At 37.4% G+C, this 119,149-nt stretch overlaps 6 protein-coding genes across 8 annotated transcripts; 2 read left to right on the top strand and 4 right to left on the bottom strand.

Annotated features, from left to right (window-relative positions):
* Positions 1 to 30,766: 30,766 nt before the first annotated feature.
* LOC134814829 (protein HIRA-like) lies at positions 30,767 to 34,681 on the bottom strand. Its single transcript, XM_063823120.1, is given in 7 exon segments — positions 30,767 to 31,577; positions 31,769 to 31,934; positions 32,283 to 33,123; positions 33,125 to 33,188; positions 33,190 to 33,238; positions 33,241 to 33,392; positions 33,698 to 34,681. Coding segments are annotated over 6 exon segments (2,046 nt in total). The 5' UTR covers positions 33,356 to 33,392; positions 33,698 to 34,681.
* A 20,108-nt stretch (positions 34,682 to 54,789) lies between these two features.
* Positions 54,790 to 57,740, bottom strand: LOC134814830 (uncharacterized). Its single transcript, XM_063823121.1, has 2 exons — positions 57,696 to 57,740; positions 54,790 to 56,658 (listed from the first exon to the last, which is right to left on the bottom strand). The coding sequence occupies exons 1-2, from the start codon at positions 57,738 to 57,740 to the stop codon at positions 54,790 to 54,792; spliced, it is 1,914 nt and encodes a 637-aa protein (XP_063679191.1).
* A 5,464-nt stretch (positions 57,741 to 63,204) lies between these two features.
* On the top strand, positions 63,205 to 63,930 carry LOC134814831 (transcription initiation factor TFIID subunit 8-like). The gene has a single exon (XM_063823122.1). It carries the CDS (start codon positions 63,205 to 63,207, stop codon positions 63,928 to 63,930), a length of 726 nt encoding a protein of 241 aa, XP_063679192.1.
* Positions 63,931 to 64,873: 943 nt separating this feature from the next.
* On the top strand, positions 64,874 to 107,088 carry LOC134814644 (adenylate cyclase type 5-like). 3 transcript variants are annotated; one of them, XM_063822801.1, is made up of 21 exons: positions 64,874 to 64,968; positions 87,877 to 87,921; positions 88,216 to 88,707; positions 90,266 to 90,415; positions 90,781 to 90,920; positions 91,141 to 91,252; positions 91,443 to 91,570; positions 91,705 to 91,863; positions 92,086 to 92,239; positions 100,919 to 101,109; positions 101,845 to 101,995; positions 102,171 to 102,346; positions 102,481 to 102,802; positions 103,000 to 103,089; positions 103,244 to 103,437; positions 103,544 to 103,638; positions 104,266 to 104,426; positions 104,868 to 105,045; positions 105,167 to 105,355; positions 105,630 to 105,754; positions 105,893 to 107,088. In XM_063822801.1, the coding sequence occupies exons 1-21, from the start codon at positions 64,918 to 64,920 to the stop codon at positions 106,022 to 106,024; spliced, it is 3,435 nt and encodes a 1,144-aa protein (XP_063678871.1). In that variant the 5' UTR covers positions 64,874 to 64,917; the 3' UTR covers positions 106,025 to 107,088. The 3 variants fall into 3 exon arrangements, with proteins under 3 accessions (XP_063678871.1, XP_063678873.1, XP_063678872.1); XM_063822803.1 differs by lacking the exon at positions 64,874 to 64,968 and adding an exon at positions 79,976 to 80,105; XM_063822802.1 differs by lacking the exon at positions 64,874 to 64,968 and adding an exon at positions 87,331 to 87,414.
* Positions 94,544 to 97,453, bottom strand: LOC134814645 (uncharacterized). The gene is made up of 3 exons (XM_063822804.1): positions 97,394 to 97,453; positions 96,007 to 96,278; positions 94,544 to 95,869 (listed from the first exon to the last, which is right to left on the bottom strand). The coding sequence occupies exons 1-3, from the start codon at positions 97,409 to 97,411 to the stop codon at positions 94,888 to 94,890; spliced, it is 1,272 nt and encodes a 423-aa protein (XP_063678874.1). The 5' UTR covers positions 97,412 to 97,453; the 3' UTR covers positions 94,544 to 94,887.
* A 406-nt stretch (positions 107,089 to 107,494) lies between the features above and the next one.
* Positions 107,495 to 110,813, bottom strand: LOC134814835 (caldesmon-like). Its single transcript, XM_063823126.1, has 4 exons — positions 110,303 to 110,813; positions 110,024 to 110,178; positions 109,083 to 109,136; positions 107,495 to 108,199 (listed from the first exon to the last, which is right to left on the bottom strand). The coding sequence occupies exons 1-4, from the start codon at positions 110,811 to 110,813 to the stop codon at positions 107,495 to 107,497; spliced, it is 1,425 nt and encodes a 474-aa protein (XP_063679196.1).
* Between the last annotated feature and the right edge of the window lie 8,336 nt (positions 110,814 to 119,149).

The raw sequence follows: 119,149 nt of genomic DNA on the forward strand, positions 1-119,149 counted from the left end.
CTTGACCTTGGAAGCGAAGTTGCGATATCGGAGGCTCGAGACGCGCAGAGTGCCTCGTTTTTGAACCATTTTTTAAAATCTTGATTTCTTCGGTCTAGTTGATGCAGGGACCATGTTAGCCATGTCTGACAGTCTTCCAGTTAACAGAGAAACCGATATCACCATCTTCCCATCTTCCCGGCCGGCACTTCAACAACTGAACTGCCGGGTAAACGGCGGGAGTAACTCTGCCTCTCTTAATGGTACAAATTCTCAGCTATCAAGGTCACAGGGAGGGGTCCTTGCCGGGTCCTTGACCAACTCCGACGTTGGGCGTGCCATCAAGTGAAATGACCACCCTTATGCTTTACTTCGGACAACCATGGCTTTATAGTCACGGCATGTAACTGGCACTTACAGGAAACCGAAGGATCAAGTCTAACGCCAGCCACGGTTAAGGTTTTATACCACACTTTCTTCGTCCGAAGCTTCGCTGTATCGATCATGTACAGCTCCTCATTTAACCCTCACACACGATTTCTCGACCATTCGGCTGTGTAGACCGGGGGACTGCAGAGGTCCAACGGAACCCTTAGCAGAGCGTCAACGACGCTCACCCCATGGCTAGTGGCACAGATGGGAATCGAACCTGGGACCCTGTGAATGAGACATTTCACAAGCAGGCCGACTAACGAACTGCACCACATAGCCACACTATCACCCACTCTATTTTCATAACTTTGTGATTTCTAATTAGTTTCACCCCTTATTATCAGATCAGATGCAACATTTAATAATAATTTAATAAGGCGTCAGAGAAAACAATATAGGTCAGTGGCGTAACGAAAGGCCCTGCTGACCCCGCTGTGCAGGGGGGCGCCGTCTTAGGGGGGCGCCAAATCGTCGTTTGAATGTGGGACAATTTCGAAAACTTAACTAAAGTACTAGCAAAACTGCGCGTTTTGCTCTAGATACACACTTTTTTAGAGATTTTACCGGCGTATTCTCTAAAATCACCTATTTTGTTCAATTTTAGGGAGGGGCACCAAAAGGGGAGGGGGCGCCAACAGGGGGCGCTTTTTCGGCAGGGGGCGCCAACAGGCAACGTTACGCCACTGATATAGGTGTTTTTATTTTTAATGAGATTGGTCTAAAGATTCTAATTTTGACGACCGAATCCTCGAACAAGAATGTACAGTATGCTATCTGCAAAGCAACAGTTTTCAAGTATAAAACGTGGCGGAGCTATTAAGGCCTACTATATAATAAGTCTTATAATGTGCAAAAAAACAGTTTGGTCACTTGGTAACCAGTATGGATAATATTTTGTTCGACCGGTTGAAGCCAATTCTGCGTAGAAACCAGAATGGATTCAGACCAGGAAACCAGGAAGGTCAACAACTCAACAGATATTGGTACTGAGACGTCTTATAGAGGGTGTCAAGAGTCGGAAACTGCCAGCTGTTCTGACATTTATAGACTTTAAGAAGGCTTTCGACAGTGTACATCGTGGGAAAATGCTAAAGATTCTAGAAGCTTACGGCATTCCAGTCAAAATCGTGCAGCTTATACGGCTCATGTACGAGAAGACAATGGCCAAAGTCCTAACTCCAGACGGAGAAACTGAATTGTTCGAGATACTTGCAGGTGTGTTACAGGGTGATACCTTAGCACCTTACCTCTTTGCAATAGTCATCGACTACTGTATGAGGCAAGCCATAGGCGATGATGCGGAGCGACTTGGACTCACCCTCGAACGTAGAAAAAGCAGAAGAGTGGGGCCCAAGATCATCACCGATGTGGACTTTGCAGATGATATAGCACTTATATCTGAGGACATGGACAAGGCTAACGAGTTCCTGCTCAGAGTAGAATCGGCGGCAGCAAGCGTGGGACTACACATAAACGAAGGCAAGACCAAGGTCATGACACTGAATATGGAGGATCGATCTAGCGACCTACAAAGTCGATCCGGGGAAGCCATAGAAAATGTAGATGATTTCATCTACTTAGGCTCCTGGATTGAGAGCACAGATAGGGAGATAAGGGTTAGAAAGGGAAAAGCGTGGGTGCCCTACATAGACTGAAGGATATCTGGAAATCCAAACTGTCAAAGAGCCTAAAGATTAGATTGTTCATAGCGGCTTGTGAATCAGTACTGCTCTACGGATCAGAAACCTGGACACTGACAAAGGCTCAAGAGAAAAGTTTGGACGGGACATACACAAAGATGTTGCGTATGGTGCTGGGTATCTCATGGAAGGACAAGGTCAGCAATATAACTTTGTATGGTAACCTCCCAAGGCTGTCAAACAAGTTACGAAGCAGGAGATTAAAAATGGCGGGACACTGCATCCGACATCCTGAGCTACTTGCCAGTGATTTAGTCTTATGGGAACCTACGCACGGCAGAGCACAGCAAGGCCGACCAAGACTAAGCTACTTGTCTATGTTACTGAAGGAAGTTGGGACAAACTCTAAAGAGGAACTGCGAACCCTGATGCGGGACAGGGATATATGGAGGGGGTTTTCTGGCGTAGATCGGACTTAGCTCAGACATAGTATTAGTAGTAGTAGTTTGTTCGACTTGATACCCATTAGTATTGTAAATTGATTTCAGCTGCACTTGATCAATAGTTTTTGCTATTAGGTTGTTGAATTACATTTTCTTTCATTATTGGTTTTTATTTTTTCGATTTGTGCTCTTCCTCCAACTTCACCACCCGTAGACTCGGCGGTAGCAGCATCTCTCCTCAAACCAAAACAAGAAAATAACTAAGTCCCGGCAAAAAGTCAAAAAAAAATTTAAACGTGGAGTAGAGTTCTTTATTTCTTCCACACGTTTAATTTAATTTTGACAATGTCTAGGACAAAACTATCATCATGTTGTGGAAAATTGTAGTTTTGACAGCAGGAGCAATTCCCGGTAACCAAACTGTTTACAAAGCGAAGAGACGAATAATATTTGGACACGTTCAAATTTAAGGATTCTTCGCAAATTACGCTTAAACAAATAATTTAGAAATATTAGTATAATAAGATAGCTGCAAGAATCCCTTATTATGAAAGGGCAAATGGGTTAGGGTGTCGGAAATGTGGCTTAATGTAATATATAAACAAACCCTTAAGCCGTACATATATTACATTGCGATGGAAAATGCATTGCGATAAAAAACACGCTCACGGCTGTTGCGGCGCGGCTTTTCACCGAAATGCATTTTACATCGCAATGTTATATGTATGTTCTACTTATATTTCAAAGATACATCATTCACAATAATATCAATTCACAATAATATCAATTCAGAATAAATTATCTATTCAGAATAAATTATCTATTCAGAATAAATTATCTATTCAGAGTAAATTATCAATTCAATCATTAAATTATCATCATACCATCATCATAAATTGCATTGATTTTGATGCCTACATCACCATAATCAAGCAATTACAAAATCATACAATAAAAAGTAAACAGTTCGTAGTGAATATTTCTTGACAGAATAAACATACACAAAATGGATAGATATGTTATTAAACAGTGATTTAACAGTGAACATGTTGTGTTAAAACATATTTACTAAGACCAGCAAAAAAGGGCATTCATCTATGGATTACAATCAAGCAGAGTAATGAGGCGTATAGTAAGTTGAGTAACAAAGAGATAAGAATAAAGATATATAACATAAATAGGGACACCGGACATAAATAAGAAACGAAACGGTAGAAAAGGTAGATTCTGGAGTCATCAGTCAAGTAAATAAAATAGCAGCATCAGACAAAGTCTTTATTTTATCCACTTAACCAGTATGATCCAAAATAGAGAAATATATAGATATAGAGATAGATGGATTGATAGATAGATAGATAGATAGATAGATAGATAGAAAGAGATAGATGGATTGATAGATAGATAGATAGATAGATAGATAGATAGATAGATAGATAGAGAGATAGAGAGATAGATAGATAGATAGATAGAGAGATAGAGAGATAGAGAGAAAATGTCTCTGTTTCATTAAGAGGGTAGATTGAGAGCCTGGAAAGACCACTTTACCAAGCTACTTGGACAACCTCCAGTAGTCCCAAACGAAGAAGTGGACATACCAGTCGTACATCCACCACAAAACATCAGTGTGGATAAGTTCACCAAGACCGAACTGGAGGCTAAGAAATCGATTAAAGAAGGTAAGGCATTTGGAGAGGATGGAGTTGCCCCTGAAGTACTGAAGAGGGTAGATGTTGATGATTTGATCCTTGACTTCTGCAATAAAGCACTAATTGATGGCGATGTTCCTGACCAATGGAAGCACCTAAACATTGTGCCTGTTCCAAAGAAAGGGAATTTGACCAAAGTAGATAACTATAGAGGTATTGCACTGACATCTATAGTGAGTAAGACTCTCAATAAGATGATACTGAACAGGATCAAACCTGCCATGGAAGACATCTTAAGGATCAATCAGAACGGATTCAGAGAGAGTAGGTCAACAACTAGTCATATTCTTGGCCTAAGAAGGGTATTTGAGGGAGCCCGGGATAAAGATCTGACCGCGGTAATGCTCTTCATTGATTTCAAGAAGGCATTCGACAGCGTGCACCGTGGACTCCTCATGAAGATCCTCCTGCAAGGAGATTGTAGGCTTGATACAAAGAATGTATGCAGATACATTTGCTCGTGTGATTACCGAGGATGGTCTGAGTGAAGCATTCTTCATTCTAGCAGGAGTGATGCAGGGAGACACTTTGGCGCCCTACCTATTCATAATCGTAATTGACTACATTATGAGGGTGTCCCTAGAGGGAAGAAACTTTGGGTTTACTCTACACCCTAGAAGAAGCCGTCGCTATCCGGCAGTCAAGGTCACTGATGCGGACTTTGCTGACGACCTTGCTCTTATAACAGATAGTGTTGCAGAGGCACAAGATTTCCTCAGGAGTTTGGAACTGGCGGCCAACTCAGTTGGACTCCACCTCAACGAGGGGAAAACTAAGTACATGGGAATCAACATAACAGATGATGATAACCCGACTCTGGTTGTTGGGAGTGGGAAGAACATTGAGAAAGTCGATGACTTCGTATATTTGGGTAGTAGAATGAAGAGTTCGGAGAAGGACTTCGAAGTGAGGAAAGCTAAGGCATGGGGAGCGTGTCACCAGATGAAGCTTGTATGGAAGTCGGATATGCGTAGAGATCTCAAGATACGACTGTTCCTGGCTACAGTCGAGTCCATCCTTCTATATGGCTCTGAAACATGGAAACACGGTCAGCCAGACCCTCGCAAAACGTATTGATGGATGTTATACGAGAATGCTGAGGATGGCACTGAACATTGACTGGAAAGAGCGGCAGACTAACGCCAAGGTGTATGGACACCTCATCAGAGCATCTGATAAGATAGCTGCACGGAGGATGAGACTCGCAGGTCATTTAGCCAGACATGAAGAACTATTGAGTCATCAACTTCTCTTCTGGGAACCCCTTCAAGGACATCGTCGAAGGGAAGACCACATCTCACATACATTGACATCCTTCGGAAGGACACGGGGCTTGACGACAGCAAAGAGATTAACAAACTCATGCTGGATAGACAGATTTGGAAGAAGACTATTTCTGTTCGGACGCTGAAGCCGCCCTAAGTCGAGTAAGTAGAGTCATTAGGTATTAAGTTGAGAGATGAGTCGAGTAAGTCGAGTCATTAAGTATTAAGTTGAGAGATGGATGAGAGTAAAGATATACTCCGGAAACGATTCTGGAGTAAAGGTTAAGTAGATAAAATAGCAGCATCAGACTAAGTCTTTATTTTATCAACAAAACCAGTATGATCCAAAATTTGATAGATATAGAAACAGAGAAGGAAAGATAGAGTTGATGAAATAGACAGCATCTGATATTGTCTCTATTTTACCCTGAACCCAATCCAAAAGCAATTGACACGAAAATAAAACAGGCAGCATAGACAATATGTCTCTGTTTTATTTACGGTCAGGAGTTTGGAGAACGGAGATTCATTTAAAAGGCAAAAAAGAGAAAAAAAGAATGATAAGCCAAGATAATTGCAAAGGGAAAAAATGCGAAAGGATAGATAGATAGATAGATAGATAGATAGATAGATAGATAGATATAGACAGCACAAGGAGAAAACAATGTAGCGTGAAAGACTTAAAAAAGTATATTTGAATGGCAACAATAGATGAAAGCTTAATTAACAACGAACAAACTTTGACACATTAGGGACCGTTTAAATACTACGTGTAATCACTTTTTGGCTAATTTTTAACCCCCTCCGTCCGTCCATGATAATTTTTACACATAGATATCAAAATTACACTTGCGTTATCATTTAGAAACCCCTCCCCCTTAGTGATTACGTAATACGTGAACGACCCCTTAATATAAATGATTCAACATTAATATGATAACAGAAAATTGACTCATGATACTTAAGTTTGAACGCTTTCTAGCTTATTACAGATCTGCAAATTTTGAAGCACATTTTTTTGACAGACACGTGATCAACTTACAATCAAAGTCCAGAATCACATGTGTCAACCAAATATGTTTAAATTCCGACAAGTCTCTTAATTAATACTGGTAGGTAGTCAATTATTGTACAAATAACTGTCAGCGTCCATACCCATATGCTGGCGTAATCTTTCCTTAGTTACTTCTTTCATCTTGGTTGCTTCTTTCTTTAAGTTTAGTCACTTCTTCGTTACGGACAACTCGACGAAAAGGCGATTCCTGAAAAATGATAATTTAAGAATAATACAGGGTGGCCCAGAAGTAACTACCCAGAAGTAAATTTCATAAATTAAAAATCAAGAATTAAGAATGAACAATGAAGAATCGCGTTTTTTAAGTACATAGTTTAAATTTTCACAAGTATCATATACGCACTTTCACAATTGTAACCAGCTTCCATTTCAGATGTCGCAGTGATTGTTGTGTCCAGCATTTTGTCCACCGTGTCTCGTAAATGAAATAAATAGTGTGTATATAAATAGGTTTTGTGATCATTATCAATCCAAGCTCCGCTGATTATTAAAAATAAAATCATTTCGAAAAACCGCATTTATTATCGACTTCGAGTGAACAGTGTAGGTCTGCTCCAATGAAAAAAAAGTGGTCGGAAAGGCGAACTTTAAATTAAGTAGATAGAATAAATTAAATAATCAGTCATAAATAAATTGATATGAAGAACCTTTTTCTGTGCTGAATAAGTCTTTCGATTTCTTTGGATTCTCCCTTGACGTATTCGTGTCCACACTGTCTCGCCGAGTACATGAAATGAAGTATACACATAAATAAGAAATGTATAACGATTAATCCGAGCTCTTCATAATTGAAACCAAAATTGTCCGAAAAAAACCGCACTTTCCATGAAGTGAACATAGTAGGCCTGTTCTAATGGAAACGTTTCCCAGATCGAAAGACTTAGATAAGGAGAACTGAATCGATTAAAAAGTTATAGATTAAAAAGAAACAACCTGTTAAAAGACTGTTGACTTTTTGTGATGAAGGGTTCCAATTTTAGTCTTAGTTAGAGTCGTGTCCTGAAAAATAAATATCAAATAAAATCCGTGTAAATTATTGTTTTTAATCCGTTTTTCATAATAGCTGTCGTTAATTCTTAACGAATTATACAATCGTCTATAGATGTAATTATTTAAATTGTGTTTGGGCCACGAACCAATCGAACGAAGAAAACGCTGACTTTTCCCCCTTTCAGAAGAACATAGATAGAGGTGTAGCTTCACGTTGGGTGAGAATACCGGATCAGTATGAAAAATTATATTTCAGTGTAATTCAGATAAACGTATGACGTAATACGTATGATTTAAGAAAAAAAAAACAAAAAAAATCTGTTTGAACAGCATAAAGTAAACATGAACACTGAACACTTTAAGGGATCATCTTACGTTACAAATTTTAAAATAAATGAAAAGCAAGCAGAAAATAATAAAAAGCACAAAAAAATAAAAAAATTCAGGATAGAAAAAGTGAATAAAATTGAAGCAGGTAGGTACAAAGTAAGCTGGAGCGATTCCATTCCCTGGTCAAGTTGTAGATAGAGTTATGCTGCTCACTCACTGACAACAAACCAGAAAATAAACCAGAAAACAATAAAAAGGGGGAAAAAATGGAGAAATGAAAGAATAAATACAAATATGTTCAGTGTTACGACTATACAAACCCATTCCCTGGTTAAGCTGTACAGCGATGCTGCTCACTGACGACAAAAACCAGCAAATGAGTGCATATGTCGTTTGGTTAAGCAAGACAAAAAACAGAGTAGGATAATAAATATAACATAACGAAAACACACTCCATAAAAAAGAAGCATTGAATTGGCATTGAAAAGGAAGTTAAGAAACAGTAAGTAGAGTTAGTCACATAACTGAAATACACAACACCAATGCAGTTCATATAATAGTTGAACGAGCGTTAAATACAAAGAGACCATATAGTGGGACAAATTCTATGATCTACGAATGAATATAGGGGAAAACTTACAGACACAAAACTTTAAAAAGTTATCAGTAAAAGTAAACTTACCGGTAAAAGTCCATAAGTTGTATACCAGAAGTGTCCTCCAGACCTGCAACGAATACCTTGATTTAATTCTTTCGGACGCAATTACAGCATCTTATTTTTTAGATGACTGGGGGGGGGGGGGGGGGGGGGGGGGGGGGGGCAAATGCTGAAAGGAAGAGGGCAGGGCAAAATCTTGCGGACGTCATGTCCACCATTGTCCTTTTGGATTCTATGAGACAAGCGAACATAGACGGAGGTGGCACACCCCCATATGTGGACGCTCCCTTTTTTAAAGTATAATCAATTCCCCATTCAATTTTACACTCGTTTAACTAGGTAGTGAGCCATCGACAGTGAGCCGCGCGTGCCGACTGTAGGATGGTTTTTTAGCGCTAATTTCGGCCAGCACAAAATTCTAGAAACAAATGCGTATTGATTAACCTTCCCTTGATCCAATTTTAACAAAAATTGGTTAGCTTACTCATAGACTTACAAGGAAAGTGTCCGGAAAATTTAAAGCATATTCAACCATCAGACATTACTTTAACGATGATTTTTTGAATGATTGATATTATGGATGATTGGATAGAGTCTAGTGCCCCCTCCTTCACAACTAGTATGCATATATAGAAAGTTATAATAAACTTATAATAAAAAAACGTAAAATAGGACGACATCACCACTTAATGACGACGTCAAGGTTTTTCAAAATTTAATGCCATTTAAAGTTCAAGAATTAGGAAAACTAACAGGAATTAATTTTAAAAATCCTACCGGATTAATAACTGTATGTTCCTTTGATAGCAAGTAGACTCCACTTTGTTTGAAAGAGAAGTAGGGCTGAAACAGTTATTAATATTATTGTGCGTATGTGTCTAATTAATAAGGTTTAAAAATAAAAATCTTCTCTTTTTCATTTAACTTTGAGTGCGCCAAACACTAACAATGTATTCAATTTAGTGCAGACAAATCCGTCACATAAATTTGGATTTCATGAATAAAGTATTTTTTTTTGGTAATTAGCTAATTATATTATCCAATTAATTGATTATCAAATGCACAAATTTTATCATTTAAAAACATTTCTTTTGGAATGTTCACGACTATAGGTTTTTGAGTTAATACGCACTAAACGTACTTTTAATTTAAGCAAAATTTCGAACTTTTTGTTGCGTCAAATAGTGATTCTTTAAATAGCAACATTCATTTCCAAAAGTAACAGTCAGTGCCTGTTCACTCATTTTAACGTAAAATTCTTGTTTGGGTCAATAGATGAATTTTTCTGACGGATCTGCCTGTACTAATTACGAAACGAAATTGTTCGTAATTTTTCTATTTAAATAAAATCAGAATTAAATGAAGCGTGAAGAAAAAGTCTTTGAAAATATTTTCAAAAATTGTGTACTACTTACTTTTTTTAATAAATGGAGTCAGAATCAGGAGCAGGAGTAAAGCAGGAGTAACACAGACATATTTCGCCTATACTGAGAGATGAAGTGGTTAGACGATATTATAGAAGTAAACGTGAAAGCGCAATGACACGTGACCAGAAACGCGCAGAAATAATGGCCCTAGAAAGATGAGGCAAAGTGTCCTTCTGGCAGGCAGGAAACTATGTTTTTCTGCAACACGCGGTTTTACTTTGTAGCTAGTGTAATATGAACTAATTTGCTTCACCGAATCGACGTGTCATTTGTTGCATCAAGACGGATTTTGAATTTACCTCCCTGATCGAGTTAATAGATCGATCATTTTTTGAAATAGACGCTTGAGGCAGTCCTCTACACTAATTTAAAACATTGTCAGTCTCTCAAGGGCTCCAAATTAAACACAATTACCACAATCAACGCATAAATAATCGCCAAATTGTGTCATACTTTCATGTGGATCAACTTAAAACTTTTACAAAGTGTTGGATAAGTTAAAATCATGGTTGGTTCGTTAATTTCTACAAAAATTAATAAAAAGATCACGTGCCTCATTCTTCCACATTTATTGGGTATCTTGCAGGGACAAAGTATAAATCCCAATGAAGTCAGACTTTGTTAATTTGCTGTTTTATTATTGCCCTACTCTTGTAATGGCAGAGCTTCGTGGAAAGTAGTGGAAATGGACAGATGGACGAAAAGACGGACGGACAGACAGCCAGATTCAAAAATGGATACCTAGAGGCACGAGAGTTTTTTTGTAGATATTAAAGAACACGCCGTACGTGCCTCTTTCTTTCACATGTATTTTGCAGGGACACATGTATTGACTTTGAGTATCTTGCAGGGACAAAGTATAAATCCCAATGAAGTCAGACTTTGTTAATTTGCTGTTTTATTATTGCCCTACTCTTGTAATGGCAGAGCTTCGTGGAAAGTAGTGGAAATGGACAGATGGACGAAAAGACGGGACGGACAGACAGCCAGATTCAAAAATGGATACCTAGAGGCACGAGAGTTTTTTGTAGATATTAAAGAGAACGCTGCGCTAAGAACGAGAGTTCTTAGGCATTTTTGTAGAAATAAGCAAATTTAATAAGTTTCATTTTGCATATTATATAAGAAGGTAAACAAGTTTTTCCAATTAAACAATCAGACAAATAAAAATGAATGGGTATGAATCTTCGAACTAGCTGCATCATATCTTGATAATCCATCTGAATCTGATTAACATGTTACGAATAGTCGTCAGTAGCATATCAACCTGAAGTAAAAAAAAAGTAAGAGACCAAATGGGTTGATGGGTTGACCGTATTAATTAATGAAATTATTTTCACGGACTTCTAAAGGTAGGTTCTAAAGTCAGTTTACATACGTTGGGCATTTATATATAGCTCAGTCATTGAGTGTCTGATTGAAATAATTCTTTTTAATATGACTTACTATCACCACTAATTCAAGGAACATATCTATACTCAAAGAGCTCGCTGACTGTAAGGGAGAATGTATATCCGTATTTCGCTGCTACTGATGCTGTCCTTGATCTTGCAATCAAGGCTTCTCCGTTTTTCGTCTAACTATGTACTGTTGGGGGGGGGGGGGGGGGGGGGGGGGGGGGGGGGGGAGGGGTAGGGTTCAAGAGTGGTTAGGATCAGTATGTGGAGCCTTCTGTTTTGCTGTATAGCATTTTGCTGAATAGCATTTTAGTCACTCCACAGTTTATTAACTGTGTCTCAACTCTGTTGATTTGATATTGAATGGGCGTGATCTGAAATATTCGAATGTCAAGTTTTGGCAAGTTTTGTCAAGTTTCTACAAGTCTCAAATATTAAACACAGCGGTGGTATAAGACTCAACGTATGACCCCCCCCCCTGCAGTAAATATTGATTTCCCTTTTTCAAATTTAAGAATTTTCAAGATTTACATAATATATATGTTTCAGTTGCTTTTTAAACGATTTTATCTCAGATTATGATGTTACAAAGAACAAAGAGGATCTAGTCAACACTCAGTAGAAGTACTGCTACAATATACTATGTATAGTGCCATTTTTATGACACTACGAAATAAATTATAAATCCACAGCAACCGTGAGAGATATACATTTTTTGGCATAATACAAGCATTTAAGGGCTTATTTTAGATGCTAGGAATCATTTAAACTGACTTGTAGTGGCAAACTTAACAGGATATATTAATGCGGGTGTAAATTAATCGCGATCTAATTTATCACAGTGAACAGTATTTTGGTCGTTATTAAGAACTTCTGCTCCACGAGGCTACCACGAGGTAGATGCTAAAAGCATCACCACGAGGTTAGTCAATTCGTCAGTTTTATTTACCTTTTCACGCAATTTTAGCTGCGCGCGCTACATGTATACAAATTTCACATGTGATGTGATAAAAATGTGACCGATGTGGGACATTACAAATTTGGATATCCTATTTAGATCCACGATTTGTTCAACCAATACTTTTATTAGAGGGATTCATGTCGTGTGGGCCAATGTTGAGTTAAGTGTATTTGATAACTTGTTTTACATATTAAAATGGTGTGCGTACTAAAGTCAATCCTATTTATCTAGCATCTTCAGGGCCGAAATCTTATTATGAAATCCGTGAGTGGGACACCGGAGAATAACAAATCAAACAGTCTTCCTTTTTAGTTTAAAATAGATTATCATAGTGTGGATACGAAATAAATTATCACAAACAATTCTGTAAACATTTAAAAAATCAAAATATTTCGTTCAGTCGTATACTATACATGTGATATATAATTTATCTCAAGGGTCTCAACAAACAATACAAGCGAGTAAATAAACCGATAGAAGCCACGTTTACAGGTTGAACAATTGTTTAATTAACCCGTTACAGAATGTTTAAAGTAATCTTCTAAATTTTATTAGTATAAATTAAGAACTAATACTATTGATATTTAATTTTGACTGGTCGAGAACTAGAGATGAGAAATAAAATTGTTATTGACTGATTCAGTTCTATAAACATAACATTCTTTTAAATAATCAGCAGGGATAAATATAAAAATTTGCGAGAAAAAATATCTAATTAATTTTTAACCAAACTCGATATTTAATCAAATTAGCACAAAATTTAAATGATATATATATATCAACATGAAACATTCTGTTTGGGCAGTGGTTAAAAAGTTTGAATTGTTTTTTTCTCATTTGTAAATGTCCCTTTCCAACTTGTCAGGAAATCAGGCAGACAGGACACATTTGTGTGGAAACCGGGTCAGACAGTTGGGCAGCAGATCTGAAGAAAATGTCAAAATTAATACACAATATTCGTTAAAATGTAAAATAACTATCAATTAATAAGACAGAATGACTACTTCATGAAGTAAGATATTTACATTTTTGAGCTATCTCTGATTTGGGGTTGATGATGTTGACGTCTACTCCAAGTGTTCGTCTATTACACGTCGTCTGTTAACTGCATTGTTATGGTGATTATTACCCTGAAGTAAATATGAACGATATGATAATATTAGTTAATTTTCTCAGCACAACAATTGATTTATTTAAGCGCTACAAGTTTGACCTGTAATGTCTTTAGATTAAATCCTCTCTGATCGAACCAACTTAAACTTATGATTTAGGATGGATATCATGTGACCAACTTGTAGTCTGTGCTCATGATACAGTAAAACCCCCGAATATACCGCTGCTATTTACATTCCCAAAACTCCGCAGTAAATCGGGGTTTTAATGTACTTCAAATCAGTATAAATCATCTTGACCTGATACCATCTATAGCTCTATTCCACTTTTCCAGGAATAAGAAATTTTGTCTGTTTGGATTTGGAAAGAACAGAGTAAGAAGAACAAGAATATTTACATTTGGTGTGCAACTAGATATTTTGGAAATTGTTTATAATGTTATGTGTAAATAAGCGGCGTTGAAATGTGGAAACAATGAATCGAGGATTTTAGTGGAATGTAAAATGTATTTGGACAAGGTTCTTTAAGGAAGTGAACTAAGTTTGATTATTAGCTGTTGTGGAATTTGAAATGCCGTTAAATTGTTGAAATGACAGTCAATTAATTTATGATTCATTCACTTACAACCCTAAATAAATATAATGGCAACTTTGATAACACAAAAATTAAGGACAAGATAAAAAGCCGATTATGCCGCTCTGGGTGATATAATAATAATAATAACAACATTTTTTGTAGTGTAGGATTGTTCGAATTTCTATTTGTTAATTCATATAATATACACTTTATGATTGTTTCGCCCATTTTTCTTCCCTTGCATTGCAAGCCCTGTCTCTGTAAAAACATCCACTTTTGTAGATACAACAGTCTCTACGTCTTTATCCTCTGGTCCCTAGGGTCAGGCTGACTCACGCGGCCAGAGGAAATTAACCGATTGCCAAGGGTTTGCTTGCTAGCCAGTCGAGACCTCTTATTGAGACCCGAATATAATAATAACGCTTTATTTGTATACCGCTCTAGGCCGTATAAGCGACCAAAGTCCAAAAAATGAGGTGATACTGGCCAACAAAGCGGTGCAGATAAATTTACCTTAGTAGTCCCTTTTCTAATCAAAAAATTAAAATGTATATTTAATTGTAAAAAACCTTTTCGATTTTTAAAAAACTTTTTAAAAAGTCTGGCGGTCCATTGGACTATGTGAAAAACTTTCACCCAAAAAGTCCCCTGTTCCACATTACAGGAAAAAGGTTTTTTGAATGAAATTTAAAGAAAAGGAAATATGAGAATCATTGCTTTATCAATTTTTGAAATAAGATTTTTGGGAAAAGGTTGGGTAACACTGAATACCTTTTGGGATAAGTTTTGGCAGGCAGACGAGGGGTGAAGGAGGAAGATGAGGGTGCACATTTTACCTATTAAAATGTAGATAGTGTTATTCGTTATTATATTAAATGTTAACTGTATGCAGTAAATTAATTAAAAGCAGTGTCTGGAATTGATGCAAATGATGTAAATGATGAATTATAAATATACGATTGTTGTTGAGTTTATTTCAAAATCAGACAATTACCAATTGATTAAAAGTCGTAAAAAGTATTATAAAAAAGTGGGATAAGTACAGTTACTAAGGATGCAGGGCCAATAATACTTTAACTTTAACTAAAATGTCTCTATCTGTATCATTGATAAAACAAAAACAAAATTTTAAAATATTCGACACCATCCAAAATAAATAGTTTAATTCTCATCAATTGTGTGTACATTGTACAATTGGTGAGAGCTATACTACCTTCACTTATTGAGGTACCAAAACCAGCATTTTATTGTATCAAACAATTACCAATTGATTAAAAGTATTATAAAAACGTAGGAACACAATAGTCAAATTAATACGTTATAATAATACGTTAAAATAAAACGTTAAAATAATACGTTAAAATAATACGTTAAAATAATACGTTAAAATAATACGTTAAAATAATACGTTAAAATAATACGTTAAAATAATACGTTAAAATAATACGTTAAAATAATACGTTAAAATAATACGTAAAAATGGGGGGAAAAATGAAATAAAAATCAAACAAAATTCAACAAGCGTGCAGGGCGACTTTCATTTATAAAAAATGTAATCTGAAAATAAATATACAAGCAAGTATTTTTCATTTACTTACTACTTTATAAAATATATTTACAAATAAGTCCTGGTCGAAGTCAAGAAGGTTATGAATGATATTGATTATTGTTAGGTGTCGTTCACGTGGTATTACCAACGAGCAACTTAAGTATGGACAGGATGGGTTGGTTGATCAACGAGTTGTGTTGTTCAAGAAAGTGTGGGAAGATGAGAAGATTCCTGAGGATTTAAGGTGTTATTATCATCGTTGGAAAGAAGGGTGACACCTCTCATTGCGCTAACAACAGAGGCATTACATTAAAGATCCACAGCCTCGAAGCTCCTGCAGATGATACTCCTGCGGAGACTTAGCAATGGCATGGAAAAATTTCTCCGGGAGAATCAAAGTGGTTTTAGACAGAATCGCTCATATATTGACTCATCGCTCATATATTGACTCACATATTCACTCCACTGTATTATAATACACCAATGTATTGAGCATAATATCCCTCTGCATATCAATTTTTTTGATTTTAAAGCAGCTTTTGATTCGATTGACAGGCAGTTCATTTGGAGAAGTATGCAGCACTACGGCTTATCTGACAAGTACATTAGAATCATGAAGGTGTTCTTTGCTTACACAGTTAGTGCTGTTAGGGTCAATGGAGAGGTTTCAGGTTGGTTTGATGTCAACTCGGGTACTGGGCAAGGTGATATACACTATACAGGGACCACCAGTCTTCAACTTTTGTTTGAATTTATCGGCATACCTTATGGAACTGAACAAGGTCATTAGTAAGGGGGCTTTATTACAGCTGCCAGCCCCCGGGGTAGAAGAGAAACATCTCTTGGACAATGGACACTGATAACGCTGATGACATGGCCATGTTCGATAACTCAAAAGAGGGGCTGCAGGAAACCACAGACCTTCTCTGCAAATACAGTGCCTATGCGGGTCTGGAGATTAATGCTGGCAAAATAATAATATATGTAATATGTGAACGACCCCCAACTCACACTATCAGTAGTATTAACAAAATACTAAATATCTAAATCAGAAAAACAGTTCTCGTTCCCATGTCCAACATTATGATGTTCTCTTCCATCATAATTTTTAGATACTCAATTACCTCGTTCTCTTCGAGGTTAATTCTCGCAAGTATTCTGTCCAGCGGGAGATCTTCTATGTTAAATGTGAATATTTCACGAATAATTCGTTTGAATTCCTCTAAACTTTTCGTCCTTCGTCGTCCTTCTACCTAGATTTAGCATGAGTTAAAAAACACAGCATTATTAAAATTGATTTTATTAAAACGTTCTCATTAGGCATACACACACACATTCTATATTCTCATTCATTATTCATTATATTTACCAGGTATGCCTTGGAAAACACTAGACTAGGGGAATTTAGTTGAGTTGTGTAATATTGTAGGGTATTGTATTGTTAATTTGGACTCGATGCTTCCCCCTGGTAATGCGATCTCGGAAGGCAGGCCTCCCCTTTGCGACACGAAAACCACTTTATGAAATCTTCTGTCCGAGTTTTTTTCCCCAAAATTTTTAGAAACCTAAATAATTTTGGCCCCTTGTCCAGATTAAATGGTGAGGGGGAGGGCCAGGTCATATAACAGCTGCACCGAAATCGGAATTACGACAACTGAACCCAACGATCGGATTTTCAGGTTCTCCTTCTTTGCAGGGGACTGTGGTCATTATCACTATAGAATAGAGCATTGGAGCCCGGTTAATATTAATAAGTGGAGAAAAAAAGTTAAACTTTGTTTTCTCCGCATTTGGTGAATCGTTTTGTTGCTTCAATTATGAAGGCGATAATCCTTGGTAGTGAGAAATTATCCACTATGTCTGTCACATCAAGGTAGAAGGAGTCAAAGTATCCTCCTCGTTGGTAAGACCACTTCGGGTACTGGCCAATAAAGTGGTTCATTGTCTCCTCTTCCATGACTCCATACTCGTCTGAAATGAGTGTGCCTTTTTCGGTAAGAGAGTCTGCATTTTCGTTACCTGTCAGGTTACTTGGCTCAAATGTCGTGTCTTCTGATGCTTTGGGAGGGCCTGCCATGGTTCAGATCTTGAGCCTTGGGTCGGATCTCGATGCTAGAGGAGCAGTGGACAGTATCATTTTGGCACGCTTCGTGATAATCGTGAACACGTAAGCTTGTTAGATCAGATCTCGCAATCGAAAGGCACCTGAGACCTTGTTATCTATTAGTTTCCTTGTTATACAGATCCCCACATCCAGAAAGTTTTATATTTCCTCCCAGATGCGTTTTTTTCTAAATTCTGTGGCAGGGGTCTGGGGGCGCAGCCCCCAGCAGGGTCCAGGGGCGGAGCCCCTTGGCGGGGGCTAGGGGGCGCAGCCCCCCGGAAATTTTTTGCGAAATAGGGTGTTTTAGACGGCATTTGGCATTAAAGAAATTTGTAGGACAGCAATAAACTGGGATTGAAAAGAATCAAGTACTCACGTAAATTTGGTAACTTCACAACAGCAATCTGCATTCTCCAATCAGAATATTTCACTGTGTTCCAAAACTGACAGGATGTTCCTCTTTGATTTTTATACAATCGAAACATTTTCTTCAAAAATTTCCTCAATTAATTTGTCTTTATTCCAAAAAAATATTTCGAAATTTAGGAGTAACTTGTCAAAAATTTCCTCTTTTTCTCCCGTTTTTCCTCCCAAAAAAAAATTTCCTCCCAGGCTGCCTGGCAAGATGGCGTGTTTCTGGATGTGGGTACAGATCGGATCAATACATAAGGAAGAGAGATGGTGGTCACAGTATCGAATCACGGTTGTCTTCAGCAAGTAGAGGAGCTCAACTTCTTCTGGACACAGGCAGCAGCTAAACTAGAGCGATATTTGGAAACCTGTTTATATAACGCGGAAGAGGATATTGTCATATAGATCCAGTCCACCCACCTCTGAATATCGGAACAGAACCTTTTACGTTGGATACATGATAGCAAAGTCCAGTATAAAGGAAGGGAAAGCATGGGTGACGACAACATAGCCCAAGAAGTCTTTAAACGATGCGACCTTGATCAAATTGTCTTAGACTTCTGTAACAATGCTCTATTGAAAGGTGCGAAACCAGACCAATGGTCTGATTTCTCACCAATTCCAAAGAAGGGCGACCTTAGCGAACCAATGAACTATCGGGGAATAAGCTTGGCATCCCTAGTTGCCAAGGCTCTAAACAAGATGGTCCTAAACCGGTTGAAGCCAGAAATCGAGACAATTCTGCGCAGAAACCAGAATGGATTCAGACCAGGAAGGTCAACAACTCAGCAGATATTGGTACTGAGGCGTCTTATAGAGGGTGTCAAGAGTCGGAAACTGCCAGCTGTTCTGAAATTTATAGACTATAAGAAGGTTTCCGACAGTGTACATCGTGGGAAAAGGTTCAAGATTCTAGAAGCTTACGGCATTCCAGTCAAAATCGTACAGCTTATACGGCTCATGTACGAAAAGACAATGGCAAACGGGCAACGTCCTAACTCCAGACGGAGAAACGGAATTGTTCGAGATACTCGCAGGTGTGTTACAGGGTGATACCTTAGCACCTTATCTCTTCGCAATAGTTACCGACTACTGTATGAGGCAAGCCATAGGCGATGATGCGGAGCGACTTGGACTCACTCTCGAATGTAGAAAAAGCAGAAGAGTGGGGCCCAAGATCATCACCGATGTGGACTTTGCATATGATATAGAACTTATATCTGAGGACATGGTAGTGTAAAATAAGATGGCACCAGACCAGTCCTCCCAAGGCGTACCGATGGTCTACAGTGCCTGCTCACAAGGGTGTACTCACAATATACACTACTCACTCAGTCGTTCTTAGCGACTGACAACCGCAATAACTCACAATATCTAAGTATTGAACTCTACGTTAATATAACAAATACGATATTCTAGTACCGTACACGGAATCAACAGAAAGGGATACTAAGGTGTTAATATCGAGAATATAAATCAAATGGGAAATATAAACTCGTTACGAACGCTAGTAGAAACACTAAACTCTTAGAACTTGCACTTACTCTGAATTGACTGAAACACGATATTCGAGTATCGAAAGCTTACTAATTTACCCACACGGAAATAGGTGAGGCAACTTTAATTTGAACGGTTATAATGTGGTACAATTCGTTCCTACGCTAGGTTGAACAAGGGAAACAGTTGAATCCCCATGTATATCTTCGAAGATGAAATTTAGGAATTCCAACAATAAAAACTTAAAATGGGCAATAGGGCCAGCCCTTCCAAATAAATTAATTTATAATTAATCCGTCCCTAAAACTTTCCAAAAACTGATCCCGGTTCAGACATGCGGTTACCGACGCCTTTTTTCCGGTGCTTAAGTGGTACCTGGTTCGGGGGCTGGCCCAGGAATAAAACTATTTTAACAAAACCCAACGGAAAATCAGTGCTACTTTCACAAATCTTAAAACTGAATACTATTTAAACTACCTATCCTTTTAAAGTTTTTCTTCACTTTAAACTGAATTAAATAAAAAGAATTTTAATAATGCCTTTTAAAGTCGTTGCAAAGCCCCAATTACACTTTGGGAAATTTATTCGATTTGTCAATACTCAAAGGTATTGAAAAAATTGATACATCCCCCTACTTAAATTTAAAATAAATCCAAAATTACCTCTAACAAACCTAATATATTACAAAAATTTCAATTCCTAACCTAAATGTCCAACCTACTTTAACAAACCTTTAAAAAATTTTTAAAATAATAATTACGGTAAAAAAAATTCAACTTCATCCCCGGTCTCGACAACTACCCATAAAAAACATTCCGGTGTTACCCCAAATTTAAAAAATCTATCATTAAAAAATACGTGGGTTCCAACACGGGGACCTTCCTTGAGGGCTAACCCCTTTCTGTCCATAACGGGGAAGGCAAGTAAGGTCTGAACTGGTAATGGCAGGACGTTTAGCCGGATACATCCAAATTGGGGGTTTTCATTTACTTAGGGCTATGGATTAGATGCGCACGTTTAGAAGGATAAAGGGTTATGAGGGTAAAGCCGGTTGGGGGCCCTTATAGCCTGAAAATTTGGTCCCAAAACCGGGAAAAAGCCTATAAATTAGTTTTTCATTGGCGGTTGTAGCCCGGTTTTAGAAACGGCACTATATAGGCTCATAGGAAAAGTGGAACGGGGACTTTACCCTGGTGGTTGCGGTATGGAGTGCCGGGTATTTTCAGGAGGCAGGGAGGCGGTTTTTAATTAATTTGTTTGGAGCCTCCAAGGGTGTAACGTTAGAAACCGGTTAAAATTGTGGTCACTGCCAGACCCTTAGTAAAGCCAGTGAATTTCTCTTATCGGGAATTGAATTTGGGAGGCACAAAGGGGGACAAAGGGGGAGTACTTTTTCTATGGTTACTTTAGGAAGGGTTGGGGAAACTTCTTAAGAGGAACTGCGAACCATGCAGGGGGAAAGGGATTTCTGGAGGGGGACTTCTGGCGTTGATGGACTTTTTTTTTTCCGGACGTTGATAGAGTTGTAGTGTCGGAGGTTTTCGATTATTTTACCCCCGGATAGGGTTTCTTTGACGTTTAAGTGTAAAAGGTTTAGTTAGGTAAACAAGGGTTAAAATTGTGAAAAGTTGGATAAAATATTATAACCAATTAACATTTAGTAATAGGGGGGGTGGTTAATTAGCGGTTTAAAATTTAATTGAAGTTAAATATAAAAAGTTTTGAAGCTCCGGCCCGAATCCTTAAAAGACCGGGCCTGTTATTCCACCTGGCACCGCACCTGTACGGACCCCGGGGCCGGCCCGCCTTTCTTTAAAAAAACAACGGCCCCCCTTACGGTCTTTCCTTCTAAATTTTAAATTAATAATTCTAATTTTTCCACTTTGCTAACCAAATAATATGATTATTAAAAGCTTAAGAAAGCGACCAGAACATTACCCCGGGGTTTAAACCGATTTCGGGCCATAGGGGATTTGAAATTCCAAACCCCCATAATCAAATTCCAAAACAAAAACATTATTTTCCCAAAAATATCAAATTCATACCCCGGTCAACCAAATTAAAAACTTAATAAAATTAAATTAAAAAGAAAATATTAACATCTCCCCTTTAACATAAAAAATTTCCTGACAATTTAAAAAACCCATTTCTGTTAACAGTTTCCAATTCTGGAAGGCCCCCATTCCTGCCAATTAAAACAACAAATAAGGTAGACACGGAAATGGGGGAAATTTATCGCTTTTTATCCAAAATGGAATTTTCCTAATAAGGTCCCCGGTTAAAAGATTTGTTGAGGAGAAGGGAAACGAGGGGTCCCCAATGTGGGAATCGGAGAATCAAATGAGGTTTGATGTTTTTTTTCCTGCGGTTGGGTACTTTTTTTTCGGGTCAGAAACTTCCTTGGTCATGAAAAGTGAACGGGCCTTCCACAAAGATTGTTTTTCCCTATAGGGGTTTCAGGAGGGCGTCAGGCTCGAATTTTTTAACTTGTTGGAGCCTTCAAGTTCTACAATTACGAAGCAAAAAAACTGGCGGTCCCGATCGGGACAAACCTGGGGCTAATTTGCCAGGTTCTTTTCCCAACGGAACCTTTGCCAGGGGTTTTTGCCCAGCAACACAAGGACAAAATGTATTCAAAAGGTTTTAAAGGATTTGGGAACTCAAAGGGAAATGCGAACTATCAGGGCAAGGGATTTAGGGGGGGTCTTCTGGGCTGTGGACTTTTTGTTCCAATGTGCGAAAGTTTTAATTTTGTTTTGAGATTGTTTTATTGTTGTTTTTCTAATAATTTGTCCTTGTCCCAAAGTTCGGGATTTACACTGATTGGGTTTAAAATTGTATGTTTGATGACCAATTTAAAATCTTTCAGTTTAAATCTTAAACAATTTTCCCTTAAATTAAATTGAGTTTTTGACTTTTCCTTTCCCCTAAAACCGGATTCGTGATGTTTTTACACTTACTGCCCGCAACGGGCGAAGCCCATTTTCCTTCCAATCGATCGGGAATTCCATGTTTTCTATTTTAAATGGGTGAAGTTGTATTTTTAAGCAAGTGTCCCGGTGAACATGACAATTATGATGAAATTTTAAGAAAGCAATGAAAGGGTTAAAACAGCCCGTGTGAGATCAGCAATTGCTACTTCCATCTCTATTCTCTGTCAAGCTGTCCAGAAGAAAATTTCGAAGAAGTTTAAAGTTTTAGAAGTTTTTTTCTGACAAGAAGTTTGCTAGAGCCGCAAGGCTGGTTGTGTTCCGGCAGTATCCAGATAGCCCGAATAGTTGATTGGTTACCAGATCGGTAATCACACTGACAAGCACTTTATAATGACAGCTGAAATTTGCCACTATATAGTGACAGCACCATGTAGTGACAAGTTAATCTTATATCGACTATTCTTTACTTTTTACTCCACTGTACTTTACTTTTCTTTAATTTTACTTTACTCCACTTTACTAATTATTTAAATTATGATTCCGTGTACTGTCTGGAGTTGGGTGAATAGTTTGGGTGCCACCTTAAAAGTTTCGTCAATGACAAGATTGGCACATGAATGAGCCAAGGACGTCCACGTTGGAAGGTGTTCCGAATAGTTATGATCCCCGCAGTGAAGAGGTGTATCAGAGAAGGTCAAGGAGGGGGTCGCCAGTGGCTGTGTTGAAGTAAAAAGGAGGAATGGATAGGTACTCGAGGGAGGTGGTGTTGGTAGGTTGTCTGTTAGCGGCAGCTCCTGCTTTTTGAACCATCTTCGAGAATCGAAGGACTGTTGGTGCAACATCCAAGGTTAGCTTTGCACAGTCCTGAAAAAACTTCAGCAACGATATGTTTAGTTGATAAGTCTGATGTCGCTCTACGTTCCTTCATCGTCATCTTAGAGCGGTGTACCAAGATCTCTGCTCTTTGTTCATCGCGATTGTGGGTCGGAGAGTTTTTCACTGTCTGTTCATGAACAACCAGTCGAGCAAGACAGTCAGGAACAACACAGGTCCAGTATGTCTTGATGACTCCATCAGTTCCGTTCCAGATCATATGACCGCAAATGTTATGAAATTATATGGTATGTACGGTATCTTGGATGCAATTAGTTACGACTAGCATAATTTGCCATTAATTGAAGCGTAGTAAATTGCTGGATCAAACTATTGATTACGATTTATTTAAATGTGGTATAAAAGTCTGATTGGCTGCTTGCAAACCCTTGTCCTCTTGGTGGCCCTGGAGGTGTTGTCGAATTAGACGAAGCAAAGTTCAGAAAAAGGAAATACAACCAAGGTGGATACAGAGAGGGGATGTGGGTACCTGGTTGAGCTGACAGAAACACAGGACAATGCTTCCTCCTCCCTTGTCCGAACAACAAACGTGGAATCGAAATTCAGGAATCGAAATTCAGGCTTTGGCGCGAAGCGCCAAAATATTTAAGCTGTTGGCCCCCCCCCCCCCCCCCCCGACAGGGGTCGGGCTATCTGGATACTCCCTGTGTTTCTCGCCTTTGTCCCAGTTGCTGATGTTGAGGAGGTGTTCTACGAAATAACATACTGCGTCCAAGCTAACTATCCTCACTTAATTTGGTTGGGTGTTGGAAAAACTCATTCTAAGAAAAGGATTAGAAGAAAAACTTCCAATGACCAGTTGTTCCAAATCTGTTCCAAATATTCGGATTGCTCTAGCAAGGTTGACTGTTTGAGATTGCCAAATACTTTGACCATGAGATTGAGTAATTTATTCTGCATGTAAATATTATGTTGAGTTTGAACTATCATTATCTTTAAAAAATCTTTGTCTTAATCTTAATCAATGCTGAAATATATGCAGCTGTGATATCAGTGGAAATCTGAATGTTTTAAGTATCCAGAGGTGCTCAGGTGTCGGGGATATGTCATGATTGGTTCCTAGCTGATTGGATTTCCCAAGTTTGCATATTAATTAGTTAAATAGGTAAAATTGACAGGTTCCCAGTCCGTCAACCATGCCCGTCAACCATGCCGCTTCCACGCTTCCTACACCCCTGACTTGATCCTGAACTTCTGGCTCAACCGACTGATATATGATATCAAGGTCACGTGGCTCCATACTGGACTCTAGACAGTGGACACTTATCAGTTATCATGGGTGGGAGAGGTTTATATCACGCATAATGAGCGTAGCAGGTGATGGGATCTACATGTCTACCCTACCCTACAAGTAAAACACGTACCTTCTCAAACTCAGATATCAGCTCATCACAATCTAAATTCATTACTGGCTCCCAGGTGTTGTCAGACTCAGGGTAATTCTGAAATTATTGCTTTTCAGTTTTCTATTATCAGTTTAGAAGTAGTATAAATTAGTAGTAACTAGCGTTAAGATTTAGAACCTTTCAGCGAGAACAAGCTTCACAGAGAATAAATAACAATTACACTATTTAACAAACTTCTCCCATTGAATTTCGAGCAGAGGAATCGTTCGGACCTAACATTTTTGATAAATTTAAAAATAAAATATAAATTTAGAGCTGTCGGTTTATCAGGGGGAGGTGACAGTTGATTTGCGAACTGATCGGTGATGGATACAGTGAGGGGTACAGTACATACTGGTGAATATTGGTGAGGGGTATAGTACATACTGGTGAATATTGGTGAGGGGTTCAGTACATACTGGTGAATATTGGTGAGGGGTACAGTACATACTGGTGAATATTGGTGAGGGGTACAGTATATACTGGCGAATATTTTATGTGCCCAAGAGGTCACAATTAACATGATTAAAATGAAAATCTCGCACTAGTTAGTATACTAACTAGTAATACGTACCCACTACCCTTTTACCATGGTAACAATAGTAGTACGTACCCTCCATTTGAGATAGTAGAACACTGTTCCGTCTTCTACAACCCTCTTATCCAGAATCTTCTCCACAACATAAACCTCCTCCTCTTCTACTGCTCTCTTTTTGGACTTTTTCTTGGCGGGTTTTGAAGAGCTGGCTGTTTCTGGCTTACCCATTATAGTACAGTTAGTTTTCTCCACAACATAAACCTCCTCCTCTTCTACTGCTCTCTTTTTGGACTTTTTCTTGGCGGGTTTTAAAGAGCTGGCTGTTTCTGGCTGACCCATTCTAGTACAGTTAGTCTTCTCCACAACATAAACCTCCTCCTCTTCTACTGCTCTCTTTTTGGACTTTTTCTTGGCGGGTTTTGAAGAGCTGGCTGTTTCTGGCTTACCCATTCTAGTACAGTTAGTGTTAGTGTATAGTGTATAGTGTATAGTGTATAGTGTATAGTGTATAGTGTATAGTGTTAGTGTGTATTGTATAGTGTATAGTGTATATTGTATTCACCGTATAGTGTTAGTGTTAGTGTATAGTGTTAGTGTATAGTGTAAGTGTTAGTGTTAGTGTATAGTGTATAGTGTATAGTGTATAGTGTATAGTGTATAGTGTATATTGTATTCACCGTATAGTGTTAGTGTTAGTGTATAGTGTTAGTGTTAGTGTTAGTGTATAGTTTATAGTTTATAGTGTATAGTGTATAGTGTATAGTGTATAGTGTATAGTGTTAGTGTATAGTGTATAGTGTATAGTGTATATTGTTAGTGTATAGTGTATCATAGTGTTATTGTATAGTTTATTATAGTGGTTATTCAGACTTAGAAGAATAACATTGTCAAAGATTTGAAAATTTGACTTTTCGTGTGTACTTATCAGATGCTTGCTGCCAGTTTCATATATTTATATAGATTACAAACAATTTTATGATATTTAATAAAACATCTTCTTAATAATCGACTTAATATACAACTGATCGATATATTCCTCAAATTCTTAGCTTTTAAAACATTTTTATTGAGACTGACTGCATTATTTTGTTGTTGAAGAGGGGCTGAACCTAAATGGCCCACGAGAGGATAGCATGAGAATGCTCTGCCTGCCTCTGGGGTATGGCAACCTGGAGAAGGTTGCCGGGGTTGTCTATGTAGAGATTAAGTGAAAGTATGAAATGGGGGGGAATGAGTAGACGCTCAAGTGAAAAATAAAAGGTGATGACCAGAAATAATGAAGAGAGGCCACTCCTATCTTGTCCAGGCCACTCCTATCTGGTCCAGTTCCTCTGGCACGATAAGTTGTTTGGTGTGATTTGCGAAATTGACAATAGTGGAGATATGTTGGTTGTCAAAGATGCCGTCGACGCAGAGGTAATAATCCTGAAAGTATTGCCCTCTTAATTGTGCAATAGCTGGGCACTGTCCGAGAAAGTGCGGAACAGTCTCCTCTCCATCACCACACATATATATGACACGCAGTTGTGCTTGATTTTCAAATGGTATGGAGATGCTTGTTCATACCACAATGTGCCGTGATAAGGCATACTGCAGTTCTGTACTTTTGTCTATTGTGTTTGAATGCAGTGTTGAGGTTTTTGATGATTGCTCATGCTTGGTACCAAGTGTCATTTTGGTGTGTTTGACCAGTCGTCCTGATCCAGTCTGGCGACTTTGTAGATCACGACGATCAGGCGTTTGATATAAGGCTGTGGAATGGGACAATTCAAAGTGGATTCACTGGTTGTGCAAAGCTTGGCATCCTCATCTGCTTTTTCGTTTCCCCGCAATCCGATGTGTGCTGCTATCCATCGCATCTCTAGAGTGTTAGTGGATCCGAGTGCATTGAGGGAGTCATAACAGTCTCTAGTAGTTCTATTCCTCGTTGAAAGCGAGTAGATAGCTTGTATAGAGGAGAGGCTGGTGTGTTGGTATAAGTTTAGAGGAATTTGCTTCTCTGATGGCTTCTAGCCACCACTGTAAATAAGCCCCTCCTTACGTTAAAGTTTCAAAGCCGGGTTAAATTTTGAAAAAGTTAAAGTGAACTGATTAACCTGAAGGAAATTTGGCTCGGGAGAGGTTAATTTTTGAAAGTCCCAGAGAGCAATACAATTATTAGCTCAAATTTTCGGCCTGTAACATCAGTAGGTCGTAGATCAGATTTTGAGATTTTTTTACTCAGTATTGAACCTATAGATCTAAGCTATAGTTCACATATTCCCAATAATAAATCCTTTTTAGTTTGGATGTAAAATCGATTAGATAGATACGAAATAAATTATCACAAACAATTCTGCAAACATTTCTTAAATCAAAATATTTCGTTCAGTCGTATAAACGTGATATATAATTTACCTCATATAATAAAACAATACAAGCGAGTAAATAACCGATATAAGCCACATTTAGAGGCCGAGCAGTTACAGAATTTGCAGAGTAATCTTCCAAGTTTGATTAGTATAAATTAACAACTAAAACGATTGATCTTTAATTTTTACTGATTGAGAACTAGAAATGAGAAATAAAATTGTTATCGACTGATTTAGTTCTGTAAACATTATGTTCTTTTAAATAATCAGGGAAATACATTTGCGAGAAAAAATATCTAATTTATTTCAACCAATCAATCAAACTTGATAATTCATCAAAATAGCACGAAATTTAAATGATTTCATAACGACACGTTCTATTTGAGCAGTAGTTAAAAAGTTTGAATTGTTCTTCTCATTTGTAAGTGTCCCTTCTAAGGGACACTTACAAATGTGTTCCTAAGTTTCCAACTTGTCAGGAAATCAGGCAGACATATTTGTTTGGAACCGTGTCATTCAGATTAGACAGCTGAACAGCAGATCTGCAGTGATCTGAAGAAAATGTGATGTCAAAATTAATACACAATATTCGTTAAAATGTAAAATTACTGAAATGTTATCAATTAATAAGACAGAATGACTACTTCATGAAGTAAGATATTTACATTTTTGAGCTATCTCTGATTAGGGGTTGACGTCTACTCCAAGTGTTCGTCTATTACACGTCGTCTGTTAACTGCATTGTTATGGTGATTATTACCCTGAAGTAAATATGAACGATATGATAATATTAGTTAATTTTCTCAGCACAAGAATCGAATATTTAAGCGCTACAAGCTTGACCTATAATCTTTAGATTAAATCCTCTCTGATCGAACCAACTTAAACTTATGATTTAAGATGGATATCATGTGACCAACTTGTAGTCTGTGCTCATGATACAGTAAAACCCCTCATGATACAGTAAAACCCCTCATGATACAGTAAAACCCCTCATATACCGCTGCTATTTACATTCCCAAAACTCCGCAGTAAATCGGGGTTTTAATAAACTTCAATGAAATCAGTATATAAATCATCTTGACCCGATGCCATCTATAGCTCATTTCCAGGAAAAAGATATTTTATTTGTTTGGAAAGAGAAATATTCACATTTGGTGTACATCTAGATATTTTGGAATTTACGGTCGTTTTAATGTTGAGTGTAAATAAGTGGCGTTGAAATGTGTAACGTAAAAATTATTTATAGGTTCTATGAAAATAAGGAAGTGATGAACTATGTTTGATAATCAGCTGTGGAATTTGGAATGCCGTTAAATTGCAAATTCTTAAAATGACAGAGTCATTTAAAATTTCTTAGAAAATAAATAGAATGGAAAATTTTATATAATTTCTTCAACACAAAAATGAAGGACATGATACAACAGTTAGCTTATTCTTGTCCTTTTTTAACGCTATGATATAACATAATTGATAAAGCGCTATTTATATGAACCAATGGGTTAACTCAGTAGAAACAATAAGTACGAATATAGTAAATATCCATTATCCAGTTTGAGAAATTCTGCTAACACGATTCAAAATTTCCAATTACAATTATAATTAGTTAAGGCACATTTTCGTGCTTGATCAATCTGTCAATCTGTGGTCGAGTGTTGAGCAAGTGAAAATAAATAATGTCAAGGCATATTTGAGAATATCACCGATATCACGATAACAACAGCTAGTATTAAAATGGTCCATCAAAATGGTATCTAATATCCCAGATTTCAAATCCATCATACCTGACATGTTTTTGTTCAAATGGCCATTAAAATGGTCATTATTCCTTTGGAATGTAATTGTTTGAGAGAAGATAATTAAACACTAACTTTATCTTTTGCCGATTATGCCGCTCTGGGTGATGAATCATTGCTATCAAGGAGATAAGAATACTTAGTAAATAGTGCGATAGTGTAATATATAGCGCTATATGGACGATAATGTCGAGAAAATTCTAACATTTTTAACACGCTTCGACAATAAGATATACCAAAAAAACTAGTTGAAATGCAGTAAGCTGTAGGAACCTTACATATTTTCCAAATTTATACACACATTAATTTTTCGAACTACACAAATCTACTAACCAAACCAAACTCGATACAATACCGCTACTTAATAAATCTCTGAAGTGAACTTCAGTAAACTTCAGTAAAACTTCAGTTAAAATGCTAATAATTAGCCACAGTAAGTGGGTGGTAACACTGAATACCTTTTGGGATAAGTTTTGGCAGGCAGACGAGGGGTGAAGGAGGAAGATGAGGGTGCACATTTTACCTATTAAAATGTAGATAGTGTTATTCGTTATTATATTAAATGTTAACTGTATGCAGTAAATTAATTAAAAGCAGTGTCTGGAATTGATGCAAATGATGTAAATGATGAATTATAAATATACGATTGTTGTTGAGTTTATTTCAAAATCAGACAATTACCAATGATTAAAAGTCGTAAAAAGTATTATAAAAAAGTACGATAAGTACAGTTACTAAGGATGCAGGGCCAATAATACTTTAACTTTAACTAAAATGTCTCTATCTGTATCATTAATAAAACAAAAACATAATTTTAAAATATTCGACACTTTCCAGAATAAATAGATCAAACAATTACGAATTGATTAAAAGTATTATAAAAAACTTAGGAACACAATAAGTAATTAGTTGTTAATACGTTTAAATAATCAAATTAATACGTTATATTAATACGTTATAATAATACGTTAAAATAATACGTTAAAATAATACGTTAAAATAATACGTTAAAATAATACGTTAAAATAATACGTTAAAATAATACGTTAAAATAATACGTTAAAATAATATGTAAATGGGGAAAAAAAAAGAAATAAAAATCAAACAAAATTCAACTAGCGTGCAGGGCGACTTTCATTTATAAAAAATGTAATCTGAAAATAAATATACAAGCAAGTATTTTTCATTTACTTACTACTTTATAAAATATACCCTGATTTAACTTAAAGAATTCTAGAGTACAATCCTGTCACCTCTTAGTCTCAGCCCACTCAACTTGTTGCTTAAAATCAGAATAAACTTTCTGACAATTAATATTAGTAGCAACTATCTTCAACAGCTCTTTCAGGACACTCAGTTTGTCCTCGTTGAAGAGAGTGGGTAGAGGTGAGGAAATGAGGCGCTGGAGAAGTGAGTGTAGCCTGTCCTCCTCTTGCTGCATGGTCAGATACCGGACCAGGGAGGATAACCACAGCCTGCACTCGGAGAAAGAACTCAGGTTCTCCGCTACCAGGATCTGTTGCTCTAACATGAGGACAGTGTTGAGGTGGAGCTTGTCTCTGTTGGTAGAGCTGGTGTCGGGGGTGGAGGACGTGGGTCTGGAGGATAGGGCACAGGATTTGAGAGGGTGTGATTTGTTGTTTGTTGGTTTGGAGTTCTTTGTACCAGGTTGAGTCTAGTTGGTGGTGGCCGATCAACATCCATGCTGATAGACTGTAACTGTAACAGTAGCTGGTTTTGTTGCTCAGTCCAATTGTTACATTTCCTTCTTTTGTGATCTCCAGGCTGCAGATGGACTTGTTTTCAGTCATGAATGATGCAAGAGATTCATCTTTGAGAACGTTCTTCTTCTCAGCAACGTTCCAAATTGTTAAAGCAGGAGCACTAGTGATCACCACAACATAATTCCCATTAACAGCAGACTTTACAATAGAGCACCCCACATTGAGAAACAGAAATGCTAAAACCCCCTGTTTGTTATAAACATGAAGTGTGCCATTTTGACATCCCAACACCAGGTAACTATCTCCCGCAGAGAGTGATGTAGCCTTGCTGTATATAACTGTCTTCCAAGACTTGGGTCCCAGAGCGAAAGTCACCATGTTCTGAATGTTATCAGCCTCTACTCTGCAACCAGAAATCAAGGCAAAAGTTTGTCTTTAGATTCTAATTTCTGTTGTGTTTTTAAAACAGGAGTTTTCCTAATTGGTTGTAAACGGTTTGATAATTTAACTGGAATGTCACCGAGACTAATAGCACTACTTTTAGTCTCTAAGGGAAGCACTTCAGAAGCTTTAGAGTTAGATACTGGGGTTAACAGCACCCGTTTTGTTGCTTGGGTAGGCTTCTGAGACGCTACAGGAACTTCTTTCAGTGTAATGGGCATGATTCTCCTTCTGCCGTCTTTAGTAGTGGTCTCTACTTGCTTATTGAATACATTAGAGGATACAGGTGAGGATACCGAGGAGGAAGGTTTGGAGGAAACTGAGGAGGATGAGGGCTTTTCAAAACGTAGGGACAGTTTGTCGGGGACAGAGCTGAGAATGTTATCGTTTTATACCGTTACCATTTGAATTAGAGAAGGCATTTGCGAATCCCCCGTTGTTTGAAGTGGAGAAACCGTTATGTTGGTGACGAGGTTCCGGCTGCAGACTACCCTCCCTTGACTTGGAACTAGCTTCTGTACTGAGCTCATCTGTTGTGTCTACATCCATTGGTTCCTCTGAATCGCTGCTCAAAGATTCCTCATCACCATTTGGTCTTCTTCATCCTCAAGAAGATCAGATTTTCTATGATAGTGAGTTTCTCCGGTTTAGAATGAACCGTACAAACTACTTCTCAAGCTAGCTGTCTGCTGAGGGGACAAAGTCTTACCGATTTCAGCACTGCTCAGCTCAATATAAGCTAAACTCCCATCAAGAGAACAGATAAAAAGTCCGTATCCATCAGGAGTCCATGACATGTCCAGCACTGAGCTGGCGAAGACATCATGCAGAACAAACAGGGGCCGTTTCAGAGCAGTTAACGGACTTAACCAGACAGATATGCTGCTGTCTCTACCAGCAATAGCTACACAGGATACTGGTCTTTTGTTGTAGTAGAATAGATTAGGGTTGAATCTAACACTTTCTATTGCACGACGGTGGCCCACAAAGTCCATCCTAGCTTTCCAATCCTCTCGTTCAATAATCTTGGCGACAGGGCCCTCGTTGTTCATTGCGTGAGAGGACACGATGTACTGACCATCAGGCGACCAACCGATCCTGAGAACGGTTGTATTTCCTCCACATTTTGAAAATGGGTCGCTTATCTTAGCTTCCTCCTGCCAGTCAGACAGACGCCAAACTCGCAAAGTTCTATCCGTTGACTGAGTGGCCAGATATCTGCCGATAGGATCCCAAACTACACCTTTCACCATACCATCGTGACCTTTTAATGTAGTCAGCTTTTCAGGAAAATTCCGACAATTCCACACGATAACACTGTTATCAATACTTGAGGATGCTAAGTAGGAATCATCAGGAGACCAAGCCAAGTCCAGCACATCACTGTCATGTCCACGCAAGATATGAAGACACTTATAAGATTCAGACTCAGAACCCTCATACCTCACAGCCCCCCAAATCATCACTAATTTATCATCACTAGCACTTCCTAGAAATTGACCACTGCTGGGACCACCTAACACAGTTGACACATCTTTGGTGGGTGCTCAAGTGTGGCAATACTCTTCTTGAAGGCAGACTTCTCAGCTTTCTGCCGAGCTACAGGTGCTACATGCCAGATGTGATGCGACCATTGCCCTCTCCTTGTCCTCCTGTAGCAAATTTTTTACCATCAGGGTGAACATCACACGAAAAGAGCGGCTCTTTTGATCGAACCCACGAGGGTTTAACTATCCGCATTCACCTCTGATATTTTCAGTTCGGTACCATGCTAATTCTGAAAATATTGTTGAATTTGTAATATATCCAAGAGTATACAAAACAAATGGAATAAGTTTCAATGATCAACATCAGATATTACACTAGTTCGGTACCATGCTAATTCTAAAAATATTGTTGAGTTTGTAATATTATATCAAAGAGTATACAAAACAAAATGGGGATAAATTTCAATGATCAAAATCAGATATTACACTAGTGAAAACATAACAATCATTTCAATTTAATATAATATTGTCATAATATTTTAATATAGTGGCCCTGGTAATTAGACGATAATGGCATCTTACCTAATACTGGTACAGACTACAGAATTGTATACAAAATTTTGCCCATTCTTTTCAACATCAGATATGACACTAAAGAGAATAAACTAAGTTACATATTAAATAATTGATATAATACATAATATAAACCCCTATATAAAAGATTGCGATATGTCTATAAATATTATTATGAAGACTCAAATACATAATGTAGAAATAACAACTCAAAGCTTCCCTTACATTTTACTGATTGTAATATTACACACATGTTATGAGCATACTAAGAAATAAATAAAATTAGAAAATGTTTAAAATTATTCTTTGTGGCACTATGGTAGTCAACAATAATTAGTCAACAATAATAAGGTTTAAGAGTCTGTTATTAGTACTTTGGTATTTTTTTAAAATTTGAAAATTCAATTAATTATCTCTACTATAATTCAAAAGATTCTTTCTGTAGGATGTACGACAAATCAAACGAAAAATACGAACTTGCGTAGTAACTATGGTAACGAGGGTATTACACGCACGTGCACGTGCAATGATTGTTTTAACGATAGGTTTTGTTGATATTACGCTGTGTTTAGTACGAGCAACATTTTAATTGGCTGTATCTTCAGTATCTTCGCGGCAAATATTTTTTGCCGCGATTTAAACTTCCTAACAAAAAATACTATTAGCTTCCTCCCTGTGACCACGGGTTTTCTAGTTATATATATAAATCAAGCGTTACATTTTAGCCATGCAAAATTACAATGACATATTTTGATAAACTAATTGATAAAAGGTACTGCAATATAAGTTGCTTAATGTTTGGCCGGATGACAACTAAAAGAGAAAAACAAACTTGATTACATAATAATTAATTCGGCTGAACCAACACATAGCAAGAGCCACATTAACGTTGGGGCCGTCTACCAAATTTGAATGACATACAATAACAAGAAATCAAACATATCATAAATAATTATATATGGATTTTGTTCATTACAATTCCGTCATAACTGATAAAAGAAAAAAGAAGGACAAGCGGATAGGAAATTGGACGGACAGAATTGTAACCAACAAAAACACATTTCTGAGACTCATAAGACTGATGAGCTAGTCTGGCCAGACTGTATCGGCAGCCCATAGGTACTTGATCAGATTGGCCTTAAAAGTAGGAATCCGCTCTGACTGCCGGATACATACTGGTAGACTATTCCATTTCAGCATAGATCTATGAAAGAAGCTATTTCGGAAGGCATCCGAGCAGGCACAGTGGTACTCATGTAAGTTGAAGTATCCGACCTATCAATTATTTGAGCAATGTGCCTAGTGTATCGGGTGCCCTCTGGACGGCATAGGACTATATAAGTAGGAAGCGAAACTGGGATTATGCTATTCACTATTTTATAGAAGGTCATAAGATCGTTATTAATAAACTTCTGCATGACAGGGAGAATATTTAGCTTCTTTTGCTCTGTAGCAAGTTTATCGTCATTATAACTGGAGTAGGGTTCACCATTGATCTATTTAATAGCCCTCTTTTGGATAGCAACAAACTGTTGAAGATGAGTTGCAGATTGAGGGGACCATATGACAGAACAATGTTCAAATATGGACCTAATTAACGCTAAATAGAACGATATTTTCTGCCTTTTATCAGTAGTGAAATGACATGTTCTCTTAAGTAGTCCAAGTGGACCTTTACTGATAGTTGAAATTCGACATATGACGTCATCTAGCGTCATCTAGCGTCATCTAGCGTGAAATATCGCCAGATGATGATAGATGACGCTAGATGACGCTAGATGACGCTAGATGACGCCAATTAGCGACATTGTCGCTAAGTGCACGGCACCTTTCGAATGTCGCTATCTAGCGCCATCTAGCGCTATCTAGCGCTATCTAGCGCTATCTAGCGCTATATGACGGCTATATGACGCTAGATGACGCTAGATGACGCTAGATGACGCTAAGCACGCAGCACTGACGCCAGGCGACAGATAGCGCTATTTTCATCAAAATTCTAGGGACGACATCTAGCGTCATCTAGCGTCATATGTTGCCGCGACATCTGACGCTATCTGACGCCATCTAGCGACATCTGACGACATCTGACGACATCTGTCGCGACGACATCTGACGCAGGCGACATCAAGCGCTGGATAGCGGGATAAGTCAGTTTACGACAGTTCACGCTATCTAGCGCTATATAGCACCAGATAGCGCTATATAGCGTCAGATGTCGTTGCGACATATAGCGCTAGATAGCGTTAGATAGCGCTAAATAGCGTTAGATAGCGCTAAATAGCGAAGAATTTTGGGTCGTGACAGTCCAGGCTATTTAGCGCTAGATGTTGCTATCTGGGTGGGTGTGTGTGTGTGTGTGTGTGTGTGTGTGTGTGTGTGTGTGTGTGTGGTGTGTGTTGTGTGTGTGTGTGTGTGTGTGTGTGTGTGTGTGTGTGTGTGTGTGTGTGTGTGTGTGTGTGTGTGTGTGTGTGTGTGTTTTACTGGGACCGTAAGCGCAGCCTGTCTTTTCCCACCCAATCTTTTTTGTTATTTTTATTTTATATGAAAATTAATTTTTACTGTGTATGAAAATTAATTATAATTTAAGTGAGAATGATATAACTATAACTATAAGCTTGCGCGGCTCGTCGAAGTCACCCAACTATTACACTCGATTTATCAAATATTCGGCTGAGTGGAAACAAAATATTAAATATCACTTAATCAAGGGGTCGTTTACATATTATAATTATATAAGGGGCCTGATGCCGCCGGCCGGGGTTTTCCAAATTATTACGCTCGCTAGTGTGATTGTGACATGATATTAACAATTAATAGCTTAATAGCTATGTATGGAACTGATTACTAACAATGAGGGGTCGTTCACATACCCCGTAATCAGTTTTACCATAGCTAATATATTTATGTCAATATATTACACTAGCGTAATCAATAATCATTTGAAAACCCCAACCTCCTCAGCTGATTACGTAATACTAATATGTAAACGACCGTCGACCCTTAACATTTCGGGATCGGAAGAAATTAGCGGCACGCACTATTTCGACAAAATTTATACAAGTTACTAACATCGTTGATTCATGATGCCAATCTTTCACAGCTCAGTGGTGCATTTCGCCGAAAAGCATTATTGGATACCAAGAAGCATTTTTGGATGCGCGGCGTGACACACTCACAGTAACGCATCGCGTTGATTCACGATGTCAATCCTTCACTGTTCACAGCTCGGGCGAGGCCCAGTCATGGTGCATATCGCGTCGACAATTTAGTAACATAGTTGGTCAGTTCTTAATTGACGATGTCAATTCATGGCAGCTCGGCGCGGCACAGTATATAGCGCATTTCGCCGATCTAGCCAGGTCGCTGTGAGAAGCCTTATTAAGTGCGCGGCGCGGCACAGTAACGCATCGCGCTACAAGTCAGTTCGTACAAAAGTCGTAAAAAATTCGTACAGTTTGGCACGTTTTTTCAGTTCGGGATTATTTTGGGAAAATTCGCCTCATAAATTTTCGAAAAGCTAATTGCAACAATTTGTGTTAAAATGGCGGGAAACGATGACGTGCGGATGCATGTTAATATTTTAAATCTGAAGTGTAACCTCCCGGACAAAAATAACAAATTTTTTGGACTGAAGTGATTAAAAAACAAAATTAAAAAAAAATTCGGTAAAAATTCCTCGACAGCTTTTTTAAAATTTGTACAGTTCGACACCTTTTAAAAGTTCGTACAGTAACGTACTGACCAACCCCAGGAACCCTGACCGGATGGGGGCTTAACTTTGAAAGTAAAAGAGTTGGAGACTTCCGGTTTTTTGTAACATGTTCCTTTTGTAAAAGTAACGTTACCTCTCCAGGAGGAAAATTCAAGACAACGTAATTGTTGAGTTATCTCAAAATCTCCAGAAAAGTCCCCTTTCGGGCCGATCAAAAGTTTGCAACTTTAACTTTGCGGATTCCTGTACTCTGGTTGGCTGAATTGTGTCACGTGGTAGCTGCCTGAACATTGGAATGCGCCACGCGTGCAAATCATGCTTGTTGTCGCGCGCGAGGTCAAGCCGTCTGTTTAAATTAAACCAACTCTAGTACCACCACCAGCCGGTAACTTTTCCTGGGACTATGTTTAGTAAAGCACTTGTGGTTGCAAGAAGCATTATTGGCTGCGCGGCGCGGCCCAGTAGTGCATCGCGCTACAACAAACATCGTCAAATAGATTACTCGAAGCTCAAAGCTGTAAGGTATTTATCCAAAATAATTCCAATCCCGAAGATCGTTACTGGGCCGCGCTCAGCCTGTCATAAAGCTTTCGCGCTTGCACTTCACACTTGCGCGTAGTTCGTAAACTGAAAACTCGTGGGTACGATATATGATTATGAAGCATTTTCATTCGTGCAGGAACATTAATTTGAAATTTAAACGGTTATGTAATGTGTAAACCCATTGTAAATGTGATTACTGAACAATAAATTCGGCTCGACTCTCATTACATTTTTTTAATAACTTGCTGTGCGAGATTTCAATACTATTAATTTGCAAATGCTAATTTAACATTAAGATCTTTACATCATCTTCTAGGTAGTGCGCCGCGCCATCGACAGTGAGCCGCGCGTGCCGACTGTAGGATGGTTTTTTAGCGCTAATTTCGGCCAGCAAAATTTTCTTCAAACTAATAGATATTGAGTATCCTTCCCGACCTCCAATTGCAACAAAAATTGGTAAGCTTACTCATAGACTAAGAAGGAAAGTGTCCGAAAAATTTAAAGCATATCCAACCATCAGACATTATGTTACAGCTAAAACATAAAAGCAGCGTATTTTGCCCCATTTTGATCACTATATCACTCCGATATCCACCAAATTTTTCGGACAGATGTAAAAACCCTATTGGAAGGTCGTGGCCAATTTTCAGAATGATCTCATTTAAGGAACTGAAGATATATCCGAATAATACGACAAAAACGGTCAAATTTGGACGAATTTGGTCAAATTACGCGACTTTTACAGCTACTTTTGCTCCAAAAGCCGCGCACCATCAAATATGGCACATAGGCGAAACTCACTGATCTTTTCAAAGATCGTGATTTTTTTATCGTGCACCCCCTACATCTTCTTTCACATAGCCATGTGTCTAAGCGTACTACTATACTAGCGAGAGGGCTATGGTTAGAGCATAAACAGCTTATACTGGAAGAATCTCACTCGTTAACGGGTGATACTCGTAATTTACTATCACGCGCCGCTTTTTCTCAAAATATTAGTCTAAGCCTATACCAGCCGGCAAAGTTTTTATATGTATACCTACATACAACGTTAAAATTTAGTTGAGTTTTGAACGTTGCTTATAGTTGATAAGGTAACCTTGATCTAACGTAAAATAATAATCGTTTTGCAACGTTAAAAATAAAACCTATAACCAAAGTTAGATATTTAACGTTTAACAACGTTTTATATGTAACCTACATACAACTTTCAAATGTAGTTGAATTTAAACTCTGCTTATAGTTAATAAGGTAACCTTGATCTGACGTCAAATAATAAACGTTTTGCAACGTTAAAAATAAAACCTATAACCAACGTTAGATATCTAACGTTTAACAACGTTTTATATGTAACCTACATACAACGTTCAAATGTAGTTGAATTTTAAACTCTGGTAACCTTGATCTGAAGTCAAATAATAAACGTTTTGCAACGTTAAAAATAAAACCTATAACCAACGTTATATATATTTAACGTTTAACAACTATAGCCATAGCTATAGCTGTCGCCGCGATATCTAGCGCTAGATAGCGCTATCTAGCGCTATCTAGCGTTAACTGTCAAAAACCGATATTCTCCGCTAGATAGCGCTATCTAGCGCTATCTAGCGTTATCTAGCGGAGAATGTCGGTTTGTGACAGTTTACGCTAGATAGCGCTATCTAGCGCTAGCTGTCGCCGCGATATCTAGCGCTATCTAGCGCTATCTAGCGTAAACTGTCACAAACCGACATTCTCCGCTAGATAGCGCCAGATAGCGCTAGATAGCGCTAGATAGCGCTGCGTCAGATGTCGTTGCGACATATAGCGTTAGATAGCGCTAGATACCGCTAGATGTCGCAAAAAAAAGGGCGGAAATTTTATGAAAATAGCGCTATCTGTCGCCTGGCGTCAGTGCTGCGTGCTTAGCGTCATCTAGCGTCATCTAGCGTCATCTAGCGTCATATAGCGTCATATAGCGCTAGATAGCGCTAGATAGCGCTAGATAGCGCTAGATGGCGCTAGATAGCGACATTCGAAAGGTGCCGTGCACTTAGCGACAATGTCGCTAATTGGCGTCATCTAGCGTCATCTAGCGTCATCTAGCGTCATCTATCATCATCTGGCGATATTTCACGCTAGATGACGCTAGATGACGCTAGATGACGTCATATGTCGAATTTCAACTATCAGTAAAGGTCCGTCTTAGGGTGAGAATCCCTGCCACGTTTTTGGTCAGTTTCGCCGGGGCTCATGTCTTTCCTCGAGGGAGCATTAGTGTCTACAGAAAAACTGACAAATCCTAGCGAAGTCCAATCCTAACCACATCTTCCATCAGAGGTGGTGCTTGGTCAGCTGGTTACTGAACGGATTGGCCTGGAGAATGGCATAGTCCTGTTACTCTCAAGTTAACCATAGAGGGGGACAGGCGCTGTTCGCTCACGGCTGGTTCTTGGAGCCAACACCCTCAGCCCCACATAAGTGGGAGCACTGTCGGTGGTGGCTCACCCAGATAACGGACAGTGTCTCTCCTTCTTTCTTCTTGGACTTGCATTGTTGCTGGCGAGTCAGCCAGTAGCAATGCAGCATCTCACTCACTCAATCACCTCAGCAATTCGGTCCTTTTTTTCATTTGCATTACTTTCGCTCATTCTCCTGTCATAATGCATTCTCTGCTACCATAATGCCTTTCTTACCACGGTGTAACGCATGTTACACCTTGCGTCTTTCTCTAACACCATCATCATTCCAGCAACCTTGGAATTTCAACCCTACACAGGTACACAGCACTATGGATATCCACTCTCCACTCTACGGGCGAACACAAAGCTAGAGATCTAATTAGGATTCGAGTACCCCGGCTACCCTTGTGACATACATATGTGGAAACCAGTTTAAGCAGCAGTACATCAACACAATGGATCAGCACTACGAAATCTGATATCTGCATCATACTACTCCGATCCAGAAATCTTCGCTAAACCATCACATGAGATGAATAACTACAAGTTGGACTCCACATAACATTATTCCTTGTTCTGATCAGTCAATAAATGTAATCTGCATCAATTTTCCAATAATTACATCTTCTTACTAGTTTATTTTCCCTCTCAGGGCTGGAACGCAATGTTACAGCCCACTTTATAAATTACTAAAACTCGAGTTATTCCAGATTGACGACTTGACACAGATATTCATCAGACAACCTAAATAAAGGACTCCCACTCTCCAAACCAGTAGAGATCCAATCACTGCCTCCAGGGTACCCCTTCATCCGGTATTAGCAGTTCCTCCACCACCACCAGGTTAGAACACTCCCACTAATCACCCCTAAAAAACGAACCTACCGCCTTGCTCCACCAAACACAACTTCAATGAAATCCAGTTACTCAAACCAGTTAAATCCGTCCTTCAAATTTCCCGCATTAAACGTAACGCGCGAACGCCATACAACTCAAGGACGTAGCAACCTAATAGTCGTCATTTTTTAAACAGAAAATTTAGTGCGCGCGCGAGCCTGCGCGCGCACGAGCTTACGACTATTCCACGAGATTACGACAAATCCACATAATTGAAACGTTCCATCACTCCAGGTTGATCTGATTAGTAAACTCAAGGAAGATGATACCAGATCAGTCCCGAACTTCGCCTCAGCATCATACTCTGCCTAGTGTCGATAAAGAGGATTCACAAACAATCGAGATTCACTTACAAATATTTGCTATTACCTTTTACAATTGCAGTTATATTCGTTGTTTTAATTATCTCCATCAACCTTGAATCTGTCACTGCCCATACTACATTCCCAAAATTATCTTAGCGCTCTTTCATCGTCAAACCCCACTAGTTCACTACATACGCCAACCAATAAACCTCAATTAGGATGGTTTTTGCAACACATTCTACAAGCTTAGAACTTATAAAGTAACAGCACCATCATAACCCACACATTACCTAAGCACAAATCAGCTATTCCCCATTCACTCACGAGCGTCGACATATCTCCGCATGTACATCTGTAAACTGGAGCGGCCCCCCGCGATGCGGAGCAGGTGAGCTACCTGGTTCGGGCTACTTCACTTATCAGAGTACGCTAGCTCCACAATACACTCGCTTCAAGCCCTCAGATTTGCACGCATCCATCACCTTCACAGGGCCGGCTGCCCACATCCTGTAAAATCCTGATTCTATATGCTCGCGGGGTCTATTACCTGTTTGAGCTCTATTATTACGCGCGCGTGCCCAGTGTACAGCCCACCGGCTTGCGCTGTCCTCTTGGCATTGTTGTCGCCTTTATGACCTTCAAATCTAAAAGTAGGTTGAGGGCACTACATGGGGTCTAGCGCTGCCCCGTGTCAAAATACATACATACATACATACATACATAAAGGTCCGTCCAAGTCTGGAGTTGGCTTTGGAAACAAGCGCTTTACATTGTGCACCCCAATTAAACCTGGAGTTTATTGCGACTCCTAAATCTGACTGAGAGGGCACAAAGTCAATATCTCTTCCAGAAGGTTTATAGAAGAAGGCATTGAATGGCAAGTTATCCAGCACGTTTCTTTGCAGGGACACAGAGAGGGCTTTGCACTTTTGTGGGTGAAACTTCATTCGATTTCTCACTGACCAATCATACAATCTATTGATGTCATTTTGGATTATGTGATGGTCAGGGTAACCAAGAATCTCCCTCCAAATTTTAGAGTCATCTGCATAAAGGGCGATATTGGTGCCTTCAGAGACACAGGAGAACATGTCATTTATAAATATTACAAACAATAGAGGGCCAAGTATAGAACCTTGAGGGACACCAGACCGAACTGGTAGAGAGGAAGACGTTTGGCCTCCTATCACTACTTGTTGCTGTCGCCCCTCAAGATAGGACTTGATAAATTTAAGCATTAGTCCATCGACATTAAAAATATTCTTTAATTTACTTAAAATGAAGTCATGCGAAACGCTATCAAAAGCTTTTGCAAAATCAAAATATATTATATCAGTCCTGGACCTGTTGTTCAGTGCAAGTGCAAGATTGTCCGTGAAAGGTATCATTTGGGTTGTGCATGAACGTTCATTAACAAAACCGTGTTGTCGGTCATCCAACAGATCAGAACATGCAGCGTATAATGCAGTCTTTATGCACCTTTCAAAGACTTTCATAACAAGAGATGTTAACGAGATAGGCCTGTAGTTCTCAACCGAAGACTTATCGCCCTTTTTGTGCACTGGTACTACAAGTGCCAGCTTCCAATCAGGGGGTATGCATCCGCTTGAGAAAGACAGGTTAAATAAAACACTAAGTGGGTATGCAAGGCTTTGGGCACAGTTTTTGAGGACTTTCCCATGAATCCCATCAGGGCCAGGGGCCTTGTTAGGATTTAACTTTTTAAGAATCAACGGAACATCTTCTCTACTAAACACAAGACTGGAAAAACAATCATCACGATAATCTATGTCAATGCCATAATCGCTCTCTTGAGATTGAGAAAACTGCTCATAAAAATATTCGTTAAAAAGGGCAGCTTGATCAGATGGATTGTTTCGAAAGCGATTATGATATTTGACAGTTTCAGGGATCCTGGTGGACTTTGATTTAGATTTAACATAGGTCCAAAATTTCTTGGAGATAAGAGCATCATCGGAGTCATCCTCAACACTGAGTCTCATTCTTTTCGTCCATCATATTTTTAAATTTTGTTCGAAATGCACGAAACTTTTGTTTATGAGACTCAGAGTTGCTCCCCTTATGCCTTATTCTCCATTTCTCCTTATTTCGTAGGAGACGATCACATTCGGAGTCATACCATGGGGGCTGGAACTGAGACTTAATGGTCTTTTTAGGGATCCATCGGTCACAGGCTGCATCAAGAACTCCCCTGAATCGACTCCAGGCAAGATAAGGATCATTACACCCAAATATAATATCCCAATCGATGCTAAATAACTCAGAATTCAGGCCCCTAAAATTACCTTTACTATAATTAAAGATCTTTTTTTAGGCTGCTTAATATACTTGGTCTTACCATCAATGTCAAATGTGATACAAAAGTGGTCGGACATACACATTTCGTTTTGATCTAAAACATTAAAATTCTTAATAAGGTTCTGAATGTTAGTGAACACAAGATCTAAGGTGTTGCCTGACTTGTGAAAAGGGGAGCTAATAAGTTGTGTATGTCCGAGGTCATCAGTGAGAAAATTTACAAAGCTAGAATGTAGCTGGCAAGATGACTGACCATCTGGCCAGGAAATCGAAGCTAAATTAAAGTCCCCTACAAGAATGTGCCTTTGCAACTTTCTGGCAGATGCTAAAGTAACAAGATGTTTCTTGAAAGATTCAAAATTATCTAAGCCAAGCGTTCCTACTCTATAGAATGTAGATATGCAAAAGTTTCTTACACATTTAGTCTTAATTATGACGGATAATAATGCAGCCTGAACACTAACCTTTGAGAACTTTAGGATCGAGATATCAATGTCTGTTCTATGGGCAATCAGAACACCACCACCGTTTTTTCTGAATTTCTTGGGCTGGGTTGCATCCACAGGATGCGATCTTAAGGATCGATCAAGCCTAAATACCTGTATTTGTCAGGGAGCACCTCATTACTGAGAATGGAATTTTTCAGCCATGTCTCGTTTAGAATAATGATGTGAGGCTTATGTTTGTAGATATAACCATGGAATTCATGTATCTTGGTCATATTTAGTGGTGGTGTTCCTGATGCTAAATCGCGGGTATTTAGGAAACCATGGACATTATTGTAAACAACGGATAAATTTGGTCCAGGGTTCAGTAAGGAACAATTACAAATTACTATCAGGGAAATATTAAGGAGAGATAGAAAAACCAGACCACACCTAGACATGACCCCAAGCCAGCTGCTGGTAATACTGAAAAGTAACTTAACAGTCTGTTTCGGTGACATGGTAGGTGACAGTTCGGTTTTTTGTGGTAGATAGCAATTTTACAGAAATTGCAGTTAAGGCTGTCCCAATGCCCCTCTCCCCCCTATACACAAGTTTAAAAGGCCTCTCCCAGCCTCGGATCTTAGGATTGGATTTGCAAAAATTCATAAGACAAACTGCCTACGAAAAGCTAAGACTAAAAAAAAGCTGAGACAAAATTTAAGCGAACCTGAGATGTCAAAATAACCTAAGACAGCGAAAAATCCTGAGACAAAATTTAAGAAATCCCGAGACAGCGAAAAAACCTGAGACAAAATTTAAGAAATCCCGAGACAGCGAAAAAACCTGAGACAAAATTTAAGAAATCCCGAGACGCGCGAAAAAAACCTGAGACAAAATTTAAGAAATCCCGAGACAGCGAAAAATCCTGAGACAAAATTTAAGAAACCTGAGACAGCGAAAAATCCTGCTCGACAAAATTTAAGAAAACCTGAGACAGCGAAAAATCCTGCTCGACAAAATTTAAGAAAACCTGAGACAGCGAAAAATCTTTAGATACAATTTATACAATAACCACAAGAATATACATGGATATTACATCTTTTCATTTTCTTTCTATAATAATACAATATTACTAGGTATAGTAGGAATGTCAATAAGTCAATAGAATTTGTCTGAAATCTCTATGTGCCCGCTAATGAAGTGAGTATCCTAGATCATATCTTTACAGGTAGGACTGTATTATAATGGGGGCCCCGATGTTATAGCGGACATCATCCCCCCTCCCTCCTTATGCCCCTTCTGAAAAGCTACAAAGTTAACTTTCTAATAAGCTACAACGACAACTAGTGTCTCGTTTTACTCCCTACTGTACAGGTTTACTCGTCAATCCAGGTATATGAGTATATGTGAGAATGATCCTGAAACTCTGAAAATATAGTCTAGTTGGGTTTTCCATATCAGTACAGTAGTGTACACAATCTTTGTACTTATCTAATGTGTTTAATCGTGTACACAGTACAGACAGTTCCATTCGAAATTGAGGATTGTATGCGATAAATATGTACATCAAAAATTTCATTAGAACATCACCCCAGTAGCATAACGGCTAGGCAAATGGCTAGCTCTGCACGAGATCGGGAGTTCTAACCTGCGTGAACTTTTGCCCAGCACACAAATTTTTTCATGATAAATAGGAAATAAACCTTTGTACCTAGCGAACCAGTGGCAGAAGCTTGAGCAAATAATTTTTATCGTGATTACCCTGAAGTAAATATGAACGATATGATAATATTAGTTAATTTTCTCAGCACAAGAATCGATTATTTAAGCGCTAACTTAACCAACTTAAACTTATGATTTAGGATGGATATCATGTGATCAACTTGTAGTCTGTGCTCATGATACAGTAAAACCCCTCATGATACAGTAAAACCCCTCATGATACAGTAAAACCCCTCTTGATACAGTAAAACCCCGAATATACCGCTGCTATTTACATTCCCAAAACTCTGCAGTAAATCGGGGTTTTAATGTACTTCGAATCAGTATAAATCATCTTGACCCGATGCCATCTATAGCTCATTTCCAGGAAAAAGATATTTTATTTGTTTGGAAAGAGAAATATTCACATTTGGTGTACATCTAGATATTTTGGAAATTTACAGTCGTTTTTAATGTTGAGTGTAAATAAGCGGCGTTGAAATGTGTAACGTTAAAATTATTTATAGGTTCTATGAAAATAAGGAAGTGATGAACTATGTTTGATAATCAGCTGTGGAATTTGAAATGCCGTTAAATTGCAAATTCTTAAAATGACAGAGTGATTTAAAATTTCTTAGAAAATACATAGAATGGAAAATTTTATATAATTTCTTTAACACAAAAATGAAGGACATAATAATAATAATAATAACGCTTTATTTGTATACCGCTTAGGCCGTATAAGCGACCAAAGTCCAAAAAATGGAGTTGATACTGGCCAACAAAGCGGTGCAGATAAATTTACCTTAGTAGTCCCTTTTCTAATCAAAAATTCAAATTTATAAATTGTAGATTGATCTTAAAGTCCTGCGTCCATGACTACTGAATCACCAAAAATACTGTTCGCACATGATACAACAGTTAGCTTATTCTTGTCCTTTTTTAACGCTATGATATAACATAATTGATAAAGCGCTATTTATATGAACCAATGGGTTAACTCAGTAGAAACAATAAGTACGAATATAGTAAATATCCATTATCCAGTTTGAGAAATTCTTGAATTAAAAGGAGTATCAAGGTGGTTTGTTTTATAGTATCTGGATTATAGATATCATTATTATTATATGTAAATAGCTAAACACAGTCAGGTAAAGAAACATTTTCCACTTTGTAAAACATGCTCTAGTTTGCTGAAAAACTCAAATAGCGCTTTAAACAATCATTTTAAGTACTTAAATTCTGCTAACACGATTAAAAATTTCCAATTACAATTATAATTAGTTAAAGGCACATTTTCGTGGTTGATCAATCTGTCAATCTGTGGTCGAGTGTTGAGCAAGTGAAATAAATAATGTCAAGGCATATTTGAGAATATCACCGATATCACGATAACAACAGCTAGTATTAAAATGGTTCATAAAAATGGCATCTAATATCCTAGATTTCAAATCCATCATACCTGACATGTTTTTGTTCAAATGGCCATTAAAATGGTCATTATTCCTTTGGAATGTAATTGTTTGAGAGAAGATAATTAAACACTAACTTTATCTTTTGCCGATTATGCCGCTCTGGGTGATGAATCATTGCTATCAAGGAGATAAGAATACTCAGTAAATAGTGCGATAGTGTAATATATAGCGCTATATGGACGATAATGTCGAGAAATTCTAACATTTTTAACACGCTTCGACAATAAGATATACCAAAAAACTAGTTGAAATGCAGTAAGCTGTAGGAACCTTACATATTTTCCAAATGTATACACACATTAATTTTTCGAACTATTCTACACAAATCTACTAACCAAACCAAACTCGATACAATACCGCTACTTAATAAATCTCTGAAGTGAACTCAACTAAACTTCAGTAAAACTTCAGTTAAAATGCTAATAATTAGCCACAGTAAGTGGGTGGTAACACTGAATACCTTTTGGGATAAGTTTTGGCAGGCAGACGAGGGGTGAAGGAGGAAGATGAGGGTGCACATTTTACCTATTAAAATGTAGATAGTGTTATTCGTTATTATATTAAATGTTAACTGTATGCAGTAAATTAATTAAAAGCAGTGTCTGGAATTGATGCAAATGATGTAAATGATGAATTATAAATATACGATTGTTGTTGAGTTTATTTCAAAATCAGACAATTACCAATTGATTAAAAGTCGTAAAAAGTATTATAAAAAAGTAGGATAAGTACAGTACTATTAATAACTAAGGATGCAGGGCCATTAATACTATAAACAAAAATGTCTGTATCTGTATCATTGATTTAACAAAAATATAATTTTAAAATATTCATCTATTAACATCTGCAAACCAAACTTTTAACTCGATTTGATTTATTACCGCTACTTAATAAATCTCTGAAGTGAACTCAACTAAACTTCAGTAAAACTTCAGTTAAAATGCTAATAATTAGCCACAGTTAGTGGGTGGTAACACTGAATACCTTTTGGGATAAGTTTTGGCAGGCAGACGAGGGGTGAAGGAGGAAGATGAGGGTGCACATTTTACCTATTAAAATGTAGATAGTGTTATTCGTTATATTAAATGTTAACTGTATGCAGTAAATTAATTAAAAGCAGTGTCTGGAATATGATTTTATGATGTAAATGATGAATTTTAAATATACGATTGTTGTTGAGTTTATTTCAAAATCAGACAATTACCAATTGATTAAAAGTCGTAAAATGTATTATAAAAAAGTACGATAAGTACAGTTACTAATAACCAAGGATGCAGGGCCATTAATACTATAAACAAAAATGTCTGTATCTGTATCATTGATTTAACAAAAATATAATTTTAAAATATTCGACACTTTCCAGAATAAATAGTATAATTCTTATCAATGGTGAGAGCCATACTAACTTCACTTATTGAGGTACCGAAACCAAAATCTATCTTCTGTATGACTGAGATTTAGACATCAATGGATCTTTTTTTTTCTTCTTTTTTTGTTGTTGACATCAATGGATCTTGCCGGTATATTACTTTTAAAACAAAATGGGGGTACAGGTTACATGCCTTGATAATCTCAGCTTTAGTCAAGACCTTTAAAGAGATAATGTTTTCTACAAACAAGTCCTGGCTAAGTCCAAGTAAGTAAAAATGAATAATTTTGTTGTGATGATTGTTACAGGAGTTCGGGAGTACTTTTGCTGAATCATCCCACTTTTTTTTTAGTAGAACAGAGAGCTGAAGTTTGTGATTTTTAACTTTACAGGACCCTAATTGACAATCTGCATCCCGGAGGTTTATAGCACCTCCTTTTATTTGAGTCTGAACATAGCTTCGAGGCATGATCTTCGACAATATGAAAAAAGTCCCTTCTTCATAGTCACTGCAGTCAATAATACGACTGGACTTCTGAATATTTGAGAGGACCTGTTTAACATCAACCATGTACTCTCCGGCTAAAATCCTGTTGTTGAAACTTGTGCAAAATGTTGAATATTCTTTAGCGTTGATATTATACCGTTTAAAAAACATCCACGTTAAGACGACATCTATCTTAAAATAGCTTTGATCAGCACTTTGTTGAATAGTCTTAGATAACTCGATAAAACTGGCAAAAGTTAGTGATAAAAAGGCTTTCCCTCTGACATCAAATGAAAGCATTAGATCACTTCCAGGAGATAAAGCTGATAGAAATTTATCACAAGAAGTATTCGTATTTGATCCAGTAGTTGTGTGTACAATCGATTCAGAATATATTTCTTTTGCGGGGACATGAATTGCTAAAGAACTATCAAAAGATACATTTGGTAGACTGCCTTCTCTTTTTTTAGAGGAAATAGTAGAATTAGGTTTTAGATTAGTGTTCTCATTTGAGGTTTCAGCTACAGGCTCTTTTTTGGTAAGATTCTCTGAATTTTTTATCTGAAGAGCTGCTTCTTTGACGACACTTGACGAACCGTTAGGATTTTTTGGAAAGATAGAATGGTTAAGAATAGTTTTATAGTCCGCACTGTTTTCCAACCCAATAACATCTGATGGTTCAGTAAGTTTCTTTAACACTTCAGTATAAACCATGTTCACCATGTCTGTACAGGGAAACATTGCAGAAATCAATGAAGAGTCGTGAATATGACTTTCTGATTTTATTATCTTCATTATTGTAGTAAGATTTTCAGAGGATGTCAAGAGCTCGATGATTTTCTCAGAACAATTGATAATTAGATCATTGGACCAGCAACTTGTTTTATTTAAAAACGACTCAGTCACAAATCTTACATATGTCTCAACATCTTGTAAGAGATTTACAAAGGATTTTTCACACTGTTCTTGTATTGATTTTATCTTGTAGACACTTGCAAAATGATATAAGTTCGATATTTGACCAAGACAAATATTTACTGTTCCACCATGTAGAAAAAGCAATGATTGATGAAGCATATCCTCAGCACCAGAGAATTGCAAACTTTCATGTAAAGTAATTTCTTCTGCCCCTGAATATATCATATCTTCGAAAACCGAGCTATGAAGCACAAGAAGGAGTGAGTTTACTAAAAATTTGGACTGATTTATCTTGATACACACTATATGAGGAAGATCGAAAGATTTGAAGAACCTAACAATATTCTTTTGACCTGGTAATGATATTGAGTCCGTATTTATGTCCATTCTTCACGTCTGTTTGATCACTCAGTGCTACAGAATAGTTTGAAATAATATATCGTAAATGGTATAATCGATAAGTATGATCAATAAAGTTAATTTTATGCTAATTCAGAAGTTTTCATACCTTCTTACGACTATTCACTTCAGGTAAAGAACACTAAACTAACGAAGTAAATAACAATCAAAGGAATGTTTGTGTGTTTTTAAACAATTGTAGATTGTTATAGCTTATAAACGTGAAAGGTAGGAATATGAATATCAGTGCATAAATATTATTAGATGAGTTTGCTTTGTAATGAAACAAAGAGTCTTATAAAAAATGTAAAAAAATTAAAATTGAATGATTAATTGTCTATATTCGTTGAAATGTAGATAAAATATAGATAAATAACGTTATCCAATTATGTTATTAGATTTTAATTTAAAATAAAATAAATTTAAATTTGAGGTCTGACCACTTCAATTTGAAGACAACATAAAATACGGGCATTGAATTGTGTTAAATATAAAGCTGCCCACCACACAGAGTAGAAAGAGATCTGTCTACATGATGCTTACTTCACCGTAGATGTAATATTATTTATATATACCTCGATTAAGACAAAGTATTTAATAAGGTGGACCACAACATACTATTTGCAAAAGCAAAACATTGCGGAATTCATAGAAGCATGCTACAGTGGTTAAGTTAATTCCTAACAAACTGCCTCCAGATAGTGGTCTTTGAAGGAACTAAGTCATCCTTCCAGTTGGTGATAAGTGGAGTGCCAAAAGGTACAGTGTTGGTACCAATTCATACTCTACATCGTTAACCAATTGGTCATGCAACTGCTTACCTCTCTTGGAAAGATATTTGGTGTTGACGCCAAATTTATTGGCAAGATATTGGACCTGGCCACCAAAGCATCTTAACAAGAAGACCTATGCATGTTTCTATGAATTTAAAAAAAATTATTTATTAACTTTTGTTTTATTATTCAGTCTTCAGTCATGTCATTGCCTGGGCTGGAAGAACCAAAATGCAGCTCAATGAAGCTAAAATTGAGATCCTCAACTATATGCTCAATAATTTGATTCTGCTACAAAATCTGCTATTTACAAATGATCTGCTCAGTTACAGTCTTACAACAGGTCAAGTAATTGAGCCAGCAGAAACTGTCAGGGACTTGGGGTTGGCGGGCCCTTCGTTACGCCACTGCTGGGGCCCTCGTCGGCGGGCCCTTTGTTACGCCACTGCTGGGAACGTCTCACGAAACTCAATATCATATCATTTGAGAGACGTGGAGAAAGGTGCATCCCCTGACATGGAATAAAAGTACAGTACTAAACAACAAATCACAGTGCTCTGTGGCAACACACTATGAAAACTCATTTGGAGTGAAAGTGGCACAGCTGTGGAATCTTCTTCCCAAAGAAATAAATTCCATCTCTAATTTGGACCTGTTAAAATCGTCACTGGCTAGATTCCTTAAAGAATTCCCTGACACGCCCCCTACTAAAGAATACACTGCTACTAACAACAATTCACTCTTGGAATGGTACTTACAGTGATAGAAGGACGTACTTGATACTGTTGTCCTGAAGCAATCCCAGCCAAACCTACCCAAAGTGTTCAAAGTAAATAGTATACAGGCTCTAAAAAATACAGAACTGCAATGCAGATGTCTTCAATTTCTTCTCAAAGAATTGGTCCAATAATAATAATAATAATTCTGTACAGTTACATAATTGAAACAATTATGGCCCCTTATTGTGGGCAGAGTATGTGTCTTTATTGAATTGTCCTGATATAAACTTATCTGAGTGATGCATTAAAATAATTTAAGGTGAGTTCTCTTAAAACTTTAAGACAATAGGAATAAATACTAGGACCTAATAAAATGAAAACAAAATGCAGCCATCTAATTTGTTGTTGAGCTTTCTCTTCTCCTACGGTTGACTAGAGGAACCATCTTTGGCGAGTATTAGGAACTTAGACCATTACAAATACCGTGCTGTAAGTTTGCAAGGCATGTGGACTAAGTGGGTCGAAAACAAATTTTAGGAAAACAAATTTAAATTTTGGTATTTATTAATAACAATCAAAACATATCATATCATAAAAATAAAGCCGCGCGTTGGTTGACTGCCTCAGTAAGGTGAATAATTTAAGCTTGAAGGTGCCCTGCGCATTTACAGAACCTTATGCGGCGATCACATATTCATGACGACCTGTGAGCGCCAAATTTAATTTAAAGATTCTAGAAATCATACATCACTACGAGTTACTCATGCTTTTGAGTTTTGGATTATAAGAGTGCGGATTGTCAGGTATTTCATTCATTCATACTTAATCGGTTTAAAGCTGTATATTTAGAACTCACTATTGTTTAAACTACGAAAGCAGAACGTAGATAATGGACAACGAAATAATGGACTTGAAAGTGGGTGTTGAGAATCCTCAACTATACTAAAGATTGGTTCAAAGTAACTAAATTTGCCTGTGTCTCTGGAGGCTCACATGATGATGAGAGGTGAAACCTTTATATACCCAAATCTAGAACACATAAAAGCTTTTAGTATTTGGGAGCAAAATGTTGGAATTCAATCCCAGTGAACATAAGAAATATAGATGTATAAAATTCTCGTTCATGTTGGATGTAATTTTTTAAAAAATTATTCGAACAATATACACATAATTGTCACAATGACCCAACAGTAAAGAAATCACTGTTGATGTAATTGATGGTGTCTCATCATATGGAATAAAAAATAACTTTGACTATTTGTACACTCCAGCTCTGTAATAACAATAAAGTGTTTTGGTGTCTTTGCTAGGATAGCAAGGTCCCCTTACCTGTGTATACATGCATTTCTTAAAATATCGAAACACAAAACAAGTGATTATAAATTTATTTAAGAATTTTATGACATCATTAAGTTAGGCAAGCAAGTGTAAAACGGTCACTATTAGATTTTGACCATTCTGTGTACATTTGTAGATGCTTATTTCGATTTTAATGATAAGTATTTAAAGTTAAGGTGCACAAATTTGTACTTCAAATCTTTATATTCGGCAAAACAAAATTTAAATTCTATTGCCATATTACAATGATTAATAATATCATAATAAAAATAGTTAAACTTTAACATATTATCTTCACGATTACTATAAAACCAAAACTAACTCGAATCCTAAAGCATAAACAGTTCAAATATCCTTTTACAAACCTTTCACCTGCGCGCGTCCGAAAAAATGGTTATTTTCTCACAACTCGTCAAGAAATGATTTTCATGCATGCTACGTAATAATTTTATTCGAAATCATTGCAAAAATATATTGATATAGCTTACTTTTTAAATCCTACAGCTTAATATTCATACAACAAAAAAGTATAAGCATGTACACAAAACAGTCGAAATCTAATTGCCACCCTGTAAAACAACTTAGCGTGCTTGCAGTTTTGTCAATTAAACCAGCTGAAAATGCCAACTTGTTCTACATTCTAGCTTGTAAAGAAAGCAAGCATGACAATGCGCGCGACGCGTCGAAGCAGTGTTGTCTTCCAATCAAACCAGCAATACCAACAAAAATAACATGGTTAAATGGTTAAAAACGTAATAAATATATAAATAGTTCTAAACATAATATTGTTGTACAATAGTGTTTTAAAATTAATCCCGTGTAGACACCTGTTGCACGCTACGCACGAAAATATTTAATCTTGTTTGTGTTGCATTGGAGCTTGCTCAAACCAGAGCCCTTTCGCTTACAATAGCGCATGACCGCCAAAAACGGGCACAGGATATTACTTGTGAAATAAGCGCGTCACGCAGTACGTGTAGACTCATGGCTAGGTGAATGTTGACGCATTAAATGCTTGTTAGCAGTATGAAAATGATAAAACGTAAATATTCGTACAAAAAAAGATACAATTAATTTTAAAAATAGGTTGGGAGTGTTATAAAGTTGTTGTACTCTATAAGTGTATATTCACCTACAAGCATAACTGCTTGGCGTGATGAGGTACATCTTTGATTGGTCGAAGGTCTTTCAACAACACACCATCACCACTTTCATAGTAGTCCCCGGCTTATGACGGGTTCATAGCGGTATTAAACATGTTTTTCTGGGCCCAAACATTCTACGCTCCTACTATGCTATTACTGGTCTCTTGACTAACTCCCAATCATCTGTCCATATGGTATTGTTTCTGGACAAATAGATGGTATACGATGCCCTCAGGCTGATGTCAGCGATCTTCATGCAGGCCTTCTTCTTCTCTTTGTTGTTTACGTTCAGATGGTTCATAAAGGTTGGGAGGCTATAGTTGTAAATGCCTCGAGCTCCCACTTCTACTGTCTGGAGCTTGCAAGCCCATCCGTTGGCTTCTATCTCTTCTGTCAGCTGCTGATATCTCTTCATCTTTCGCTTCTCTTGATCAGCAAATTTCTGCTCATTTCCACAAGTCAGCTCCATTAGATAAACCTTCTTTGCTTTATCTGAATAGATCACTACATCAGGTCTTAGTGGTGTAGCTGCAATGTGCTGCGGGAAGTTCCTCTGTCTCTCATCCTCATCAAATATTATCTTCCAGTCGTTGGCATCTGAAAAGAAATATCTTTTGGTCTTATGATGAGTTGGGTCAGCTAAGGTAACCTTCTCGCGCTTATTGCCTGCCTTGTGAAAGACCGACGGTGCCCTCTTCGATTCCTTGGCGATGTCGGAATTAAACTCTTCAATCTGTGATGAAACAGTCTTCATGATTTCACGTAGGACCTGATCATGGCGCCAGTTGAAACGTCCCTGTCTTAGTGCAACCTTGCAGAACGTCAGGATATGATTGAGTGTCCCTTGTTTGCTGCAGAGTTTACAGTTTCCTGAAACGGCTTTATTCCAAAGCTTTAGGTTGCTAGGTGTTGACGCAGTGTCATGAATAGCATTGACATGAAACTTTAACAGTTCCGGACTAAGTTGATAGATCAAGTTATTCCATGTGGTGTCAAATGTCATTGTATTTTCCCATGTGAGAAAGAGGTTTTGCCGCTTTTTGTCAAAAAGTGAACAAATAAGTGTCTCTTCATCAAAGGTCCTCACCATGTTGGTTAGCAGTTTCCTCTCTGATGTGTCCTCATATCTTGTCCCATACCCGAGGCCAGTTGTACCAACTGCAGGTTTTCCAACTAACTCTTGGAAGTAAAGTTGGCGCTGACGGTCTTTCAGCTCTTTGGGATAAGACCACATCTTCTGTGTGTCTGCAATAGCCTTATGGTTAGAGTACACTTTTTTGATGTAGGGGTCACTTGAGTTACAAAGTTGGTGTCCCTTAATAAGTTGAATGACTTTGTACTCAGTGCAGATGTTTTTCAGCTGCAATCCTTTCTGGTCTCTACTCCTGTAGAGGACGGTGGTGGTACAAGGATGCGCAATTCCTAGCCACTTCTTAAGGTATCTGTTACACAGTGCCTCAAGCTCTCTCACAAATGTGATGGGTAGGTTATAGACAGTAAACCCCCATGACATCTTACTAATGATGAGGTTGTTATACACCCACGCCTTCATTGGACCGGTGATTTCATCATTAGACGTTGTTTCCAAAAGGTCCTCTAACTTCTTCTTAATCATGGACCGAATTTCCTTTACCTCAAGATCTACATACATGTACATTCCTAGGAACTTCATTGGTGCTTGGATAATGGACGGCACCTGTTGTTCGCTTAGTACAAACTCTGCATCATAGGTATTGTACTTTCCTCCAGTACACTTCATAGACATAGACAGGCACTTCGATGGTTTAGCCTTCATTTTCTTCGACCAGTCCAGGAACTCTTCTACTACCTTCAACATCTTCTTCATCTCCTTCTCGCTCTTCGACAACAGGGTTAGGTCATCAGCAAATGCTTTCTTTGAGGTCTTGCTATCACTGAAGCTTGGCTCATACCCAACTTGACTGCACAGTACAGCTAGAAGTTCCAGTAGGATGTTGAATACTATAAGGAACAGGATCACGGACAGTGGGTCTCCCTGGAACAGGCCTAGCTCATACCAGAATGTTCTGGATGTCCATTTCCTGCACTTAACTAGGACATATATTATATATATTTAATATAAAAAACCAAAATTTTGTGGACTGACATAAATTTAAATTTAAAGTTTTTTAGCCAATGCTGTGGATGTCAACTGTAAAAGTGAGGTATGCTTTTTGTAGAGATATTAAAGATTATTACATTTCATTTCTCTGTATCAAGAAAAAGGTTGATGGACGATGAGTGATTCATACCTACTGACACCTACAACCAGAGGGACCCCAATAAACGTTAGTCAACTGTGACGGACGTAGCCTCCCAATAGGGAGGTAAAATGGGTGCCCCAACATTAAAAAAAATCACAGTGAAACAATTTTAAATGACGATTAACATTTTTGATATTTTACCTTATAATTGACACCCAGAATACATATTTTTGATTTTTCTGAACTTATATATATTTTAAATATCGAACACCAATTGCACTATTTGAACTTTTCTGTTTGTCTAAAAGACCCGTCAAAGAAACTCTTTTTATAACAACCATGCCCTCAAACAGTGTCGTTTACAAATCTAGTTGCCTTTGGAATTCATTCCGTCAGATGTTGGCACTGAACGACCTTGAAATCACTCATGGTGTATTCAAATCAAAGGTAAAAAAAGTCATTCTCTCGTCTCAGGGTAAAGGTGACAAGAATACCTGGCCCCTTTGGCAAACTTTCTGAACTCAGGCAGCTTGAACGACTAAATTTGAAAAAGTAAAACTTCTTGTCTGAATGAACTATTAGAACCTCAAGAAGCTGATCTGCATGTCTCCGCTACTAAAATGTTTAATGAGCTCAATCACTCATCACTTAACAGTTTAATCTTCAAAGAAATTAGCGGAAAAACTTTCTAGGAAATCAGGCCAACGATATAGTTGATCCCTACATAAAAGAACTTCAATGGCTCAAGGTACAAGAACGTATTGAATTTAAAATACTCCTGTTAACTTTCAAACTGCTCCATGGGCTTGCACCTTCATACCTGTCAAACCTTGTTAAGTACAATTCCAGTGGTGGAAGAGATGTGTCTCTTCATTGCCCCATAAACAGTCCACCCAGAGCCTTCTCTTCATCTGCTCCAAGATTATGGAACAATCTTCCTCAAGAAATCACAAAATGTGTAAACATCAAGGACTTTAAGGGAAAACTTAAAGCTCACCTGTTTAGAAAGTCCTTTGATTTTTACTGAGTAACTAATCCTTTATTGAAGGTTAAGATTTAATTAAAATGTTTATCTTATAGCAGGTCAATTTCACGCTTTAAATTAAATTATTTTAGGCTGTTAGTTTTCAAGGATTTTTGGGCAACATTTAAGATAATAATCTTTTTTTTTTGCGTTTCACTGTGTCTGCCAACAAAATTGTAGTGTAGGTCGGAAAAGGAGGCTCTATCCTGGGACACCAACATTTTTTGGGTTGGCACCCGGGAGAAAGCTACCTTATTCTTTGTATTTTGTCTCAAGTACTAGAGCATCTTTTCTTCTCTTTTTTACTGTCTCTACTTTTATGTTGCCCAGATTGTTTGGTATGACTGTATTGGATTTTCAGATATAATCTTTATCATCAGTTACTGTTCTGCAGTAAACTTCTTCAATCAATTTTTATTGTATATTGGAAACTTCAGATTGTTTGTATATTTGGAGTCTATAGAATTTCTATGGATTTTTTAAGGAATTTTTATTGAGTTTTTATAGAATTTTTAATATATCAGGGAATTTCATTTTTATAAACCTGATTTTTAAATTTGTTAGGCTGTTGAGTTTCATACTGCGATTTCTGTTAGAAAACCTGCTAACCCTTCTTGGATATCTGCTTGTTAGGTGCATCTGCCTTATTTAGTCACGTTATATTTTACAGTTTTTATCTCCTGTTTTCTGAACAGTTTCTTGTTCCACCTCCGTCTAAGGCAAAGATGCACACTCTCGTTAATTTAAGTATCTTTTACAGCTGTGCATAAGGGTTAAATTTAAATTATTTAACCTTTTGGTGCTGTATAAAAATAACATTAATTTATTATTATATCGGGTCTCAATAAGAGGTCTCGACTGCCTAGGCATCAAACCTTGGCAATCGGTAATTTTCCTCTGGCCCGGAGTCAGCTGACCCTAGGGACCAGAGGATAAAGGCGTAGAGACTGTGTGTATCTACAAAAGTGGTTGTTTTTACAAGAGACAGGGCTTGCAACGCAAGGGAAGAAAAACGGGAGAAACAAACACAAAATGCATATTAAATGACTTAGAAATTCAAACAATCCTACACTACAATAAATGTTTATTACATAATTATAATATGTTGTATAAACAAGAAACAGGGCTTGCAGGGCAAGAGATGGGACACATAAGAGCTGGCCACAGAGTGTATAATACAGTAATTCAGCAAACACCTATTACTAATACTGAAAACTGAATCACAAATTATCACAATAATTACAAGAATATATGAAATACTAAACACAATTTTTATACAAGAAACAGGGCTTGCAGAGCAAGGGAAGAAAAACAAGAGAAATAACTGTAACAATTGTATATCACAAAGTCCAGACGAAAATAATCTTTGCACAAATCTGGGAGTAAATTCAATACAGTACTTAATAAATACAATAACTTTCCGATATGTACATTGATATGAGTTAAAAGTTGTATAAACAAGAGACAGGGCTTGCGGAGCAAGGGAAGAGATAAAAGAGGACCAGGCAAAAAGTATATATTACAGTTATACAGAATAAACTAAAACTGAAAGAAGTGTGTATTAAACACTCAATTAGATGTCTAAGACCATCCTGAGAATTCTGGCTGATCCAAGCAGAGCTGTCTTCTGAAGATTAGAGATGCTCAGATTGCAGTGGACTGCATCGAGGTGCTTACGAAAGTTTATGGTGACAGTTCCTAAAGCGCCTACCACCACTGGGACAATTGTAACCTTTCGTAAATTCCAGTTCTTCTTAATCTCTCTTTTTAGGTCTTGATAAGCTAGTATCTTATCTTGCTCTCTATCCAAGATCCGGGTATCTCCTGGGACTGCAACGTCGATGATGGTTGCTGCGTTGGTTACCTTGTCTACCAGGAGAAGATCCGGTCTGCAGTGCTCAATAACGTGGTCTGACTGGATGTGAAAGTCCCACAATAGCTTGACTTTTTCGTTCTCCAACACCTTCTCTGCTCGGTGTTCGTACCACTTTTTACTGCGTGGGAAGCCGTATTCCTTGCACAGACTCCAGTGTAATGCGGCAGCTACTTTGTCATGCCGACACTTATATTCTGTCTGTGAAAGTTTTGGGCACCCATTCAGTATGTGATCTATTGTCTCATAATGATTTCTGCAGAGTCTGCAGAGTGGAGAAGAGCCAGGTGTTTTGTCAATCTTATTCTTTACATAGTTAGTCCTAAGTGCTTGGTCTTGGGCTGCTATCAACAATCCTTCTGTCTCCTTCTTCAAGTCTTGTTGAGTGAGCCAGTTCCAAGAGGTTATCGGATCTGCTATACCCGTCATCTGCCTTGGAAACTGTCCGTGCATCACTTTAGTAGTCCACTTCTCCTTGCGTATTTCCTCGCGTTGTGTTCGGTCAGTATCTTTGTCTATCTCTTCACCTAAGAGTATCTTGTCTTTGACAAAGTAGTCCTTCAGAGCAATCAGTTCCGGGTCTCTACTCTTCATCACATAGGTGGTGAGTGCATTCTCCTCTCTCTTTACGACTTCCTCTATACTATGAAGCCCACGGCCACCAAGTTGACGGCTGACGTATAGCCGATCAACATCTCCTTGGGGATGATGAGCTCCATTTATCCTCATTAGTGTTCGGGTCTTGACGTCCAAGGCTTTGATTTCTCCAGCGTTCCAAGAAAGAATTCCAGCTCCATATCTTATCATTATTATTATTATTATTATAGTGAGGCAATGACATTTATTAGGAAGAGAGTAAGATTTGACCTTTTGAGAACAGGACCAGGATAGAAATGGTCAGGCAATTCTGTATCGGTACCAAATGGTATAAATCAAATCAAATCATGGTAACACTTCACCTCTGAACCGGAATGGTTTTTGTATTCCTATTTAATAAAACTAAAGTGCCACGAACTTTGGGGGGAAAGCTAAAACCTGCGGTATATGGGGGTTTTGGTTTTTAGGGTCCCAAATTGGTCTAAAATGGGTGGATAAGGCCTCAAATCTTGACTTACTTACTTTTTTTTGATATTTGCACGTATGAACTTAGAAATTTAATGATATTCAACTTTTAGAAATTAAACTTAATTCTTGCTGCACAGTGCCTTTGCATATAATAATAAGTCAGCTGACTCCGGGCCAGAGAAAAATTACCGATTGCCAAGGTTTGATGCCTAGGCAGTCGAGACCTCTTATTGAGACCCGATATAATAATAATAACTAGAAATTTATGCAGTGCTTTATAGCTAAAAAGAACTCAAAATCCAAAGATTCAGTTCAAGCCATCAAAAGCGACTCATGAACATGTACATAAAAACTTAGAATTTTATGAAGTATGGTTTTTATGAGAAAGATATTATATAATACTTAATATGAACACCTCTTCTTGAAAGGGATGAGTCTTTAGTCTTGCGTTTGTTGATATAGTCTGGACTCTGTCGCATGTTGTTGACGCATTAGAACACTGTTAAAGCAATTGTATAATCTATTCGTTGTCTTATTGGAACAAAATTGGCCTTTTTCAGGAATAGAGTGACAAGTTGTTCCATTTTTTTAATAGCTTTTCCACCAAACAAGAATCATACACAGGAATTTTGTACCATCTGGAGTATCTTTATGAGAAAATCAGGTAAATCATGTAAAAGTCCATTGCAATAGTTTTGAAAAGATGAAACAGCGGATGAGCTATCTTTTTAGGTCATAGTTAAGTTTTGAGCCTATAACTCGAAGGTTCCTGAAATTGATGTTGTAACAACTAATAAGTGAATTGATTTTCAAATGTAAGGAATTGATCAGTTAAACAAAAAATTCAGTTAAACAAAAACTGGACATGAAGAGTAACTGTTCTTTGTCTGTACTACAAAAGCTTATGATTTGTTTTCGTTTACTTTGAGTTTATTTTGGGTCATCCAGCTCTTAATATCTTGAAATGAATGTGTTATTCTCTCTTCGATTGTTGACAGATCTCGAAATAGTAGGTTAAACTCTATGTAAAGTTGGGTGTTATCTGCATACATGTGTCATAGCGAAGTACTGTCAAGCATGAGAGGAGTTCAGGGTTAATATGAGAACATGAACTAACAAGCACACCTTGAACTGAGCTTATGAGCATCCTCACTGGCTAATATTATATTACGGCCAGGGTATCAAGTCAATTAAGTCCACTATATCTTAGGGATAATCATCCTCCTCTATTCAGTATTCCTCTAAACGTGAACGTCTAAGTGAGATGTGATTCAAATGCTGAACACTTTGCATTGAAATCAGATGACAAACAGTATGCGACATCTAAAAGAAATAATCAGACCGATAAGTGTACAGATAATTGTACACTGTACAGGGACCTGTACGGTAAATCAGGGTTTGCAGTAAACTGGGTTTGCGGTAAATTGGGCGCAGTAAATCGGGGTTTTGCTGTAATAATTATATATATATTCTAGCTCAGTCCCATTCATTCCACATTCCCTCCTTCAATTCTCTAAATAATTATAGAATTATTAGGTATGGCACAAGGTCTGAAGAAACACGGAAAAAGTCAGTCAATCAAGAAGAAGAAAAAGCCTGCTATTCAGAAGGTCAAAAAAGGAGCTAGGACTTTTGCTCCAAAAAAGAATGCAAGACTTCTAGAACATGCAGTGAAAAAGCAGATTGAGAAAGGAATAAATACCAATATTGAAGAAGCACTAAATAAAGCAATGGTTAACGATAACCATAAATTCAAAGTGGTCAAAAAGGCTTTGGGCGAAGAATCAAAGAAATCTGTAACTTCCAAAAAATAAATTTTAGGCTGCTTACTATTTATTTGAAATTGGGGCTGTTTTGTAGGGTTGATGTTAACCTATTTATTCGATAAGTTAGCTATTAATTCTACACAATTTTTATGTGAATGGTAAATTCATTTCAAGTTGCTGTTGTTATGTGCATTTTTATCAAATTTTTATCAAATATGATTCAACAGCTTCCACTAGAAGACTGCTTCAGTTCTCATTCCAGTAATTTTAAGGTTTCTGTGCCTTTATTTATGGTATTTACAGTTGTTGGAAAAGTTCAATATAGCCAATTTTTCTAACAAGCTAGAACATATTATACTGTATTTATTGTTTTCAGTTGCAGGATTACTTGTCTAATTTATTTTCTTTCAAGATTCGTACAATTTCTCTTCCAGCTTGAATAAAAAATCTTGGTCCATTGTATGGATATCTTCAAATTCAAAATTATCTGTTCTAAATGATGAAAGATTTTCAAGTTAGTAGTTTGTAATGTTTTTGCCAAGTTAACCTACCTTCTTCAGGACAATCAGGTTTGGACCTGTATGTAGAAATTGCAGTAATTCTAACGAAGATGCACCAAGTAAATAGAACTGATTCAAGTTCAACCAACCAGTTACTGCCTCTTTATCTTGACAAGTTTGTTGCACAAATTATCAGATCCTTTGGGTGGCAGGCTGTTGCTCCTGAATGCTTGTCTTTGCTCACTGATTTAGCAAAAGATCTGATTCTCAAGATTGGAACTAAAGCATCAGTCTTCGCTCATCATGCTGGAAGAGCCACACCCTCCTTCTACGATGTGCAGTGCAGTATTTCTGAGTGTGGAATTGACGTTAGGAATATTCACCTCACCAGAACACTACCAAGGGTGCCTAGTGTGGTGAATAAACCACCTGAAAAACCACCCACTATTTTGAAGATAACAAAACCTCTACCACAGCCCTCCTATATACCAGATCATTTGAACCACGATTTTCCTCAGCCACACACCTACATAAAGACACCAACTTACTCAATGCCAGTTTCATCTTACTCAAGTTTGCGGGAGGCTCGGGCCCGGCAGAGAAATGAAGTGTTGAACAGTTTGAGCAGACAAGTTGTAAACTCCTGCACTTCTATTCAGCTCATACCCGGTCTAGAGGACTGTGCTTGGGCCACTCCTGAAACTATAGACTCTTTAGACTACCTCATCACTCATCAGGACGATTTCAAAATGAAGAAGAAAAAACGTAGAGTTCAGTCTAACAATATATACCTCCAGCCTCCTAAATGCTCGTGGGCTGGGTTATTTACCTCTTGAACACCGAGCATAATTTCTGTGAATTTTACAGTGTTTCATATAAAGCCTTAGTGCTAGATATGGTATAATTAAATGTTGTCAAACATGTGTCACTTAGATTGGTAAATGTATTAGACGTTACCGCATTGTGTATTGACGTATTGACCAATCTTAAATCTGCAAAGCATTCTTCATTTTGGCTTTCTCTATTTATAGCATTATAACATTATATTATTTCTCTATTAATAAAGTAGTTGTGATTTGCAACATGAGGATTGCAGACGATCAAATCTTAAAGAACTCGAATTGTTGATGAGACTATTTACCGTATATTAACTCATAACTGCAAAATTTAAATAGTTTAAATCAATCCTCGAGAGAGACAGTTGAGGAAAACTGTTGGAATGTTGAGTATGATTTCTACTCGATTATATTTATCATAATATTATTGACATTATAACATCCCAGCAGTTGACCACAATTGATACCTCCTGCAGCTTTTAGTAATCAGTATATTATTTCCTTGTAGTTCAAACACACACAGTGTCACGCCGAACATTTTGTCGTCCTGCCTAAATAAGTATTTATTTGATAGTGTCTATTGCATCCTTTCCAATTATGTAGTTTAAATTTTGATGGAGTTTTAAAGCTTATATAGCATAATGTGCTATTGCTGTTTTGCTTTCCCAAAAAAGAGAGAAATTCCACTCTTGAGGCTAGCCGGACCTTATTTAAAAAGGTTAAAATATATTTATTTCATAATAACATGGTTACCTCAATATTACTTAAACTAAATGTTTCCAACATGAATCTTTATAAAGTCAAGAGATAGTTTCTCCACCAGTCAGACAAACTTTTCTCTTATTTCTCTAATTATGTATTGGCCCACCGTATTATTTGTAAAATATGCATATAGCCATAGAAACGACCGTCACTATTCTTTGTAACCATGCTCCTGTTCAGGTAATGATCTTGTGTCAGTTTTATAGATGTTGACGGAGGTCAGGGATGCGAAATGCTAACTCAGTTTCAGGAATCTCTTCAAAGCCCGATCCAAAGGTATGCAATTGTAAATTATATTTTACAAGTTAATGTTATTTGTAAATGCTCAAGATCGATATTCTACTTTTATAGAAATGGTATGAGTTTCTAAGATCGACTAAATAGCGTAATGTTGCGCGAATATATTTAGTGATCTGTGCGCTTTCAACTTTTAATTATATAGCTTACTGTGCTTCACAGTTTAAACTCTACCAAATATTGTACGATCAGAATTGAAAATAATTCCTTTCTCGGACTAGTAGAGGCAAACAATGTAATTAATTGCATTAAATTCAGTAATGGTTCTAATTGGGTGGCAGGGTTATTATAATCGTCTCACATGAAATTTGATACGTGCAATTAGGCTGAAGTGAGCGTTTAACGAAATTGGAACACTAATAACATTTGAGGGCCAATGGAATATTAATGCAATAATTGTACCTTTATATAGGCCCTTTCTCTTCAGACATATCCTCTCTCGTCGAGTGGCCTAAAATCTGTAGCTTCCAACTTATTTGCGAACATTTGGTTCTTTTTAAGGTTAAATGACTCGCGGGGCCAAACTAGGCTATATGTAAGGTGTTGAATTTAAATATTCCAGTCGATTAGTCTTCAATATTGACCTAGATTAGTAGATTTATGCTATGCTTTCCACGATTTATATAATTTCCGTGTTCGCAATTAAATGATGTATCATCTAAATAATTAGAGATTTGTAGATCATACCTATTTCTCGGAAATGATTTATTGAAATCCTGTTAATCCTCAGAATACGTCATTAGTTCAGTAGAATGTGCAATAGTTACCTTGTTTGGTTGAAGTGTAATTTTAGTGATTCATTTTAAGAGTTTGCAGAGCTTGCACTCACCAAGTTTAAAATGCAACATGATGGTTTCAATGATATTAAATTTCTTTAAAAAAATGATAGTTGGTGACGAAGTGACAGTCTCCACTCAGTGTTTCAAAACAAATTAGTTGACGACGTTTCGGCAACATGCCTTTGTCACGGACAGGACGTTACAATAACTTACATAGCTGCAATTTACAATGTAAAAATAATCTATCAATACCATGAAATATTACAAAATTTCGTTACAAAAATCTATACAATCAACAAGCATTAACGTGAAATAACTACAAATTTATAACAGAAAATCTATACAATTCAAATATAACTGGCAATATCATGAAATAACAATAACAAATTTAAAAGAAACAAAAATAGAGCTACATTTTCTTTTAAAATTCGTAATTGTTATTTCATGATATTGCCAGTTATATTTGAATTGTATAGATTTTCTGCAATAAATTTGTAGTTGATTGTTTAGATTTTTGTAAAAAATGTTTGTAATATTTCATGGTATTGATAGATTATTTTAACATTGTAAATTGCAGCTATGTAAGTTATTGTAACGTCCTGTCCGTGACAAAGGCATGTTGCCGAAACGTCGACAACTAACTTGTTTTGAAACACTGATTGGAGACTCTCACTTCGTCACCAACTATCATCAAAATATATGATCGACCCACTCATAAGAGCGAAGAAAGATTACCGATATTAAATTTCATAAGAAGTTCACAATAGAGGAATTTGAATAAAACTCAGCGCTTTTTTCGTTATCAACAAAATTAAAGATATTCGGCTCTTTTACATGCAATGGTAATTATTTTTAATCACATATCACCGCATTTTATGGCGATGAATGTCTAAAAGTTGCTACAAAACGTATTCTAAACGTCCTCTTTGTCAGACGTATAGGAGGGGGGGGGGGGGGGGCCAATGGCATAAATGGAGAAAATGGAGAATTACTCATAGGTTTTTCCATTTTCTCCATAGAAATAGTCTCCATTTTATGCCATTTTATGCCATTTTATGCCATTGAAAACCTGAAAAATTTAGAATTTCGAGAAAAATTATTAAAAAAAAAGATATTTTCGGCCAATGATGAACAGAGTATCATGAAACATGGAGAAAAGTGCTTTTTAGAAAAACTTTGAAAAATTTGACTTAAAAAATTTTCGGCCCGAGTAATTCTCGATACGTACCTCCCGTATCGAGAGCTCCCGATTCCGAGCTCGTGTTGCAAAGGCCAGGGGAGGCCTGCCTTCCGAGATCGCATTACTTCGAGTCCAAAATTGTGTATCGAGGGGAAGGTGTGGACTTCGAAAAACCGAAAAAATATTTTCGGCAAATAATGAACAGAGTAGCATGAAACCTGGAGAAAAGCGGTTTTCAGAAAAAATTTGAAAAAGTTTGACCGAAAAAATATTTTCGGCTTATAATGAACAAGGTAGCATGAAACGTGGAGAAAAGTGTTTTTCAGAAAAACTTTGAAAAATTTTGACTTAGAAAATTACCCCTCGGTACACAATTTTGGACTCGAGGCTTCCCCCTGGTAATGTGATCTCGGAAGGCAGGCCTCCCCTTTGCAACACGAGCTCGGAATCGGGAGCTCTCGATACGAGAGGTACGTATCGAGAATGACTCGGGCCGAAAATTTTCTAAGTCAAAATTTTTCAAAGTTTTTCTGAAAACCACTTTTCTCCACGTTTCATGCTACCCTCTTCATTATTAGCCGAAAATATTTTTTTGGTTTTTCGGTTTATCGAAGTCTGCACCTACCCCTCGATACACAAATTTGGACTCGAGGCTTCCCCCTGGTAATGCGATCTCGGAAGGCAGGTCTCCCCTTTGCAGTGCGAGCTTGTTTCGACTGTCGAGGATGTGGGTCTCACTTCTCAGTGCCTATTACTCTCCCCTATTACTCACTCCTGCTGTAGCCTGTAGAAATAACTTTACACTAGGCTTGAGTAATTATGAGTTTGCCTGAAGTGTTCCTCTACTAACCTAGTATAAGCATCTAGTAGCCTACTATGAGCTTTCATAAGCTTGTTACGCCCCTAGTAAGCGTAAATAAACATGTTAGGATGTCCAATTTAGGTGTTAAATGGTGTTAAAGATGAAATTTCGAAGACAAAATTCATGGCGTAAAATGGAGAAAATGGAGAATTACTCATGGGTTTTTCCATTTTCTCCATAGAAAAAGTCTCCATTTTATGCCATTTTATGCCATTTTATGCCATTGGCCCCCCCCAGGAGGGGGGTGCCGGGGGGCACTTGTTAATGGGATGCTGTCTGTACCAGAAAATTTAGAGCAGAAAGTTGATCTCTCTCTCTCTCTCTCAAACACTGCACGTGACCTGGGTTTATTGAGTTATTACACATTTTATTAGCAAAGAAGTGTGAATCCCATTTAGTGTCCTAACTCGACAAAATAATGTTAACTTGTAGTTTGCAATGGTCAGTGTTAACGACTACTCCCACGCAAATATCCTGACAGTGCAGGATATTTGTAATGTCCTGAAGCTCCGTCCTAATATGCGTAATTCTCTGGAATATCGGAAATATTCTCACGAAATGAAATATTTATTATTAGTTTATATTTTATTCTATCCCAGCAACAATTTAATAACAAAAGCTAATGAAAGGTACATATTTTGAATCTCACGGAGTTATTTATTTTCAACCGTATATATCTTGCGTAGAATTTTTCGGAAGATGTAGCCATATTTATTAGAAAAGTATGATCGCTTAAATTCTTCCTCACGTTAGCTGATTATTCCTGGGACAGTCGTCTTACAATTAATCAGGATTGCTGCTGTGGATAGCTCAAATCTACATTTTCTAACAGCCTTGATCATATTCCCACAATTTACAAAACTGTTCAACGATATTCGGCTCACTCAGATGGTGTTCTACATTTCGTGCCTTGCGTGAAATCACTAAAAGTAGGGTGGCCATGAAACTCTCAGTTTGTTACCTAAAATAATAATACTGCACTAAAATTTGAGATCTGGCGATTCGTAAAGTTACGTAAGAGCATTTAGTAACATTCTGTGCACACCTGTAGCACAGTATTAACTAGCACTATTTAGTCTATTTAGTCACTAACATCTTCAACATTTAGTCACTAACATCTTCAACATTTAGTCACTAACATCTTCAACATTTAGTCACTACAATCTTCATCATTTAGTCACTACAATCTTCAAAATTTAGTCACTAACATCTTCAACATTTAGTCACTACAATCTTTAATGATTGTACAATTTTGCAATAAAAATAAGGAAACACCCAACTTTGTAAAAGCGGGTCCTTTCAAACAAAAACCAGAAAACTAATAAAATTAAATCTCGCATTACAACACGGTAAATATCCCTGAGCTGTAATCATAGGTTCATCTCACGACTGACCCCGACCCCTCATGACCCTCACCCTTCTCTCTCCCTCGCTCTCCCTCCCTCTCCCTCGCTCTCTCTCTTTCTTGTGATTAATGAGAGGTAGCAGGGAACACCTGGTTTTATACAGGACTCCTGGCTTGACAGAGTGTTGTTATCTTATACTACTGCTGCGTGCCTTGTACAGTCCAGCTTATTACTCATCCAGTTCGCTCGGTTCGATTCTTTTCTTTTTCTCGTACTTAGTACGCGCCACATGTTCTCTTTTCGTGGCTCACTTCTCTGTAGATGAGTGGTTAAGAAATGGTGCTTTGAGTGTTCAGCATGAAGAAGAATAAGGTAAGATTTATTTTGATATCCTACAACACTATATTAATTAACAGTGTCGTGTTTTTGCCGTGACGCAAGTAACCAGGTAACAGCGCATTTAGTGTCATCAGAAGTCTCGTGAGGATTAACCGAACTTCTATTTAACCGGATTGTAATCGTCAGCATGGCATGATTATCCTGAAGTAGTCTTACATTTAGTATCTGGATTTTAAAAGATGTGATTCAGAGTAAGGCTTTAGTGGTAGGTCAGGTAGGGCTTTAGAAAGAAATAGCACCGTAACCACCTACCACGTGATATTTAGAGAACTTGAAACGTATAATCTGAAATGGTGCGGTGTGAGAGTAGGTCCTTTAGTCATTACCCCAAACAGCCCGGCTACCTTCAGAGGGTACTGTAATTATGGAACGAGAAGACTAACGATCTTCATTGCTGGAACCACTATCTCTTATGCGCAGTTTGTCTGTTATTAAGGTTATTGCTAGTCTGCTATTAGGGGGACTGGATCATATTAAATGTATATAATATATTGTCCAGCCGAACTATTGAACCGTTTTTTAATGAAAGTAGTTTTCCAAAAGGCTGAAAAGCGCGTGGCTGGATCCTTTTATAGATTTAAACACACAAAGGTTTCCAGCTGTTCCTCGAGAACAGCATGCCGTCTGACAGAAGAATATAGTCGGCTCGCTTGTTGAGCACAAGGCAACCCAACAATGAAGTTTGTCGTGATTTTCGAGCGCTTTAAATTTGATTAATTCCTCTCTCGGACTCTGCTTTCATTACTGGACTTGATACTCTGAAAAACTCGCTGCTTTCCCCTTAGGTAACTTCGTATTAGCGCTGTAGCATTGTTATCTAGGTTAACTTAGGTTATAGATGAGATAGATCGTGTTATCGTTCAGGGAAACAGGTGACAGTAATTTGTATTATATTAGGTAAGATAGGTATTAGGTAAAGTAATCATGTTTGCACTTGCACTGTGCAGGCTCTCTCTCTCTGACGTAACTATGTTGTATATTACAGCTTGTGTTAGGTAGGGGTGGGTGGGGTGGTGTAGCTTGTGTTAGGTGTGGTTGGGTGGGGTGGTGTAACTTGTGTTAGGTGTGGGTGGGTGGGTGGGGTGGTATAGTCTGTGTTAGGTAGGGGTGGGTGGGGTGGTATAGCTTGTGTTAGGTAGGGGTGGGTGGGGTGGTGTAGCTTGAATTGTGTTAGGTAGGGGTGGGTGGGGTGGTGTAATTTGTGTTAGGTAGGGGTGGTTAGGGTGGTGTAACTTGTGTTAGGTTTGGGTGGGTGGGGTGGTATAGCTTGTGTTAGGTAGGGGTGGGTGGGGTGGTGTAGCCTGTGTTAGGTAGGGGTGGGTGGGGTGGTGTAATTTGTGTTAGGTAGGGGTGGGTGGGCTGGTATAGCTTGAGTTAGGTAGGGTTGGGTTGGGTGGTGTAACTTGTGCAGTGTTAGGTAGGGGTGGGTGGGGTGGTATAGTCTGTGTATGATGTCTAATGTCTATTGAGATAAGTTACAGAACGTGTAGATATCAATAACTCGTACCATGACTGAGGTACCCCGTACCAGATTTTTACGGCCGTACTAAAGCACCATGACCCAAGTGCCACATTCGGACGAAATAATTTGAATAGTTTGGCCATGTGTGAGGCTGTAACAGCGCGCTAGCGGGCCTATTAACGTTTAACAGTAATGTGGTGTGATAAAGTTAAACTCCGTGCGTGTGTTACGGGATATTTGATGTGATACACTCTTTGTAGCGAGTAATTTGTCTGAACTCTTTGTTGTCATCTTGTGCGGATGTTTCATGTTTAATCTTATAGAATGTGGAGTTTTTGAAACCATTCTGTTTCCAACCTGGTTATTCGTAACATTTTTGATACTACAGCTCGAAAGTTTCTGATAGAGTAAGGTTGTGTGGTTACTGGTTAACACTGTCTTGTAAATACTGTTACAGATAAATCAGGAAAGGTTCTAAATATTTCCGTAGTGTCGCAATAGTAATATTCAGAACACTCATACTAAAAGTATTTACGAACTGTCATAATTAAACTTTGCTTGCGCTGCCTGCTCGGTCGCATAATATGTACTGCTACGCACTTCATAACCAAGTATTTTGGTAATTGGGTTAAATTGCTTTTTTGGGTTCTTGCGTCACCAGATCTTATGTATCCATTTTATTTCGATAATTTATCTTATAAAATATCAGGTTTGTCCCACTAGACCCAAAATGGTTACATTCAATCATCAGTATCTTTCAGAATAAAATTGCAAGTTTTGCATTTTAGCGAGGAAAACTGTGAAGTGTGATGGTGAAAATATTTAATATTCTAATTAAAAGTTCACTAGAACCTTTATCACCCTCTGTATATAGGTCTGGTATCCTAACAACCATCATTTAAAATTCTCCATATACTTAAGGAGTGATATTATAACTAGTGCTGGAGGCCGGTCCACCTGGCCCCAATAACCCGTCAACCTAGGATAAATGGTGACCGGTATATAATAAACCTTACAATAGCCATGAGGATGCATGGTATCGAGCAGCGTAACTGGGGCAACAATGGGTCTTGTCTCTTAAAATATCAGAATTAGTGGTACCGATATATAATGAGGTCCTGGGACGGATTAACAAACAACACCCCTCACTGGGAAGCCTTGTCATTGTGCAGGTGTAATCAGTTCTTTCTTTGTCGTTCGTAGCTAGCTCTAAATGAATTCTAAATTTGAGGTGTATTCTGCTGTATTATTTTGTAACGGTATTATATTTGCTGAGTAAGTAAACGTAAGTAAATTGTTCTGTTAGCAGTTAGACATAGTTTCTGCTCCCGGTGGGTGTACTGGTTATTCAAAATGTCCAGTAGTTATAGAATTACACTGGCTAACTATCCCTTCAAACGCAGGGTATTTAAAATCCTGAATATTGTAATGGCCGGGACCAGGCATACAGTTCAATAGCATGCTATCTAGTCGACTACCCCAGACCTATTAAATCATGAAGCCAATATTATTATATAATATATGCTATATGCCACAATTATTATTATCATTTTATTCTACCGTTAGTTGGCCGTTTAATTTCAATATAATTTCGTGTCACAACATTTGTGTCAGGACAATAATAATAATATGTCAAATATAGAGCTTGCACAGAATATTCATTATATTCTATTCAAGCTGATCAGACAAGCAAATATATTTGGCTGACTTGTTGTTCACATTTAATCAGCGGACTAGTTGTATAGTGTATACCCGGTATAACTCAAAAACAGCGCTCTTCTCATTCGAACAGTTTTATTTTAATTTGGCAGTAAACAATGTTTCCTGGCTTTTCCCCCGTTTTAAGAGCCGTGTAATACTGGCTCACAGGAAACCGGCCCAGTATTTATTATGGCATGTTATTATGGCATGGAATATGTTATTGTGGTATACAGATTGTAGCCGTTTGCAGTGCTCAATCCAATGATCGCTCTAAAAATCAAAGACTTCACTATCTCTTTAATATCACGTGGTATTACACGTGGGTATCTCTTGTCGTGCCAACTTAAACATAACCTGCTCTTTTGAAGGTACTCCTTATCGTGCTCTTAGTATACATTTTAAATTTGTCTCCGAAATTATGGCCATTTAAAATCCCAACATTCTTTTTGAATCACCCTGTATATTATTATATATACCAAGTCATTTGTTTTAAGTATTGACGAGAATAAAGCTTTAAATTCTATCGATGGTATTGCTCCAGTTTCCGATTGATCTTTTGTTATCTTGGCAGTTTGTAATAATTTGTTCTTTTTGATAATCTGCTTTCAGCATTAATCAAGTCTACCTTGATGAGCATTGAGCAACTATACTATTCCTAATTAGTGCTTCTAATTAAATTATGTAACGAGTCTATAACTTTATAACTCTAAAAGTAAGAAATAGAAATAATTATAAGAAAGATGCCAGTCCTTCACACAATATTTTCAGTGTTTGGTGATCAGTTAAAATATAGATTTTATTGATACGCCCACATTGGTCCCTCCTTTTTAAACATCTCACTCCTATCGGGTTACTGGATATGAGGCTACTCACAAAATAGTTTCACACCCTCAGACTTGTTATCTTCGTAGGGGGCTGTGATCAGGATCAGGATGACCGCAGTGATCGACCGAGGGCAGGATTTGCGACCGAGACCGAGGAAGGCATATTGTAATTTAACCGAGGCCGAGGAGAACCGAGGTTTTGTTTTTCAACTGAGGCCGAGGAATTTTGGTACAAAAAAAAGTATTAATTGCATCAGATATTTCGCTAACGATTAGGATGTACAATGAGGTAGAATTTCTCAGGATTGCCGTTTTATGTATATATATATATACATAATACATAATAAGTATGCAAATTTTCATTTCAATATATTTTGCCTGGGATGAAGGCGAGTTATCACAAAAAGACGTTAGTGAACCAGGTTTCTGACTGTACAAAATCCTCGGTCAAATCCTTGGTTAAATCTTTAAATTTTGCCGAGGCCGAGGAATGGCAATTCGATTTTTTACCGAGGCCGAGGCAAACCGTTAACTGAGGAATCATTCTTCTGACCAAGGCCGAGGAAAAATCGTCATTCCTCGGTAAAACCGAGGCCGAAGCCGAGGACTCGGTCGATCACCGGATCACTGGACGATGATCACTATAAAATAGAGCAATGGACTAATGGAGCCCTGTGCTTACCCCTGCCTTGTTATAATCAGATGGAAGATATTTTGCTATCGGTTCCCTGAATCTCTTCCTTACCCCGTATGTTTAAATACATATACACTATATAGTATATATAAGGTATATTAAGTATATTCTCCCCCTTCTGAGTGTACATGTGACTGTGCCCCTAGTTCTGACTGAGCTGCCCTACAAGGCCCAGTAGTAGCAGTAACAGTAGCGCAATAGTACAGTCAACTGCTCACATCCTCCATTGTTCAGACTTACAGACAGATGCTGTAATGTTCCTATTGGACCACGACTACTCTTGCTATGCTTCATCTTGTAACCTTTATTGTGTAAATCTGAAGGCTGTTACCGTCCTTTGTTGAATAAATTTATTGTAATTAGGTTTCTTTAAACGGTTCTTGTTATTTCAATGTATTACGGCATATAATAGGCATATAAGATACTTGCAGTAGTTACACTCGAACTTATAATAATTTTAGTAGTATAAGTTCCTCTGGGAGAGTGTTGACTAATGAATGTAGAACTTGTAGCCCTGAATCCTGATTATCGCCAAGTCATTCCCCCAGACCTCCCTCTCGTTGTGTTGCCCTGTATTACGGTCGCATCATCACGCTATTTATATTAACATTTTATAATTCCGCCGTGGCTAAACAGGCATCATTTCTCGTCTATTTTCTAAAAAAATCAAAAAATGGTGAAATTGGTGACGATTTTTACCTTGTTTGGTAGCATTATAAACAAGGTCAATCTAAAATCTGGTTTAAAAATAGGGCCTGGAGGTTGATTTACTGATAAGCACAACTCTCTGGAATGTTATTTTTAAAGCTAGCTTCTCGAATGTCGTATCTTAACAGGTTATTCAGAAACGTCATAATTTAGAGGTCCAATCTACATACAGTAGTTAGTAAACCCCAGATTTACCGCAGAGTTTATCTACTTGGTTTTGTGTTATTTTCCTTATAATTAAAAAAGCTTAAGATCTCGTGTTATATATAATTAAAGATCTCGTGTTATATATAATTAAAGTTTTAACAGGAATAATGGAATATAGTGTGCACCAATTATAACCTCTGTAGGAGCTTCAAGCAAGACACGGTCGTTTATCGTCAGGTAACCTCCTAACTATAAGTATTTGATTCTAGATCAGTACCTTCATTCTATAACTTCTCCCGGATTGCTGCTAGGTTTACGGGTTGCTCAGTCCTTTCATTTTTATTGGCAGAGCCGCAAAATACTTGATAACCAGGGCAGATTGAATTTTAGCAGGGGGCTGGATTCTGGAATTAGACCGTCTTGGGAATTGTAATTTGAATTTGCAATGATTGAGAACCACATTGCTATCCCCGTTTAAATTTATTCATTTAGTGAAATTTCATGATTCAAAATTTACAACAATTAATCAATTTTGAAATGAAGAATTTTATTAAAAGGGAACATTGCAAACGTCATTTGTGGGTTTGCGAGAGGTAAATTTGAGCTAGAAATTTGAAAAAATAGCCAGTCAATAAGTATTGGCTTCACCGTAGTAATGTTTAAAGTGCAAGGTATTATAGGTAGACTGTGATAGTTACATTGTGTTGAGAATGAAGAAATTTGAGAATTCTCCGTTAATCGTGAAATTATTCAAGTGTATACTCGTAAATAGCTCCTTCCCTCGCCCACTGGGTCTACTATCCTCATCAAATTTTAGAGGTTGTGTCAGATTACCTCTTTGTCGGGTTCAAAAAATAATGACAGGAAAATTTGATTAGTTCAGTTGTCCGTTAACGCGAGGTATTTTTAGATATAATACTCGTTTCTTCATAAATTTAATTTCTAATTTGCACACTCGCATCGATAATTAATAGCCAGATGGCTAACTAAGTGCGATTTCAGCTATTTTTCTTCCTGGCTTGAATTATCAGTGCATCTCTCGATAAATCAGTATAATATTGGTCCGTAACTTCTTAACGCGTTACCAGGTTACCAGGTAACCAAGTAACTAGGTAACCAGGTAACCAGGTAACCAGGTAACCAGGTAACCAGGTAACCAGGTAACTAGGTTACCAGGTTACCAGGTGACCAGGTTACCAGGTGACCTGGTAACCAGGTAACCAGGTAACCAGGTAACTAGGTTACCAGGTTACCAGGTGACCAGGTTACCAGGTTACTAGGTAAGTTTTCACTCTTACTTCCACTAGTTAGTCTCTACAATTAGTATTTCTAGAAGCTACGTCTTGTAGGACTGGTGCACTGATGGTGCAACTTATTTAATTGACGTTTAGTTAGTTAAAGGAATCGATATTGTCATATTAGTAATTCAAATAAATAATATTGACTTCTTGATGATCAGTAATTTGCTATGTTTCTCGAAAATCAAAGAACGAAGCAATTTTGTGTCTTCACACTGTTCCCTTAGTATAGGCTATAAACTCTTAACCAGATTAGAGTTGACGTTTAGTTAGTTAAAGGAATCAATATTGTCATATTAGTAATTCAAATAAATAATATTGACTTATTGATAATCAGTAATTTGCTATGATTCTCGAAAATCATAGAACGAAGCAATTTTGTGCATTCACACTGTTCCCTTAGTATAGGTTATAAACTCTTAACCAGATTCGCTATTTAAATATTTATTGTCATCATGATTCACTTCTGATTATTAACGACCTATTAACAGTGCACGTACGGGTTATACCATCAGAGATTTCTTCAGAATTTGAAACTTTTAGGAGGAAATTTTGACGACTTCCGATGTTCCCTATAATTTATTATTTCCTTTCATTTTGACTCTTGTATTTGTTAGTTAACACACATTATTTATCTGTATCACAGTGAACCTCGTGATCACACCGTTTTTGTGTATAGATATTAGGTCACGTGTACTTCGGAGTTGCTAAATCTAAGTTTGAGTATTTGTGAAATGTACCATGTACTTTAGTATTATGTAACGAGGTAATGTAGCCACATTATGGCTCGTTCAGTCCACAAAATGTTTTTGTTTCAACCCTGGTGTCTGTTTTTCTTCGAAATATCACCAACCACCAAGCCATTTAAATATGCTCAATATGATTTTAATCTTCTAGTTTTAGTTCAAAGTTATTGTTGTGTTTTAGATTTTATAAATAAAACGGCTTAAATCTGAATGTTGTTGATGCTTGATAGTAGTAATCTCATGATTAGTTGATATCCGTCAGCAAACCTTGTGATTTTAACATTCATTGCAGAGCATTAAACATAAAAATAGGTTTGGCTGGTTATAAAAGTTTGAAGCTAAGCCAAAAACCAAAATTTGTCTTACGTTCTTCTTGAGTACATGTGATATAGCTTTGAGCAAATACACTTTCTCTATAGTTTAATGGTGTAAGTACTCTAGTAGCTAATAGAGTAAAGTAAGCCTAATCCTCAGTGAATACACCCTGAGTGACCAACCCTCTTTCGAGGGGTGCCCCTCCATGCCCCTCTAAACGCCCCTCAGTGGGCCTAATGCCCCTCTTTTGGAGAGGCATCAGTATTTATCCCTCTGAAGCAAGTAAAACTGTTCAAATCAGCTAATTTCCTCAAAAAAATTTCGCCGGTTGCACTGGGATTACTTTCAAATTCAACCGTTGGAACTATTATTTAAGTTTTCTAATTGCGTATTGAGTTATTATGGGTTATAGGAGTGTAGGAGGAGGGGGGGGGGGGGGCTAATTATGCACTGGTATACATGAAAGTATAAAAATGTAATTTGTACGACCCGAAGGGACGAAGCTCGCCGCAGGCTAAGCTTCATCTAGGGCTAGACGCCCCTCTAAATGCCCCTCTTTTAGGTCAAGATGTATGCCCCTCCAAGTTATTTTTCTCTGTTGGTCAGTATGAATACACCAGTTGGATTTACCCCTGATTCGGTGAGATTCTGGTAAATTGGTAAAGGTGTAAAGTAGGTTGTACACTGGCCAGTAGTTCCAGTTCTAATTTAGATAGTTAAATATCGTTTAAATGTGCTACACGTCACGTAATTGTGGGATTCCTTTATATCACTGGGTCGAGAACCTGGTGTATTCATACTTGAGCTCTTTTGTTGTTATATAGATATAATTATTGCTCTCTCTATGATTAGTGTGCAATAAATGGGCTGTAGCTTGAGTCTTACTTCATTTAGTTGCCAGGATTGAGGATTCACTTTGACTCAGACTGTGCTTTATCCTGGAAATACGCGTGATTTGGCTGTATTAAAGTAGATATTTCTGTTCTATCGCCGTTATTAAAGTGCATACCTGTAATGTTGCCTAATATAATTTGTCTGACATCAAAGTTTCCTAAAGACAGTAGCGTCTAGCGCAGTCAGAGTTCTTACTCCCTTAAATAATTCTAAAATTTCCTTATGAGTTCAATGTTTATTTGCCATAATATGGCAAATAAATATTATTAGGTCATGTCGATTTCCCTATTTAGAGCAGTCTTGAAAGGCTTGATGCTCTAGCAGACCCCGCAATTTCTTCATTAATCTTAAAGCTATACGTAATGTGGGGCTGATAAAACCTGGGTTAGGTCTAGACAATTTTAACCTGATAGTGATAGTTTCATATATATCTCGTGACAGCTCTTTAATGAAGGTTCCATTTTTGTCAGTTTTTATGACAAAAATGGCACGTGTAGTAAATATTGATAGCTGAGCATCACAATTCTTCTAGGAACAACTGATTTGATTATAATCTGTTTTAATCTGATAATTTGTCAGGACATTATCTCTACTATAATTCAGAGAATTATTTTTGTTGTATGTACGACCGCCCACGTGCAAATTATCAGATTAAAACATGAGTGCAAAAATCATGATGAATTGAGATCACGTAAGCAGATGTTGGTACTGAGGCCGGCTAGTAATGGAGATTGTTAAGATTTGCCAGCTGTTCTGGAATACATAGATTTCAAGAGAGCTTTTGATATCGTAGACCGAGGCAAAATGTATAAAATATTTGTAGCCTAAAGTTATATAGGTTGAGAAAACAGACATAGTGATCAGGGTTAGGATTGGACATGTTGCGTATGGTTCGGTGTTTCTCAAGACAGCAATAAAGATCAAAATACACCAACTTTTGTCTTTGCATGAATTGCGGGGATTAATGAAAATAGTTTATAAGATGTTTATTGACTGAAATATTTATTTTTCAATTTTTACCGTAAAATTATGAAAAATGATACCCATTCATTCTTCAAATTTTGATCAAATGGGCATGGGCATCGATAGGTTTACCAGTATTAACTGGCTTCGACTGAATGCTTTATATTATTTATTAAGATTAGATCGCAATTAAATAAATTCTATGGTTTCCCTACAAGACATAACCACTAATGATTGCGAGATCAGATCTTATCTAGAGGATATCTTGTATCAATGTGCCGATAAATTGTACACTAATTTCATTAGTTGTGTTCCTTATAATAATACAATTAGTGGTTCTTAACTCAGTTGCAGACCTTATATAGTTAATAGTTGTATTGTAATATTATAATAAAAAGATAAAATGGTCTGTTTTGTATAGTATCATGTTCACTTCCAGCAATTTAACTTGCTAATGTAATGGTTTATTTTACGAATTGCTGTTTTTTTGGTACAAACTACCTTCAATCCATTCTTTTACTTGTTCTCTTGTTATATAACAACAGCTTGTGAGTTGTGTGTGGTTGATCATGATATTTATATTTATTGTGTTGATAAATCAATACAATGATTCTCAATTTGACCGTATTTGACAACTCATTGTTTCAATTTATTCTTGGCTATCTGGCACCTAATAACATTATTTTAAAGTAGTTCTCGTCAGCGCTTTATTTTGTGTTTAAGTTGGAAATGTTCAATTGTCGTCCCTGAAGAGAGGTTTACAATATGTCCTCCAAGACAATGGTCTTCCTCAATGAGGTAAGAAGGCATTTAAACACTTTTATAATTTTTATGTTTGAAGAATTCTCAATTCTGCTATCAATAATCAATTGTGAGGAAATCTGTTTTCCTCTAAAATGAAAGTTTTTCTGAACATTCGAAATTATAATCTGTAACATTATAGCTTTATAGGAATGCTATTCAAATACACGCATAGAAATTAGAATATCAAAATTTCTTAATCAAGAATTTTTAGAGCTTTGTGTTTAAAATTAGTGTTTGTTAATACGGAGACAGGTCGCAGCATAGTGTAGTCTGGAATCTGGATTATTAGATTAATAGTATTATCCAGTATCATAGTCACGGTCCCACTGAGTGTTGGGCGAGGCCGACGCGAAAACAGCTAGGTAGGCGGTACAAAGTTACAAAAAGTATGAAAATGGAACAGAGATGTTAACATTGCAATTTGCGCAGCTAGTTTATTTTAAAAGTTACTGCAAACGTTATGGGAAGGTATTTCTCGGATACCAAAGTGAACTACATTAGTTCCTAAATTTATCACTTTCAAATTAATGGCAAATAAATTAAATTAATGGAAAATAAATTAATTTAATGGCAAATAAATTAATTCAATGGCAAATAAATAAAATTAATGGCAAATAAATAAAATTAATGGCAAATTAGATCAATGGCAAATAAACACGTACAAATTTCCCGTCCAAATTTTGGGTACTCAAATTTATTGAGCCCATAGTTTTGGCACGCAAACTTTTGAGAACTAAGGTAGCTACTGTGTAGAAAACAGAAAGCAGCTCTGACATTATGAAAATATCCCTAGTATAGGTGATAGGTTTGCAGACATAGCTATAGGCTTGTTGCATCTAATCAGAAGAGAGCAGGAAATAATGTTTGTGCCGCTCTATAGCGCACATTTCAGTTTCCCAACCAAAACTAATAACATTGATAAATATCTAGATGGGCACTGGACATTGACGAGAGATACAATATCATATTGGTCTGTTTAATAATATTATTTCGTGTGCGACCGGGATCTGATTAAACTCTAGAGCTGAAACGTTCTCGGTGGCCCTGTTATAAATGCACTATTTTCACCTGTTCTGTTTTGTTGGTTGGGTTATATATAATGCAGGGTATTTTCCAATACCACAATGCCTGAATGCCCGCCTTTTCGAAAATGCTACTCAGAGTGGAATAATGAGAAACCTGTGGTAGCACGATATTAACTTATTATCGGGTACTTGGCAGCGCGTGATTCCAACACCACGAGCCACTCTGTCCGTCTAGGCTAGCTGTCTTACTTAACATTTAAGACTTAACTAATCGTGCTATAATTCTGTAGGTGGTATTCTTTACAATTGTTATAACTTTAATATAGTTATTCTAGAAACTTGTAGATTAATCTGCAGTGCATCAAATCTATTATCAACTATCCTGCTAACAAAGTAGTACCACTGATGCGACAACACAGTGATGTACTCTAGACTAACGTTCTGCAACCCTTGTTATTACCATTCACAATAATTGTAAGTCACAAGATTAACCAATAGGTGCGCAATATTCGAACCAGTGGCCAATCAGGAAGCAAGCTGAGCCCCGCAGACAATAGTACTGCAGAATCCATAATCACTAAATTTAGTCAGCTGTTTTTGCAGCCGCCCGGACAATATTTGCGTGGTACTTTTATTCCAATACTTGCACTTATAGACTTCGTCCTGGGAACAGAACTCTCTGGAACAAAACTTTATTTTTTCGACAAGTGCGCTGTCAGCTAAAATACACTGTACTACAGATTTACTAAATGACATTGTTACCTACACTTGTACTTAGTAGCCTCCCTCCAGATGTTTCTCACCAATCTCTGAAGCTCCTTGTAATTATTGTACATAATAACATACTACCTCTATCATAATACCTATAACATAACATATAATACCTATATTTAGTACCAATATAATAACCTCCATTTACACAGAGCATTTTAATCACCATTACATATCTGTCGGTGTGTTATAAGGCAGCAGCTGTAGTGTCTACCAGTGTGTTCCTTTGTAACCTGGTAACCTGGTAACCTGGTAACCTGGTAAACTGGTGTGTAGCTCAAGTGTTTCCGTTATTGCGCAGTGAGTTTCCCTCCCGCCACTAGACTTGAATTGTTACCTACTCTCTTCTCTGCCTCATCAAATATGTCTCTTCTCTTTTTAGATTTACCGTTACATTATTACTGATTACCCTCATATAATAATGTTTGTAATTGTATGTAAAGTTGAGGTAAGATGTACGTGGTATTGCTTAATAAAACTCAACTCGTGCTTGTTATCTTTATCGTTTGCCGGTCTGACTCCGAATCTTGATTGTTCCTTCGCTTCTTTTCATACGTTTTCTTTTCTGCGATTGTTGTAGTATCATAGTTTTATTGGTAACAGTCAGTCAATGACTCTTGTGAGAAATGTGCCTTGTTTTGAAGTGCTTGTAATGGCTACTACAGTGCCTCTTTTCAAAAGAAAATATGTAATAAGGAAACAACTGTAAATAATGACATTATAAAATATAACACAATTCCGGAAGCAATAATTGTAGTCTAAACGATAATTGCAGCCCAGGCCGGGTAACTTGAGATCCATTTAAAGTTCGTTGCCTTAAGTCTAGTTTAAACTATTATCCTCCCTCAGCTCTAGCGGTTTCAAGTTTATCAGTCATTTATCTCGTTACTCTCAATATTTGGAACGAATACAATAGAGAGCTTTCCGTCCTTCAATTATGTTGTTCATTGCCAAGTACCCATTGTATTTGTAGTTACATGACCGTGTTTGTTAGTATGTTCTGTGAGTTGAGACTCACACGATAGTTTCCTTACAGCTCCTACTGACTACTGTGTGTTGCTTGGTACTGACTACTGTGTGTTGTTTGGTTACTGGTTACTGGTTACTGGTTACTGGTTACTGGTTACTGGTTACTGGTTACTGGTTACTGGTTACTGGTTACTGGTTACTGGTTACTGGTTACTGGTTACTGGTTACTGGTTACTGGTTACTGGTTACTTGTAGTAGTAGTACTTGTTATTTATTTTTATAGCCTCACAAACTCTGTAGAACCAGACCCCTGTCAATTTGTCACTACTTTATTAATAATCACCTGATTACTGGTTGCAGACTGTCTACATGAACCAACTAGAAGAATATGAAGAGAGAGAGCTCCCTTTTAATAAGTCTAATCAGTTTGCCCACACCCTCTAGTTAATTTATTACTTCTCAGTGAAGTCAGAGAACACCGTCTTGATCACGTAAACAGCCTCGGCAACGTTGACATTTAACACACAAGCCGTCCGGGTACAAGAACATTATTATTATTTATTATAGTACCAAATATACAGAATATTAGTATATTATGATAATAGTAGAGGGACCCTCAATTTGAGCCAACTCCAATACCAGTGATGTCTTGTACATTAGAAATATGTTTGTTTGGCTAATTCGTTATAAATTATTGAGATATTAAATTAAGGAAAATAGTAGCTGTTTAGCAATATCTATGGTCTCTAATATACACCCTCTAAATATATATAATCTCTTATGCAAAGATTAAAGAAGGATTATATATATGATCTTTCGATGGAATCTAAGATATGTCGTTATAATTTTACGATCGCGCATAGTACAGTAAGCTTTTCTAGGATAATCTTGTTTCATTTGCCTTCTTCCAGTCGCAGAGAGACTCGCTAATTGGCTTGCAAGTGATGGAATACCTACTGTTTCACCTTTAATTAATATATTCGCATATATGATATATCTACCATAACTCTAGAATAATTGACACAGCTATATCGTTAGCTATTAGCGACACTATACGGCACGGCATATAATTACTATTTACTATAAATAGTAGTCGTTCCTTTCCGTGAGCATCTCCACAACACTCAGCATCAGAGCAGCACGTTAAGCAATTTATAAAACGGAAAGTTACAAATCAAAAACAGGTGCAATATATCCCTTTTTGTTCCCGAAGTTCTGGAATTGAAGACATCGGCGTAATCTTTTTTTAGAACGTAACGTGCTATTTGATTTGAGAGATTACTACTTACTTACTGCCGTCAACTTTAAATATCATTCCTATTAAATGAGACGAGTATGAATTATACTCGGATGTTGGAGGCCATTAGCTTAAGTTTTACCCTAGAGAAAGATTGATTGATTGTGCCACCTGGTTGAAACAGGTGCTGCCATGCTGAGTATGCACCTGACACGAGACACAAGACACGTGCCTGAGTATGCGTGTTGATACTAATATTATAAATCCCTATAACTTTTAGGAGCCGCAATAACACTTTTATTTTCGTCTGCATCCGTCGCTTTTCAGTTGATATATTATTTTATAATTGATCAAGGAATGGAAGAATTGTGTATTTCTGATTTGCAACCTTTTTTCCTGTATTATTAGATTGATTTTTCCTGCGGGCGTGAAACATTTTTGTCACAGACTTTGAAAAACGTAATCGCTCTTCGTAGTCTTACGATTCTTGAATTCAGGAAGAAGCTAAAATACTACCAGCCTGTAATTTGTCATAGCTGTTAATGGATTTTCTATTGTCTCTTGATACTGTATCCTTTGAAGAATATGAATTGCATGTTTTTTCTTCTGATGAACGAGAATGAAAGTTATTTCATATGTAGCTGTTAAAAGTGTTTAAGACTAAATGCCGATAAGCACCTTTTAAAGAGACTTCATGTACTTTATTTATAGTCTGTTTTGAGTAGAAGCCGTCAGTAGCCCCGAAATTCCTGTTAGGTTAATTTATCAGCATTGTGATAGGTTAATTTATCAGCATTGTGATAGGGCAGTTGATCTGATCGGCACCCACCCACTGATAACAGAATACGGCAATTCAATCTACGGTCACACCACTAGCGTCAGTGACGGGTTACATTTATCCATTTGTCAGTAACTCTGACATATACCGAATTTAGACTTGAACTATAGTTGCTAAGCTATAGTTGCGGGTGGGCGACAATTGACCCCCCGACAATTGACCCCCCGACAATTGACCCCCCGACAATTGACCCCCCGACAATTGACCCCCCGACAATATAATTGAATACAATTGACCCTGACCCTGACCCTGACCCTGACCCTGACCCTGACCCTGACCCTGACCCTGACCCTGACCCTGACCCTGACCCTGACCCTGACCCTGACCCTGACCCTGACCCTGACCCTGACCCTGACCCTGACCCTGACCCTGACCCTGACCCTGACCCTGACCCTGACCCTGACCCTGACCCTGACCCTGACCCTAACCCTAACCCTGACCCAGGATCCTGACCCTAACCCGATCAATTGACCCCAGTGTAATTACATGGGGGGTCAATTGTCGGGGGGGGGGGGGGGGGTCAATTGTCGTACTAAACCCTAGATTTCGCGACAATTGACCCCAGTGTAATTACATAGGGGTCAATTGTCGGGGGGTCAATTGTCGGGGGGTCAATTGTCGGGGGGTCAATTGTCGGGGGGTCAATTGTCGCGGTACCATAGTTGCTACTTGCTAAGCTATAGTTGCTAAGCTAAAGTTGCTTATGTTTCAATTTCTTCCTTTCCTCGAATTTAATTCCCAACGCTCTGTTAGGAAGCCTTATTTCATGACCCCAATGCTCTCTTTAATTTGCTATTTGCCGCAAACTTAAGCTCTGTTGTAAGTTTCTGAGATAATGATCTCTCTCTCACTAGGTAATCTGGTGAGTGGTGCACTGTTTGCGACTCAAGCCGTATATTTGCCCCCAGTATTCTGTAGTGGTCTGTAGCGAACACCACAGACTACCGAAACAAGCTAATTTACAACATTCCCTACTAACCACTTAACGCGAACTGTTTCCCACAGATGTGACATTAGGTGACCGTTCAAATCGCTTCTTAACTATGCGTTCAATCTATCAAATATCTTCTGAACTATGCGTTCAACCTATCAAATCTCGTCTTAACTATGCGTTCAACCTATCAAATCTCTTCTAGTTCTTATCTATGCGTTCAATTTATCAAATCGCTTCTTAACTATGCGTTCAACCTATCAAATCTCTTCTTAACTATGTGTCCAACCTATCAAATATCTTCTTAACTATGTGCTCAACCTATCAAATCTCTTCTTATCTATGCGTTCAATCTATCAAATCGCTTCTTAACTATGTGTTCAACCTATCAAATATCTTCTTAACTATGCGTTCAACCTATCAAATCTCGTCTTAACTATGCGTTCAACCTATCAAATATCGTCTTAACTATGTGCTCAACCTATCAAATCTCTTCTTAACTATGCGCTCAATCTATCAAATATCTTTTTTAACTATGCGCTCAATCTATCAAATCTCTTCTTATCTATGCGTTCAATCTATCAATTATCTTCTTAACTATGTGACATGCGTTCAATCTATCAAATCTCTTCTTAACTATACGTTCAATCTATCAAATATCTTCTTGACTATGCGCTCAACCTATCAAATCTCTTCTTAACTATGCGCTCAATCTATCAAATCTCTTCTTAGCTATGCGGTCAATCTATCAAATATCTTCTTAACTATGCGTTCAATCTATCAAATCTCTTCTTAACTATGCGTCCAACTTATCAAATATATTCTTAGCTAAGCGATATTTTTTGACCGTCATTTTCGTGAAACGGCATTCTCACCAGTCACCAAGAGAGATACTGCTTACATTTTTGATGAATTTGATTGTGTTAGCTTGATGCCTCATGTGTACGCCATATATCGTGAGTAAAACGTCTCGCTGATTGATTGGCATGGTCACGTGATACAATTCCTGGTGTGTGATTGGACCCCTCTCATTACAGCGATCTGCGGGAGTCTCTCCACACACACATTTCCAACACGCACTGTGATATTTATAACTTTATATACCATCTTCATCATCGGTTCGCTGTGAACATCTTGATCTATTAAACACGATATCATATAATCGGTGACAAATATTGAAAAGAATAGGATATTTTACACCGATCTCTGCTCGCCATCTGGCGTTAAAATACTGCAATAATAATACAATGTCATTAAATGTGTACTTGGTCAGTCTCATCCAACTCTCTCCACACGTCTTTTATATTGTATTGAACACCGGGCCGCGTTGAGAGATGGTGCAGTCCTTAGTTCATCTCGCCCTCTAATACTCCGGACAATGGCGATGCTGTTTTTTCTAGATTGCCTTCTCAGTTTGTGTAACTACTGACATTGTTGTTCTTAACGTGTTATTAGGTGACAATAGGTGTTTTCTAGCCGGTGACTAGGAGCTCATTACTCAGATGCATTTTTATTCTCCTTCGGGGTACAAAGTACGTTTCTTCTGTTTTATATATTTACTCTAATGGAAACAAAAATAATATTTCTGTCCTGATTCTAATCAATACGCTTTTAATCATAAAACTATCAAAACATTAATAACATTATTATCGTGATTAATAGTCGTCTATTTTCATCTAAGAATGAAATTTGATCCAAATTTTGGTTAATTGTTAATCAAGTTGATCAAAAAGGATGTCGCGAATAAAAAACACTTAAAGGACTCCAAAGTCCATAACTTGTTCTCAATAAGTTATTCTCCAAAAATCTGCTGTTAGATTCAATATCTGATAAAACAACTTAAAATAAATTCGTTTGCTTAAATTTCTGAAAATTTAAATCGCGGAGGACCAGGGGTGGGTGGAGACTGGAGGACCAGGGGTGGGTGCAGGGGTGGGTGTTATCAGTAGTCTTAGGTATTATGTGAACGATTCCTTACGATTTGTTAATTTCAGGTTATCCCTGCCTGGCGCACAGATGGAATCAAATCAAAATTTGAGGTAAGCTATTTTGAAAAGTTTTTTTCATAGTTGTGATTCAAAAATTCAGAAGTTAAAGAAAAACAAATTTTGAGGTTTGGTTCGTAATCGTATTATAACGAGATGCTTCAAGCAAACGTTGGTGCGCTTACCCAATAAGAAATTAGAATTTTCTGGTTTTTTATCAAACATGGTAAATGGTAATTGGTAAGTGGTTACCCAGATTTAACTATATGTATAATATTATGTGGACTTGTCAGGATCAATGTTAACTCTCAAACAGATTGTGTCACTCTGTAACATGTAACACTTCAGAACAGAGAAATCAAGCTGTTATACAGCCAGTACTTCTTCAAGCAGAAGATGGAAATGGTTGTCCTCCTTCTCATCGTCCTCTGTATCAACTCCCTCCTCTTCATAGTACTCTATTTCATTAACAAGAAGGACTGGACCCACCTCCTCATTCTGGTGGTGGTTGTGTTTATAGCTTGCATCATATTGCTAATAGAACTACTCAACTCCAGAACTAGGAGCACTAAACATTTGACTCTCATATCATTTATAATCTGGCTGCTGCAGTGTGTACTGTTGTTTTCACTAGCAGGGATCAGGCAGCAGACGTATAGAACTCCAAGTGACGACGTGGCCCTGGTGGTGTTCATTACCTTCGTTACGTACACCATGTTACCACTGCGACTAATTCACACTGTCATTCTGGGGGTCATCTTGGCCATTGCTCATGCGGCCACAGTTTACGGTCTGTCTGCAGCTAAAAATAAAACAGAGGAGGGCAATGTTGTGCGTCAGGTATGTTGGCTACTTTTACTTGACTTTTTATTTTTCATTAATTTTACAGGGCTGTTCTTGTACACTGATTTAATTATAACATGTCGCATGTTATAGAATGGAATAGATGCGATTTCATGATTAATAAACTAATCTTTATAACTATACCATGATTAATAAACTAATGTTTATAACTATACCACCGTCCCAAAACCTGGCATCTAAAAATTGAGCTTTTAGTTTTAGTGTAAATTTATTGAAGATTGGAGCTATTAGTAGAGTTTTGATATAGGTACGTTTGGTATAATCTACAGATTTGTGATGACTAATAGAAAGTAAGGACATGTTTAGTTAATGTAGCTCACCAGTCACTCTTTAACAGTTTTATTTTTGACGAAATTTAAATGGTTCTATTTTTATCGAAACTTAACATTACCAAATTTGGGTCTTTGAACGCATAACTGTGGCAGGCTTGCGAGTAACTTTAAACCGTTCTTATAGTGATTTTTGACCAAATAAGCATAATGAATAGCAGTTTATATTTCTCAGGCTCATATCTGGGGTTGATAGAGATAGTAAGGACTCTATTTCTAGGTGCTACGCTCCTTAGAAAATATTTATAATTTCCAACATATCCCAACACATCTCGATTCTTTAGAAGAATGGAGATAGAATTGAGGAGTGTGATTGCGGGTCGCGTAATTAATGAACACTGAATAGCGCTATGTAGTGATGGTATAGTAGCTTAGCTGTTTACCACCCATTAGGGTCATGTTTTATGAAACTACAGGGTGGGCCAAAAGTCAGTGTGCAAACGTTGGGTCTTATACCTCCGCCGTGTTTTATATTTGAGAGCTGTTGCTTTGCAGATGGCATACTGTACTTACTGGTTCGAGGATTCCGTCGTCAAAATTTGAAAATTCGAATATTTTAGACCACGCCCATTCAATATTAAAACACCTATATTGTTTTCTCTGAACATGCCTAATTTTTTTAGAGACTGTAGATTATCAAATGTTGCATATGATCTGAAAACATGAGGCAAAACGGATTAGAAATGACGAAGTTATCAAGCATTTTGTGTATCTTGTTAACAAAATTGACTGGGTGATTATGTGACACCGTGACACGACACCTTAATTGGGCACCCTTAACAATTCCCATAATGTTTAACGGGGTCGTTAACGGGGTCACCTTATCACGTGATTAGGTAAACCAATCACCTGATCACACGTAATGAATATACTCGTTATTCTTCAAATCTCGGTCATCTGAGAAGCTACAGTTCTAATTCTTTCAGGACAAACGTAATTCGAATGGCCAAACACAATTCAATAACATTTAGCTTGATCCGACTATCCAAACTATCAAATAAATGTGAAAATGAACATCCATTTGAAAAAAATGAACGCGAATATTTTTCGAGTTGACAATTCCTCGAACCAGTGGTGGTACTAAGTCATACCAGAAGGAAGTGTTTCAATTGGGCACTCAGTGACTGAGCTATTAAGGCCAACGTTTGCACACTGACTTTTGGCCCACCCTGTATGTCATATAATCATGTTTTTATCCCCCTCAGTTGTTGGCGAACATTCTAGTGTACATATGTAGCAATCTCTGCGGACTTTACCACCATCATCTAAGTGAGATTGCGCACAGACGTACTTTCCTAGAAACTAGGGGTTTCATCAAAAATCAGCTGGAACTCAGCCAACAGAAAGACCAACAGGTGCTGAACGTTTATCTTGATTAATCATATTTTACACTACAGCTTCTTTAATATAACAGCTGTTGGGCAAAGTGACAGGAGAGTCTTGTTTAATTCATCAGAAAATCTTCGTTTAATAAATTGTTCAAGTTACATACCTGGTACATACCAGTACATATCAGTACATACCAGTATCAAATAATAATCTTGTGGGCAAGTTGTTCATTATATAACGTCACTTGTCTTTATTGTAATAATAATGTGCCAGCTATTTTAGTGGCAATTAATGATTCATGGAACAATACTTAATGGCAAATTTTCAAAGAAAGGGCGATTATTACTGGAATTACTGGAATTACTGGAATGTAACACTGGTACTCGTCCAGGAGTCGTTGCTGAACTCTGTATTACCTGGTTACATAGCAGAAGAGATGCTGAAAGACATCCTGAAGGGTAATGGTATGAGACAACAACCCATGAACCTCCAGTTTCACAAGATTTACATCAAGAAACACGATGAAGTCAGGTATTTCACCTATACTAGCATTGCTGAGTAGTATGAGATATTGCCGGGAATTGGAAATTAAGGATTATTTTCCTCCCCAATTATTTGTTTCTTGCTTTAAATGTCAGCCGTTCTTATATTATTATATTATAGTGGTTCACGAATTAAGAAATTAATTAAAAATTAACGCATATCAAGAATATGACTACTTCACTGCTACAATCACGTGTCTAAATTTCAGTATTCTGTTTGCGGACATAGTGGGTTTCACCAAGATGGCTTCAGGTTGCACTGCTCAGGAGCTTGTTAAAATACTGAACACTCTTTTTGGACGATTTGATGATCTAGCTAAGGTAATTTTGTCCCAAAAACTTTTCATAGTTTATTTAACTCCTAAAATGATTTAACGTCTTAGTTTTTATAATCATATGGGAAGTGGGCAACATCGTTAATTCTTTAAAGTTCAGTAGAAACGACCTATTTAGATAAAACTGAGACTGATATATTTGTGGTCTGTTGGTAACCCAGCATATTAACCTGCAGAAGAATAAGTGTATGAGGATTAAGATACTGGGCGACTGTTACTACTGTGTATGTGGTGTTCCCAACCCCTCTCCTGATCACGCCATATGCTCTGTTCTCATGGCCTTCGATATGATCACTTGCATCAAGTTAGTCATTATAGTGTTCTTATTTAACACGGTCACTTACCTCTATAATAATGATTGTTCAGGTTAGTTGGTAATGCTTATGAGAATTAATTTGATTTTCTAATATCCAATGATTGCAAACCGTCCTGTGACAGAGAGGTACGAGACAACACACGAGTAGAGGTGAACATGAGAGTGGGAATTAATACTGGGGGAGTGTTGGGTGGGGTACTGGGTCACAGAAAGTGGCAGTTTGATGTTTGGAGCGACAGTGTTACTATTGCTAACCATATGGAGAGCGGTGGGCTATCTGGGTCAGTTTACTTACTTTCTCATCCTTGCTTATTTTATTTTATTGATATTAATAAATGTGATTTCTTGAAGGCGGGGAGCTCACTTTCTCCTTATTATAAGTTTTCACCATTGTAATGTGTAGAAATTAAGAACATGAAAGAAACTCGTTTGTCAATCCCTAATCACTATCCAGTATCCAATGACGGTGATTAGAAAGTTAATTAAATCTCCTCCTCCCTTAGTCGAGTACACATCTCGGCGTCTACTCGAGCATGTCTGCCCTCTGATATCCAGTGTGAGCCGGGGCACGGCGAGGACAGAGACAAGTACCTGAAAGAAAAACAGGTCACTACATACCTGGTCCTTAACCCTGAATCTTGTGCTGAGCAGGCCGCCGTAAGTTATCATTAGCTGCATTTTAAACATATTTTTATTAGTAATTTATTGTCAAGGTTACCAAAACACGCTCAGTAAATAAAATACTTTGGTTTTTTATTCTAAAATGATATGAATATCACACAACTTAATCAACATGGGTCAGTCAATAAAATCTAAACTAAATACTAAATACTTAAAATACTTGAGTGGTGATACTTGGTCATGTGAAGGTCCATGTAGACGTTATTCCCGTTGTCTGGAGGTAGAGCAGTATGTGCTGCTAAAAGGTGGAGCAATATTTACTTTTAGTGACTTAATTTTTTAGATAATATGAGTTTATAGAATTTACATTTAAATTTATAGTGGTGAGAATTATATGGTGGTTATCGCATAGTTACTGGACCATTAAGGTGTTTCTAACACAGTATCGTATTAAAATTGTAGGCTTTATTCTAAATTGGCTAATTGGCTTGAGTGTAGGCTCTTTATTAGCGGTGCATTCTACAGAATTTCTGCTCCAATCGTTCTACCTCCAATAAACAGCTATATATTATGTAGCTTATAAAGTATAAACAACTGTCAGCTGTAAACATTTTAACATTAACATCAAAATGTATAGATATATTTAATGTGCCCCTGATTGGTTAAGCTTGTCTAATGTTTTGAAATAAACTACATTTACGTTTGCTTACTCTGGCTGGATATATTGGGCTGAATTCAAGTTGTAAAGAAGTTGGTTCCGGTATATTAATGTATACATTTATTGGCCAGAGCATTGTATTCATTATTCAAGGATATGTCCAAATTCGTTGTATAAAACATAATGTATCTCTTAACAATGTATTAAATCACTGCAGCAAGGCGATATCTCTAACAATTAGTATTACTCTGTGTTTCATTTTGATATAACTACGATGGGTAACATTTCTCCTATGATCTAAAGCTTAAATTATCATACAGTCTACCGTGAGTAAAACTCACTGCAAGTATTTTGAGTCAATTAATCGCCAATCAATGAAATCAAAGTTAAGCTCCTTGCAAAAACTATGTAACTGTCAAACACCATCACAGCCAAGTTGTTAAATATATCCGATACCGATACTCTACAGCTTCAGCATCTTACATGCCTCTTAGTCTAACAGACTATCAGACCGGGTAGGATGATTGTTATTTTATTCCAACAATTTCTAATAATTATCCGAGCCTTAGAATTTTTTGAATCTATGAATTAGATTTGATTAAATGTTCACTATCAATTCATATAATGTCTGATGGTTTTAATGACGTGATTTATCGATCAATCTTTCTTGCCATATTGGATATTCATTTGACAGCTTCAAAGGAGATATCTTGGCTGTGAACCATATTGTTTGTCGAGAAAGTGACACAAAAAATGTGTTAATTGTTTCCTAAACTAGGACAAGGAAATGTTCACGTAAAAATGCTAAGTTTTAAACTGAAATTAGATTTTAATCTTGGTGGGGAGATAAAGCGATCAGCTTCCAGAATCGACAATTATTGATAAATCAAATTCCAGAAACTCTGTCACTTGTCAAAATAAATATAGTTCACCTCCCCGCCAGAATCCAGTTTAGTTAATTCTGCAATTAACAATTTGGTTGAGACATCCCGGCATAGTATGCCGGGCATACTTTATAGCAATGTTTTGATCTGTTATCAGATGACAGCATAGAGTCCGAAACATGATCTTTCAAGAATTCAGAATACAACAAAACATATTATCATATAATATCATGACGCAGTGAAACTATCGGACTACGATGTATATTGACTCGGTTACATCGTTTCCTGTTACCTTCTCGGCTCCCTGTTAATCGTTTTAAAAAGACGAGCTTTGTTCAAATTTAAAGTTTTAAAATATACATTATTTATTTATTTGCAATTTGGATTGACTAAAGAATCACTGAGAAAGTATTTGACAATGTCCCCTTAGAAAGTACTATCAAAACAGCTGCCAATTACTATGATGTTGAACCAATCACCAGTCCCTAACTGTATTATAATCACACAGCGTGCAAATATGTCATAAAAAGAGGGAATAACAAAATATGGATTCGCTCACTGTTTTGTATTCATTATAAAGTTCATCGTTTGAGGTTTCTGAATTTGGAGAATTCTTTGGAGCACAGGAAGTAAAGCAGGAAGTAGAGCTCGTTTCATCAAAAGAGTTCACTTCCGCGCCGTTAGCATACTTATATTAAAAAGCAGTTGATGGGGGAAGTAATCATTTTAAAGCAGTTATTTTTCTTTATGGTGATTTGCATTCCAGGATCTTTCTAGACAGAAAGTGAGAAAGAGTTAAAGACAAAATTAACCAATAATTACTAATAAGAGTATATAATAAAAAATCGAATCATTATTGAGATACCTTTCGTGCTAAAATAATATTGTTTGCGAAAGAGTTATTAAAATTACAGTGTAATAAATAAAATCTATTGTCTATAATATGCATCGAAAATAAAAACATAACCCAAAAAGGGTATATTCAAGCAAATATTTAAGCCTGACCTTATATGGTAAAAGATAACGTTATGAACTTTCGATCTAATTAGCAAAAACACACTGCTCATGCTATACATTATGTCACTCTTCCAATACCTTTGAAAGCTTCAATAAGAACTTATTTAAGAAATAATTGAGGCAGTTCAATAAATCAATCCTAAAAGATGTCCAGCTATAACAATATTAGTGATATAGTTGTGATATAATTGTGATGCTCCAGAATAGTCATTCACAGTGTACTTGTCCAACCAGTCCTCATCCCATGTTTTGAGGTATTTCCTGAGTGCCTCCTCCTTAGTGCCTGGCTGGACACACACCTCAGCTCCACAACCATAGTTGCAGAAGTTGGTGGTATTCGTCTGTGTCTCGTCACACTTCCCTAGTGCAGGTCCTTGACAGGCTAGAGTGTAGGGGACGTAGGGTCGGGTGTGGTAGTGATAAACCACCTCGTCTGAGTCATCACTAACCGGACCAAAGTGACCACCACACTCGTCCACAACAGGTGCCTTGCCTCCAACATCCTGGAATGTGTAAATACCAAACCCGTCCAGTGCCCAGCCGGTTAAACGGCCGTGTTTGTGGGGGGTTGCACCCCTGGAGATCCCTTTGTGATCCTCTGTGAAGGCATTCAGACAGTCCGGTGCCTTGTGGAAGTGATAGATTGGAGTGGAACCAGGTGGTGCCCCATCTGGCATGTTGCTCATGTCCAACTGACTAAGCGGTGGAGTAACGTGCCCACCACAGATTAACTGGAACTTTGCTTCGTCGATACTGATGCCCCCAAAAGTGGCAGATCCTCTGATACCGATGCCATTAGTAGCCACGCCCAGTACAGCTCCATCTGACTTAGCTGCTCCAACAGTTTCAGCATCATACATGTCTCTTGGTCTATCAGAGCGGGTAGGGTTGCCTTTCAGAGGTATTTTGTACCAAGCTTCACTAGGGACCCACACATCACCATAATCTGTAGAGCCTGGCCCGTTATCACCTCCACACTTGAAGATGTCCTCTGGGAAATAGCATCGCTCCAATTCTATTTCCTCTGGGGTGCAGTACCCGTTTCCTAGTCCCAAAGGACAGTAGGGGTTGTAGTAGAAATCAGGGACAGAATTCGAGTGAATGTACCTGCAGAATCAGTATTCAGTGATGATTAAGTAATTGATAACAGATGATCAAATGATCCAAAAATTTTGAAATACAGGAAATTTTTTCCACAATTAACGTGCAGTTGTTACAGAGAAAGAGAATTTTATCCAAACTACCTGAATTCTTTATCTGTATCCATCTCCATGCAACTCCCCCAGTTGTTTGTCTTCCCAGCCTCAGTCCAAGTAACAGTCATACATTCAGCCGCTAAATCAGGGAACTCTGTCTTGTCTAAAGCTCTCTTTTGTCTGTTAAGTGGGGTGATGTTAGCGTATTCATTACACATATGGGGTGTGTCCCGTACAGCATGGTGGCAACGCTGGAAATGAATCTCTTCCACTGAGGAGCGCGCGTGTCTCCCCCCATACACTGGAACTAGCAGTACCACCTGGGAAAAGTGCCAGGAGGTGACCGGGATTGGCAATTTTGAGCTATCCCGGTCCCGGTCCTGGTCCCGGTCAACCGGGTCAAGTCACATTTTTCATCCCGGTCGCGGTCCCGGTCAAATGCTGATTTATGATCCCGGTCCCGGTTAATTCAGGATTCTTGGTCCCGGTCCCAGTCCCGGTCAATCACTCAAATTTGCCGGGATTTTGACCGGGATCTTTTACATAATTTCATTCACTGTGATTTTAAGTTTTTACTTTCATTCATTGTGAATTTCATCTTTAAACAACCTCTGAGCCAAATAAAACAATGTTTAAAATTAATATCGTTACATAACTCATAAGTGCAAACTAACATCAAGTTTTCAACTCGGGCTACGCCCAATTGTAAATTGGAATTGGAGAATGAAACTGTTGAATAATTTGAGGGATTATTGATTGAGGAATGAGGAATGAGGGTGAACTTGAGTAATCAGTACATGAACATTATTGGTGTAGTACATTAGGCCCATGCCCCATATTGACGGGTATTTTCTAGTTTTTCTAATTTAATATTCTAGTTATTACTTATTCAAATTGTTCAATTATAATGTAAATGAAAGTTGCAGCTTTCAATATGAGAATACCAGTTTTGGTCCCGGTCATCCCGGTCATCCCGGTCAAATCCCGGTCATCCCGGTCAAATCCCGGTCATCCCGGTCATCCCGGTAAAATTGGATTGTTGGTCCCGGTCCCGTTCCCAGTAAGATAGAAATCCCAGAAATTATTGGTCCCGGTCCCAGTCCCGGTCACGGTAAATTGATAATCTCAGTCCCGGTCCCGGTCCCGGTCAAGTCACATTTTGTATCCCGGTCCCGGTCCCGGTCCTGGTCCCGGTCAGGCCTAAAATCATGTCCCGGTCGCCTCCTGAAAAGTGCAATATCGATAATATGATAAATGAGACTATTTGCACGTAAGGAGTATGGTGGATGTGAGGAACCACATTTGCTAAAATTCAATTCTCCGCAGCCTACATCCTAATCCGGAAGGAGTGTGATATCATGTAAATTTATCCAAAACAATATTGCATTTCTTGAGAGTATACCTAACATCTAGAAGTAAACATCCGTATATTTACCAGATACAATGAAATCATCGTCAAGACTCCACCCAATCTTCAAATCTGCGTTTCCAAACTTATCGAATGTTTTGTTGGTTTATTTTAAATTAATTTTATTCTCTATAATGTAAGATTCTAAAGGTAAATAATAAAGAACAAACAATCTATTTTGCCTAAAGCTATCGATTAGTCAGCATTGTATTTCGGACGAAAATGAAACTGAAAATGGTAAAAGAGCTGAGTACACTGTCCTGATTTTCAACACTAAGAGGTAATTGCGGGGGGGGGGGGGGGGGGGGGGCAATCCCGTCATTTGTCTACTAAAGATCCCCCAATTTAACTTAATCGTGGTAATTGCACGAGGTATTGGAAGATGGACACGCAGTTCCAAATAAATGTCGGTAAACCTATAAGTCCATAATGCAATCTGATGCCGGAAAAGAGTGCATGTTTACCGTCTCAGAAAGTTTCTCAGAAATGTGTCTCCTTTTAAAAAGCTGGCAACAAACCCACGACTACGACTATCATGATAAACTATGAAACCCGCTGAGTTACAATACATGATTATTGCAGATGTAGTATAGATATAACACGGTTTTAGAGTATAATTGTAAATGTAACATCCAGCCTTGTGCCTACCTTCTCGTCAGGGTAGGGTACAATCTGTACATACTAAGTTTAAGGAGCAGTAAGTTTTCATAATGCAGAGTCCTGGACTCCAGGGTAAGATTATACTCCGTCATCTTACCCAGAGTTTCGTTACACTTCTTTAAATATGTTTCGACATTCTTCTAAATCTAATAGAATTATGGTTATATGGTTATAGGATGACATTTTTACGATGGAGCGAAGGTTGCCATGACTCAAATCACGTGATATTAAAGGTTTTATGTATTTCGACATTCTTCTTAATTACATTCTTAACCCAATTAAAGGTACTGTCTGGATTAATGATAAGATTGTATTAATATATTTCTAAGTTCTAAAATTCCAAGAAATAAAAAGTCTGGCGATAGGATTGGAAACAAAATGGAGTCCATAAATCCTACGAATAACGCTATTAAATTAAAACTATTAGCTCTAAAAACCTATAGGAATCGAGGTAAATGAAAATTATAGTTTTTGAAACTGACTAAACATAACTACCAATATAAAGTAACGAGTCCTTGTAATCTCTTAGATATGTTTATTGTTTATTTATATCAACTTTTTTAATTGTGGTATATTTTGAAACCGCGTTAGGTTACAAATCATAAGGTCAATTAAAGTCAAATATGATCTGTCTTATCAACTATCAAGTAAGGTTGTATATCCCCGTACCGTACAACGTACATATGTAAATTGTAACCACGTACATGATACACACATAAACTTATCGCTAAACACAGTTAAAGTGGTGATAAGATAGCAAAATTAAGCATGCAATTAGTGCTGAACCGAACTGCTCGTTCACCGAAGAACGGGGACACAGCTAGTGATAGACTTTTTTTCTAGATCAATAAATAAAAATCAATTTTAATCATAGATTATAAGATCAGGTAATCACACATCCCAAATTGTGCATAGCACAGCCTGTTATTCCTAATATGGGCATAATTTAAGTATCAGTTGGTGGGAAAGGTTACTCATTTTAGCAGAATTCAGCTAAATCAGGATTATTGGTATTAACGTTGTTGTGCTGTAGATACCATGTCGACACTTTAAATGGCAAACTCAGAGTTACTGTAAAACCCAAAACAGGACAACTTTTACCTTTCCACTACTCTAACTGTAAAGCCTAATCCTAATACAATGCACTATTGGTCTACAAGTACATTAATTGCATCTTAAACCTCTTAATCAAAGCACACCCAAATTATTCCATATTAGGCCTGGGTGGGGCAGTTTGTGTAAAATTATTGTAAAAATTAAGTATTTGCTGCTATTTAATTATTTCTTTACTTTTTGCTTCACGTTCTCAACAAGTCTCATCTCTAAATATTAATATATCTTGGCAGATCGATACAGCACTGAAACTTGTAAATTTAATATAACTGTCAAGTGTATTAGTATCGATCATGTGTACAAGCAGATATTTGAATGCACTCAATTTCGACCCCCAAGTGGTGTCAAAATCACGAAATAAATAATTATTGTAGTCTCTAAGAGGAAAACAACTATAAAGCTGTTGAGATGGGCGTTATTCCGATTAAAGGTATAAGTTTAAGATAATCAACCGGAAATGATTGCGGAGTGAGCGAAATCAGTCCTCAACTGAAGACACGCTAGAAGGACTCTCAAATTAAAATAGGAGACTATCTAATTGGTATAAGCAAATCATATACTCTCATATAAATCAAGAGGCTTGCATATAATGAACATATTGACACGGGTGCAGAGTTGAGTCTGTACGGAAACTAGTAGTTTCAGATCCTTGTTTAACTTGCCGTACAGCAAGGTCATCCACTACTTTAGCCCGGCGAGGCACATAACTCCCTCTACAACTCCATATCAAATGTTTCATATATACTAGCCAAGTTCACAAGATATATCCTTGTGTTTGAGAAGAGCTCGTTAGAACTGCTTCCTTTCCCTTCAGTATCCCACAGTCTCTGATATATTCGCCTTTCAAAATCTACTACAGATTTTTTTCTCAACTCCAAGATCAGAAACCTGGACACTGACAAAGGCTCAAGAGAAAAGTTTAGACGGGACATACACAAAGATGCTGCGTATGGTGCTGGGTATCTCATGGAAGGACAAGGTCAGCAATATTACTTTGTATGGTAGCCTACCAAGGCTGTCAAACAAGTTAAGAAGCAGGAGATTAAAAATGGCTGGACACTGCATCAAACATCCTGAGCTACTTGTCAGTGATTTAGTCTTATGGGAACCTATGCATGGTAGAGCACAGCAAGACCGACCAAGACTAAGCTACTTGTGTATGTTACTGAAGGAAGTTGGGACAAACTCTAAAGAGGAACTGCGAACCCTGATGCGGGACAGGGATATATGGAGGGGCCGGGGTTATCTGGCGTAGATCGGACTTAGTTCCGACATAGTAGTAGTAGTAGTACATATGTTTAGTAACCACATGATTAGTAACCACATGATTAGTAACCACATGATTAGTAACCACATTTTGTCGTACTAAGGAAAGAAAGTTCAGTCAGATAGTTATGCAATAATGCACGAATATCAGAAGACTAGTGACGTCAATAATGTGACCTTGTTAAATGGAAGGTTCATCTCTATAGATATCTAACAGTGGGTTTTCATTTAATCGATATTTTCCATGGAAAGCTGAGCCTTCAAGCAAGAAAGCTCACAAGCCAAAAAATGCAGACTCTGACTCCAAATTTAAATGAGGGAACCAAGTTGATCAATGAGCAGTTCGGCAAAATAAAGACAACTCATGATTAATTAAATATGCCATAAATGAAATATTAATCTAGCGGTGCTATTATTAATATTTATTTGGTGCATATTAGCTGCTAGGCAGTAAAAATATTCTGTTATCGCATCACTTATTACTGTATTTCCTAAATTAACCTAAACCTTCAGGCTCTACAAAAATACCGGAAGCAGATAGTTGAAGAGGAAGAGAAAGAGGAAGTAGAGGAAGAGGTTGAGGAAGTGAACGGGAACTTGAACAATTCCGAACAACATGAACAGAACAACAAGGGTCACACCAACGGGGCTCTTGTTAAAGGGAATAAGACCATGTTCACCAGTAAAGAAGTTCTCACTAATGGGTTAGAAGTTATTTCAAGCCATCATTATTTTTTAATTGTTGTCACGCTATCAAACCGGAAAGGTTGTCTTTGATAGGTAAGATAACTAATGATTATGAACCGCTCCAATTTTAAAATCCGTTGATCTGATAATTTAAGCCGTTAGTTTATAAACTTACTTCATGAGAATAATTTGCGTTAATCATGTTTGAGTTCTGCATAACTCTTGTTATTATTAAACAATTCTCAAACCGGTTTATGATTATACCTTATGGGTCCTATGTTTGCCATACTTGTCTCAAGTTAAAATTCCTTGAAAAAGAATAGCAGAATACCTGAAAAACTTTGGACCGACCAAATTTGTAGCAGTTATTGTTAGGGTTATATGTAAAATAAACTTGCCATATTGTCGCTTTAATCAAGAGTTTAAATTCCCAATTAGTCAGACTGAGCAGGTTGAGCTGTAGTAATACACAGTACTGAGGTGTTAAAACATTTTCATTACTATCTTCAGTAACATCCTCAAATTATTTGTTATATAGTAGTGTTGAAAGTATTAAAATTGTCGCTTTAATATATTATGTACATATTGCATATTATATATTTATATTATTGGGCAGATGAAGTAAACTCTAAGAGTCACCTTTAGTTTTTATGACGAACTAAAGTGACATCATTGAATAATAATTAATGAACTTATTTTAAGTAACAATTAATCAATTGATAAGAATTACATAATAATAACTAAAATACCAGGAACAGCGGCTCAACCGACCCTGAGGATGAGATGACAGTACACCAATACGTTGGGAAGTGGGAGAGTGTGACCCCCTTTGCAGCTAACCAGAGCACAACTAAAACCAATGATAAGAATACTGCTGGTCAGACAGGCATGGTCATGTTGCAGGTACAACATAGTTTCTTGGATACGAGTTGCTTGACTTGTTTTTTCTTGAAGTCAAATTGGTGATAAACTAGAATCTCATATTATACGAGTCAAGGGATTTAACTATAGCTATGGTTAGAGGATCAGTCTTCTGATTGGTGCTTGCTTACCTTGTTATGATTGGTCTGTTCTCCAGGTTGGACTGTTTCCTATGCACGCCAGTATAGCAGGACGGAAGGGTCGGAACCAGGTAATCAACCACCAGCAGAACCTGGACCAAGAAGTAAACGAACACATGAGAAAACAAGTAGAGGACGGTAGAAGGAAGAGGAAGTGGGAGAAATCAGAACATATCCACCGACTTACTCTTAGGTAGCGGCATTATTAGAGTGTTGCGAAATATTTAGGGTTTTTTGCGATTTAAATAAATGTGAATTTAACTTCAGGGAAAGTTAGAAAGTAACTCAAAATATTGTGCCATTTCAACCCGGGACCATCTTTGCCAGATTCAAAAAAGAAGAAATGGAGACAGATTTCCAGCGACTTCCCGACAACATGTTCAAATACTACCTAGCTTGTGCATTTCTCGTCTTCCTATTTATTGGCTTTATCCAGCTAGCCATTCTCCCGATCAACCTATACACTGCTGTCGTCTTCATTGTAACTCTAGTCGTACTGTCTGTCACAGTTATAGTCGCTATGGCAACACCAAAGTTCTGCGAATGTTTGAAGCAGTTTAGTAGCATTATAACTGAGAACCACCGAATAAGGATCGCACTAGCAGTCTCAACAACTCTCCTCGTCTATTTCGTCGCTTTTATTCAAATCGTTAGTTTTTTCTAATCATTTTGTTATGATTTTTGACATGTTTCAATTTTCTTATGTACTTGTAAAAAGTAAAGGACTGTTTCGCATCAGTTAATGACAAATCTGAACACCTGTTTTACTGAAATGTGCTAAAATGTCGATGTCTAAAATACCAAAACTATTTAAACATAGCAGAAACTGAATTCAATAATTCTCAGGCTGGATGTAAACCGTGTGACAAAACAGCCTCGAACAGTAAAGAGGCAGATCCTTGTAGAGACCCCTCACAATATTGTATCTATCCCATGGTAATTGTTTGATCATTTTCATTAGTCTGTCTTTAAATTCCTGTAATTTCATTTATCTTGAGAAATATCTATGAAATTCTTAAATCAGGTTCGCAGTTGTCATCGTTTCTCTCCTATCTATTATTGAAGTAAAAAATAAACAGAATATTTTCAGTATTTCTACATCAGTGGAATGTTGGCAATGCTGTGCAGCGCAGTATTCTTAAAGCTGGACTACATTATAAAGGCGGTGCTGATGGTGGTGGCTGTTCTTTCCTATAATCTTACTATGCATTATCCAAGAGTAGAAATCTTCGACTCTTACGACAAAACAATTATGTCGGAAAATGTATCCTACATGGTCACTGAGTAAGTCAAAATCAAGCACCTTTCAATTTCCTTAGTTTAATAAAAAATTCTTTGAAATTTTAAATGGTTGTTAGCAGAATGATACTTTATGTCATTTTATTTTCAGTGAAAAGTTTAACGAGGATATAAAGTACATGCTACTGTTGAAGGAGTATGGAACAGTGTATCTTATAATGCTTGGGATTGCATTTATTATCTTAGGTGAGTTACTTATACTGGTGTCGTTAGTTGGGTTCTAGGAATTTATACTTTCATTAATATAAAACTTCTTGTATTTGATGCGTACATATTTAATAGTGATGTTCCCGTAGCATTATATCATAAGATGCATAAATGCTGGCCACTAATCTGGCGACTAATAAATAAATTCAGAAGTGAGACATGATGTGGAGGTATTAAAACGTCCCTGGGGTCTTTTCTGAGACCCCGGGGAGGCTCTCTTGCGTTTGTGTGACTAATAAATAGATATTACTACGCTCTATAACTTAAACTTAATTAAAACTGACCAAGGCTCACTGAGTAAATAGTTTTCGAGAGTTAGCAATAACCCCACTATGAGTGCTTATACACATCACTAGAAATAAAGTGAGATATCAAGCTTACCACCCTGACGATTTTATAAACTATTCATTAATTAGGCACTGCATAGCAGTTCATTTCAGAGATTACAGGATGCTGGAACTATAACTTGTTAGCCTCTTATCGCGCAAGATCAATCAGCTCCCGACCAACAATTTCATATTACACCTCTGAATGAGGATGTAACTTTGCTTAATTGTAAAAGTGAGATAACGTCATGTTTGATTTGAACCTTTGATTTACTTCTAGGTCACGAAGTTGAAAGAACAGATCGAACTGACTTTCTACAAAGAAGCCATGCAGCTCAGAAAAAAGATCAAATGGAGGACTTCAAAACGAACAATGGAATTCTTTTAAGAAATTTGCTACCTGGACACGTTGCTGAACACTTTATGGGTAGTCATAAAATTGTAAGTGGTCGACTTGGTGTGAACAAATAGTAATTTAAAAGTAAACAGATCGTAATCGGAACGTGAACCGACCTCTTGGTTGTGTAATTTCAGTAATGTCGTTTTTGGAAGGCGCAATGCAACAGTTATTATCATGCTCGCGCAAAGAGGCGCGCATTTCAAAATATATTCCTGCGCGTATGTCCTTTTTGTGATAGGGAATGAAGACCTGTTTATCGTTTGTCAAAAACCCATCGATCACATAAGAAGTTTCATTAATCAATAATTCTGCATAGAAAACAATAATTCACCGGTGGGATAGAAAGTGTAGTCTAATCAGGAACCAGCAATCTCTTCACGTGACCATCCTATCGCAAATAGCATCCAAGTTTTGGCTCCCATACATGAAGATAAGGTCCTTTTAATATTAATTTACGCCATGAATGACACTTCACATTTCAGGGTTATTACTATGACGACTACTCAAGTGTTGGTGTAATGTTCGCCTCTATTCCTAACTTTTTCGCCGAGTTTTACGCTGAAAATGACGTAAATAACAATGGTCTAGAGTGCATGAGGGTCTTAAATGAAATAATAGCAGATTTTGATGACCTCTTAGAGAAACCCAGATTTAATTGCAGTAAGTATTTTTTCTCTAAATTTTATGATACCCGTACTAATCATTTCTGCAAGATATTTTTCATTGCCGTATGGTTGACATTGCTTCCAATAAATATGAAACTATCTAATTAATCTTACAGTTGAGAAGATTAAAACTATCGGAGCTACCTACATGGTAGCCGCTGGTCTCACTCCTAAAGCAGTCTATGACGGAACTGATACGGATCTCGACGTGTATTTGTGTCACACATGCGAGTTTGCCTTCGCAATGCAGGACTGCATCAAGAGAATCAACAAGCACTCCTTTAATAATTTCCAATTAAGAATAGGTATGTTGATAAGTCATAATTAACGATTATTTAAAGATTGCTTGAGTGTTTTTCCGTGGCCAAAATTTAAAAGATCTGATCCTTATGCTTATCCCATCGGCTCTGTCGGCTCAAACGGTGCCATATCTTGCTTATTGACAAATGTTTTAACTTTCTGAATTAAATTTGTAAATTCAACAATCTTTGAAAATTTGTTGGTGGGTGAATTATGATTTACTGATATCACATTCATCTATTGATTACAAGTTGGTTTATTTTCTCTTGCTGCTACTAGGTATTAATCATGGGTCACTGGTGGCTGGGGTGATCGGGGCCACGAAGCCGCAGTACGATATTTGGGGAAATACTGTTAATGTTTCTTCTCGTATGGAGAGCACGGGCAAAGTCGGCAAAGTTCAGGTAAGAATTAGTTTTTAAAAGTCACGGTTTAGGAATTTAGGAATTTGGAATGCAGAGAGGCTAAAACAGCTGTTTAAATGTGTTCTCAGAATCATAATTATCAGTCTTTTTTCTTATTACTAATCGCTATTTTTGCAGATTACAGAGGAGAGTTGCTTGTTACTTGAGCCATACGGGTTCAGATTCGAGGAACCTCATTTTGTAGAAGTTAAGGGGAAAGGGACAATGAAGGCCCGATTTTTAATTGACAGAAAAATTGTATCTACTTGATCTATTTTTTTCAGATATTTTAGTGTATTTTCGTTATTTGTATATTTAAATAAGTTATGACTGAGTTACATTTGCGGTTAATTTGATTTCATTTATTGTAAAATACAATATCAATCATTCAGATTTCAGCTCGATTCACATTAGGAGGGATTTCTACTTTCAATAACGATTTAAGCTAATTTTGACCCTTAAATTACCTTTCTAATAACTTTGATGATTTTTATGATGAAATATTGTTTTGACTTAAATTCCCCATGATATTCTTGTTTAAACTTCAAGTTCTTGTATCAGTTGAGGGTTTTATTATTGACCAATAGTAGGGCAGTAAAGCATGATTTCATTCAATTATTTCAATTCAAACAATTTTTAATTCATTTAAAAAATATTATTACGATTAATTCAATGCTTTCAATATTTGTAATTTAAATTTTGGTTTAAGAGCCACCACCAGAGTAAAAGTATTTTTTAAACAAATTATGCGATTCACAAAACAGATTGCGAGGAAAACATCAAACATGAGGTTTTTTATTGGAGCCATGAATCGAATAAGTAGTCAGAAGTATTGCAAATTTGACTGAAATTCCTCCAGAATTTGAAATGTCAGAAGAAGGCTAATGACTCGTTTAGTCGTATTCAAAAATTGTTGCAATCTAAGATTTCCCCTAAATTTTGTATTAAATATTATAGGCAACTGATATGATTTTACCGAGCCGCAATCTTCCAATTAGAATTCTTAAATTTTTGTCTGTTCTCGATCAGAACCCCAAATACAACCATTCATATTTTCTACAAATTCATGCGAAAAAGTATATGAAAAAAGTTATGGAAGAGGGACAGAATAAGCGATTATGAAAATTGCGAAAATTTGCAGTGAAATGTACAATGTACTAATGTGCACCTCTATTGTATATGGTGGCTTTGTTTGGTTTTAATAGTGCAGCAACTTACCTAAGAACGTCACATATTTATTTTTTATTTGAAATAATGTGTGTATTTGTACAACAGTAAAGATATGATCATTGTAAGTACGAAACAATATTCATTTTTTGTTTAAACAGATGAAACCAAGACTTTTCACTTGTCCTATTGTGCTAACGAATTTGTTTAATTAGAAATCGACAGAGTAGTCTCTTATATTGAGAACTCATTTTTACATAATATGAAACGTTTTGTAAATTCAATTCAAATCCATGACAAATGTAAAACCGACAAAAAATATAATTGATCAATTTAAAAAAGTATACTCTGTTAACTTTAAGCAGAATAAACGGTTTACAATCTGAATTCTTTCAAATAGAAAAGGGTATTGCTGTGAGTGTGAATACTGAACAATATATAACAAGGTTAATATCTGCTATCCCTGGTTTCAGCTGCTGTTTTACTTTCAACTGACAATGTTCAGAAAACGTAACTACGGAGCGGGTAGTTCATCATCTACTTTTAAGGATCTCAGTACTCACATCTGAGCAGCTAGGAGATTTGAACATTGTCATAGTCTATTATTATACTAGTAGCTTCACTGTCGCCCTCAGTCCCAGATTGTCCCTCCTGGTCTTGTTTCTCTTCTAACTCCTTCCTCTTATCCCTCTTCTTTTCGTCCGCCTCTTCCAGTACTATATCTTCATCTGCCTCCTCTGTATTTCCTGCTTCTTCCATCGCTTTTCGTTTTGCTTCTTCCTCTGCGGCTATTCGTTCTGCTTCTTTTTCTTCCCATGTTTTCTTTCTGAACAGGAGTTTTAGATGAATGTAAAATTCTTTTTCGTCGCTAGCCATCTTTTCGAGTTCTGCCTTTTCTTCTTCGGTAAGATCTGGTCCAAAGAAAATTTCTTTGTATTCTTGGAGGGGCACAAATATTTCTTTGTTCAATCTTTTTTCTAGACCATCAGTTTTTATGATTATTCTGATTCCAGTCTGGTCCTCGATTTTACCGAGAAGGCTCCTTGTGTCTTCTTCCTCCTCTCCGTCCTCTACCTCCCCATCTTCTTCTTGAGTGGCATTCAAAGTGTCTTCTTCTGAATCTTTGTCCTCAAACACGTCACTCGCATCCTCTCCTGTCTCTTCAGCTTTCGCGGCTTCTTCTTTTGCTTTTGCCTCTTCTTCTGCTTTAGCTTCTTCTTCAGCCTTAGCCTCTTCTGCCTCCCTCGCCTTTTCTTCTTGTGCTTTTATCAATTGTTTCTGAAAATATATTGTGCTGATCCTATATTTATTATTTATGTTATAACTATTAACTATAATATATATATATATATAGGATATATATATATAAGGATTGTTTATATAATATAACGAAGGTGCAGTTTATATCTCCCGCGAAAGCACATGACACTCCCCAAATTGCGCGCATTGTAGTAACTTCATGAATCAATCTTTGGCAATCTATTAAGAATCAATGTATGCACTTATATAAAATTTATATAAGTGCATACATTGATTCTTAATAGATTGCCAAAGATTGATGATAATAAATCACTTGGGAGTTGGGATACTTTTGAAAGATAATGACAAGCTAAAAAAACCGTATTCTCCGTAAAAACTAAAAGTACAATAGCATTAGCGTGAGTAGCTTTTGTTGAGGTGCCTCAAAAGGGTCAAAAGTGATTTTGGACGATTCCCCGTCCAATTTTGGTCGAAACCCATCAACTTAGTGCAAAATAAAACAAGTTATAGAACTATTTCATACGTGTCAAATTGGATGTGTTTTCGCTTACCTGGGGACCCCAGGCTATTATGTTCATAAACATAATAGAGATTAGGCGGAATGACAGGCTGAGCGCGGCCCAGTAAGTTTTCGCGGGATAAGAAGAAGCTATTTAAAGTGTCTTACGCGGAGGGAAAGTAGATCTAAATTCTAAAATGACCAAAATTAAAATTGGTTTACGTAATGTGTGAACGATCCCTATTGAGTATTTAGCATCATACATGTGGCGATATCAAATACTTCCTTTATAATGTTGTACGAATCGCTAAAATTGTGTATGTGGCAATCTTACATGCAATAGAACTGCCAGAAATTGTAGAATTGGATCATAATTTTATAAAGGGAGTCCCACTCTCTTACCTCTTCAAGACGTTTCAAGCGTTTCTTGTTTAACTTCTGTGCTTTTGTAATGGCCTGAAGACGAAGTATTTAAATATCAAGTTTTTTTTCAAGCATGTAAGCATCATTACTTTACTGATTTAAAACTCAGAAACTTTACTACAAAACTCATCGGGAAAATTTATCGAAAATCAATTAAGATTCTTCGTTATCGCTTTGTCAAACCTTAATAATTCTTTTAAGTCTTTTCTTTTTGACTGCTGGTTTTTCTAGATTTACAGGCGTCTCTAGCAGGGTCTGTGAATGGAAGTCTTCATTATCTATTTGGTAGTCTTCGTTTATAAGTTGGGGGTCTTCGTGAATTGATGGTTCGGGGACCTAATCATGAAAAAGGAAAATTTCATGTCGAAGAAATTTCTTACATTTAAAAAGTTTCATGGTTAGAAGATGCGATTTAAACATAAAGTGATTACATTTAAATAAGAAGATTATTTTCTCTGATATTACCATAAATCAACTTTTTAATGTATGACTATGAGTAATTACTTTAAAAATTTAAATAATATGGAATGAGTAGAACTTTAGTATTTTTAATGACTGAAAGCATTAGTACGAAAAACGATTAGCGGCTTGCAAGTAATTTGGTGAGCTTAACGTTTGTTACGTCTGCATTTTATTTTTAAGTTGTTTAGTTGTTGTTATTGTAGCCGTGTCATTACAGGTTGTCATTGTAATCCTTGGGCAGCTGCTACTCATTAAACTCATACAGTCAACAAGTTAATGCAGTCTATTGTTGCTAATTAGTTACAGCTTGCAGTAAATTATAGTTGTGATTGAGCGTAGCTTAGCCTTATCGGACTTTAATTTAACGGACATTAAAATGAACGTTGGGGCCTCCAGCTACCAATTAATGTCCGTTCAAATAAAGTCCGATAAGATACGTATTAAAGAATGGGTTATACCAAGTCTGGCTTGATCTCGATTTCATCCTCATCTTCAATATCTAGGTTTGGTGGTGTGTAGTGAGAAAAGTCCAATCTGAACTGTAATTCCACGACGTTATCATCGTTAACCACCACTATCAGCCTCTTGGTTCTTTCCTCCTTCGTTCCCTCATCTGCAAAGAAATTGCATGAAATATTTTTGTAGAAGATTGCAGGTTGCACCTTAAACCTATCAAGTATCACCATTTATTATTGGTCAGATAATTTTAACAGGATAATTCAGATATTGATACCTACTTCCAATCAGAGAATCTTTAAATTCTTTGAGAGTGAGCCTTGTTTTTATAACCATTTGCTTCCAATCATCTTCATCTTCCACTTCCACTCCCACCTTTCGCAAAACATTTCTCATCGAGTCCTCAAAGTTTGACCCACTTTCTTCTTCTTCTTCACATTCCTCTTCTACCCCATCTTCGAGCACTTCTTCACATTCGTCTACATTTTCCTCAAAGTCTTCCTCGTCAGATTTCCGCCCGAATAAACTGAACCCTCCCTTTTTAGAAGTTTCTGGATCGTTTTCTGCGTATTCTTCTTCATCTGGTATGGGTGGTGGGGATTTTTTCCTGAAGAGACTAAATCCTCCTTTTTTTGCTGGGTCGGGTGATTTTGCTTTTGCTCTAAACAAATTGAATCCACTACGTTTAGGTTTTAGATCTTCATCTGGTAATGGCTCATTTACTTCTACTCTGTCAACCTCTTTAACAGCCTCTTTTGGGTCGTCTTTTTGTGCAAACCAACTTTCGGACATAGTTCAGGTAATAATATCGTCTTTAAACCAATGAAAACTCACAGATTTAAGCAGAATGTGCAAAAAGGCAAATAACTATAGCACACATAAATTTCATTTTAGCAAAGAACATTGATTTGCTGACATATTGCCTTAAGTTTACAGCATGCCACTGACTCTACAGCTTTAAATGAGCAAATCCTGTTTAATCGTATGTCCGCATAGTTTGTAACATCATATTCACATTCAAAGTTCATCATCTTAAAGTTGGTGACATGTAAGCATCGGTGCTGCAAGCACCGAATAATAAGACAACTTATGAATATTAGTGTCCTGCAACATTTTTAGGACCTTTACTGATAGTTGAAATTCGACATATGACGTCATCTAGCGTCATCTAGCGTCATCTAGCGTGAAATATCGCCAGATGATGATAGATGACGCTAGATGACGCTAGATGACGCCAATTAGCGACATTGTCGCTAAGTGCACGGCACCTTTCGAATGTCGCTATCTAGCGCTATCTAGCGCTATCTAGCGCTATCTAGCGCTATATGACGCTATATGACGCTATATGACGCTAGATAACGCTAGATGACGCTAGATGACGCTAAGCACGCAGCACTGACGCCAGGCGACAGATAGCGCTATTTTCATAAAATTTCCGCCCTTTTTTTTGCGACATCTAGCGGTATCTAGCGCTATCTAACGCTATATGTCGCAACGACATCTGACGCAGCGCTATCTAGCGCTATCTAGCGCTATCTGGCGCTATCTAGCGGAGAATGTCGGTTTGTGACAGTTTACGCTAGATAGCGCTAGATAGCGCTATCTAGCGCTAGATATCGCGGCGACAGCTAGCGCTAGATAGCGCTATCTAGCGTAAACTGTCACAAACCGACATTCTCCGCTAGATAACGCTTGTTAGCGCTAGATAGCGGTATCTAGCGGAGAATATCGGTTTGTGACAGTTAACGCTAGATAGCGCTATCTAGCGCTAGATATCGCGGCGACAGCTATAGCTATGGCTATAGTTGTTAAACGTTAAATATCTAACGTTGGTTATAAGTTTTATTTTTAACGTTGCAAAACGTTTATTATTTGACGTCAGATCAAGGTTACCTTATTAACTATAAGCAGAGTTTAAAATTCAACTACATTTTAAAGTTGTATGTAGGTTACATATAAAACGTTGTTAAACGTTAAATATCTAACGTTGGTTATAGGTTTTATTTTTAACGTTGCAAAACGTTTATTATTTTACGTTAGATCAAGGTTACCTTATCAACTATAAGCAACGTTCAAAACTCAACTAAATTTTAACGTTGTATGTAGGTTACATATAAAAACTTTGCCGACTGGTATAGGCTTAGACTAATATTTTGAGAAAAAGCGGCGCGTGATAGTAAATTACGAGTATCACCCGTTAACGAGTGAGATTCGTCCAGTATAACCTGTTTATGCTCTAACCATAGCCCTCTCGCTAGTAGTACGCTTAGACACATGGCTATGTGAAAGAAGATGATGTAAAGATCTAAATGTTAAATTAGAATTTGCAAATTAATAGTATTAGGGGGTGCACGATAAAAATAAACTTGCTCGGATTTTAAAATTTTTTGTACCACTGTTTTCTAGAGACTGTGAGAATTTTCACAATACCAAATTTGTCATACCTTTTTGGAAAGATCAGTGAGTATTGCCTAAGTGCCATATTTGATGGTGCGCGGCTTTTGGAGCAAAATTAGCTGTAAAAGTCGCGTAATTTGACCAAATTCGTCCAAATTTGACCATTTTTGTCGTATTATTCGGATTTATCTTCAGTTCCTTAAATGAGATCATTCTGGAAATTGGCGACGACCTTCCAATAGGGCTTTCACAACTGTCCGAAAAATTTGGTGGATATCGGAGTTGATATAGTGATCAAAATGGAGCAAAATACGCTGCTTTTAGCTGTAACATAATGTCTGATGGTTGGATATGCTTTAAATTTTTCGGACACTTTCCTTGTAAGTCTATGAGTAAGCTTACCAATTTTTGTTGTAATTGGAGGTCGGGAAGGATACTCAATATCTATTTGTTTGAAGAAAATTGTGCTGGCCGAAATCAGCGCTAAAAAACCATCCTACAGTCGGCACGCGCGGCTCACTGTCGATGGCGCACTACCTAATAGTATTGAAATCTCGCACAGCAAGTTATTAAAAGAATGTAATGAGAGTCGAGCCGAATTTATTGTTCAGTAATCACATATATCGTACCCACGAGTTTTCAGTTTACGAACTACGCGCAAGTGTGAAGACTGAAGTGCAAGCGCGAAAGCTTTAGTGCAATTTAGCTACGAAAATACCAAAACCCTTAAATTATGCGATGCATTCAGTATTTAGAATTAATATATTATAAATTTATAAGTTATGTCAATCCTCTTACCTGGGGACCCAGGCTATTATGTACATGTTCATAAACATTAAGATTTGTTGTAGCGCGATGCACTACTGGGCCGCGCCGCGCAGCCAATAATATAATGCTTCTTGCAACCACAAGTGGCGTGCTTTACTAAACATACTTGGTCAGTACGTTACTGTATGTACGAACTTTTAGTTTTAAAAGGTGTCGAACTGTACAAATTTTAAAAAGCTGTCGAGGAATTTTTACCGAATTTTTAAAAAAATTTTTGTTTTTTAATCAGTAATCACTTCAAGTTCAGTCCGAAAAATTTGTTATTTTTGTCCAGGAGGTTACATTTCAGATTTAAAATATTAACATGCATCCGCACGTCATCGTTTCCCGCCATTTTAACACAAATTTTTGCAATTAGCTTTTTATTATATATTTCGAAAATTTATGAGGCGAATTTTTCCCAAACTAATCCCGAACTGAAAAAACGTGCCGAACTGTACGAATTTTTTACGACTTTTGTACGAACTGATGACTGACCAACTATGTTACTAAATTGGCGATATGCACCATGACTGGGCCTCGCCGAGCTGTGAACATGAACAGTGAAGGATTGACATCGTGAATCAACGCGATGCGTTACTGTGACTGTGAGTGTGTCGCGCCGCGCATCCAAAAATGCTTCTCGGTATCCAATAATGCTTTTCGGCGAAATGCACCACTGAGCTGTGAAAGATTGGCATCATGAATCAACGATGTTAGTAACTTGTATAAATTTCGTCGAAATAGTACGTGCCGCTTTCTTCCGATCCCGAAATGTTAAGGGTCGACGGTCGTTTACATATTAGTATTACGTAATCAGCTGAGGAGGTTGGGGTTTTCAAATGATTATTGATTACGCTAGTGTAATATTGACATAAATATAATAGCTATGGTAAAACTGATTACGGGGTATGTGAACGACCCCTCATTGTTAGTAATCAGTTCCATACATAGCTATTAAGCTATTAGTATTATGTCACAATCACACTTGTAGCGCGATGCACTACTGGGTCGCGCGCGCGCATCCAATAATGCTTCTCGCAACCACAGATCGTATGCAGATCGGCGTGATGCGAAGGATTGACATCGTGAATCAACAATCACACTAGCGAGCGTAATAATTTGGAAAACCCCGGCCGGCGGCATCAGGCCCTTTATATAATTATAATATGTAAACGACCCCTTGATTAAGACTAAGTGATATTTAATATTTTGTTCCACTCAGCCGAATATTTGATAAATCGAGTGTAATAGTTGGGTGACTTCGACGAGCCGCGCAAGCTTATAGTTATATCATTTGCAGTCTCACTTAAATTATAATTAATTTTCATACACAGTAAAAATTAATTTTCATATAAAATAAAAATAACAAAAAAGATTGGGTGGGAAAGACAGGCTGCGCTTACGGTCCCAGTAAAACACACACACACACACACACACACACACACACACACACACACACACACACACACACACACACACACACACACACACACACACACACACACACACACACACACACACACACACACACACACACACACACACACACACACACACACACACACACACACACACACACACACACACACACACACACACACACACACACACACACACACACACACACACACACACACACACACACACACACACACACACACACACACAGATTTAGGATTACTGTTACTGTGATAGGATATGATATCTTATGCTATATGTAGCGACGACATCTGACGCAGCGACATATAGCGCTAGATAGCGACATCTAGCGCTAAATAGCCTGGACTGTCACGACCCAAAATTCTTCGCTATTTAGCGCTATCTAACGCAATTTAGCGCTATCTAACGCTATCTAGCGCTATATGTCGCAACGACATCTGACGCTATATAGCGCTATCTGGCGCTATATAGCGCTAGATAGCGTGAACTGTCGTAAACTGACTTATCCCGCTATCCAGCGCTTGATGTCGCCTGCGTCAGATGTCGTCGCGACAGATGTCGTCAGATGACGTCAGATATCGCTAGATGGCGTCAGATAGCGTCAGATGTCGCGGCAACATATGACGCTAGATGACGCTAGATGTCGTCCCTAGAATTTTTATGAAAATAGCGCTATCTGTCGCCTGGCGTCAGTGCTGCGTGCTTAGCGTCATCTAGCGTCATATAGCGTCATCTAGCGTCATATAGCGTCATATAGCGTCATATAGCGCTAGATAGCGCTAGATAGCGCTAGATAGCGCTAGATAGCGACATTCGAAAGGTGCCGTGCACTTAGCGACAATGTCGCTAATTGGCGTCATCTAGCGTCATCTAGCGTCATCTAGCGTCATCTATCATCATCTGGCGATATTTCACGCTAGATGACGCTAGATGACGCTAGATGACGTCATATGTCGAATTTCAACTATCAGTAAAGGTCCCATTTTTATTGTTCATTTATCAAGGTAACATATCTCGAAATTAATTATAAACCCAATCACCACAAAGATATTAACGAAGTAATCAGTGCACAAAACTCCAATTTTTCCAAATATTCCGTCCGACCTCAACTTAAATTAGGATCTATTTTTATAATCGTCATTGAAGGGAAGGTAGACGATGTGAATTGCGGTGATGGGAAAATCAGTGTAACAGCAAGTCGCACCATACATCCAGTCGTCGTGATGTGCAGTGTGGAATTTATTGTCTATCACCATGGCAGCGTCTATTGCAACCCACTGTAATAGTCAGGGTCATTAATTTGCTACTATTTTATGTCGGGATTTTTGTTATTCATTGTATCTGAGAACAAATTAGCTTACACAAAATTTGTTGTGAACAAAATGGATATGTAACTTAGGTACTCTAAAATTACTTACCATTGTAACGAAAAATACTATAGCCAGAATAACAATCCATGCTGTTGACCACTGAAACAAAAACACAGATTTAAGGGAATAATGTTATATACTTTTACAATATAATTTGAACGTTATTACGTTATAATTAAAACACATATTTTTTAATTAATTCATCAATGAATTTGAATGCAGCAAACTGTTGCGGGAACTTACTGTAAAATCTGTGAGGCTAATGTACACAATAACAGCTACAAGCCACAGTACCCAACAAAGAATCCCAATTAGGATGAGACGAGCTGGAGTGTAGCTTATTGGTAGAAAGGAAAAGATAAAGTGTAGCAGGAAAACCAGCTGTAAAATATCAGGGTTGAAATTTAAAAGAATGTTTCTAAAAATTTTAATTTATAAAAGAAGCCAACTCACTATTCCTTGAAACAGTTACAAGAGCTATTATTTCGTTTTGTTAAAAATGTAACACAGTTCATTAAGAACACCAACATCAATTATCATGCACTAACCGCCAGGCCTTTCACCACTACCACAAAGTAAAAGGACACCTCCTCAAAGTACAGAGCAGTCAACGACAGTGCTAATGACAGTATAATCGTCTGAAGGATTGTTTGCCAGTATAAGTATGATATTATAATTAGTATAATAAGTATATTCAACATTTAGTTGGTTAATTTGAAAATGTGACTATTCAGAAACTTACCAGCAATACCAGCCATAAAACAAACTGAGGAAACTCCTTCCTGAGAAAATTAATAGATATGGGGCTATTCGGCATATTATAAGGAAATGAAATATAAAAAAGTTCACTGATGACCAAAGATGACAAATTGATACGAGCTAAGTATTAAATTAAAAATTACCTTTTCGGGGCGAATAGACCAAGAAAGATAATCAAAAGTGCCAGTATGACCCAAAGTGCGATCATAACAATAAATCCTATCAATGTATACTGGACCCAGCAGCCTGCAAATGCTCTGAAATGTTGGACTTAGGTAAACACTCAGCAGTTAACATTTCATTAAACAGATGGTGAAGTTAGTTGGAATGTCAAAATAAAAATAGCTCTTATAGAATCACTCAGTGTCACTTCGGAGGCCATACAAAACTAGTCGAAAGAAACCTCTTGTTAGTTCAACAAGCGGTTGTGAATGATAATTACGATTTACCCAAAAAGGAATATTATCAAAATTCCGAAAATGAAGAGCATCTGAAAGAAGAGGCAGAGGTAGAACCACCGAATATAGTCTGAAATATTTACTCTTAGTTTTGGTAGATTCCGGACTGCTCCTAATTCATATTGGTGATAGTTCATTTGAATGATTTTCATCGCAATGTAAATTGTACAATATCATCGAAATAGCTACCTAAGCATGCAAATACGCATTTTTACACATGTAGAATATGTGTTAATACGAAAGACATTCTACGATGTGCGAAAGCTTTCACAATGTAATTACTAATTAGGTATCAAAGACTCACACCAAGGTTTCTTCATTCTGACAATATCTGTTTCGAATTTCTCTACAACTGTTTTCCCCGTTCCTGAATCTTGTGCCGGAGTTGGGACCACCACATCCTCGCCTCTTGAATTTACACGTGTTCTTCGAGTTGACTTGATTGATTTCTTAGAGCTGCTACGAGCTGCTGGAAAACGGTTCAATCAAAGTAAAGGTGTCATATAAAGTAAAAGATAGTTTAATATGAGTTTACTAAAATCAATTATATTATTAATTGAATCGTTTGGTTTGAGTGTCTAACCTCTACTCGATGCACTCCTTGAAGCACTTGCTGATGCTGATGCAGATGCTGATGCACTCATAGCGTAGGACTGAGTCTCCCTAAATTCGACCAAACTTTCCTTCTGAGCCGAAAGGAACTCCTGGAATACATATGTCCTCGTAAATTGAGCGATCAATTTTCAGAAAAGGAATGAATATTATACGATAATATTACGACCTTGTTATTCCTTGTAGTTGTAGTGCGATTCGGTTACTAATAACACAGAATATACGACATTAGTTTAATAATTAAACCATTGATTAATAAATGATTATTGGTTTTTCCTTTGGGTTTCACATTCACCCCCAGTGTGAGGTCCTAGTAGTAGTATATTTTTCCCTCCCATAATAAAAGTAACTGTACCTGATAAGAAGCCCCAAGCTTGTTGAGCTCCTCCTCGTTTTGACAGGAGCTAGTGAGCTCCATGAAGTACTGATGTGCAGTGGACATTGCCTCTACTCGCTGTTCCTCTGTGCGAGCTTTGTTAAAATTATCCAAGTGATAATTGAACTGTGTTCGAACTGCTATCGGGAGACCTTTACCGATAAACACTCTGAGTGTTTAGGAGAGAAGTTTGAGGAAATTGGCGACTACTCCTATTTTAATATCATACGGGGGGGGGGGGGGGGGGGGGGGGGGGGGGGGGGAGGGGGGCTCCATTTCCTATCCTGATTTGATGGTACATATAATATAATAGCGGGAGTCGTCAATTTATTCCAATGATAATATTACTATTAGGATGGCACTCACGCTCCTGGTTTTCTACTATCAAGGAACTCTTGAAAAGCCTCAGAGGACATAGCTCTCTCTTTATCACTCTTACTGCTCTGGTATTGTAACGTGAAGTATCTGAGTGAGTTGACTTTCAGTCTTAACATTCGGAATTTAAGATATTATACCATAAATAGAAACTAGTGAGTTGTAAGCATTAAGAAGTAAGTATTTGCATTCGGTTGTAAAACTAAACCGATGAGCTGCCGAGTTCGCTGCGTCTCTGTCCTCTTCTGATTTGGCTTTGTTGTACTGCTCGAGGAAGAATGTGTACTCCTCCGCCATGTCACCTGCCACCTTCTCATCGTCCTGACTTCCTCCTCCTTCAAGTACATTATTTTCAATAACTAATCAGATAATTAGATGACTCATTTTTCTGACGAAATTCCAGTCAGAATTTGGGCTCGTTGTGTTTGTTTTCGCGACTATTATAACTAACTGGTTACAGGCTTATTTTGATGATGATATTAACCACAATTTATTTTCAGAGTTCAAGAAATTTATGAAACGGACCCGTGG

This window comes from Bolinopsis microptera, chromosome 5 (assembly GCF_026151205.1).
Source record: "Bolinopsis microptera isolate Bmic1 chromosome 5, MBARI_Bmic_1.0, whole genome shotgun sequence".
NCBI lineage: Eukaryota > Metazoa > Ctenophora > Tentaculata > Lobata > Bolinopsidae > Bolinopsis > Bolinopsis microptera.

Excerpts from the sequence above, each read along its gene's own strand:
- LOC134814830 (XM_063823121.1), bottom strand. The coding sequence starts at position 57,740 with ATGAAGAGACACATCTCTTCCACCACTGGAATTGTACTTAACAAG. Across the intron at positions 56,659-57,695 it reads CTGGAATTGTACTTAACAAG|GGAGACCCACTGTCCGTGAT; the intron begins GTTTGACAGGTA and ends GGCCTGTTCCAG.
- LOC134814831 (XM_063823122.1), top strand. The coding sequence starts at position 63,205 with ATGCACCAAGTAAATAGAACTGATTCAAGTTCAACCAACCAGTTACTG.
- LOC134814644 (XM_063822801.1), top strand. The coding sequence starts at position 64,918 with ATGCGAAATGCTAACTCAGTTTCAGGAATCTCTTCAAAGCCCGATCCA. Across the intron at positions 64,969-87,876 it reads CTTCAAAGCCCGATCCAAAG|GTTATCCCTGCCTGGCGCAC; the intron begins GTATGCAATTGT and ends TGTTAATTTCAG. Across the intron at positions 91,864-92,085 it reads GAGAGCGGTGGGCTATCTGG|TCGAGTACACATCTCGGCGT; the intron begins GTCAGTTTACTT and ends CTCCTCCCTTAG.
- LOC134814645 (XM_063822804.1), bottom strand. Across the intron at positions 95,870-96,006 it reads GATACAGATAAAGAATTCAG|GTACATTCACTCGAATTCTG; the intron begins GTAGTTTGGATA and ends CTGATTCTGCAG.
- LOC134814835 (XM_063823126.1), bottom strand. The coding sequence starts at position 110,813 with ATGTCCGAAAGTTGGTTTGCACAAAAAGACGACCCAAAAGAGGCTGTT. Across the intron at positions 110,179-110,302 it reads TAAAGATTCTCTGATTGGAA|ATGAGGGAACGAAGGAGGAA; the intron begins GTAGGTATCAAT and ends ATTTCTTTGCAG. Across the intron at positions 109,137-110,023 it reads TCGAGATCAAGCCAGACTTG|GCCATTACAAAAGCACAGAA; the intron begins GTATAACCCATT and ends CTTCGTCTTCAG.